The following is a 144,179-nucleotide window of genomic DNA, read 5'->3' on the forward strand; positions in this document are numbered from 1 at the left end:
GTCTGCCAGCTCCCCAATTAAAGTCTCTTCCTAGCCTCAACACCTCCTTTCTCCATTCATCGGCCTGTTGTGCAGTGAGCAGAGTGAGGTTGGACTCGGTAACAGCACGACAAAATGTTCTTTAGACAGTTTCAATCTATTACATTTATTTTTTATTACTTAGCACCCACATGATTCCAATTCCACCTAACTTCAAAGAAGGACCTTGTTGGTGATGAGGTCATATGGCTGAATACTTTGTTTTCCTCTCTCCATTGAAGAGCAGTTCCTCCTATGCTCCTACTTCCTGAAGCCACTCCATGGCTTCTTTGTGCCAGAGAGCTGGGGGCCGCCAGGGGGACGGGCTGTTTTCACAGCTGTGCTGAACTCCCACCCGAGCTGTCCATCCCACTGCTCACACACTTGGGCTACCCCAGCGAAGAGGGGAAGGATGTAAATCACGCTCTCCCACATGTGTTCCTGGCTCATTTGTCTCTGAGCCTCACCCAGGGGCCTCTTAAGTTCTGACTATAAAGTGGTGAGCCAAAACTGCCAGGAAAGGTGACTCTTTAGCATAACAGTGGGGCCCACCCCGCGGGCAAGTCGACCCTGGAGTCTACAGGTGCGCCTCGCTTTACACAATAGGGGCATTGACAGAACCCTAGACTGAGGGGACCACACACGGATCCGGGCCACCGCCTCATCTGAGGGAGGAGGAAACTGCTTTCCTTGTAAGTTTGGGGAACTGGATGGTCTCCACCGGCTCCTCAGGTTTTGACAGTTGTGATTTTATGAAGATGTATAGATATCAGTTTTTTAAAATGCACTGTGGGAGTTCACCAGTAATAACAGAACCAACATTGCTTGTGTTCTTTCTGGGCTCCAGACACAGTGCAAAGTGCTTGTCTGGAGTTCTTTTGTTTAGTCTTCGGAATCGCCTTTAGGGTCCTGCGTATTGTTTTTCCCGGGTCACCAGTTAGCAGTTGATTAGAAGAGCTGATAGTGCTGCACTGCAGAGCAAACTTTGGAGAAGGAAATGGCAACCCACTCCAGCGTTCTTGCCTGGAGAATCCCAGAGACAGAGCAGCCTGGTGGGCTGCCGTCTATGGGGTTGCACAGAGTCGGACACGACTGAAGCGACTTAGCAGCAGCAGCAGCAGAGCAAACTAGATGGCACTTTCTGGAAAGGAGCAAAGCCCAGCGTCTCAAACCTAGGGGGTGGGGGGTGGTGAAGGGCCCCAGCTCATGAGATGGCCTGCTGTTCCTAAGAGTTTCTCTTGTTCTGAGGCTACATACCGCCTCCATTTCTCTTTGAAATCTGCGGCGGCCTTGCAGCATCTGCTGCTTATTTTATGAACAGAGGCAAAAAGGAGGCCCCGCAGCCCTGCACCCCGACTCTGCTTCTCCCAGCACTCTGGTGTTCCCCTTGTGATTGTCTGCTCCCCTGAAAAGTCCTGCGAACATCTCAGCTGCCCACTGGTATTTGGCTGGCTGTCTGGTGTGCATCTCTTCTCTAACCAGGGTCCCATGCAGAGTGGACGTACTCCTGCAGACAGCAAAAGCACCGAGGCTTCACATAGATCTCAGTTACTTGGACTAAGAACCCTCAATTCAAGTACTTTCAGGAACAAGGCAGGCTGCATGATGAATGGGGCCCACTGGGATGGGCATTGGGTGGTATTGCTCCACTCCAGCCTGTTTGTTGCAGGAACCACAGACCCAATATTAATAGATTTGGGGGGCGAGGAGGTGAAATCTCATTTTTATGAGTTGGCAACTATTTTTAAAAAAACCTTAAAATACCATGTGTGTGCATGCTAAGTTACATCAGTTGTGTCTGACTGTGTGCGATCCCATGAACTGTAGCTCACTAGGCTTCTCTGTCCATGGGATTCTCCAGGCAAGAATACTGGAGTGGGTTGCCATGCCCTCCTCCAGGAGGAGATCTTCCTGGTCCAGGAATCAAACTGATGTCTCTTATGTCTCCTGCATTGACAAGCGGGTTCTTTACCACCGGTGCCACCTGGGAAGCCCCAAATACCATGTAGCCTAAGCTAAACATGCCTATGTGTTAGGCCCAGTTCTCAGGAAACCAATTCACAATCTTTGATCTAGGTTTTGACTTGAGTTGGTTTTGTGGTAGGAATTATCCAGAGAATGATCTCATTCTTCTCTTTGCTTTGTGTGCGTATGGATGTAGTCCTTGCTCTTGAAATTATAACTGTCCTGGTGTTTGCTGAGCTGGGTTTGCTCAGATCAGTGAGTGATAGTAAAGAACCAGCAGTGCTGGGATCCAGGCTTATTCTGTAAGAAACCAGCTATGTGGCCTTGCTCACATGAATCTCCTGGGCTGAGCACTCTCATTGATAAAAATGAAATCACTGGTTGAGGGACTGCTAGGGTTCCTTCCAGTTCCTAAATTTCATAATCTATAGCTTTAATTTACATACTTGAATTACTTTCCTTTGTTTGTATCTAAAATATCTAGACTAGGTACTTACAGACTCTGGTACTTACACATCTGATTTACTAGAGTAATGGGGACCTTTGAAGTATAATTTTTCCAATGACTTCCCTGAAAAGAGAGGCTAAAGTGAGTGTGTTCTCTAAAATGAAGTGCCTCTTCACTTCTGCAGTGGCAAAAACCATTTGGAATTTCAGTGAAATCTGGGGAGAGTTAATGGAGAAGGAGGGCACACATTTCAATCAAGAATAGTAAGAACAGGGACTTCCCTGGTGATCCAGTGGTTAAAAATATGCCTTGCAATGGATAGGATGTGGATTCCAGCCTGAGTTGGGGAACTAAGATCCTGTATGTTGTGGGGCAACCAAGACCATGTGCCATAACTAAAGAGCCTGCGTGTCGCAACTACTGAGCCTGCATGCTGCAATGAAGACCCCACGTGCTGCAACTAGGACCAATGCAGTGAAATAAACATTAATGAATATTTATATATATGTATATGAAAGAATAGTAAGAACAGACAAGGATGTGAAGGGATTGCAACCCATATTCATCACTTGTGGGTGTATAAAATAGTGCAGCCACTCTAAGAAATAGTTCCTCAAAATATTAACCATAGAGTTACCATATGACCCGGATGACCCAGCAGTCTAGTCCTAAGCATATATCCAAGATAAAGGAAACCTTATATCTACTCAAAACAACTTATATGTGAATGTTCACAGCAGCATTATTCATGATAGTCCCAAAGTGAAAGCAACTCAAATATTGATTAAAATCAAATTAATTAATTTTTGACTAGTAAAAATTATATATATTTAGATGTACAATGTGATGTTTTGATATACGTATACATTGTGAAATGATTACAATAATCAAACTAATGTGTCTATCACCTCCCATGGTTATATTTTTGATGGTAAAAACACTTGAGATCTACCTTTTCAGCAAATTTCAACTATATAATACATTATTGTTAGCTCTATTCACCATGCTGTACCTTAGGCCTCTAGAACTCATTTATCTTATACCTAAGATAACCCTTTGATCAATATATCCTCTTTTTCCTATCCACCAGCCCCTGGTAATAACTGTTCTACTCTGCTACTAAGAAATTGACTTTAATATTTCATACATTAGTGAGATTATGTGATATTTGTTTTTCCTGTGTCTGGTTTATTTCACATCATATAATGTCCTTTAGACTCATCCATATCTCAAATAATGTCTTTCCTTTTTGTGAAGACTGGATGATATCCCATTTTGTATATATACCACATTTTCTTGATCCATTCATTCGTTGATGGACACTTAGGTTTTTTCCATATCTTGGCAATCGTGCACAATGCGATAATAAACATGGGAGTGCAGATTTCTTTGAGATTGTGATTTTATTTATTTTTGGCAATATACCCACGGGTGAGATCACTGGATCACATGGTAGTTCAGTTTTAATCTTTAGAGGAACCTCCACACTATTTTCCAAATGGCTGTACCAGTTTACATTCCTACCAACTGGGTAGAAGTGCTTCCTTTTCTCTACATCCTTGCCAACATTTGTTATATTTTTAATTTTTTGAAATCATAGCCATCATAAGAGGTGTGAGATGATATTTCATTGTGGTTTAGTTTTGTATTTTCCTGATGATTAGTCATATTGAATACTTTTTCATATACCTATTGGCTATTTGTAAATCTTCTTTGGGAAGATCTCTATTCAGGTACTTTGCCCATTTAAAACTGGATTATTATTATTATTGCTAGTGGTTTGTATGAGTTCTTTATATCTCCCAAATGTCTATTCGGACAGATAAATAAAATGTGGTATACCTATAAAGAAAGAAAGAAAGAAAGAAAGTGTTGTTCAGTCATGTCCAACTCTTTGCAACCCCATGGATTGTAGCCCACCAGGCTCCTCTGTCCATGGAATTTTCCAGGCAAGAGTACTGCAGTGGGTTACCATTTCCTCCTCCAGGGGATCTTCCAGACCCAGGGATTGAACCCAGGTCTCCCATATTGCAGGCAGACGCTTTACTGTCTGAGCCACCAGGGAATACAATGAAATATTATTCTGCAATAAAAGGGAATGAGGCACTAATACATGCTACAACATGGATAAAGCTTGAAAGCATTATGCTAAATGAAAGAAGCCAGACACAAAAGACGCCATATTGTATGATTTCATTTACATGACATGCTCAGAAGAGACAACTCTACTGAGACAGAAAACAGATTAGTGGTTGCCCAAGGCTAAGGAAAAAATGGAAGAAATGAGGAGTGATGATGAAAGGTAAGAATTTTCTTTTTGGGGTGATGAAAATGTTCTGAAATTAGACAGTGTTGGTGGTTGCACAGCTCTGTGAATATACTGGAAACTACTTACTTATCCACTTTAAAGGGTGATTTGTTTGGTATGTGAATTATATCTCAATAAAGCTGTTTTTAAAAAAGAAGAGTACGAGGACTTCTCTGGTGGTCCAGTGGTTAAGAACCCACCTGCCAATGCAGGGGACATGGGTTCAGTCCCTGATCTAGGAAGATCCTTCATGCTGTGGAGCAACTAAGCCTGTGTGCCACAATCATTGATTTTGAGCTCTAGAGCCCGTTCTCTGCAACCAGCCCCAGTGAGAAGCCCATGCACCATGACTGGAGAATAGCCCCTGATCGCTGCAAGACCATGTGCAGCAGTGAAGACCCAGCATAGCCAAAAATAAACTAAAAAAAAAAAGAAGAGTAAGAATAAAAGTATTTAAATGAAGGAATGGATGAGTAAAGAGTTAAACAAAAATTAATGAGACACAGGGGAAAAGAATGTTCCATGACCAGGTTAAATTACTAATATATCTTTTTAGAGATTTTCACTTTATTCTGAGAGAAGACTGTTTTTTTTTTTTTTTGACAGGCAAATTATGATCCGGGAAAAGGATCGTTAGCAATCAGAAATTGTGATTTTCCACTCTTGGCAGTGGTTTTAAGCACAAAATTGTTTTTCTGGTATTTTTATGCAGTGTTTTGAAGCTCAGGCAGCCTGTTACTTTATTTTTTAACTACATTTGTTTGAGTTTGGCTGGTTTGAGTCAGTGATGAGGATGCATTATGGCAAGGGACACTCATGACATCAGTACCAATAGGGCTGCCAAAACTCTGGAGCCCTTGCCAAGCCCCATGCCTTACAAAATCCAAATCACAAAACAGGAAGAGTGGGGGAATTTGCTGAATTGTGCTATGTTTGGGGGAGTTGGTGTTTAAGTGCCAAAGGTGAGAAACATTCTAGCAAGAAGTATGTGTGTTAGTCACTCAGTTGTGTCTGATTCTCTGCGACCTCATGGACTGCAGCCTGCCAGGCTCCTCTGTCCATGGAATTCTCCAGGTAAGAATACTGGCTTGGGTAGCCATTCACTTCTCCATGGGCTCTTCCCAACCCAGGGATCAAACCTGGGTCTCCTGCATTGCAGACGAACTCTTTACCATCTGAGCCACCAGGGAAGCCTAGCAGGAAGTGCTTGATTAATTGCAAGGGTTATTTCAGTGGAGTGTAAATTCAGCTCATGCTTTGTCAAATTCTCTAAGAGAAGGAATTACAAACTAAGATGTATACAGGGGCCTAACAGGTTAAATAGAAAAGATCACGTCATCCTATCCCAAGGGAGTAGCCCCTTCTCTGGCTGGTTGCTGCTACATAGGAGGAAGGACTAGTGTTGCCAAACCAAACTTCTGATCTTCAAAAAGAAGATGAAAAGGTAACTTTTAAATTTTTATTTATTTATTTAATGAACTTACATCCTTTTTCCCACTCTCTTATTTCTCTTTTGGCTATGCCATGTGACCTGTGGAATCTTAGATCCCTGGTCCCAGGCCCCTGGCAGTGAAAGCTTGGAGTCCTAACCACTGAATTGCCAGGGAATTTCCAAGATGTGTGTGTGTGTATGTGTGTATGTGTGTGTGTTTAAATAGAGAATGTCTCCTTTTGAAGTGTTGCAATCTAACTAGAATAAAAGATGCAATGACCCACAGAATGGGAGAAAAAATTGATATTTCTAAGTCATATATCTGATGAGGGAATTACATCTAGAATATATAAAAAATGCTTACAACTCAATAATAAAAGAAAGAAATAATCCAATTTAAAAATGGGCAAAACATCTGAACAGATATTTCTCCAATGAAAAAATACAAATGACCAAAAAGCACTTGAAAATAAGCTCAACATCATTAGCTACCAGAGAAATGCAAATCAAAACAGTGAGGTACAATTTTGCATCCAGTTAGACGGCCAGAATCAATAAGAAAAATAGTAATGCATATTGGTGGGGATATGGAGAAATTGAATTCCTCATACACTGATGTTGGGAATGCAAAATATATGCCACTTTGGAAAATATTTCTGCAGTTCCCCAAATGGTTAAACACAGAGCAATAATATGACTCAATGTTTCCACACATAGGTATATAATCATGAGAAATGAAAACATATGTCCACAAAAAACTTAAACATGACTTCATAGAAGTCATATTTATCATAGAAGTTCATAGAAGTATTATTTACCATATCCCCAAAGTGGAAACAACCCACATGTTCATCAACTGAAATATAGGTAGACATTATAGGGAATATTATTTGGCAATAAAAAGGAATCAAGTACTGATACACACGACACCATAGATAAACCTTGAAAACATTATGCTAAGCTAAAGAGGCCACAAAAGACCCCCACATATATTATGATCCCATTCATACATGTCCAGAAGAGGCAAAACTATAGAGACAGAAAGTGGCTTAGTGGTTGCCTAGAGTGGGGAGGATGAAGGGAATTGGAGAGTGATGCTAAAGGGTGTAGATTTCTTGTCAGTGTGATTAAAATGTTCTAAAATTGATAGTGGTGATGGCTGCACAGCTCTGTGAATATACTAAAATACCTCTGGATTGCATACTGTAATAGCTGAATTGTATGTAGGTGGATTATACACCCATAAAGCTGTTACTAAAAAAGAATACAGTGAGGGCCACATAAAACATATCTGCTAGGCTGCCAACTTCAGGTTCTCTTACTAGGACTCTATCAAATGAACAACAGGTCTGGAAGGGGCTGGTCCCATCTAATTTTTAGGAAACCAGGGAAGAAGTTGCTCTACCTGTTTTAAAGTCACGTGCCTTTTTAGAGTCAGAGCCAGGACCAGAGTTTGTCTTTTGATTTTGAACTTTAGGCCATGCTGAAAGTGAAAGTGAAAGTGCAATTTGCTCAGTCCTGCCCCACTCTTTGAGACCCCTATACAGTCCATGGAATTCTCCGGTCCAGAATACTGGAGTGGGTAGCCTTTCCCTTCTCCAGGGGATCTTCCCAACCCAGGGATCGAACCCAGGTCTCCCACATTACAAGAGGATTCTTTACCAACCGAGCCACCAGGGAAGTCCAAGAATACTGGAGTGGGTAGCCTATCCCTTCTCCAGGGGATCTTCCTGACTCAGGAATCGAACTGGGGTCTATTGCAGGGCAGGTGGATTCTTTACCAGCTGAGCTACCAGGGAAGCCCTTCTATCCAAAGCCCCTCTTGCAAGGCACAGCCAGGAAGGGAATGTGAGAAGTCAATGTCGGGAGCAGTGAAATATACTCTTTCTTTTGTTGCATCTTACGAAGGTCCCCGAAAGACTTCTTGAGAAAGGGATAAAATACGGTTAAAAGGAAGCCTCCTTAAGGGAAGAGACAAACATTGCACTTCTCTGAGCCTCTTTTTTTTGTATAGCATGGGAGGGTGTGTGTATTTTAGAGTCACTTACTCAGTATGTTTCTGATTCATTTACACTTAGCTCATCAATATGTTGTTTGTGCAAGAAACTTTTGATGTCCAAGAAATCTTCTGGGCCTCTTGAGGGTTTTTTTTTTTTTAAACCAGAAAACAGAGGTTTGCCAAGAGTAAATGGAACTCAGATATCAAAAGTCTGAGTTCAGTTTTCATTGAATACAAAGGGTGAGTGGATTCTGATCTGAGCCAAATGCATTCTCCCACCCTTAATTTACAGTACATTGTTTTGGCAGACTCTACGATCCTGAAAGTTGGCTTTTCTTCTCTGATTCCTTTCTAGGGTGTAACCACAGGCCTATCTTTTAGTTAACTTTACAGAAAATAAGACCATATTAAAACAATTTATGAGAGCCTCACTCATCACTGTTCCTATAACTATCAATTTTCTTAGAACAAATTGAAATGTTTGAAAAGGTTAAAATCATCCACTGAAGTTGTAATTTTGTTTAATAGCCTATAGGAATCTCTATCTTTTCAGTCCTCTCATTTGGGGGTTTACCAACAGGGATGTCCCACCTCCCCAATCAATGGTCAGGCCATCAACCAGGTATCAAGTTGAACATTGAAGGGCTACTATAACTTGTGATGCTCATATTTGAGGGATGGAATAGCTTTCCTTCTTTCACCTTCTCTCTTCAAAGGTGAAAGGATCAGAGAATTGATCAGTATTGATACTTCAAATTTCTTTTAGATTAAAAAAATCTCAAAAGAACCAAAGAAGCAAAGAAAAATTAAGATCATCCCAAATTCTGCCACTTTGAGGTAAGCATTATTAATATTCTGTGGATTGCTTTCTTTTTATTCATCATTATTTATTTATTAAAAAAAATTTTGGCCACACTGCGCAGCATGGGATGCTAGGTCCCTGACCAGGGATCGAACCCTTAACCCCTGGCAGTGGAAGCATGAGTACCAACCATTGAACCATCAGGAAAGTCCCTGATTACTTTTTATTGTAAAAAATAAATCTATATCAGTATTAAATAGGCGTGCATGCTAAGTCACTTGAGTCGTGTCTGACTCTTTGTGTGACCCTATGGACTGTAGCCCGGCAGGCTCCTCTGTCCATGGGATTCTCCAGGCAAGAATACTGGAGTGGGTTGCCATGCCCTCCTCTAGGGGATCTTTCCGACCCAGGGATTGAACCTGGGTCTCTTATGTCTCCTGCATTGGCAAGCTTTTTTTTTTTTTTTACTATTAGTGCCACCTGGGAAGCCCAATATCTTAATTCACAGTTGTCAATATTAACACAATTATACCCATTTCATAGATAAAATCCAGTTGTATAGATGGAACATAACTTACTTAAATGATTCAGTGAGGGCTCTTTGATTGCAAGTGACAGGAAATTCATGTCACACTGACCTAAACACAAAAGGAAACTTTTTGGCTGACATCTAAAAAGTCCAGAGGGAGATCTGGTTTCAGGCTTGCAGGATACAGGGCACAAATGATATTAAGAGGTTTCTGTTTCTTTTTCTCTCTCCCTGCTCTGCCTTCTGCTGCTTTAGTGCCATTCACATTTTGCATGGACAGCCAGCAGCTCCAGAGTAGGTGCTTCTGGGTTCTTGCCTGGCAAAGGAGAACAAGGCTCTCTTCCAGCAATTGCCACGGAAATTTCATTGCATTGGTTCTATTTCTGAGCCTATCCCTGTGGCTTTTGCTGGAATCCAAGTGTTTCACCAGATAACTTGGACTGAGAGAAAGAGAGGGAAGGATGGAAGCAAAGATGGATCCTCAGAGGGAAATGCAAGAACGGTTACCAGAAAGGTAACGGATGAGTGCTGTGTGGCCAAAATAACAGCTCACACAGTTCATATACTTGGAACGTTTAGAACTCACTTCGTATTGTTTCCTAGGGCTTTTGTAACAAAATACCAGACTGAGTGGCTCAAACAGAAATTTATTGACTCATAGCTCTGGAGGCTGGAAGTTCCAAGATCAAGGTGCTGTCAGTGTTGGTTCCTTCTGAGAACCATGATGGAAAATCTGTTCCAAGCCTCTCTCCTAGCTTCTGGTGGCTTGCTGGCAGTCTTTGGAGTTGTTTGACTTACAGAGGCATTGCTCTGATTTCTGTTCTCATCTTCACATGGCATTTTCTCTGTGTTCAAATTCTCTCTTATAAGGACATCAGTAATTCTGACTAGGGGTCCACTCTACCTGAGTACAGTCTCATTCTAACTAACTATATCTACACTGCTCTACTTCCAAATAATGTCACCTTTTGAGGTTTGGGGGTTGAGGCTTCAACATCTGAATTTTGGTAGGACACAATTCAAGCCATAACATATATCCATACAATGTTTTTTGTTGTTGTTGTTATTGTTCGGTCACTAAGTCGTGTCAGACTCTTGGCAACCCCGAGGACTGCAGAGTGCTAGGCTTCCCTGTCCTTCACTATCTCCCAGAGTTTGCTCAAATTCACATCCATTATGCGGTGATGCTATCTAACCAACTCATACTCTACTGCCCTCTTCTCCTTTTGCCTTAGATCTTTCCCAGTAACAGGGTCTTTCTTTGGTGGCTTAGATAGTAAAGAATCTGCCTGCAATGCAGGAGACTCAGGCTCAGTCCCTGGGTCAGAAAGATCCCCTGGAGAAGGGAATGGCAACCCACTGCAGTATTCTTGCCTGAAGAATTTCATGGACAGAGGAGCCTGGTGTACTAAATCCATAAGGTCGCAAAGGACTGGACACAACTGAGCGACTAACAATGTTTCTGGTTACATTTAAAACCTATCCAGTCTGAGTTGGAATGATGAATCCAGTTGCTTCCTGCTTTCCACTGTGTGGACTAAGAGATTGTATGAGGTGAACCCTAGTCAGTTAGTTCAGTCATTCACTTGTGTCTGACTCTTTGTGACCCCATGGACGGCAGCACGCCAGGCTTCCCTGTCCGTCGCCAACTCTTGGAGCTTGCTTAAACTCGTGTCCATTGAGTTGGTGATGCCATTCAACCATCTCGTCCTGTGTCGTCCCCTTCTCCTCCTGCCTTCAATCATTTCCCTTCTCCTCCTGCATCCAGGTCTTTTCTAATGAATCAGTTCTTCACAATATGTAGCCAAAGTATTGGAGCTTCAGCTTCAGCATCAGTCCTTCCAATGAATATTCAGGACTGATTTCCTTTAGGATTGACTGGTTTGATCTTGCAGTCCAAGGGACTTTCAGAAGTCTTCTCCAACACCACAGTTCAAAAGCATCAGTTCTTTGGTGTTCAGCTTTCTTTATGGTCCAGCTCTCACATCCACACATGATGTGAGACTAAGAGATTGTATGAGGACTACGAGATTGTATGAGGTGACCTCTAGTGTTCCTTTCATATAACCTAGTGATGATTCAGTGTCTGAGGGCGAGGAATACGACCTGTCGCCTGAATGTACACCTCAGTCCAACCACTTACCAGCTTGCGGACTTTGGGAAAGTGACTTAACCTCTGCAAATCGATCTCCTCAACAGTAAAATGAGGATGACAGTCTTTTACTTCTTGGATTGTTGTGGTCGAGGCACAAAGTAAGTATGAGTCAATGTGACTGTCCCGTCTCTTCAGACATGTGCGGACTTCAGAGATGGGAGGAGAGCCCGACATAACCCCAGTGTTCTCACCCTCTGCTGATGATTTGGCTCAACAATTTCTCCCTGAGCTTCTCCTGAAAGAAATTCAAGATGGGGAGGGATGCTTTGTTATCCTACAAACAGAAATTCAAATCCGGTTCAGAGAACACAAAGTATTTCTCTTTTTCCCGTAAAGCCAGATGTGATAAATCTTGAGCAGACTCTAGGCGATGTGATTATGAAATACCTGCTCCCTTTAGGTTCCACTTAATCTGTCTCTCTGACATCTATTTTTTTTTTTCCTTACAACTTGATCTTTCCCACCATCTTTCAGATGTGGGCTGGAACCAGTCATTTTATTTACAATCTTCTTTTTTGGCTTCATAAATTTGGGGAAATGAAACAGACTTCTGCTACTTTCCAAGGCGCCACATCTTTTAGTTCTTTTATACTTTTTCTACAGGCCCTAATTTAGCTTGTCTAGATGCTGACTGAATAACAACTAGGACTCCAAGCTCTTGCATGCAGCGTAACTGCTTGCTACAGATGCATCAGGGCTTCACCAAGGTCAAAGGAAGAGGTGTAGATTGCTTTCAGTTAGCAAATGTTTCTGAAGTGCTGACTTTGTTCTGAGTGTTGGTTTAATCACCAGGTTCATAACAATGAACAGGAGAGCCACTGTCCCTACCCTTGAGTACTGCACATTCTGGAGACATTCATTCAAGCAGAAAATATGTAATGAGAACTTAGTACACGTCCCATATTGTTCATCGTTAACATAGACACCACTCCTGCACTAATGGCTATGATGTGTGTGTGTATAAGGTGGGGGCAGAATACAATATACATATACATATACATTTTTTATCATGTTAAAAGGTAGTAAGTGCTGTGGGAAAAAAAAACAGCAGGGTAAGGGGATTAGGAATTTGGGAGGTTTTTACAATTTTAAATAGGGTGAGCATGTTAGGTCTGTTGAGAAGGTGATACCTGAGCAAAGACTTGAAGGCAAGAGGAGGGAAAGGTGAGGAAGGGAGCCTGGATATTTGGGGGAAGAGCAAGTCCACGGGCTCTGAGTGTACCCAACTTTTTCAAAGAAAGCAAGGAGGTCAGTTTTGCTGGAGCTGAGTGAGCAATGTGAGAACAGAGGAAAAGGTTAGGGACAAATCAAGCAGAGTTTTTACCCTGAATGAAAGGACGAACCAACAGAGAGTGCTAAGCAGAGCAGGGACAAGATCTCAGACGTGAAAGGGCTGACCTGGCTGTTAAGTTTAGGTTAGGCTGTGCAGGTGCCGGTGGTATTAGGGAAGCCAGAATAATCAATCACAAGGGTGAGAAGGTAGTGACACAGACCTGGAGGGGGGACAGGTCGGGGTAATGAGAAGAAGAGGCTGGATTACGGATTTGTATTGAAGACAGGACCAACACGATTTTCTGACAGACTGGATGTAGGGTGTGAAAGAGGAGGCAAGGATGCCTCCAAGATCTATCTACTGACTGCGGGAGTACGGTTCTGTTTTGGTGCGTTGGGCCAGGAGTGCCGTTCGGACATAAGTCTGAGATACCTATTAGCTATTCAAGTGGAGTGAGCAGCTGGCTTTTGCCTGTATATTGGGAACATGCTTACGCTTCAGGAAGTGAGAGCGTGTTGAGGCACTTTCAGAACTGGGCACGTCCTCCTAAAAGCTAGAACATCCCTGAAGGGCAGCTCATCGCGCCTCTGCAGCCCCTTCGGCCGACAAAGCCCTTCTTTTTCCTCTTTGGGGAATGGCGAGAAAAATGAACCGAAACCACACGCCACGGCACAGCCTCCATTCCCTCACTAGGCGCGAGGAAAGAAGCTTGGGGATTGGGATGGGAACGCAGACGGGTTCAGCGCGGTGGGGCGGTCCGGGGGTGAGTGGGCGGGGCCTGGGGGTAGGCGGGGCCGCGGCGCGGGCGCACGCCTCAGAGGGGGCGTGGCCGGCCCGGCGCGCGCGCCGGCCTCCTGTGCTCCTGCAGGTCCGCCGGCGATCAGCTGGTCTGCGCTCCACTGACGTGAGCCCCGGCACGTCACCGCCGAATGGCAGCCTCCAGAAAGGCACCGCGAGTAAGGTGAGGGCGCTCTGCCGGGGATCCGGCGTCCGGGCAGCGCGCGGCCCCCCGGGCCTGGGCACGCATGTTGCACCCCGGAAGGCAGGGACAAGCGGGTGAGGAGCTGCGGGCGGCCCACCGCAGTCGGGCGCCGGCTGGGGCTGGCTGGAGCCCCCCGAGCGAGGCCACAGGGGAGGGAACCATGCAGCCGGGCAAGTTCCGGTTGGTTTCCAGCGGTCGCGGGCACCCCCAGGCAGCCCGAGCCAGGTCCCCGGACTTGTGTGTGTGCGGAGCTGCGGCGATCGGCCCGAGGGGGCGGTGGCCATCGCCGCCCCTTCCCCGGCCCGGTGAGAAGGCCCGCTCTGGCAGGAAGTTGACCCCTACTGGCTCTTCTCGGGGTTCGGGAAGGCGGGCGAGCACCTGCCCTCGCTCCTCTACCCTGGGAATCTAATCCTCAAATTACAACCCTGACAGTATGACACCTGCAGTTCGCCTTACTGATCTGTCACCGTCACAAGCATAGGCAACCGCGGGCCCTTCCCCACCCAAGTGTTTTCAGACGCTAGGAAATACTTGGGCATAATTTCCAGGAAAGTCCCACCGGTAACCTGCCCTGGGTTCTCCCTGGATTCAGGGAGGTGAGAAGGATAATCCCCTGGCCTCACATTAACAGGTTGCAGCCTGTGCTTCCCCCATACCCAGGGAATACTTATCAGAGCAGCTAACAAAATGGGAGGAGGCTGAGAGATAAGTTGAGGGTCACAAAGGTCAGAAGCCAAGCACCCTGGCTATCCACACGAGGTCAGCCATCCTCTAACCAGCTGAAACTTGAATGAATAGGCTTCGCAGCCTGGGCAGACTCACTTGCTGAACACAGACCAAGGCTTGTGCTGGTGTTTGTGAGTGGAGGGATCCCAAGCCGACCTTGAGTTGAACTTGGCCTTGCCACAGCATGTTAGGGTTGAGTAGAGAACCTGCCCACCCTGTGAAAGGATGTCTGATGTGTGGCTAACCTGCACGGGGAAGGAGCTGCCTGTGTGTTAAGTGCTGGAGGTGGGTTCAGACAAGTGGATCCTGAGTTAGGGCCCTAGGCTGAGAAGTAGCCTTTGAGGACCAAGTTGGTCTTTGCTGGTTTCATAGACTTACAACATTTTAGAGGTAGAAGGGTCTTTAAGGCATCAACTGAAAGAGCCTCTTTACCTCACACAGGAGGCCACTGAGAGCTGAGAGAAGGGGGGCCATTTGCCCCAGGTACTTCCCCCAATGGCAGAATTTGAGTGCTATCACTGTAAACATGATTCGGTTTAGATGATGGAAACTGAACTCAAATTGACTTAGTTAAGGGGTTGAGCCAGCTTCTAGTGCAGCTGAGTCCAGGTGACCACACCAGCTTCAGACTTGGTTTCTCTCTTTTAGCTCTGATTTCTTCAGTGTTGGCTTCATTGTCAGGCAGACTTTCTCCTTTGGCAGATTATGACAATTGTAGTCTGACAGCCCCAGCAGAAATAGGGTCCTTTTACCTAATGGTTGGAGCAGAAATTCCAAATCTGATCCTCACTGGACTGATTTGATCCTATGTTCATCGCTGGTTTGAAAGGATGGATTGATCCTTTGTCCTTCGCTGGTTTGGAAGGATGGATTGAGCAGGCCTGGATCCCAGAACTTGGTGGGTGAACAGGTGAGACTCATTCCAACTCTCTGGGCTGAAAGTGGAGAAGAGACATTTTCAGAAGGAAAACCAAGGTGCTCTGACCAAGAGAGGGAGGGTTGGATTCTGGGTAGGCAAAAATAACATTGCCCACTTCTTCACCCTAGAACCTGTTCCATTCTACCCTTGTCTCACCTTACAGGGCATGACTGAGCATCTTGGTCCTTGTTTTGCCCCATCCTGAGTGATATACATGTGTGATTCTCATCTTGGACTGGTGGCATGGGGAGGGTAATAACACTGCTGGGATTTCTTTAAAAAGAGAGAGGGAGAAAAATGTGCCATAACCATCTTATAAATAGATTGAATATAGATTGAATAGGAAGTTCTCTGCATGCTTCTTTCCTCTTACTCATCTCATGGCGCATCGTGATACTGAGAAGGTGTTGGCTGGAGAAGGGGCTTCCCAGGTGGCTCAGTGGTAAAGACTCTCCTGCAGGAGACATGGGTTCAATCCCTGGGTGGGTAAGATCCCCTGGAGAAGGAAATGGCAACCCGCTCCAGTATTCTTGCCTGGGAAATCCCATGAACAGAGGAGCCTGGCAGGCTGCAGTCCATGGGCTTGCAAGAGTCAGACATGAAGTGACTAAACAACAACCACAGGCTGAAGAAGTCTGGGGCAGGAGAAGAGCACTCAAGTGAAAGTTGGGAGGCCTAGACTCCAGTGCTAGCCTAGCTCTGCCATCAAATAGCAGGCCTTGAGCAATTTGTTGACCTCTGTTTCTCAGTTTCTTTCTAGAGGTGGGAGCTGAGTTGGATCATCCCTCAGGTATATCCTAGCTCTAACATTTAATGATAACCTTGCTCTGAGAGCCGGAGAATGTGTCTGTCCAAGTAAGTGAAGGGTAGATGGATTTCAGACTCTGCAGAGACCAGGATATGACGGGAGCATGATTGTTATAATGTTCAGCTGCTTTGTGGCTCCTTTGATCCTTACAGGAAGATGGAGTTGGTGATGCTGACAGAGAGTGCTTGAACTCAAGTTCTCTGGGAACGTCACCTGTCAGACTGATTTCTGGTCTTGTCTTTGCAGCTCCTAATGTTTATGGCCTGTGGCGAGTTGTTTCTTCTCACGTAAAGTGAATGAATAGAGCTGCTTTTGAATAGTTTCCCTCCAGCTCTCTTGTCCTGTGTGTCAACCAGTCACTTGAGTATGTAGAGAAATTGACTTCCTTGGCTCACCATCTTTTAAATGTGTATATGAAGTCAAGGGAAACCAGGTGAGAATGTGACTTGTTTTCTGTCCAAGGAAAAGAGGTTTTTTACTTTGTAAAATATTATAACAACTTTATTGAGATATAATTCATGTGCCACACAATTTACCTATTAAAAAGTACAATTCAGTGGTTTTGAGGATATTCCCAGAGTTGTGCAACCGTGACCATGATCAGTTTTTTGGACATTTTAATCCTCCCTGGAAGAAGCTCTGTACACAGTGCAGTCACTCCTTATTTCCAGCTCCATCCTACATCTAAGCAACCACTGCCTCCTCTCTCTCTATGGATTTGTTTCTTTTGGACACTGCATATGAAATCATACAATATATGATCATCTTTAGCTTTTTTCACTTAGCATAAAATGTTTTCCAGCTTTACTACGTTGTAGCATATATCAGTAATTATTCCTTTTTATTGCCAAATAATATTGCATTGTATGTTTAGACCACTTTTATTTATCCATTAATTGATGGATGTTTGGGTTGTTTCTACTTTTTGAATATCATGAATAATGCTTCTATGAACATTGTGTGTAAGTTTTTATGTGGACTTGTGTTTTCAGTTTCCTTTGCTATGTACCTAGGAGGGAAATTGCTGGGTCATAAGACTGTATTTAATCTTTTGAGGAATGCTGGACTGTTTTCCAAAGCTACTGTACTATTTTACATTCCCACCAGTGATTTTCTGGTTGTTCCAATTTTTCTACGTCCTTGCCCCTTGTCCTTTTTTTTTTTTTGAAATTATAATCTTCCTAGTGGGTGTGAAGCGGTATCTCATTGTGGTTTTCATTTGCATTTCCCTTATGAATAATGATGCTGAAAATCTTTTCATGTTGATTATCGGCCACTTGTATATCTTCTTAGGAGAAATGTCTATTTGGAATCTTTGACCGTTTAAAAATTGTAATATTTTTCTTTTTATTGTTGAGGTGTAATAGTCCTTTTTAAAAACCGTTTTATTTATTTTTGGCTGTGCTGGGTCTTTGTTGCTGGGTGCAGGCCTTCTCGTTGTGGTGAGCAGAGGCTACTTTCTAGTTCAGTGTATGGGCTTCTCATTTTAGTGGCTTCTCATTTCAGGCTCTAGGCATGTGGGCTTCAGTAGTTTCAGCTCATGGGGTTAGTTGCCCCATGGCTTGTGGGATCTTCCCAGACCAGGGACTGAACCCATGTCCTCTGTATTGGCAGGTGGTTGCTTAACCACTGGACCACCAGGGAAGTCCCTATAGTAGTTCTTTATATACTCTGGATACCAGAATCTTATCATATATTTGAGTTGCAAATGTTTTATTTTAAGGGTTGCCTTTTCACTTTCTTCATCGTATCCTTTGAAGCATTCCAGTCTTTAATGAAGTTCCGTCTGTTTTTCTTTTGCTGCATATGCTTTTGATGTCATATCTAAGAAATCATTGCCTAATTCAAAGTCAGGCAGATTTATGTCTCTGTTTTCTTCTAAGAAAACATTTATGTCTGTGATCCATTCTGAGTTAATTTTTGTATATGGTGTGAAGGTGGAAGTTCAGTTTCCTTCTTTTACATGTGGATATCCATTTGTCCCATCGTCATTTGTTGAAGAGACTATATATTTCTCCATTAGATGTTGTTGTTGTTGTTGTTCAGTCCCTTAGTCGTGTCCTACTCTTTGCAACTCCATGGGGTGCAGCGTGCCAGGCTTCCATGTCCTTCACCATCTCCCAGAGTTTGCTCAAATTCATGTCCATTGAGTTGGTGATACCTTCCAATCATCTCATTCTCTGCTGCCCTCTTCTCCTCTTCCCCTCAATCTTTCCCAGCATCAGGGTCTTTTCCAATGAGTCAGCTGTTTGCATCAGGTGGCCAAAGTATTGGATCTTCAGCTTCAGCATTGGTCCTCTCAATGAATATTCAGGGATGATTTCCTTTATGATTGACTGGTTTGATCTCCTTGCAGTCCAAGGGACTCTGACTCTCAAGAGTCTTCTTCAGCACAAACAGTTCAGAAACATCAATTCTTTGGCACTCACCTTCTTCACCAGCTCTCACATCTATACATGACTACGGGAGAAACCATAGCTTTGACTATATGAACCTTTGTCGGCAAAGTGATGCCTCTGCTTTTTAATACGCTGTCTTCCAAAGAGCAAGCATCTTTTAATTTTGTGGCTACAGTCACCATCAGCAGTGATTTTAGAGCCCAAGAAAATAGTCTGCCACTGTTTCCATTCTGCACACTCCCCTGCCCCCCACCCCCTGCCTCTGCCTGATCTATTTGCTATGAAGCAGTGGGACCAGATGCCATGATCTTTGTTTTTGGAATGTTGAGTTTTAAGCCAGTTTTTTCACTCTCCTCTTTCACCCTCATCAAGAGGCTCTTTAGTTCTTCTCTGCTTTCTGCCATTAGAGTGGTATCATCTACATATCTGAGGTTGTTGATATTTCTCCCGGCACTATTGATTCCAGCCTGATTCATCTAGCCCAGCATTTCCTATGATGTACTCTGCATGTAAGTTAAATAATACAGTATACAGCCTTGACATACTCCTTTCCCAATTTTGAACCAGTCCATTGTTCCATGTCTCGTTCGAATTGTTTCTTCTTAACATGCATACAGATTCTTAGGAGGTAGATCTGGTTGTTGTTGTTAAGTCGCTAAGTTGTGTCCAATTCGTTTGTGACCCCACAGACTGTAACCCGCCAGGTTCCTCTGTCCATGGGATTTCCCAGGCAAGAATACTGTGGTAGGTTGCTATTTCCTTCTCCAGGGGATCTTCCTGACCCAGTGATTGAACCCATGTCTGCTATATTGGCAGGCAGATTCTTTACTACAGAGCCACCAGGGAAGCCCTCACTGATATATGTCTATCTTTATGCCAGTACCACACTGTTTTGATTACTGTAGTTTTATTAATTTTGAAATCAGGAAGGGTTGAATCCTTCAACTTTGTTCTTTTTCATGATTGTTTTGGTTATTTCAGATTCTTTGCATTTCTGTATGAATTTAGGATCTACTTATAGTGGAAGAAAATTCATGAATTAGAGACTGAGATTGAGATTTACCTGCCATGGTGATGTTTTATCTGAAACTTACTTATTTCATCACTGATATTGGGGTGAGAGTTTTTCCATCTCATAAAGGAAAATTGCTAAGTCGAGTTGATGTTCTTCTCTGACTAAACCTTGCCACGTTTACTGAGGTCAAAGTATGCAATAGCCTATTCTTTCTCTTCCTTAGGGCAAATTACCAGGATTTTCAGCTGAGAAATTTAAGAATAATTGAACCTAACGAGCTGACATACTCAGGAGACCCAGGTGTGGAAACAGGTAATAATTTTGCCTCTTACTTTAGATGGAACATCTTGGAAGGATTTTAGATTCCTCTGCTTCAGCACCAAGTTGAGAGAGAAGGGAGGGTAAGGGATTAATAATTGATCATGTCTAGGGATGAGGGGATGTATGTCTGGAAATTAAAACCCATTTTGTCTTTTGGCTTCCTGAGTTGTTGGTTATTGTGTGTATGTACATATTTTATATATATGTGTGTGTGTATATATATATACACATATATATGTTACTTTTTTTCAGTAGAAAGTAGAGGGATATGGTTTTTGAATTCATTGTTCTTGGCATGGTGGTGATGGTGGTGGTAGTGGTAGAGATAGGTTGTTATTGAAAAAGTTCTAGTCTGATTTTTCTAATTTCTAATATAATTTATTGACATCCTTAGAGATTGGCTTTCAGTTTTCATCTTAAGACTATGAAATAAGTTTATAATGTATTATTGTGCTTTATAAATTGAACAGACATTCAGGAAAATCCTTTGGGGAAAATTTTCTGGAACCATATCCTCTTCCCAGAACTGATTAGTTATATTGTTGGGTTGCCAGAAACCCAAATTCCGGAAAAAAAAAAAAAAAAAGTGGTATATTTCTCTATTTCCAGTCCCTTTTCTGCGGACTACTCAGGAGAACTACAGAGTTTCCTTCTAGTTGACTGAAAAAGATCAGTCCCACGAAGCACGTTAGTAACCATAACTGATCTCTCTTTGGAAGATCAATGCTGTAACTATATGCAGTTTTAGGTCCCTTTTCTTGACAAATGTTGCTGTGTCCAACACATTTTGGACCATGTTGGAGGAAGGAGAGGAAGGAACGAGAAGAGGAAGTAGGAAAGGGAAAAGTGATAGAACCATTGGATTTAGAGTTTGGTGAGAATTTCTCTTTCTTTTTATTGCATATGAAGAAATAGAGCTTCAGGGAGCTTCAGTTGTCCGAGGTTGTAAATTCCAGCTGGAAACTGGAGCCCACTTGTTTTGACTCCTTGGGTTTTAGAATTGCTTTAAGAGAGCCGCCTCTGTTATGTTCTCTAGATAAGATGATGTATCAGTGGGTGGGCTTGGTAATTGGATAGGCCTTGGGTCCTCGTCCTGATGATCTGCTTGACTTGGGTCATCAAGTATTTGACTTCTGTTTATTTATCTGTGAAATGGGAAGAGTCGAACCTCCCTGGGTGGGGATTATTATGAGGATTAACCACTAATGTATGTAAAGCTCTTGGCCCTTGCTCAGCAGTGGGACAGAGCAACAAACTCTAAAGCTCTGGGTGCTGGAGGAGCAGCTTGGCATCTGTGAAAATGCTAAGATGCTGAAATTGGAGTAAACCAGCCCCTTCTATTTTCGTAACAAGACATGTAGGAATCCCAGCTGGTGCTTCAGATTCAGATTGAGCTTCTACAGTGTGTCAGTTGCCGTGTATGGTGCTTTTACACAGGCTGTCATGTTAAATTCTTCTAGCCACCCAGTGAGGTAAGTAGGGTGTGCTCTTCATGTAATTCCAAGCGGCGGAAAGTCTTTTGTTTGTGATAAAGGTTGAAGGCTTAGGAACTTATTTCTAAAAGCAGACCCACATATGCAAGAGACTTTCAAATGAGTCATTCTTTTTAGAGCATGATTTAAAAATACCTGGCAACGTATGGGCTAATTTTACATCATGCACTAGGTTTGTTGTTCTTGGCTCCCCACGTCTCTGCACACCCTGATTAGCTCTTGGCTGCTTCTAACGTTTCTGAAAAGTAATGGGATGTGCAATGAGCAGATGCTAAAATACGGCATCTTCTAGGATCCTAGCTTTCTTTCACAGAAGATTCATCACTGTTATGTTGAGTCTGAAAAGATAGGCACAGAGCTGTGATACTCATTCAGCCATCTTCGAGTGAGCTTATGCATGTATGAGATGCTGGGCTAGATACATGGATTCAGGGATGAAGATGACATGGCCTCTGCCTTAAGGAGAAGCAATATAGCCACCAGTTCTCACCATTTCTCACATTGCTTTCATAGTTATTGTAGTTACTTGTGTATCTACCTCTAGTAATTGCAAACACAACATTTACTATGTGCCAGGCGCTGCTTCTAAATGCTTTCCATATGGTAGTCCATTTAATCCTCATAAAAACTAGCCTATGAGGATCGCCAGCCATGGTTTTCATCTCTTCCATCGTGACTGTCATTTCAGCTGCCGCTGCCGCAGTGGTTGGGTCTCGTAATTGTACCTGCTTTGTCTCCTCCTCAACTCTAGCTTCTCACCCATTCCCTCACTTGTAAGGCCGGTTGTCCTGCAGCCACCTTTTCTCATTGTATCCATCTCCATGATAGCTGCCTCCGTGGCCACAGCCCATTTGTTGCCTCAGCCACAGCCATCCTATCTTCTGGCTGTGGTATTGGGAATCTTTTCGTTGAGTCTCATATAGGTGACAAAGACGTGTCTGCATCAGACCGAGGACACTGACCAAATGTGAGGGACATGAAGGGTGACGAAGGCAGGCTCAGGGGAGATGTTAATAGTGGTGAGGGTGGCAGGGGGCATTGTGGAGGAAAGTGTGAAGAGGCCCCTGTAGTGGAGAGAAACTGAGGATGCTGGTGATCCCAAGGGAGGCCAGTCTGGAGGAGGAATGTATTGATGAGGCGAGAGATGGTGATGAAGGTCAGAGTGTGTGCTGAGGAAGCAGGCTGCGGTGACCAGGAAGCAGAGATGTCCTTGACCGGCCCTATCTTGCCTTTGATGGTTTTTAGCGTGTGCTTGCTGTGCTAAGTCATGTCAGTCGTGTTGGACTCTTTGTGACCCTAAGGACTATCCTCTGTCTGTGGGATTCTCCAGGCATAAACACTGGAGTGGGTTGCCATTCCCTCCCCCAGGGGATCTTCTTGACCCGGGGATTGAACCCGTGTCTCTTATGTCTCCTGCATTGGCAGTCAGGTTCTTTACCACTAGTGCCACCTGTAACTGAAGATTTTGTGCTTGCCATTGGGTCTGTTGACTTTACTGATGAAGTCAGTAACTGATAGTATTGATCCATGCTACAGTCAGCACAATAAACACCTAGTCAGTGCTAGCAAAATCCTTAAGTCAGGATATGTCCAAATGGAAGTCAAATTCTTCTATTTGGAAGAACAGAGGAAACTAGTGATGTCAAAAGAAAATACACTGGTTTCTATCATATAGTTGCTTTCTAAAATTCCAGATGCTCAGGCTGTACTCCCCCTAGGTAGCTCTCATGTGCCACCAAGGTTGGAATACTGCTCCAAAGGATGTTTATGTTTTTGCTTGACTTTTAAAAATATTAAATTGCTCAGAAATATGATTCGGAAGCACAAATTTATTTTGAAACCCCGAAAGATGTCATAATAAAGTTTTCAGATGCTGGCAAGCTTGTGAAGTCACAATAGGCTTTATTTTGAACCCAGTGGAGGTATTAATGTATAAATTTAGGTCATTAGATACTTCTGATCCCTCTTTTTCATGTACATAAGAAATTATAGGCTCAGTAGGACAGACAAAAGGAAGGGATGTCCCTCTGAAAAGTATTCAGAAGCGACTGAAATGCAGGGATCATAGATATGTTTGACTCATGAATAGGACTGTTTCTGGTGTCTCTCTCTTTTGGAGACTTCTGTCTTTCGGAAACTTCTGAGTGGGAGCCCTGAGGCCAGTAACTGTAGCTGCCCTTGCAGGTTACAAATAAGATGGGGCACTTTGCCAGTGAGTCCCAAGATTAGTATCATACCCTGTAGGGGAATCTATTGGAGATAACCATAGAGACTGAGGGTTTTATAGCCCAAGGTGGTGATGGTGATGGAGAAGCACCAGATAAAACTGTTAAAGAAAAAGAACCAAAATGAAAAAAAAGATCCATACCTAGCAGACTATAAGCTACGATGAGTCAGAGTATACACTTTTTAAAAAAGATTTATTGATTTATTTAATTTTTGGCTGTGCTGAGTCTTCTTGATGCACTTGGGCTTTCTCTAGCTACAGCAAGAGGGGGCTGCTCTTCATTGCAGTGCACGGGCCTCTCATAGCAGTGGTTTCTCTTGTTGCAGAGCTTCGGCTCCAGGGTGCGCGAGCTTCAGTAGTTGCAACATATGGGCTCAGTTGTTGTGGCTTCCAGGCACTAGAGCAATAGCCCAATAGTTGTGGCACACAGGCAGGCTTAGCTGATCTGCGGCGTGTGGGAGCCTCTGGGACCAGGGCTCGAATTCATGTCTTCTGCACTGGCAAGTGGATTCTTAACCGCTAGATCACCAGGGAAGCCCCAGGGTGTAAATTCTTAAAGATAACCTGTAGTACAATGGCCTCAATATAACTCTCCATTATTTACAGGATGGTACATTAGGATGTTTTTGGTTAAGCCAAGTGTTTTTTATTTGTTTGAAAAATTGGTTGGTAAAATCCGAAAGTCCCAAACACCAAATGCTGGCTAGGATGTAGACCAGCAGGAACTTGAATTTATTAACGGTGGCAATGCAAAATGGTGCAGCCACATTAGCAGACATTTGGTAGTTTCTTAGAAACCAAATATACTCTTACCATATGATCCAGCAGTCATGCTCCTTGGTATTTAGCCAAAGGAACTGAAAACTTACATCCATACAAAAACCTGCAACATGGATGTTTATAGCAGCTTTATTCAAAATTGCCAAAACTTGGGAACAACCAAGATGTCCTCCAGGTTGTGAATGGACAAATATTAATAGGCTGTGGTACATTCAGACAATGGAATAATAATCAGCAATAAAAAGAGATGAACTATTAAGTCATGAAAAGACATGGAGGAACCTCAAATCCACATTGCTAAGTGAAAGAAGTCAATCTGAAAAGGCTTTATACTGTGTGCCTACAACAATGTGACTTCCTGGAAATGGCAAGACTATGAAGGCAGTAAAAAGATTAGTCATACCAAGGGATTGGAGGAGAGAAGGGAAGGATGAATAGACTGAGCAGAGAGGATTTTAGGGCAATGAAAATTATTAAACTCTTAAATCATAATGATAGGTACACGTCACTAGAGATTTGTCAAGACCCATAGAATGGACAGCACCAACAGTGAACTCCAGGGTAAACTATGGACTTTGGAGGATCATGGTGTCTCAGTGTAGACCATCAGTTTTTATACAACGTTCCTATCTGGAACTCAGCTGGTCATTGAGTTACGTGCGGCAGTCTGACTGGTTTTGGAACAAACTCTTCCTGTTGTTGCAGACAGCAGAATGGCTCCAAAGGTAACTTCAGAGCTGCTTCGGCAGCTGAGACAAGCCATGAGGAACTTGGAGTACGTGACAGAACCAATCCAGGCCTACATCATCCCGTCGGGAGACGCTCACCAGGTACTGAGTGGAGTTGGGCTGGTGATGGGATTCATCAACCCCTCCTTTCTTTTCCTCCTTTCCCCCCTCAGTGTGTTTGTACTCTAGGATTCTAGTTGTCAAACCACATCTAAGTGTGTCCTCCAGGGCTTGGCACAGGGAACTGTGTCCATTTGAACAGTTTCTTAACTGTAGGATTTCTCAGAGCCTTTGATATACTAGGGTGCGCTGTGTAACTCTAAGAAGCAGATGAAATATTCAGCATTTTCCAGATTTAAATGTCTGTGGAATTTCCAGTCATCTCAGAGTGGAGTAGGGGACTCAGTGTTCCAGGGAATTCCTTTGTCTGTGGATCTTTAGTAGCAGTTTCTTTACAATAAATGGGTTCGAACTTGCTCCGTGAAGAGGGGAGAGAAAGGGGAGAATAGTATGTAAAGAGGAGAGGCTGCCGAAGAGGAGAATTTGGCAAGTGAAAGTGGTTGAAAGGTTGGAGGAGGAGGTGGGAGAGCAGGTGTTAAGTGTAGAAGCAGAAGATCAAGCAGGACAGGGGGCTGTTGGATGTGGGAAGACGTGGTGACCGGGTACATTAATGCTAAGTTTAGTAGGCAGTGGGGAGACAGACAGAGACGTGGGATTTAGGGTGGGGGTTTGGTAATGGAATTCTGCCACCCGCCTCTGTTGTTTAGATGAACAGGATTCACTAACTTCATAGGAACCAGGGTTTCACCTTTTGTCTTGACTAAGGACTGAACGTGAGTACGTAGCGTAGCTTGCACAAGTTGGGCCTGAGGAGTGTAGGTGGCAGAGGAGGCGGGCATCCCACCCTTTAAGAAGGACAGACCTTGGCCTCATCCTCAGGGAACTCCTTTCTTCTTCCCCTGCCTGGGTACTTCTGATGGGCCCCTACCTGCTTCCTGTCTGCCCCAGAGTTCAGCCTTTGGACTTGGGCTTCAGGTCACATGGATTCTCTGCTGGATTCATCAGTGGGGTTTTTCATTCTCTTGCCTTTTAAGCATCAGGCAGTTGCCCTGGACTGATTTGACTGTAACTGCCCTATTGCAGTATTGGGCGAGATGGCGGAGCACGTCTGTAGCAGTTGGCTTAGGGTCTTCCGTAAGTCCCTGTATCAGTAAGGTTCTCCAGAGAGACAGAACCAAACACATGCATATGGGGAGAGAGGGAGAGGAAAGAAAGAGATATGATATTTTGAGCGGTGGCTCACACAACATCAGCTCCCTTGGTTCTCAGGCTTCGGTTTGAACTGGAATGACACCTCTGGCTTTCCTGGTTCTTCAGCTTGCAGAGGGTACCAGGGGTGCTTTCACATCAAAGGCCTGAGACCCAGGAATGCTGAAGTCTGGAGCAGGGAAAGATGGATGTCTCATCTTGAACAGGAGAGAGCAAATTTGCCCTTTCTGCACCTTTTTGTTCTCTGCAGACTCTCAACAGATTGGATGCTGCCCCTGTATATCAGTGAGGGCGATCTTTATTGGGTCTGCCAACTCAAATGTTAATCTGTTCAAGAAACAACCTCACAGACACACCCAGAAATAATGTTTTACCAGCTTGCTATCTGGGAATCCTTTCACCCAGTCAAGTTGCCACCTAATATTAACCCTCACAGCCCCGCACACTATTGTCTGAAATCGGGTCTCTCCTTTCAAAGAGTCTCACAAGCTGTCATGGAGTCCCAGCCAAACTCCTAATAGTTTTGCTTTATTTATGAACCTTCACCTCCAGGTGAGGCCTTATTATATGGAAAGATGTGACCTGTGAGTATTACTTGCTTCAACCTTTGAAGGTTTTTTTCTACTTAAGAGTGTTTGGAAACTTTGTGATGTTGGTGTTTTAGTTTCTTTTGCCTGAAGTTAGGATAAAGTCTGTCTGTTTACAGACAGAGGAGCCTGGCAGGCTACAGTCCGTAAGGTTGCAAAGAGCTGGACGCCACTTAGTGACTAAATAACCAAATAGGCCCAAAGCAGCTTCTTATTCAACTTTGGGAACGGCAGCGACACTGGCCAAACCCCAGGTGATGTTCCAGGCTTCCGCTTAGTGTCTGGAATTTCAGAACTGGATGGCCCCTCCACGGATAAGAACGCTGAATCTCTAATCGTGGAAAAATGTGTTTTCCAGCAATGTCCTAAAACAGAAAAGTTAAGCTTGCTTGATATTAGCTGTCACTTTCATTGCAGAAGTTACTGTTTAAGCTCATCAACTTATATTCTTGGACTCTTGCTCTCCCCTTCTCTTTCACCACGCTCGCCCCCCATTTTTCTCTTATAATCTTTGACTATCATTTCTATTGCTGTAGACTAGCCATCGGCCTTGCCAGGCAGGAGAAGTTGTGTTTTGTTTGTTTGATGCCTGTCTCCTGACTGCCATAACAGGGATAAGTATTAGGTACTGGCTAAGTAGAGGGCCAGCAGTTAGCATATTGATATGTGTATGGACTCTAGAAACTGTCTGGGTTCTGGTGCCAGATTTATCACTTAACTAGCTGCTTGATCTCAAGTTAGTTACCTCAAATTCCTAAGTGTTCGTTGAACTCTCTGGGTCTCAGTTTCCCTATCAGCAAAAAAGGGATAGTGACATGCCTATCTCTTAGGGTTGTTACTAGGGTTAAATGAATTAACAGATATAAATGCTTAAAGTGTATCTGTCACCTAATAAATCTCTTTATATTTGTTGCTATTATTGTTGCTGTTATTACTATTATAGCGATGAATGAAGGGAAATGTTCCCTTAAAGAGATTACAGAGTAGATAGCCCCTGTCACAAATATAACACAAAGTTCAACTAGTAAATGTCACAGAGAAGAACTCAATCAGCCCGAGAGAAATATGTGAGGCATGTATGTAGTGTAACAATTCTAATATTTATGGTGGAAAAAAAGTAAAAAGAAACAGTGAAATAATTTTTTTACCCCAGTATGTCCAAACATATTGTCATTTCATCACATCATCAGTATAAAAATCATCAATGATATAATTTACATTCTTTTTTTTATACTAGGTCTTAAATTCTGGTATCTACTTGATTACAGAACATCTCAACTTAAGTGTGGACTGTTCGTTGGAAATATTTGATCTATATTTAGATTTCATAAGATCTGCAGTTGAAAAGTGGACTTAGGTGCCAAAGTTGTTCCAAACATAGTAAAAAAATTTATAATAATAGAGTCTTGAGCATCAGTTTTAAAATTTAAGTTAATTGAAATGAAACAAAATTAAACATTTAGTTTCTCAGTCACATTAGCCACATTTCAAGTGCCTGGTAGCTACATGTATCTGGGGGCTACTGTAACGGTCAGCACAGATTTAGGTAAAGTGCAGACTGAGCTCATTGGTCAGAGAGAGTATTTGAAGCTGGCAGGGTAAGGAAGCCTGCATGATGGAATTGCATCATGTTCACATTTCTATTTAAATGTAGTAGGGACCCACTGTGGGTCTTTGGACAAGAGGGTGATGCGATCAGTCAGTGGGAGCAGTGTTCAGTGTAGATTGGAGAAGGGAGACACTGGGAACTGAGAGCCCTATTTGGAGGTCCTTGCAGGATCCTGGAGTGAGGGTGCAGAGGGCTTGGACTTTGGTGTCCTTAGGAGCAGGGAAGAAGGGAAGGATTTAGAGGAGAAGCAGTAGATAGACTCGGAGAAGGCAAGGGCAACTCACTTCAGTGTTCTTGCCTGGAGAATCCCAGGGACAGGGGAGCCTGGCGGGCTGCCATCTGTGGGGTCGCACAGAGTCGGACGTGACTGAAGCAGCAGCAGCAGCAGCAGCAGCAGCAGCAGCAGCAGCAGCAGCAGCAGCAGCAGCAGCAGCAGCAGCAGCAGATAGACTGAGCAAGAACCTTGCAGGCAGATGAATGAGGGAATGGGGAAGTTTGGAGACTGGGAGGGTTTGTGGTGCCATCCACAGAAAGAAATGAGAAGCCCCACATTCTTGCTTCGGGTCTGTGAAGAGGAAGGGCAAAGCTGGGATGACTGTGAAGTGGGGCCTAGGTCCACGCCAGGATTTTGAGGACAGGAAGGAGGGCTGGCTTTGCGTGTGACCTGCCACAGCAGCCTCCTTAGTCATAGAGAGACTGCTGTTCTCTGGGGCTCTTGTCCCTAGCTGTTTCCTTTCAGGCCAGATTCTGGGTTGATGGAATTTCTCCTCTGGGTCGGGGAGGGAGGGTGTTGGAGAAGGGAAGACGAATCTTGAATTCTGTCCTTTGTGTACTTTCCAAACCAGAAATGCAGACACCCACACACTGTTGCTGGAGAGAATATGCATCCCAAATGCGTGATTGTGCAAGGTCTTGGCACTCCGGGGTCTGCTCTTCTCTGTCCTCTGCGACTCTGAGGGTTTTTCCTTTTAAATTCAGAACAAGGGTTATGGTGTTAATGAGTTTGGGCCCTGAGGGACTTTTACTGCAAAGATGTGTCCTTTCTCTCTTATAGTCTTCATATACTGTTGAAGTCAAATGTTGGGATTTGTGGGCACCGCTGGCCCCAAACCAGGAGAATCGTTGGCTGGGGCCAGAACTGCACTGGCACCACCTTTGAGAAATCTGAACTCTTCATCCTCTCCTTCTGTAAGGCCCCTCATTCTGCTTTTGGGCACAGCTTAGTCAAAAGATCACGTTCTGGCGGGGCTGACTCTGCCAACTTGAGTTTTTGGCTGTGTTTATGGTTCCTCCTTCTGGAAGACATGAATCAGATTTTCCTAGACTCTTTGGATTCTACTCCCATTCCTCCCGGAGCTGGCTTCCTGTTTTTTATTTCTTAAATAGGCTGTCTCCTGGGGTGGAGGTAGTGATTTTTATCCCACAGTGATTTCAGCCACTGTCTTAATTGGAGTAATGTTCGCTGTGGGAACACATCTCAAAGTTGCAGTGACTCGGTGCTGTAGAGCCTTATTTCGTTCCTGTGGCAGTCCAGAGTGGGTGCTCGTGGTTGGTGGGTGACTTTCTTCCACTAGGAAGAGGGGTGATTCAGGGATCCAGGCACTTTCCATCCTATGATGCCACCATTCCAGCTGGCGGAAGGGGAGTAGTATGGAGAGGGCACATCCGACTTGCATTGCCCTGACCTAGACAGCACTTCCCACCCACTCTGCATTGGTGAGAACCAGTTACGTGACCCCACCTAGCTGCAAGGGGGTCTGGGAAGTGAAGTCCTAGATGGGAAACCAACCACTTGCAGTGACTATAGAGTAGGGAAAGGGTATCTTTGACTCTTTGGACAGCTATTCAGTGTTTTTCCTGTTACCTCGACTTGGTTTCATTTAAACGAGACGAAAATGCTGAGGGCTGGATGTTACCTCAGTATTTGGGGTTTGGTGGTTCTCGTCTCTGTTCACAGTCTGAACTCGGGGACTTCCTGTGCACACATAGCCATTTAGTCTTTCGGTTTCATTTTTTTTGAAAACCTCATATATCTGAGGCATTGTGCCAGGCTTATGGCTTATGAGGTGAAGGGCCAGTGGGGGGCACAGATGTCACCCCGCACAGGCTCACGTAACTTGAGTTGTGCTTACCATGGCACCCAGCCATCGCCTTGCTTGCCCTGTTCAGTCTGCACATGTCCATGTTGCTCACTCTTCTTAAAACCCAGCTCTGGTCACGTCACTAACCCCTCTTGAACTTTTATTCTCTATCTAGAACTTGCAGGAGGAAGTTCAAGCCTCTAAGTGTGGTGTTTGAGGTCTTGACCGTTGTCTTCAGCCTGCCTTTCCAGAAATCTCTGCTGCCACTCCCTAGAACGTTCTGCCTCAGCAGTCAGGCTAATCATTCGCTGTCCTGCCACAAACCTCTGCTTCTGGGCCTTCTTGAACTTTCTCCCCTCTCCGTGTTACCTTCCTGCTTCTCCTCACCTGTCTGGTGGGCCAGGTCTAACCTCTGAGCTTGGCCTGAAGGATTCAAAGCACATCTGAGCTTGGAACTATAGCAGATACCATACTGCATATGCAGCATAATTTATGTGCTGATCATTAGGGCTGACGTTTCACTGACACCTGTCTTATTTTGTTTGCTGGACTGTCCACTCTGAGAAGATATTTTCCTATGTTTCCCATAGAGTCTAGTTCATCATCTGGTGCGTAATAAGTGCTATAGTTTATCAAAAGCTTAGCATGTGCTAGTTGCTTTATGTCACACCTCAACCCTCCCACATGGGTGTTTTTGTCATCCCTGCCTTACAGATGAAAAATTGAACCTTAGGCTTTACCCAGCCAGTAAGTGCGGGAGCCAGGCTTGAACACAGGTTTGATTCCTGGGTGTGGGAGTCATCTGTCACGTGGTTGATGAAAGTAGAGGTGAATGGGGGGCGTCCTTGTTCCCTTAGAGTTTATAATCCAGTTGTGCAGACCAGATGTGCAGTCTGTATACAGAATAAAAGATGTTGCTTGGCAGTGTGGTAAGGGCATGGACTTTGGAATGTCAGACCTGAGGTCAGATCTCAGCTCTGCTTTTAGAGCAGTGGTGTCTTGGGGAGGTAAGTAGGTAGTTTACTTCTCTGAGCTGCCGTTTCTTTTCTTTTTTTTTCAACCTATAGGTAGGTAGGATGATACCTTCCAGAGCTGCTGTTAAGATTAGAATCAGGGGGAATGAAGATAGTTACTGGCAACTAGGCAGTCTTAGCCAGTATTATTTGTTATCATCACCCAAGGTGGGGGGCATGGATCAATGCCAATGTGGACGGTTCTGTGAAATTCAGAGATGTGGGAGGTCTCTGAAAGCTGGGTGGGTCAGAAAGCTTGTGGAAAGGGGCAAGTGTGAGCTGGATTATGAGCTATGGCTGAGGCTTTCTTTCTGTTGTTTTTTTTTTTTTTCCTATAGCTTACTGATATGCTTTATTTGGCTGTGTGTTATTTCATTGTTTGAATTAGATGCCAACATTTAAAAATGGGATGGTATCTCACGAACATACATCTGTTTAGCCTCTCCTGAAATACTGAAGGTGGGGCCCACACCGCAGCATGACAGGAATCAGAGCTGAGTAGGAGCTGTTCTCTAGAAAAGGCAGCCCCTTGTCCTGCTTTACTCTTTTAGTTTACCTGCCGTACCCTAGGGCTTATGAGTTCAAAACCCCAGTTATAATCCCTTCTGGTCTTCTTCCTGTTGGACAAAGCATTAGCTTCCTGTTGCTGCTGTAGCAAACTTAGTGGCTTACTGTGGCATACATTTATTATCTTCCAGCTGTGGAAGGCTGGAATCAGCAGGGGATGGTGACTTCCGGAGGCTCTGGGGACAATCCATTTCCTTGTCTTCTCCAGTTTCTAGAGGCCACCTCCATTTCTTGCCTTGGAGCTCTTTCTCCATTTTCAAAGGGGTGGCTAAAGTCTTAAGTATGAAGAAAGGTTCATCTTTCTTTCTGCTCGTTTACTTATTCCACAAGTATTGGTTGTGGGCCTGTGCCTGGTTCAGGGACAGTGACAAACAAGACAGACAAACACCCTGACCCCCTGGTGCTTACATTCTGGGCAGGACAATACAGTAACAGCATGAGAGTCATGAAGGAGAGCACGTGCTAAACCGAGAGATAGAAGAGGCTGCGTGGCTCCTGGAGCTGGATAGTAAGCTTCTCTGTGAAGGAGACATCTGACCTGAAATATAAGGAGCTAGCCATGCCATGATGAGAGGGAGGCTTTTACAGGCACAAGGATGAGCACGTGCAGAGGCCCTGAAGGAGGAATGAGATGGGAAAGTGCAAGGAGCAAGAAGCAGGTGGTGTGGCTGGAGTGCCGTGAATGGGTGGGTTGTGGGAGGGCAGTTCTGGGAGGAGAGCAGGGCTTGATCAAGCCATGCCTTGGGGACTGTGCTGGGGTCTGAATTTTACTCTAAGTGTGATGGGAAGTCATTGATGGGTTGTAAGTATGCTGCTAACGTGATGTGATTTCCCAGGTGGTGCCAGTGGTAAAGAATCCGCCTGCCAGTGCAGGAGATGCAAGAGACAGGAGTTTGATCCCTGGGTCAGGAAGATCTGCTGGAGTAGGGCATGGCAACCCACTCCAGGATTCTTGCCTGGAGAATCCCATGGACAGAGGAACCTGGTGGGCTACAATCCATAGGGTCACAAAGAGTCAGACATGACTAAGCATGCACCCCCTTGAAAAACATAACATAACACACACACATGCTATTATGATACACACACATATAGACACATGCTAATACGATATACACACACACATGCTATTATGATACACACACATGTAGACACATGCTAATATGATACACACACACATGCTATTATGATACACACACATATAGACACATGCTAATATATATACACACACATATAGACACATGCTAATATGATATATACACACATGCTGTTATGATACACACACATATAGATACATGCTAATATATACACACACATATAGACACATGCTAATATATATACACACATGCTGTTATGATACACACACATATAGATACATGCTAATATGATATATACACACACATATAGACACATGCTAATATGATATACACACACATGCTATTATGAGACATATAGATACATGCTAATATGATATATACACACATGCTGTTATGATACACACACATATAGATACATGCTAATATGTTATATACACATACACATGCTATTATGATACACACGTATAGACACATGCTAATATGATATACACACACGCTATTATGATACACGCACATGCTAATATATACACACACACATAGACACATGCTAATATGATGTATACACACACACAGTTTGGAAAGCTCTCTATGTGTGTGAAGAGTGGATTGCAGGGGCAGTGGTCCAGGTAGAGATGAGGGAGGCTTGGATAGGGGTATTAAAGATGGACAGACATCACAGTTTTGGAGAAAAAGCCCACGGCTGTATTTATTTGAGACTTTTCCCTAGTATACTAAGGCTTTGGCTTGTTTTAGGCCTTTTGCTGCTCTCTAGGGAGAATGTTCCCAGGCTTTGCCAGCCTCATGGCTGAGGGAAGTGGGGGAGGCCTGGGCCAGTGCCTGTCTGGCGTCTGCTTAGCCTTGTTGGTGTGGAGGTGACAGCTTCGGTCAGCGATGTCTTTCTGGCATGTTGACCACTTAGGTCATGTCTAGACATTCTTACCCCAGCTCTCATCTTGATCCCAGACCAAACACATCCACCTGCTGTTAATTCCACCTCTCTTCAGAGAAACTCTAGGTAAACCCCTGGGGGGCCCCCATGCCTCCTTCCAGGCTTCCCCAAGTTGGGAGTGGGCACTCTTCAAGAGTATCCCTGTGTGCCAGGGCCAAGCCAGATCAAGGCCAGCAGTTCTCTGCCAGCCCCTCACTCCAGTCCTCGCTGTGTGTCAAGCGGGAGAGCCCCAAGCCCAGGGGACCTCCTTGTCGCTCGCGTGTCCGCTCCAGATCTTCTCTCTTCTGTGCTGTGCCTCTCAGATGCTTTTTGCAGCACTCAGGAAGCAGACATTAGTATCATCTCTTCTCTGTATGTGCAGTTCTCTCGGGTTTCTGGTGAGTTGTGTGGAACATGTACTTGCTATTCCTCACAGCGCAACTTGGAGAAGGGTGGGAACCCGCTCCCCCATCTTGGCCTTTTTTTATTTTTTTCAGTCTCGCACTCAGTAATTGCTGGGTTAATAAACAAAGGGCTCTACAGTTCATCGGTGATGCTGGTGGCCATTTCTTTCTGTGTGCTTAGTGCTATCTGGTCAATGTTCCTTTGTGTTTTGGGGATCAAACATTTGCTTGCCGTTGCAGTCAACCATCTGAAACGACCTGTTGTAGAAGCGAGGACTGAGGCTGAGAGAGCGGGAGAGGTGCGTCACCGAGCACGTAACTGGGCCTGCTGGAGGGCAGCTGTGGCTCAGAGATCACAGAGCTCCTTCCTGCCACCATTGTGATTCTCTGTGGCCCTTCCAGTACCTCTGTGGGTTGCGGTCTTGTGACTGGTCTGAGGCTGCAATTCTGACTGCCTTGGTGAAACGGGAGGCTTTCATCCACATGGCAAGAATGAAACCTGGGAGCCAGTTTTTCCCCTATGTTGTGTTGATTGTCCCCAAATGCCCTCAGGTCCAGCCAGTGCCTATGCCCGCCCTTCTTCTCTATCCTGAGCACTTTGGCTGCACCATTGGGGATTTTAGTTCTCCCACTAGGGATCAAACCTGAGCCACCTCCATTGGAAGCACAGAATCTTAGCCCCTGGACCACTCTATCCTAAGCCTTCTGAACTCTGCCAGGTCCTTCAGCTCAGGAACAACCCGCTGACAGGAGGAGGAACAGCAGCTCTGGGCTCAAGCAGGTCAGATCCTGGCCCTGCTGCTGACCTGTTAGTTACTTTAAGATTCTCTCTTTGAACCTCAATTTTCTAATTTGCTATTGGTCTTATCCCGGAGAATCATTTTGAGGATGCAAGATGATGTGTTTAGGGGGACAGTGTGGCATAGGGCTTGAGTTGAGCTCTGGAGCTGACTGCCCAGGTTCAAATCCTGACTCTGCTACTTTTGAGCTGTGTGATTTTGGACAAGTTCCTTGAGTCTCTGGGCCTCACTGGCACAAAAGTACACACTGTGGCCTCGTACCCTGTCCCCAGGAATGGAACCTCTTACTTTCTTCTCCCTGATCCCATTCCACTCAGAGGCTGGGGAGGACCTGGAGTTGAACATGACGTTTTATTTTGCTGAAGCCTTCTGGGTTGGAGGAAGCATTTGTTTCCTAACAGGAAGGGACAGGGTCTGCGTGGGAGAGATTGGTGACACTGCCTTGGATAGGGGATACAGACAGGAAGTTCAGAAATAAGCTGATAGCTAAAGAGAGTTAAGTTAGAGAGTTATTGGCACATAAAACAGAAATTCAGGCTTTTCAGAAAAATAACAGATGCCTAAATGTCAGTGGCAAGGAAGGGAGAAGGCTATCAGATTGTTTTTTGAGTAAGATCTCAGCGAGGAAAGAGCAGTTTTGATCTATTTCTCTTGCTTTGTTTCCCAGGTGAAAAAAAGGGAGCCCTTAATTAGGGTTGCCTGTAGCGTGCACTAATTTTTTTTTTTTTGTTTAATGTTCAGCTTGCCTTTTTGGCTAGATTGTCAGTTCCTTGAAGGCAGGTGCCCGGCTTTTGCCAGCCTCTGTGATCCTGCTGGGCTGTGACTGATCAAGGTCCACTTCCTTGACCTCTCTGTTTTCCAGAGTGAGTACATTGCTCCGTGTGATTGTCGGCGCGCCTTTGTCTCTGGATTTGATGGCTCTGCAGGTGAGTCACTAAATTCTCTCTTTGTTCTTGTGGCACTTGTGTTCGCCTCCCTAAAATAGCTGGACCCAGTTTCAGTCTGTGATACAGAACCAAAAAGAAAATACAGACCAGATGTCCCCATTGACCCTCTGCAGAGGGGGTATGGTCCCGGTGCCTGCAGCTCCTAAGCTTACGTTTTAGTGACTCTCTTCTCTCATGTGTTAATGATGCTTCTTTTTAATGACTCTTTTGCTTTTCAAGTCAAAAAATTTTATTTTAAAAATAGTCTTGGGGGACTTCCCTGGTTATCTAGTAGAAAAGAATTCGCCTTCAAAGCAGGGGATGCGTGTTTGATCCCTGGTGGGGGAGCTAAGATCCCGCATGCCTGGGGCAGCCAAACCCTCCTGCTGCAGCTAGGGAAGCCTGCAGGCTCTTGAGCCTGCCTGCCACAATGAAGACCCAGTATAGCCAAAAAAAATATTGTTGAACTTTTTATGAAATATAACATACACACAGATAAGTGTATCATGAGTACCCCTGTGTAACTGGCACTGCAGATAAGAAATGAGACACGAGTGGCATCCGCAGGACCCCTTCCTTAGCTTTCTGGTCCCCCGTAATTTTCTAAGCACTTAACTCTTGGTTTCCCCCTTTTCCCTTTCAACTCGAATAATAAAGATTAATGTTGAGCTACACTGGCGCCCTGCATTACTTTTCCGAGAGCTGTTGTGCCCTTGAGTTTCAGGGTGGGTTTCCCCTTCAGGCTCCCATCCTCTTAAGTGGCTAGGCTTGACGGGAGCCCCTCTCCTCGCAATTAGCGCACTGCTTCCATTGATGTAGGTGCATGTGTTGGTTGGCACATTCCAGCTGGTTTAGGCTGACACCTCTGCTGAAAGCCCTGAGTTCTTCTGGGCCTGTGGGAGCTGAGGGCAGGTAGAGGTGGAGACATAAACTCCCTGTGTCTCCCTGAATGCTCACAGCGCCCAGGCGGTCTCTCTTGGGAAAGGCTAAACACCTCCCTTGGGGTGTCTGTTGGAGCAGGTGGCTGTGATTGCTGAGCAGGAACCATTTCCAGCTCACTCCTGTTGACTAGAGGCCCTGTGGCCCTCTGTCCACAGACCTCTGTCCTCCTGGCCTTGACTCACGTTGTGCACATGGGGTCCTTTCTATGCAGGGACCAGTACCCAGGCTGCCTCCAGACTGCTGCTTTCAGCGGTTGGCCCACAACCGGTTGTCAGTGGTACCGTCTTCTCTTGCCTGGAGGTTTGCTTGGAGTCAGAGGCCCACCTGCCCCACCAAAGTGGGGGTCGGTGGTGGGGCCACACGGTGTCTGGGGCCTCTCACCATGCTTGCCTGCCTGCTCTCATTTTGGGCAGCTTCTAGGTGTTTGTCAGGAACCTCTCTCATTCCTTTGCTCCCCTCCTCCAGGCACAGCCATCGTTACAGAAGAACACGCGGCCATGTGGACTGACGGGCGCTACTTTCTCCAGGCTGCCAAGCAAATGGACAGCAACTGGACGCTCATGAAGATGGGTGTGTAGATGCAAAGCCATCTTAAGTTTAGCTGGCCGACTCAGGAGGAGACCCTGGAAATCCTCAGGGCTTGTGAATCTTAACCCTTTTATGGGGTCAGGGACCCCTTTTAGAATCCAAGGTGTCTTAGTAACAAACTACCTTAGATGGGGTGGCTCAAACAACAGAAATTTAGAGAAGGATACGTGTATATGTATGGCTGAGTACCTTCGCTCTTCACCTGAAGCTACCAAAACATTGTTAATCGGCCGTTGTTGTTCAGTTGCCCAGTCGTACCCAACTCTTTGTGACCCCATGGACTGCAGCTATACCCCAATACAAAGTAAAAAGTCTAAAGTTTTGGGGGGAGAAATTTTTTTCAATGGAAATTTATCTTTTCATGGCTGGTGGCTGGAAATCTAAAAGTCTAAAGTTTTTTGGGGAAAAATTTTTTTCAACAGAAATTTAATTTTTCATGGCTAGTGGCTGGAAGTCTGAAATGAGGGTGCCAGTGTGGTCAGGCTCTGGTGAGAGCTGTCTTCCTGGCATGCAGACAGCCACCTTCTCACTTATCCTTACATGGTTCTCTCTCTCTCTTCCTCTTAGAAGGCTACCAATCCTACTGGATTAGAATTCTACCCTATGACTTCATTTAACCTTCAGTATCTCCTAAGCCCCTGTCTCCAAACATAGATCGCGTTGTGAGGTAGGGTTTCAGTGTATGAATTTTGAGGGGAAACAGTCCAGTTCATGGCACAAGGAAGAACGAGAGAGTGACAGGCTTCTATATACAAACCATCATGCATTCAATTTTGGAAGGCCCTGGCTCAGAACCCTCGTTTCAGTGGGGAGTAGCTGAGGGCCAGAGAGGACCCTGCGCCTTTAACTCATGCCCTGGGGCCTTCCCACTGCTCTCTGCTTCCTCATGATTTCAAATGAGGTGAAGGTAAGGAGCCCCTGGCAGCCGAGTTAGGAAGCTCTCCCTCAGGATCCTGACACTTCTGGCAGCTTAGCCACAGGGCAAGAGCATGGGTCTGCAGCTTTCTTGGGCAAGTTACTTCGTCTTCAGTTTCCTCATCTATAAAGTGGAATGATAATAGTACCATAAAATGGTGAGGATTAAAGAAATAATATATGGAAAGCATGGAGCTCAGTGTTTATTGGATAATGATGTGTGTGTGTACATGGGTTTTCATTTAATTGCATGCTATATTTTTCCTTGTCATCAGAGTTGTCTTTTGAAATACGGTTTTAGTGATTGTACAAAGGTACAGCCTGCTGCATTTTGAACTTGGACAATAGAAGGAGGGGAAAGCAGCTGCCAGGGCTGAGTGAGGAAGAGGAGAAAAGGCCAAATCCCTGATGTTTCTTGTTTGTTGTTGGAAGTTATGAGGAAATCGGGTTGTTACCAGACTCACAGTTCAGGGAACAGAGGGCTGTTGATACTGAGTTGAGTTGACCCCAGGATCTATTTTACTGAGGTTGTGTGTGTGTGTGTGTGCGCATGCGCGTGTACGCGCACGCCTTCATGCTCCACACACTCTCCATATACATGTATAAATGTTTGGCTTAGGGAGGAATTAAGAATGTTTTTATCCTGGCAATGGATTTATTTTAAACGTGGGTTTCTCAAAATTCTTTTAAACTATAGAAATGGCAACACTGCAGGTTGGTGTTGTCCCAGTTGCGTTCTCTCTCACACACACAAGCACAGGCCTTCAGGATTGTGGGGCTGTTAGGAGTGGATAGGCCTCTCTCTAGGCCTTTGTACTAGTTGATTACATGCCTCTCTGTTGCTGGTTCATGTGCCCTTAGCATATGTGTGTATTTTTTTATATGTTAGATGCATGTGCTATGTCCATGTGTATTTCAGATACAAGCAAAGTTTAATATCTTAATTTTTAAGAAGAAGTACAAATGGAAGTTCTGACACTTTCTGCTTGCACCCCAGGGTCTCATTTAGTGTGCTTCTGGGATGTGAGCATCTCTCTTTGGGGCCTAGACTCCAGCTGTTAGGGATATCAGTGCTTTGGGGGTCAGAGTGTCAGAGGAGTGAATACTATCTGCCTCTTCCCTAGACCAGCCCTGGGGGAGGAGCCGTTCTTCCCTCCAAGCCGTCTCTAGCCTCTGCCCGCAGCCCACCTCCTCGCTGGCTCTCCTGTGTAGGGAGGTTCTGGTGGATGTGGCTGGGGAGTGATTGATCCCTGGGGTTTTGCCCAACATCTGTCTGCTAGGAGATGATATGACTTCACTCTGTGAGTTATACTAGGGGCATTCAAGAAACTTCCTTAATAATTGGCTTGTTTAGCGGTTTGAGGAAAAAAATAGGAAAGAATCAGATAGGAAAATCACTCAGTGACAGTTTCTAGGCAGGCTTTTAGAACTGAGTTCATGAGCTCATTTCTTTATAAACCTTTGAACGTCCATTATGTGGTGAAGGTAGTAAAAGTCAGTACTGTTTTGGAATATGAGAACTTTCACTCTTTGATATTTTACCGAAATGTTTGTTAATTGTTTAGCAAAAAACTGATGAAAATGTATACATCTGAAATGTACAAGATATACTGGGTTGGATTAAAGAAAAACTGGGATATCAAAAATAATTTTAGTTCCTTTTGTGAAGCTTACTTGGTGTCCTATGACTAGTCTCTTAGAAACGGAAAGGGCTGTGTGCTCTTGGTAATTGGGAAGCCCAGGGAGCCAGTTAAGGACATGATGTTGGGTTCCTGTGTGCTCCTCTTACAGTCTTTGGATAGATTTCTGCTGCTGAGACTTGGGCTCAGCCCTCCAGTCAGGCCAATCGTCTGGTAGGGCCTTTCCTCTGCAATGATACCCTCCAGGTGAGGTGAGAGCCCTGCGCGTGTGTTTGCCTTATCTGGGTGGGACGTGAGGGAAACTCTGAGCTTCTGCCTGCACCATCTCACCACTCACGCTCTCATCACCATTAGTGGGGGCATCACAGAAGGCCGATGAGATGATCTTCAGGATGACATCATGCACCTGTGTTGCAATGATTCCCAGGATGCCTTTTACCAGGGGTCTAGGGAAAATCCTGCTTCTTCTTTCTTCTGTCTCACCCTCCCCTTATATACCATCTTTATGCTTTCCTTTTATAGCATCTAAATCTTCTAGCCTTCCAGGATGAAGAGAAGTTCAGATTTTCCAAGTGCTGTCAATCCTTTTTAAAGAAGATGCTTCATAAAGATCCTGTTCTCATGTTATTGGTGAATTGCACCCTTCTGGGTAGGATAGCAAGCTCAGGCTCCCTGGGAATTGTTTCTCATCAGTTCTTCCCTCTGTAGGTCTGAAGGACACACCAACTCAGGAAGACTGGCTGGTGAGTGTACTTCCTGAAGGATCCAGGGTTGGTGTAGACCCACTGATCATTCCTACAGGTGAGTAAGCTGAAGCCCTGCCAGCTTGGGTGAGGCCTGGGGTTCTAGATGCCTCCCCACCCTCCTCGTTTGCTTGTGGGTGGTGGAACCTTTGGGGGCTCAGCATGACATGAGGTCACAGCGGAGGTCAGGGTGAGGAGAAGAGTTAGCAGAAGGCCGCAGGATTGCCTGTCAGAAGGTGCCAGGCTCTCAGAGCCCTGCTGCCTATAGAGAGTGTTCAGTTCACAGCTAGATCACCAGTGTTTCTCCTCAGATTACTGGAAGAAGATGGCTAAGGTTCTGAGAAGTGCTGGCCACCACCTCATTCCTGTCAAGGACAACCTTGTGGACAAGATCTGGACAGACCGCCCCGAGCGTCCTTGCAAACCGCTCATCACACTGGGCCTGGATTACACAGGTCAGAACCACGGCTGCACCCAGCAGGCCCTGGCCATCGTCCCTTCCACTTGAAGTCCTCTGGAGCCAGGTCATTGAGCCGATGGGAGGATTTGGCCCTGCTCTGGCACGTGGCGTGTTGGGTGCAGCAGGAGTTCAGTTTGCTTCCACTGTTGGCACCTGCGTGGGCATAGTTTACTCTCGCAGAGCTCCTCTGGGCAGACCCATGGGTGCTGCTGAGATGGCTTTTTTTTTTACCACTCAGTTGCTCACTGCCTCTCTCACGCATCTGATATTCGACGCAGAGCCTAGAGGTTTCTAGATTCCATGTCCTTTTCTTCTGCCAGCTCTTGTAGGTTAATCTTCCCAGGCCCCCTGCCTTCTCTCTGTCCTCTGCCCTAGAGGCTTTGGAGAGTGGGTGGGTTTCTTTGGCTTGCGTGATAGTGGTGAGTGAGGAGCAAGTTCTGTGAACAGTCTGTGGGAGATGAAAGTGTGGATTTATGGGAGAGTGAGGAGTGCAGAGGGAAAGGCCTGGAGGTGGGGCAGAGGGGAGTGAATCTTGCTGTAGAAACAGCAGAGGAGAGGTGGAGCGGGGCTGTCTGGAATGCAGGCACATTGCCCGGAGGGGTCCTGGGAAGAAAGTATTACAATGCAGACTCTCAGCCAAGTTTTAAGCAGAATTCCCGAGCTGATCTTCACAGCAGCGTTTGGTTGTGGGGACACCCCCACTCTGCTTGCTTCCTTGTGACACTCTCACCAGAGGGTATTGCAAACGGGGGAGGGGAGTGAGGAGTGGGGGGCCCTGGGTCAGCTAAACAGTGTCCATCAGCATGCTTTGGATTCTGCTGAACTGAAGGAAAGGCTCTGACCTGTTCTTTACAGAGCAGGGAGAGCAGGTTTGGCTGGTGAGACTTTGGGTCAGCAGACATGTGAGTGCCTACCATGTGCAGGGCACTGCCAGGGCCTGCGTGCGTGAGACAGATGCCTGCCCTGTTCATAGGTGGCTGTACCATGAGGTCCAAGTGCTGTCTCATGTCAGGTGGTGGTGGTGGTAGTGGGGTGAGCTTCTCTGGGGCCCACAGGAGTAAACAGGGAGTCGCTGGCTGTGTCTGACAGTGCATGTGTGGTTTGGAAGTGGTAGTCACACTGAAACAAGCTGTGGAGAATTCCTAGATCTTAGCACTGAAAGGCAGGCTCTAGAAGTGTAAGATGGAGGGTGATATTTGCCTGACCTCTGAAGATTCGGTGAGCTCTCTCTGCTGGTTAGTGTCTTCTCAAAGCTCCCTGTGCTTCCTCTATGGCAGCAGTCCTTATACAGAAGGGTAACTGATTGCTGGTTTAATTATCTGTCTTTCCTTCCAGGCTGTAAGCCCCATGAGGGCAGGGACTGCGTGTAGCTCAGAACTGTAACTGCCGTGACCAGCAAAGCATCTGCAGATATTGATGCCTGGGCAGGAGAGAGGTTCCATAGACGTTTGTTGGATGAACAAATGGATTAAATTTGTTGTGAGGCAGTCCGGGCTCTGGACAGTCAACTAGCTTAGATGGAGTCACTTTTCTTGTATGGGATTGGTATCCAGGCATTCTGTCCACTCAGATAACATGCTCCCTGGAATGTGGTGCTGGTGAATGTTTGGAATGGGTTCTTTCACTTGGCTCTCAACAGTCCCTGGGACCAGACCAGGGGCTGGAGTGGCAAGTATGTTTTTTCTTGCAGGCATCTCCTGGAAGGACAAGGTTGCAGACCTTCGGTCGAAAATGGCTGAGAGGAGCGTCGTGTGGTTTGTGGTCACTGCCCTGGATGAGATTGCGTGTGAGTGCTCTGGTTTCACTGTTGGGGCGTGTTACCCAGTCTCTCAGTTGGTTCTCTGGGAATCTGTGTGTTCACAGAATTCAGTTTTCTGCGTGGTCAGAGAATAAGCAAAAGACCATCACCAGTGGGTATATGGCATGCCAAGTGGGATGGAGAAGGGATTATTTTGGATGGAGAATTACAGGGCATTGGGGAGGAGATTGTGGTTGGTCTGGAGCAGTATTACAGCCAGGCGCTGATGCTAAATCTGTGGTGGTGTCCCCCTCTGGCCAGGCTGCTCAGTGGTGTGACAGCTCCGAGGAGGGGCGCTTTCTCCACACTTTTTGTGTCTGTCAACATTGGTTTGTCTCTATAGGTATGGAAGGGAGCTCAGAGGAGATATTTTTTTCTTTATACTTCTGTATTTCCCAGATTCTTCACAATGAGGCTGTTCTAGAAATATTTCTACTTCAGAAAACTCAGGAGCGAAAAGTTCACCAAACCCTTTGGTACAATAGTAGTGTTTTAATCTTTAGATCTTAAACTATCCTCATGGAATTGTTCAATACCTTCTAGAACCTGAATAGTTGAACCTTCTTTTTCTATTTTCTGACTGGATTTGACCCAAGGTACCTGAGAAAAGGCACTGCTTTATCTTTTTATTTTCTCACTAGAGAAAGATGGCTTACTGCACAATCTCTAATGCGTAGCCCTCAAACTTTGTCACATGTATCAGTGATTTATATCCCTGATTAACTTAACAACATCAACATCAGAGAAAATAACATATGAAGCTAATCTCTCCTCTTGATTATTTAAATATCCCCTGTTTTCATTGTGGAAAATCTGGGAAGTGCAGAGCAAGTAGAAAAAAAAAAAGTCACCTGTAATCTTCTTGCACAGAATCAGTTAACATTTCTGTGCATATATAATTTTGTAACTTGGTTTTTTCCACTGTATTTACTCTAAGCATATATAAACATAATTTTAAGTGAATATTAAATATCCCATCATATGGTTATAGTGCAATTTACTTAACCATTCCTCTCAGGATGACCTTTGAGTTATTTCTGCGTTTTCTCATGATTGTATTATACGACTGCCATCAAAGCCTTGGTGCATCACAATCTGTGTCTTAGTTTCTGATAATTTTCTTTCAGCTTTTGGTTGACTTTGGAGGTGGTGGTATGGGCTGGAGGGTGTGTGCATGGTAGGGCCTTTGATCTTATGCCATGTACCTGCCAGAGAGGTTGCACAGCATGAATACACCCCTCTTGCTACACTCTCACCGACCCCAGGTACTATCATTTAAAAAGAATGCTAGTTGGGTTTGCTGGGTAAAACATATTGCCTCCATGCTGTTCTTGAAGAAGCCGTGGTTTTAAAATAGCGGCAATGCGTTTGATAGCAGGGTCTTTTTTGCACTCTGATTCTCAGGAGAGCAAGTGTTAGGCTGCGGGAGGCCCCGGGATGAGAGCTGTGCTCAGCACCGGTCCCTCTAGTTCTCCAGCGTGCAGTGACCTCGCCAGGGCCCTGACTCTGGCCATGCAGGTCCTCCACCCAGCCGTGGCTCCGGGTGGGCCGCCGGCTCGGGTTTCATTCATGGGCCCAGAGCCCCACTGACTCACTGCTTTTGTTCCTCTGCTGGGAAGCTCCGCCTCCCCGGGGCTCCTGACCCTTGCACAGAGGGCCTCCTCTGGCCTCCCTGGTGGGTGGGTCTTCGTTTTTCTACCCTCAGTCTCTTGCCTCAGAAGGGAGCGGAGTGCTTGGCTCCCGCCCTTGTACTTGGGAGTGCCAGAGGTTTTTCTGCGGCAAGGCCAGGCCTGGCGGGTCACCGCCGGGTGGACCATTTCAACTCTTTGTCTGGAGGGCAATTCTCGGGTGTTCTGACTAATAACTCTCCATTCCCTTCCCGGGATGGTGATGTGGCAGCGAAAGACACAGTTCTGGTGCCCTCATTTGGTGGATATGCGCAACTGCAGCTCAGAGGCGAGACAGGGAAGGGAGGCTCCAGGCCTCTCTGAGAGGTCTAGCCGGCCCTTCCCGGCCAGTGGAAGCGCTCTCTGCATCCTCCCAGCTGCCCCTTAACTCACAGTCGGGCGGGTGACAGGAAATTTTTTTTTTTTCCAGGGCTATTCAATCTCCGAGGATCAGACGTAGAGCACAATCCTGTATTTTTCTCCTATGCAATCTTAGGACTAGAGACGATCATGTGAGTGTTGGCCCCGCACCTGAAGTCTTCCCCACAGCTCCTTGGAGCCCCAGTCCACCACCCTGGCCCGGGCCCACTGGTCTCAGCCTGATGTGCACCAGGGTCGTGCTTTTCTCCTGCCCTTTCCTGCCTCCCCTTCCCTTCTGCCTTCCTTAACAATAGTTATTAATTTATATCCTGCCTCTCTTATAATCCTGAAAATTATTGGTAGTACTAGAAGATAAAAAAATAAGTGTCAAGGACATCAGAACAAAACCGGAGAGAGTAAGCTTAGTTCACAGAATCCCTGCTGCAAAGACTTGTTGAGGCTGCACATTGGACTCTTCACAGCCAAGGCAGAGAGGGATATGGGCTTTGTTATACACAGTCCTGGGTCCACAATGCAAATAGACCCCATCATTCAGAAAGTCAGAAGTGGCAGGAAAAACCCCTGTTGAATTATCTTTTAAACTGCTGCTTGTGGCCTTCTTGCTATTGCTTTTCTTGTTTGAGTGGCTTTCTGCATTCAGATATGTTTATTGAGTGCCTATTATGTGCTAGAGTCTCCACTAGGTGTTGGGGTGAAATGAGGCAGACAGGGTCCTGGGTTAGAGTTGGGGATTCCGATGCATAGTTGGCACTCACTTGTCAGTGGGGCAGGTATGGATGTTATTGGAGGGGCCTGACCTGATCAGAGGAGACAGTAATATTGAGACAGAGATTTAGGGTGCTTGGGAGTTAGCTCGGTGAGTAGGGAATGAGGAGGAAGAGAAACAGGTGAGCTAAGCTGGGGAGCAGCATTCTCAGAGACTTTGGGCAGGAGAGAGTGCAGTGCAGGTGAAGGACCCAGAGTGGTCCAGTGTGGTTGAAACCTGGAGTGGGAGACCGGCAGGTAGTCAGGGCCACATAAGCAAGGCCTTGTGAGTCAGGTTCAGGAGCTTGGGCCCTTGTCCTGAGGATGCTGTGAGTTTCCACAGGGAACCACATGGTCAGGCTTGTAAATCATAGAGAATTTATGACTGGAGTGAAATTATGGGGTGGATTATGATTATTGAAAAATAGGGTGGATATGGAAGACTTGGAGAAGGTGATGGCATTCCACTCCAGTACTCTTGCCTGGAAGATCCCATGGACAGAAAAGCCTGGTGGGCTACAGTCCATGGGGTCGCGAAGAGTCGGACACGACTGAGCGACTTCATTTTCACTTTTCACTTTCATGCATTGGAGAAGGAAATGGCAACCCACTCCAGTGTTCTTGCCTGGAGAATCCCAGGGACGGGGGAGCCTGGTAGGCTGCCGTCTGTGGGGTCGCACAGAGTCGGACACAACTGAAGCGACTTAGCAGCAGCAGCAGGGAAGACTAGTGGCAGGGAGACCAGTTAGGAGGCCATGGCACTAATCCATGAGAGATGGTAGTGGTTAACCCTAACCCTAACCTGGGCAGCAAGTGGGCAAGGCTACAGTGAAAGCAGGAGAAGTTTGAGGGGTGCTTAGGCCATAAGTTCAAAGATCTCCATGAAGGAGGGAAAGAGGGGCATCAAGGAGGACAGTGCCCAGGTCCTGGCTTGGGGGGCAGGTGGAAGGTAGCATGCACGGGGCAGGGAGCACAGGTTTGGGAAGGGCATGGAGGGAAGAGGAGCTGCTCATTTGGGATGCTGGAAGGTAGAGCCTGTCTCTTGTGTGTGGGTCTGTGTTCTTGTCCTCTGATTCCTGCGCCCGCCTTTCCTCTCACCTCTCCTCTGGGCCCTCTGCAGGCTCTTCATTGACGGTGACCGCATAGATGCCCCCATTGTGAAGGAACACCTGCTGCTTGACTTGGGCCTGGAAGCCGAGTACAGAATCCAGGTGCTTCCGTACAAGTCCATCCTGAGCGAGCTCAAGATCCTGTGTGCCAGCCTTTCCCCAAGGGAGAAGGTGTGGGTCAGTGACAAGGCCAGCTATGCTGTGAGCGAGGCCATCCCCAAGGTTGGTAGCCCCAGAGCCAATCAAAACCCACTGTGGCTACCAGGCCTTTCCCAGTCCTGGCATCAGGCGGCTTCTCTTTGAAGCAGAGAGAGGTTGGTTGTTCAGGCAGGTTCCCAGGACTGGGTGTCATATCAGAGGTGTCATCCCTGCAATGAGCCCTTTGGGCTCTTAGAACCCAGTGAGTCCCGTGTTTTCCAAGATGTGGCATGAGAGATGATTTTAGGTGTTGTACATTCACACTTAGGTTTATTTAAATGTATCTATTTTTAAAGCACTTTAACAGATTTAAAGAATGAACCAGTGGTTACCAATGGGGAGAGGGAAAGGAGGTAGGGCAAGACTGGGGTACCAGATTCAGAGGTACAGACTGCTATGTATAAAAAAAAGCTACAAGGATATATTATATAGTACAGGGAATTTAGCCAATATTTTATAATAACTTTAAATGGAGTTTAACCTTTAAAAATTGTGAATCACTCTGTTATACATCTAAGACATATAATATATTGTATAGGAGAAGGCAATGGCACCCCACTCCAGTACTCTTGCCTGGAAAATCCCATGGATGGAGAAGCCTGGTAGGCTGCAGTCCATGGGGTCACTAAGAGCTGGACACGGCTTAGTGGCTTCACTTTCACTTTTCACTTGGAGAAGGAAATGGCAAGCCACTCCAGTGTTCTTGCTTGGAGAATCCCAGGGACGGGGGAGCCTGTTGGCTGCCATCTATGGGGTCGCACAGAGTTGGACATGACTGATGCGACTTAGCAGCAGCAGCAGCAGCAGCAGCATACTTCAATTAAAAAAAGCATTTTAGTGTGTAGTTGAAAAAAATATAATTAGCATTTGAGACCATGTATTATAAAAATTATTTCTTAAGAGAGAGTTGATTTCAATAGACCGTTGATTCAAAGATCACCTAAAGAAGAGTCTTAAGTAAATAAGGGTCCAGCGAGTAGGCAACCCGGATAAGCCCTGTGCAGATGGTGTGAGAGTGTCTGAAGTTTGGGAAACACTACTCTGTATCTGCCTCCCCCACCATATTTTATGGTTAAGGAGACCTGAGGCCCAGGGAGGGTTAGAGAGTTGGGGATTTATCAAAGGTCAAATGATAGTGATAGTGATGCCCTTGACCGAACCTCTGCTGGGTGGTGCTAAGCAGCTGACATGTACCCCCTCATTTTCACAGAGGCCTGGGGCAGGAGTCCATGCCACCTTAGTTGAGACTTTTTGATTGCCCGACTCTGGGCCTCTGGCTGCCGAGTGGCCTTTGGCAAAGCCAGCAATATCCTGTCTCCTCCACTAAGCAGGGGCATCCTGGGCGGAGTCCAGACCTGGCCTTCTAGCCTGGTTTTCCCATTGCACCCCTGTCACTATCACACTGTGTGATGGAGTTACTCAGAGCTTTGCTTCCGTTGGGGTCATGCCTGCCTTTGTTTCATGAGGGGCAGGTATGTAAAAGCGAGAGAGAGAGAACAAGCAGTGTGGAGAGAGGGAGAGCCCTTTGAGAAGCTCCATGCAAGTGCAAGGTGATACAAAATTACCCCCTGCTCCCGGTAACACAGGGCTGGATTCTGACTTGTTCTCAGTTGGGAAGACTCTTCCCCAGCCCTTTAAGACCTGACTGTTAACGGTAGTTGATCCCTGAGCGTGAGGTGGGAAGGAACAGAAGCTCCCTCCCCCTCATTGGTCACATGCATCCCCAGACAGTGGGAAAAGGCCTCCTTTGTGCAGCCAGAAAGGGGTTATTTCGATCAGGCTTTGATCCGTTAGTGAACCCTGACATGACCATGGAGGTTTGAAAAGCAGCGTCTTGCTGCTGGCTGGCAGCCAGCTGTCTCAGAGAGCTAAGAGGGTGGGCGGGAGACGAGAAATAGCTTGTTTGGTTTACTTTATCTTTTTGGATGAGCTCAAGCCCCTTTCTCCAGCTCAGAGTCACCACCCAAAAAGGGCAGGTCTTTGGGCTGCAGGGGACAGCAGGGAGGGCCTGAGTGTGCGCTCTCTGCGATTTGTCTAAAGTGAGGAGTCCTGGCTGGAGGGATGATCTTGGTCTGGGGTAAGTGATTCCCACACTGCTGCCTCCCGCCCCAGGATCATCGCTGCTGTATGCCTTACACCCCCATCTGCATCGCCAAAGCTGTGAAGAATTCTGCTGAATCAGAAGGCATGAGGCGAGCTCACGTGAGTAAAGCAGCCTGTGCAGAAGAGGGGGTGTGGTGGTCAGAAGGCCCAACTCCCTTACCTGCTGTGTGGCTTTGACCCTGGTGCAGGTAGGAACGTCTCTGAGCCTTCCAGAGTTAATGAGAGAATGAAAATAAAATACTGGATGGGTCATGGGAATCTCCTGCATGGAAAGCCCTGACTGCTGGTGGTGTGTGGTCCTCTACATTGGGGCTGGGCCTTGGATCTGCCCATCTGATTTTCAGTCATAACTTAAAAAAATGTCTCTATTATTTGCACAGATTAAAGATGCCGTTGCCTTATGTGAACTCTTTAACTGGCTGGAAAAAGAGGTTGGTTCTTAGTCTTTGTTTAACACGTGGACATAGATTATTCAGAAATTATCTACATGTGATTCTAACTGTGACTCTGGTCGACCATGAGGTCTAAGATCTTGATCTAATTTTAGTACTCTCTTTTAAGAGTTCTTTGTGGAAATTCATTGTGTGTGTTTTTAAAAACTGTAGAAAATGGTAACAAAGATGAAGAAAGAAATTCCTTAATAGAATGGATCCTTTCTGGGTTAAGGAATTGTCTTGTAATAAAGTGGACTTTCATTATAAGGAAAAATGACTTACAGGCAAGCTGATTGTATTAAGAGAAAAAAGATCTTTGTGTATATTCTGAGCTTTAAGCCATAAAACTTTATATTAAATTGATTCTTGGTCATTAGTTTTTTGCCTTTTCACTCCTTGTAGCTGATAGGGAGGTGATTTCTTTGTGCTCTTATTAAACGGTATCGTATTCCCTTTAAATATTTTGTGAGCAACTCTTTGAAAGTAGCTTACTTTGGGAGAAGAAAATACTTTGATTCCCACAAATTTGTCCCGTCTGGCAATTGTTCATCTGTGCGTGTCATTTTTTGTTTTTTTTTTTTTCAGCGTAGGTCATATTTACATGTCTCCCATTGTACCGCTATCATTTTGTATTCTGTTTTATTTACTTAGTATCATAGTGTGAGCATTTCCCATTTTCTTCAAGATTTTAAATAAATGATCCAAATGGAGACTGTGTTTAGTGGCTAGGCTGCTTTATTTACCCATTCCTCCTATTTTTAAATGTTAAGGGTGTTTTTTTTTTTTTTTTGCAATTACCAAGCACCTTGTAATAGTATCTTTGCATTTATCTTTATTTAGGATCTTTTTCGTGGGATAATGTAGGTGGGAATGCTTTTGAAGTTTTAAATTTAGATGTATTAAATTTGGGGAAGTTTTAGAATGTAATACTGAGGGAAAAGTTGAGTGAAAAATTCAGTGGATAGAAGTCCTTTTACTTTTAGATAGCTTTGGTAAGAGCCTTTGGGAATTCCCGCCTTGTTGAAGATGAGACATAAGCTGTGTCCTGTAGGATGGATAGTTGGAACACGGAGATTGAGGAAAAAGTAAGCTTTTAATGTATTCTCTATAACAGAGGAGCCTAGCAGCCTACAGTCTGTGGGGTCGCAAAGAGTCAGACATGACCGAGCGACTAACACTTTTCATAGTATGTGGGAGACCCGTGAATTTATCACACCCCAGTGGTTTATAAGCGACTTCCTCGTAGGTGCCCAAAGGTGGTGTGACAGAGATCTCAGCTGCCAACAAAGCTGAAGAATTCCGCAGGTAAGGATCGCTGTGGGGGCCCTGTGAGTGTTGTGCTCCTGTCCTTGGCACATTCAGAGAAGCTGGGCGGGGCGCTGATTCCTGGTACAGTAAGAACCTTTAGACCGCTCTGCTCTGTGTGTGTCTCTCTGTTCCAGGCAGCAGGCTGACTTTGTGGACCTGAGCTTCCCAACCATTTCCAGTACGGGACCCAATGGCGCCATCATTCACTACGCGTAAGGCATGCGGAGGAGCACGCTGCCTGGCTTTGCTGCTGCTTCTGCACAGGAGCCTGAGCAGGGGAGAGACATTGTTTTATCAAAGGCCCCTGCGCCCACCTCCATGTGTCTGTTGAGATTGTTCTTATGTGTGAAATAAGATCTTTGAGGTCTTGTCTCTCAATCCGAAGCCTCTGCCTTTTGGGAGCGCCTCTTTGGCACCAAAGTTGCCCATCGACATTGTCCATGATGTAGTCAAACGGGTCATCCCTCTTTCCTTCTGAGACTGCAGTATCTGTTGTCATAATCCCTGAATCTTGATAGTTAGAAGTTTTAGTGTTTTTCTTTTCTGACGGCGACAGCCTTCTTGACGCACTAGTCCAAACATCTTGTGAGCTCCATGACCTCCATACCAAACAAACTTACCACTAGTTTGTGGAGCACCCTGTTATGTTTAAGGAGATAATCTGTACCCTCTTTCCTCCCCAGCCTATGGGGATTTGTACCACATGAGCCCATGGACCCACAGAGCCAAGCTTCCTTCCACTGTGAGACCAGGAGGGCAATGATGAATTTGGGAGAGCTAGACCCACCTGTGGAGGTGGTGGGATGTGGAACTAGGCTTCCTGCATGGGCTCCAGCTTCAGCTTTGCCTGGCTCACGTGGTTTTGCCTCGTGTGGACTATCTTGAGTTCTTTGCTTCCCATCTGTGACATGCATCATGATGGAGCACTCTGGCTGTATCACTATGCTGTACTTGGACACAAGTGCCCCCTCCACCCTTTCCACTGATCACTTTTAGAGTTTTTAGTCTTGGGACAAATTTTGAAGCTGCTGTGTGGGAGACAGTCACGGGTGTGGCTATTACAGTTCTCTCATATTAATGCTTCTGTTCCAACATTAAACTATCAAAAGGACTTGAGTTCTTGTCTTATATTTAGCACAGGCAATGAATTTCCTGGCTGGATATGACCCTAGAACTTAAAAAACACAATTCAGTCCAAGTAGGGAGAATCTCACTTTCCCTTTGTGTTTCTTCACTGTGGCTGTTGGAAGCCTGTTGAGAAGCAGTATCTGGTGGTCTTTTCTAGTCACTGGGATCGAATGCCTACTGGCCTCCTTACTGCCTGCGAATGAAGGAGAACCTCTGTGAGACCCTCTCTGCACTGCAGGGCGGAGACTTGGAATGCTCATGTCCCGTCTAGCTTTTCCCAGTGCAGTGTATTGTCTGGAAGGAGATATGGAGAAATCAAACTACTTTAAAAAATACCTCACATCCATTTGAAAATAGTGCTCTAGTATAAGAGCATCATGATCTACTCCTTTCCCCAGCAAAAGTCCCTTTAGTTTTTCTTCCAAAGTGAGGCACTTGCCTTCTGCCCCTCTGGTGGTCTAGGAAGCAAGTGGGGAGGCTCCCTGTGGGGTTAGGACTGAGGGAGAGAAGTGGAGGCTTGAGGCAGGGGACTGAACCATCCTCTGCTACTCCCCCCCACACACACGCCAAATAAAGACAAATGACTCCAGGCTGCTCTCTTCTCAAGCTTGGTCCTCTTGCTTCTATTGATGATTATTTTTGTAGTTTTTACAGTTATCTCATGAACACTTATTTTGTTCTAGTCACAAATGGAGGTAGATATAAAGAAATATGTTATTCTTCCTTCTCTTGAGCTCCTCATCTAGTTGGGGAGATAGGTTGACTAGTCTTGAGTAGAAGGTTAATATTACTTGCAATAATTAACCTATTGGGTAACTTGGGTTTGATATAATTTCAGGCTTACATAAGTTGTTAGGCTAGTGCAAAGAACTCTTATATTCCCTCCTCCCGGCTTCAGGAAGCATTTACATTTGTGGAATAATTAATTTGTAATTAATTTTCTTAGGCCGGTCCCTGAGACGAATAGGACCTTGTCTCTGGATGAGGTGTACCTCATTGACTCGGGTGCTCAATACAAGTAAGTGAATTGGGGCTACTGGAGAGCCTGCCTCTGCTAAGTCAGGGCAGTTGAGTAGGTGGACAAGGCGGGCTCCAGCTGAGATCTCTCAGCGGGTCATCTCATTCTGCGCCGGCCACTGATGGAATTGTTCCCATGTCTTGTCCTTTTCCTCACCCCTTGTTGAAATAGCCCAGTTGTAATTCTGTTCCCACAAAAGACTGTTAGAAATGTTTAGTCCTTGGCTGGAAGCTGTTAAATACTAAATAAATAACTGAAAGTAGGCTTTCAGAACCATTGGGAAGTCTTCTGCCCCAGCCCATAAACTACCTGCCAGCTCCCCAACTTGTAGTGACCTCAGGGCCTTGGGGAGTGAGGGCTTAATTTTGAAAGGATGAATGAGAAATGAGGGTCATCCCCGAGTTTCTGAATTTCTTCATGCCTTGCTGCCTTCACAGTCATCACCTAGACTAGTTTCTCAGAGAACCCACGATTTGATTGGGTCTTGAGGTGGAACCCATGAGGAGGAGCTGGAATAGGTGTTATCTGTATCGAGAGAGCATGAGCCAGGCCTTTTATTTTATTTTTTTTTCTCTTTAAATTTTTATTTTTACTTTGTTTTACTTTACAATACTGTATTGGTTTTGCCATACATTGACATGAATCCACCACGGGTGTACATGCGTTCCCAAACATGAACCCCCCTCCCACCTCCCTCCCCATAACATCTCTCTGGGTCATCCCCGTGCACCAGCCCCAAGCCAGGCCTTTTAATACTCCATTTTCCACTGCAGCTGGGACTTTGCCTGGTGGAGAACCTTGTTATTAAATGAGCTCAGCCAAGTATGTGGAAGCCACAATCTAGCCTGGGAAGTATGAGTTGGTGTTAATAACAGCCTAGAGCTAAGAGTATTGAGATTACTTGGGTAATGGTGTAACTGGGTCACTTCTACATTTTAGCAGCATTCTAGAAGTTATCCTTTCTCTGTTGGGGGTAGATTGGGGTGTTTTAAAAGATGCATTTGGGTATTTTTAGGTTCTAGTAAACTGCTTGCCATCCTGACAGGAGGAATTAGAGTTTGACCTTCTTTTGCCAGAAGGTCCATTTCCCTTTCATTCATAACCCCAGGAATGGTGTTTGCCATGAAACAGTCCTCACATTGTAGACTACGAGTGTGTGTGTGTCAAGGCCTGACTGAGTTCACTCCCGCTGCGCTGGGCCATCCTTGCTTCACACTGTGTTTCATTTTATTTTTTATAATAACTTTATTGAAATATAATTCAACTTATTAAAGTGTACAGTTGATGATTTTTAGTTTGTTCCTAGAGTTGTGCGGCTGTCACCACCATCAATTTTAGAGTATTTTCATCACCCCCCAAAAAAGAAACACTATTCCCATTGGCAGTCACTTTCCATCTTCCCCCAGCCAGGGAACCACGAACGTACTTCAGTCTGTATGCACTTGCCTGTTCTGGACACTTCCTATAAATGGAATTCTGTGATGTTAATATATGGCGTCAGTGTCTGACCTCTGTCGCTTAGCATAATGCCTTCAGGGCTCATCCATGCTGTAGCGCACCGGTGCTTCCTTCCTTTTCATTCCCGAATGCTGTTTCATTGCATGTGTGTACTGCGTCTTGTTTACCCGTCACTGGTTGAACATTTAGGTTGTTTCCATGTTTGGGATGTGAAGAGCACTGCTGCCGCGAACATGAGTGCACACGTGTTTGTGTGGACATTCTCACTCTCTCGGGGGTTTACTCGGCGGAGTAGACGTGCTGGGTCATAAGGTCACTCCATGTTTAAGAGACCTTTTATGAACCAGCAAACCGTTTTCCAAAGTGGCTGTTCCATTTTACATGGCCCCCAGTCAGTGCATGAGGGTTCAGTTTTCTCCACGTCTTCACCTGTCTCGTATTTGAGGAAGAGCTTCTTTGGAGTGAACACTATAACTTGTCCTTTCTTTTGGGCAGGGATGGAACCACAGACGTCACTCGCACCATGCATTTTGGAACTCCTACGGCTTATGAGAAGGTGAGAGAACACTCGAGAGGCCCTCTGCTTTCTCTGACCACTCCGTCTCATGAAAAGGGATTGTATAAATAAGTAAAACTTACACGTGGGACAGTAAAATAGCTCATTACTGTGGAGTCAGGCTTATCTGCTTTATGACATCCATGTAACTGATTATTGGAGAGATTTTAAGAGCATTCTGTCTGCTAAGGTCAGGCTCAGATTCAAGTTTAAACAACTTTGGCCTTCTTTGGGGAAGGGAGCAGGGTAGTGAATTTTTTCTTTTTTTTTTTTATGAACAGTGTCTAGATTTGATTCTGAAAGCTACCCCCCTTCTTTTTTCAATTTCAGTGTTCCTGTTTATAGGCTCAGCTCTCTAGGAACCCTCTGAAATGACATGCATTGCTTGGTGTCTGGGCTTTCTGGCATACAGCTATAAGGTAGAGAGATGTATGCTAGGAGTCTAGACACTGGGCTTCAGATCTCTGCTGTTCCCAGGCTCCATGACCTTGATCCTAGACACTTAGACCATCATAAAAATGAGGGCAGAGTACTCACCTCCAAGGCTGGCTGGGAAGGTTCTGTGAGCCCAGCTGGTTCCTGGATCATAGCCACTGCTTGGCAAATACTGGCTGAATCTCTGAGTCTCTCCCTTTTCCCTGGGAGCTCCTTCAGGAAGCTTTTCCAGGGAGGAGGGCTTTGTGGGGTGCCGCAGGGCAGACACCCTAGTGCTGGTCCCTCGTGTCCTTCATTAGTTGGCACCAGCACCTTGGACGAGTTTGACCTTGGGTCCAGATACCTTTAGTTTGGGGCTTCCTTGGTGGCTTAGATGGTAAAGAATCTGCCTGCTGTGCAGGAGACCTGGGTTCGATCCCTGGGTCAGGAACGTTCTTTGAAGAAGGGAATGACTACCCAGTCCAGCATTCTTGCTTGGAAAATTCCATGGACAGAGGAGCCATGGCATCGCAAAGAGTCAGACACGACTGAGCGACTAATTACCAGGGGTTCCTGTGCTGTGTTCAGTCTGGACCAGACTGAACAATGTGCGGTTTAGTGCTGATTTTGCACCTTACTGGCAAGCCACTACCCATCCAAACAGCACTTTTCTTGTCTGGGCGGTTGGGACTAAGCGCTGAGTATAGATGGTGGTGAGGTGCACGGAGGAGTAGCAAGACCACCTGGCTCCAAGGCCAGATGCTGCCACTTATGAACTGCGTGACCTGGCATGTTAATTACTTCATTGCTCTGTAAAATGAGGGGGCAGGAGTGCCTCCATCCTGAAGTGTGGGCTTAGACATACAGTGCTTAGTATTGTGCCTGGCACCGAGGAGTAGCTTGATAGTGTTAGGTAGTGTCACCAGTACTTCTTACTTTTTCTCAGTCTTTCTGAGGCTCTAATGGTAGAGAGTTCATTTCAAAGGAAAGACTAGTGGGGTCATCTCTTGGACAGTTCTCTTTTACTACATTGAATTTCAAGATTTTCTAGAAAATTGGTCCCAAGGCCAAGTTTTTTTCCCACCATTTTTTTTTCTGTTCCCCTGATTTTCTCTGTGGTAATGCTATAAACAGTGGAAACAGTGGCTGACTTCCTTTTTTTGGGCTCCAAAATCACTGCAGATGGTGATTGCAGCCATGAAATTAAAAGATGCTTACTCCTTGGAAGGAAAGTTATGACCAACCTAGATAGCATATCAAAAAGCAGAGACATTATTTTGCCAACAAAAGTCCATCTAGTCAAGGCTATGGTCTTTCCAGTGGTCATGTATGGATGTGTGAGTTGGACTATAAAGAAAGCTGAGTGCCGAAGAATTGATGCTTTTGAACTGTGGTGTTGGAGAAGACTCTTGAGAGTCCCTTGGACTGCAAGGAGATCCAACCAGTCCATCCTAAAGGATATCAGTCCTGGGAGTTCATTGGTAGGACTGATTTTGAAGCTGAAACTCCAGTACTTTGGCCACCTGATGTGAGGAGCTGACTCATTTGTAAAGACCCTGGTGCTGGGAAAGATTGAGGGCATGAGGAGAAGCGGACGACAGAGGATGAGGTGGTTGGATGGCATCACTGACTCAATGGACATAGGTTTGAGTGAACTTTGGGAGTTGGTGATGGACAGGGAGGCCTGGCGTGCTGTGGTTCATGGGGTCGCAAAGAGTCAGACATGACTGAGTGACTGAACTGAACTGATTGCTATGAAACCTTAAGAGGCAAGGTTTTCAGAACTACCTGAAAACTGCAGGATGAAAACATCTATGCCCATCTTGAACATGCCCCCTGGGTTTTCTTTGGCAGGAATGCTTCACATATGTCCTCAAGGGCCACATAGCTGTGAGCGCAGCAGTTTTCCCTACTGGAACCAAAGGTAGGTGGTGCCTTGTGTCACATGGCAGGCTTTTTCTTGTTCAGGCATCAAGCATGTCTAAATTTGGGTGAAAACACATGTCCTCCCCTTGCCATAACAGCCCCCAGACTACTCCAGGCCCAGCCTGGGCAAGTGGGGATGCTGCTGGACTGAGCAGAGAGGACCTCCAGGGAACCAGACTTAGGATCAGGCCCAGGGTCAGCTGTACCTCCCTCCTGACCACTTGTGTTGGGTGAGCTCGGGGGGGGTGGCTCTCAGGAGAGGGCAGCAAGGCATGAAGGCCGCGGGGGAAGCTGGTGCAGCCTCCCGTCTGCCCCGGCTTTTGGGCCAGTGCTCCTTTCAGGACCCGTGTAGGGATTTATTTTACTGGGAGCCTGACTTGAGAGCTAGGCCTTGTTGCCTGAGGACTGGTGGGTGGGCCACTGCATGGGAAGTTGATAAGACCCGGTCCTCGAATCTGCTTAGACTGCCCTGGCTCTCATCTCCCCGGGTACCGCTTTCCTCATGCTTGCAGTCTGGTTACGAGCTCATTTTGTAGTTCCAAAACTGTAGGGTTCCAGCACTGGGAAGGGAATGTTTGCCATCTACCGCAGCCTTTGCCTGCCACGGGCGACGTCCCTGACCAGCATCCTCCAGCTGTAGAGTGAGCTCCAACTGGTGGGGGAGCCGTCCTGCTCAGGAACTCTGGTTGTCAGAAAGTTCTTTGTGCTGGACTGAAACCTGAATCCTCCAGTAACTTTTACCCGCTGGTTTCTGTTTCATCTTCTGGAGCCAAAGCTAACAAATCTAATCTCTGAAGTGCTTTGCAAGTTGGAAAGTGCTGTACAGATATCACCAAGTGGTCCTTTATGTGTCTTTCAGGCCACCTCCTTGACTCCTTTGCCCGCTCAGCATTATGGGATTCTGGCCTGGATTACCTGCATGGAACGGGGCATGGTGTTGGGTCTTTTCTGAATGTTCATGAGGGTCCATGTGGCATCAGTTATAAAACATTCTCTGATGAGCCCTTGGAGGCCGGCATGATCGTCACTGATGGTAGGTGTCCCTCACCTAGAGGCTGCGTGTGGATCCTCTGCCTTTTTGAAAGCTCTGTGTTGTTTCTTATATTTTAATTATTATAAAGTAAACTGGAAAAATTTTGCCCCTTCTATCATCTCGTGGTTGAGATGGTAAAGAATCTGCCTGCAGTGCAGGAGACCTGGGTTCTATCCCTGGGTTGGGAAGATGCCCCGGAGAAGGGAATAGCCACCCTCTCTAGGATTCTTGCTTGGAGAATTCCATGAACAGAGGAGCCTGGTGGGCTACAGTCCACGGGGTCAAAAAGAGTCAGACCCAATTGAGCGACTAACTTTGACTTCCTGTCACTTTGAATTAGACAACAGCCACATTTTTTGATTATAAAAGTAATACATATTCATTGTAGAAAATGTGAGACTGTGGAATGATATATAGAAGAAAATGAAAATCATTTGTAATCCAGCCACCCAGGGGAAACATGACTTAACATTTGGATATGTTGACTTCTTGGTTGTTTATATATGTGCATACCTTTTTTAGTATCATTGAAATTGCACTGGACATACGCCTGTATTCTGCTTTCTTACCTAATATGTCCCTATGTCGTTACCAAATCTTGGTGAACGTATTTTAACACCTGCATCATTGTGTCTTACGGCTCTGCCCCATACTTCATTTGGCGGATTTTCTGTTATTTTACTCCCTACCCTGCAGCCAGTTCTCAGGAATTCCAAGCCTTTCTGTCTCTGGACCTCTAGATAAAAGTGCCTCACAGGAAGAGGTGTATCTGGGCTCTTGCACTGGATTGAGTGGCCCTGCCGCTGTTTGTCCTTCGAAGTGTGGTCATCCCAGCAGTGAGAGCTTCTCTGTGCGTGTCTTCATCGCAGGCTGCTCCTCATTCAGGGGTTTGGTTTGTTTTAGAGCCCGGGTATTATGAAGACGGGGCTTTTGGAATTCGCATTGAGAATGTTGTCCTGGTGGTGCCTGTTAAGACCAAGGTGAGTAATGGTGTATTTATTTTGTTTTAAAAATTCCCTTATTCCTTCATGGGGGAAGATGAGGGCTTTTGTCCTTCAAACCAAGAGCATGTCATTCTGGGGCCAAAATGGAGTCTCCTTCCCTTGGTATTGGGGTCTTTTCCTGGAATTCATTCTCTTCTGCAAAGCTAGAAAGAAAATCCTGAGTGAACCGGGACCCTGAGCGGGACCTTAGGGAGCCTCAGGCAGGCCCCTGCTTCATGTAACGTGGGGCTCTGAGTTTACTGGAGGCAGGGTCTCATCATGAAACCTTCACTGTGTGTGTGTGGGCGTGGAAGGGGGTGGTGGGGGGTGCTTGTTTAAAATCTCCCTCCAGATGTTGAAACCGAATCTCCAGGGCTGGGACCTGGGAACTGTTTTCAACAAATGTCCCAGATGATTGTTATCAGGTAAAACTGAGGAAGCCTGAGCTAGCCGCTGGGTCAGGTACCACACATGGGCGAGAAGACGGGTGTGGTGCCCTCTCCCCTTCACATTACCAAGAGGAGGCAGGTTTTAGGTGCTAGGCTTTACCTCCAAGACCTGTTTGCTCCTCCTCCACAGCTGGAGGGAAGTGACTTCCTAGGCCCGCAGGGCGGCTGGCCCCCGGGGTCTGCTCTCTGCTTGCACACTGACGTCACTGGAGCAGCCTTGCCTTCCCCATCCCACAGGCCCTGCCAGAGAGACCCAGCATGGCCTGTGTGCTCTGCCGTTCCATGCCTCGTGCACTGGACAGACCTCTTAACGTCACCTGAGGGGCCTGGCTGGGGCAAGGCAGGCCGCGTACTTGATGTTAAAAAAAAAACCAGAAAGATCTGCTGGGGGCTTACAGCTTAGCAGAGGCTTGAGAAGCAAACCAGAGATGTGCCTAATTCTAGATGCCCCGCCCCCTGCCATGCCTTCTCCCCATCACAGCAGACAGGAGCCTTGTATACCTGCTGACCAGGTCCTCAGCACTCAGTCTGGCCTTTCCTGAAGGTGCAGGCTGTGGTCTGCACAGCGGAGCAACTCTTGGAAAGTGGCCCTGCCCTGTTCATGTCTCCTTCATCTGTTAGAAATGGTGACCGGCTAACCACTCTTGATTTCTTGCTACACCTGGCTGAGGGGCGGTCATGTCTGGGGGGAGTGACCTCAGGGTGGGTCATCGTGGTGAAGAGGAGTAAACGCTCCTATTGTCTTCCCTCTCCCGTAGTATAACTTCAACAACCGTGGAAGCCTGACCTTTGAACCTCTGACTTTGGTTCCAATACAGACCAAAATGATAGATGTGGATTCTCTAACAGACAAAGAGGTAACAAGGGTGTCCTGGGGCAGGGGGCAGAAGTGTGTGTGTGGGGTGGGGGGTGGAGAGCTGCCCTGAGTCCTCCTGTTCATCCTCACTTTTAAGTCCTTTTCTGCCCTGTGTCTTCCCCTCCATCTTCACTTTGAAGTCAAGAGTCTAGGCCAGTTGAGTTGGAACATCCTAGGTTTCCCAAGGACTGTAGGTGCTTTTCCTGTAGTTGTTGGGTTTCGAGGTAGATAACAGCCCTGTGTGCCCCACCCTCGGAGGCTGTAGTGTTCACAGGTGGGAATGAACAGTGTGCTCTTGCCTCTCAGGAGGGCAGGGGCCATAACTGCTGGGAGGCATGTTTAGCAAATATGGACTGTGTGTCTTCCCACCAAAAGCCAGGTGGGCAGGGGGGCTGTTGGCTGTTGCACACACCAGATTGTTTTCTCGTGTTGCTTGAAACACTAAGGAACTGAGAAGCACAATCTATGACGTGGTTTTCACACAGACAAGGTGGGTGGTTGCTCTGGGCTCTGAAACCCTTCACAGAGCAGAAGCATGGCCGTGCTCACCTGTCGAGCTCAGGGGGTGACAGGTCTTGAAACCCCTTGAGACCCTCGGGTGGGTCCCCAGGCTCAGGTCCAGAACTGTGGAGGCAGACTGGAAGGGTCAGGCAGGCGATCAAGGTCAGAGCAGGGACGAGGGTCAAAAATGGTAGAAATAACACCAGTCCAGCTATCTGCTGTGAAGTGGTCAGGCTTGAGCCAGGAAGACAGAAGCCAGAAGGATACCAATTCCAGAGCAAGGCAGGTGGCTGGAAGTCCAGCAAAAGGCAGACTAGCAGGAGCCAAAGGCAGGGCAGTGTGGTGGGAATAAGAGGTGGTTGTTACCAGGGGCAGCCGCTGGCCTCATCCCAGGGGCTGTGAGGTGGAACTGTATGCTCAGTGGAGCCCTTGTGGGTCTTGTTTTTGGCACCAGAGGAAGGTGCCTCTGCGGGCTGAAGAGCCCCTGCTACAGGCCTGTGGGATGGGGCTCTCTCCACCAGAGGCCCCTTCTTCTGCCTCATCAGTTCACAGATGGCTGACAGGAAGGTCATCCACTTCTCACTCTGATGCCCTCCGTGTGTGGGCACTTGTTCTTGACCTCAGTGCCCTTGGTTCAGCCAAGCGTTCCTGCTCACGGGACCGACACAGGCCCCCGAGGCTGCTCTAATCAGGTCAGAGATGGATATGGAACCGGAAGCAGCACCGCGTGTGTCTCTTCAGCAGGAAGACTCTCTCCTGTGGTTCCGGGGCTCTTCCCTGATCCCCGCAGGGGTAGCTTAGGTGGGAGCGGATGAGAACACAGAAGTGAGCATGGGAGCCCCCTGCTTGCAACCCTCAGCCCCAAGGAACCAGTCTCTTCTCATGGCCCCCAAGCACAGCTTCCAGGCTCTTAGCAAAAGAGTCTCTGCTAGTAAGTTGCTTTGCACTCTTGGATGCTGAAGGCTGTGTCGTCTGCCAAGTAATCCCGGGTCAGAGAGGCCTTGCTGTCCATGTGAGCTGTACCGGTCAGGAGACATTTCTCTCATGTGACTTTCCGTTTTATCCAGGGAAACAGCGCATGAGGAAAGTTAAGCGAGGCCAGTTTTTCCTTGAGGGAGAGTTTTGTTAACCTGTGACTCCCCCGTGACATTGGCTGGACCATTGTTCATGATTGTATCTTATGGACTCAAATCACTGAACTATTTTCTTAGTCAGTCAGTTTTTGTAGGACAGGGAATATCTTCTTACCTTGGAATCATTAGCAAGTTTCCACAAATAACAAGTAGAGGACAGTATTTAATATAACCAAGCAGAATATATTTATTATCTCTTGTAGCAGAAGGGTTCATTTCCCATATACCACTCAATAAATCTGGGACTTCATTCTGTCTTAAGGCATAGAGATACCCCACAAAAAGATACTGCCCACTGGGCTTTGAAACTCCCAGTCCTTGCCCTTTACTGTCTCACAGTCAGCATTTTGGGGTTGGGTCTGCATTCCCATCCCTCTGTCACCAGGTGGCAGCAGAGGACTTTGGACACGAGTGTGGGCACTGCAGGCTGCCAGGGCCTTTGTGGTGATGCTTTGGATGCTGACGGGGCCCCGTTTTCCCCCAACCAAAAGAGTCTGGGAGTTTCTCTGTGGCCCCTTGTTGCTCCTGTCTCTTGCACTGTTGAGCTGCCTTACAGCCCTGCTTGGCCTTGCTGCTGACATGTAGCAGCTTGTTTTTGGTACTGCAGCTCTCCACCCCCATGCCCCCACCTCCCAGACAGACTAGTGACTCTTATCAGTGAGAGCTGGAGTCCTAGTTGGGTCAAAGCCATTGGCAGCATCCCCCTGTCTGTCTAATGTGAAGTGGGCAGGCCCCCTTCATGGACAGTAGAGAGTGGGTTCTGCTCTAGGTAGAACTTGCTTTCTTTCATACTTCAGCCTCCCTGCCTCCTCACAAGGAGGAGATCTAGCCTTTTACACATGCACAACCTCTGTTATCAGGTTCAGCACGCCAACACCCCGCCCCCCGCCACACACACCCCAAGTCCTTCCTTTTTGCCTCCTGTTTAATCTCCTGGTGTGGTGGCCTCATTCAGTTGAGTGTCTGAAAGTCAAGCTTACTGCCCACCCCACTCTACAGCACAGCCCTTGACCACCAGAGGCTTTGGGTGCATCTGGACGGCCACACTGGCAAGACTGTCATGGACCTAGCTGATCCTACATTATTCAGCTTTGTAGGAGGTGGATACGGAATAGGAAATCAGTGCCTCGGTAGGACAGCCTCAGGTGTGTCTTCACAGCGGTTGAATCAGTGGGGTGGGTGCAGGAGCCACGAGACCCCCTGCCCCCCTCTCTCTCATCGTGGCTTCCAGGCAGGGGCTGTTGAAGGGAGCTCTGGCTGCAAGTCTCCCTGCACTCAGGGGAGCCCAGAGCCACAGCCTGCCGTCAGGCGTTCCCCGTTCCCCCAGAGTCACTGAAGCCCGTGTGCAGCAGACGGTTCTGGGAACGTTTGCACCATCAGCCCTGTGGCTCGTCCTGTCTGTTTCCAGGGAGGCAGAACACAAGGAAGTCGCTGTCGCTGGGCAGGGAGAGAGGGTCCTGTGCTCCTTTACTCTCACTCTGTGAGCTCCGCATGTGGGGCCCCACTGCTCGATGGGCAGGCTTTGGTGCAGGTGTGATGGTGAAAACGCGTCTGTCTTCCCTCCCTCTGGCAGTGCGACTGGCTCAACAGCTACCACCTGACCTGCAGGGACGTGATCGGGAAGGAGCTGCAAAAGCAGGGCCGCCAGGAAGCCCTCGAGTGGCTCATCAGAGAGACGCAGCCCATCTCCAAACAGCCTTAATACCTCCTTGGTTTTTATAGAAAACAAAAAACAAGACAAAAAACCAAACGAGAATGCTCTGGGGAAAGGAAGAAGCCCGGCACACCCCTGACATTTCCCCCATGTCCCCTCCTTTTTCCTTACTGCCCCTTTTTACTTTTAGACTCTGAGAAGAACTGAGAATGTTCTTATCCTCTTTGATATTTTCTTGCAGACACGCAATCTTTTATGATTTTTTTTTTTTAATTGAATGAGCCAAGAATAGATTGCTGCCCCAGAAGGAGGGTATCTATAAGCCGAGTGCTTGATCGGGTGGGCGCCCCGAGCGGCCACAGGGAGCCCTCTGGCCGGCGCTGGTGAAGCAGGCAGTGCTCTGCGATGGCCATGTTCCCGGTGCTAGTCCCTCATTCATGATCCCCTTCATGCACACGAGACTGTATTTATGACCTGAGATTAAAATGTCAGAATGGGCTTCGTCTCTGCTGTTTCTGTCCTCCCGGCACCATCTACCCTACTGTGTGTGGGGTAGGCTCCTCTTTAGGGCACATGTTCTAGGTGGTGCGGGAGTGCCCTTTGGGGAGACTTCCTTGGCCTCCCTGTATCTCTTCTGACTTAATTTTCAGCCTCTTTTTCTTTTCTCTAAAAGCCCAATGTTTTTTTGAGTAGTTTTATTTTCCTTCCCTGCCTCTGGTTTTAAAATGTCATTGATACACCAAAAAAAAAAAAAATAAATAAACCAACAAAAAATCATGTCGACAATGACAGCCTTCCGTGATCCAGTCTGCAGTGGACAGTGTGGATGTCCCTTTGTCTCATTGCTTGTAGGAAGTGGTCTTTGGCTGCTTCCTGTGACTTCCTGTCCTTGGGCCTTCCCTGCACTTGCACACGTGGAGCAGCCTGAAGGGCTGGCAGAGCTTCTAGTCCTGAGGCCTCAGACTGTGAGCATTGGGTTGGGAAAATGAACCCCTCAGCCCTTAGCCGGGATGTCCGAGGTGTGGCCTACACTGTCTCCTGGGGTTTCCCAGTGGAACTGAGCCCTTGTTGCTGACGTGGGATCTTGTTCAATGACACACCCTTTATTTTCTTCCTTCCCTCCTGGGACTCATTTTCCTTTTTCCTGGAGTCATCTCCCAAGAGGCCATTTCCATGCAAATCCTTGTCTTTGGGTCTGCTTCTTTAGGAACCCAAGACATACCTTGTGACGTATAACCACTATTTGCAACATATTTTTTTGCCAGTTTCTTTCTTTTTAGTATTCAGTAGTATGTAGAATGTGTGTGCACAGATAGAAGAATATTTCTGCACACATGCACATCATATGTACAGACATGGGGCCATTCTATACATATGCAATTTCCTTTTTTAACTTGGCAATATATATACCAAGTTATTTTTCCATGTTGGTACACATAGATCCAATTGTTTTTAATGACTGTAGACTATTCTGTTGCATGGCTATATCTTTTTAAAACCAGTCTCATTGAATTTTAAATTACATCTTTGATTTGGGCAGTAAATCAAATCATCTTTGATTTGTGAAAGGTAAGTAGAAGCATACGTTGGCTTTTCACCAAAGCATGGCTGGCGCGGGCCAGTGCCCATTACTGTCTCCAGCTGGGGAGCAGAAAATGAACTATCTGTGTTTACTAGAGCTTCCCTGGTAGCTCGGATGGTAAAGAATCTGCCTGCAATGCAGGAGACCCAGGTTCCATCCCTGGGTTGGGAAGGTCCCCTGGAGAAGGGAATGGCTACCCACTCCCGTACTCTTGCCTGAAGAATTCCATGGACAGCGGAGCCTGTGGGCTATAGCTCGTGGGGTCACAAAGAGTTGAACACGACTGAGCAACTAACACATTCACTTTCCATCTGTATTGAACCAGGGGGGCAGCAAAGAAAACTTGACTGATAGGGTAACCCTAAATTGCCAGAATACTCACGAATGGACTTGTCAACATTTACACCACTCATCCTGCCTTCTTTCCTCCCAAGGGTCATTGATTCCAACTTGCTGTGTGGGAGGAAGCAAGATAGACAGTCAGTTCTCAGGCTATATTTGTAACAAAGCTAGGAAAACACAGAAGCAGTGCCACACAGTAACAGGATATATTTTGATCAGCCAGAGATCAATTCTTGAATGCCTTTGGTTCCCCCTTGCTCATATTTCGAATATGTTCCATAAGATTAGACTTAAAACAGACGTTTTCCCTCTGATGATAGAACTTACTAATCAGCCTCTCATCCACCTGAAAGTTGGAGCCCCACCCCTACCTCCTTGAGGATCCAGACCATCTTCTCCTCTGTGATATCCTGAAACTTCCCCTTTCTGAGGAAATGGGAGCTGTGAATTGCAGCTGTTTTGGAGTTTAAACAGACTGTAACTCAAGTGTGACGGCAACTCCACTGTTCGTTCACCAGGCTGTTAAGCCTGTCACTTCCCAAGGCAGCCTCAGAGCAGAGTTTGATTTAATTGGCCCAAGCCCAAGAAACAAAAATTTCCTGGTGCCAAGAGCTTCCTGCCCGACCCGCGTGTCTTGGCGTGAAGTTCAAGAGCCATAAACTAGGCGAGATGGCCCCCAAAAGACCGAGGACCAAAATAAAACTGTGATGTGCAAGAGCTCAGAGGAGATGGTGAGGAGTTAAAAATGAGGATCAAATGAATCACTCTTCTTCACTTTAAATGATAAAAGTTTGGGTGCAAAAGTGGGCATTGTGCTAAATTTGTGGAAGAATTTCAGGGAAGCTGCTCTTCTGTGTCTTTGTCTTTCTTCCTTTACCGTCTCTTGAAGTTTTAGGTACAAGATGGGATTCAAAAATGGCTATGATATGGGGCCTCTGCTGTGAATAGCCCAGAGGCTGCCTTCTGGAAGCTTGCTCACCCTCTGGTTAAAAATCCATCTGTGGGGGGCTTCCCTGGTGGCCCAGCGGTTAGGCATGTGCCTGCCAATGCAGGGACATGGGTTTGATCCCTGGTCCTCCACATGCCGTGGAGGAACTAAGCTCCTGCACAACTATTGACCTCGTGCGCCCTAGAGTCTGTGCCCTGCAACAAAAGAAGCCACCACGGTGAGAAGCCTGAGCATCATGATGAAGACCCGGTTCAGCCAAAAAAAAAAAAAAAACCTGTGTTGCTTATGCTGTGAGAGAGGCCCACCCCACCATCCTCGCGTTCAGTACCTATCCAGCCTAAAGGTCAGGACCAGCATTTAGCCACCCCGCAGTAACAACCATTTATTGTCAGGTTGGAGCAGGTATTCACGTACTCACAAGCTGTGAGGGAGGGCTTGCCCTTGTTTTTTCCTGGCAGCTGGGGATTTATACCAACAATGACATAAAGACTCACAGGCTGCCTTTGGTGACACCGTTCAGCTTGAGCCCTGCTGGCTCCTAGGGAGAGACAGAAGCGGGTAGTCAGAAGGCTGGGAGAAGACAGGAGGGGTGCTTGGCAGTTTTAATGCCAGTACTCTGGTGGCTGGTTCCTGAAAGCAGATGGAGTACAAAGAATGAGAAACTCATAGGATCAGAATTTGAAAACAAAAATTCAGATTCTGGCAAGGTGATGGCTGTTGTGTCATAGGTTTTGAATCTCTTCAATCATTCCCTAAAAGCACAGAGAAGCCGGGATATCACACTGAAATTCATGGATGAGATTTATGCCAAGTATGTGGGACATGTATCCCCACAAACTTGAAAAAAAATTTTTTTAAATTGTAGTAAAATTCATAAAATAATTTTAACCACACTTAACTGTACATTAAGTGTATTCACATTGTTGTGCAACTGTCAACAACCATCCACATCCTGAAGTTTTCACCTTAAACTGAGTCAGTGCAGGGTAACCAGTGTGTTGTCAGCAGCTGTGCAGAAGGGCACTATGAAGGGGTGCTCGATGGACTCGAGAACCCCAAAATAACCATCAGAAAGATTATTCTACCTTAAAGGAAAATGAATTCTTTAGTAGTCAAACGAATGATCCAGTCACACAGTAGAAAATATATGAGACTGCCATTAGCTTTTGCAGCAACATTTTGGAGAAGAAGAAATGGGAGTAACACAGGGCTGGGGTTACAAGGTGTTTGTTATTGTTTATTAGGCCTCAAATTTCTTTCACATGTTTTGTATCTGTGCTGGATTTAACAATTACGTTAAAAAACTAACAGTGACCAGGTGGGCAAAATTAGAGCTAATGGGTTGGACCATGATGGTGGGGGTGGGGAGATGCAGTTGCCTCTGTAACTGCACACATTTTAGGGAAGGGAGTTCTCCTTGAATCAGGCTTGATGGAAGATTCCATCACAGACACCGTCATCTCACCAGACAGTTGTTTTTTGAAAACGGGGAACACTGGGATTTTCTTACTTTTTTTAGCTTCATGTTTGTCCGTTTGCCTCTGTGGCTCCTTCAGGGCAGGGAGGAGACTAGTTTTTCTTTTGAGGTTTCTCCATCGGGTGCACGTTGAATGGGTGCTGGTATGCTGCTGCTGCTGCTAAGTCGCTTCAGTCGTGTCCGACTGTGCGACCCCATAGACAGCAGCCCACCAGGCTCCCCCGTCCCTGGGACTCTCCAGGCAGGAATACTGGAGTGGGTTGCCATTTCCTTCTCCAATGCATGAAAGTAAAAAGTGAAAGTGAAGTCACTCAGTTGTGTCCAACTCTTAGCGACCCCATGGACTGCAGCCTACCAGGCTCCTCCATCCGTGGGATTTTCCAGGCAAGAGTACTAGAGTGGGGTGCTGTTGCCTTCTCCCGATGCTGGTATAGACAGGCTCAAACTCCACCACAAATTGTATGTTTATAGCAGCCCGGACCATTTTCTTACCTTCTGCCCCAGAAGTGAGTGCAACGTGTCCTTTTTTTTTTTTTTAACCTGAGTGCCTGTCACAAGGCACTGCCATCTCTTCAAAGTCCTGCTTTGGCTCTGAGGGCCTGGGGACACAGCCCATGGCCCACCCTCCTCTTCCCTGAAACCCTGGGCTGAGGACTATCAGACTTGATGCTTTCTTGCTCTGTTTTCTGGTCCTGTCCTGTGAGTGGGTTACAGACTTTTCTCTTCCCTGAAAAAACCTCATCTAGTCTTTCTTCAGAATCCCTTGGACTGCAAGGAAATCAAACCAGTCAATCCTAAAGGAAATCAATCCTGAATATTCATTGGAAGGACTGATGCTGAAGCTGAAGCTCCAATACTTGGGCCTCCTGAAGCGAAGAGCCAACTCACTGGAAAAGACCCTGATGCTGGGAAAGATTGAAGGCAGGAGAAGAAGGGGATGGCAGAGGATGAGATGTCTAGATAGCATCACTGACTCAGTGGACATGAGTCTGAGCAAACTCCAGGAGATAGCAAAGGACAGGAAAGGCTGCAGTGCTGCAGTTCAAGGGGTCACAAAGAGTTGGACACAACTTAACGACTAAACAGCAATGAAAAGATGCTCTATCTCAAACATTTTGTCTGGGAAATGAAAAGAAGAATAATCTTGATATATCATTTCATAAATACCACATTGACAAAATTTTATATATGATAGTTCCAACATGTTGGTAAGATGTTGAAAACTGGTACCTTTATGTACTGCTTAGAGGAGGTGGACTTGGTATAAAAGCTGAGGAGAGTATGGTTTATATAGTGAATCCTAAAGGAAATCAGTCCTGAATAGTCACTGGAAGGACTGATGCTGAAGCTGAAACTCCAATACTTTGGCCACCTGATGCTAAGAATGGACTCTTTGGAAAAGACCCTGATGCTGGGAGGGATTGAGGGCAGGAGGAGAAGGGGACGACAGGATGAGATGGTTGGATGGCATCACTGACTCAATGGACATGAGTTTGATCAGCTTTGGGAGTTGGTGATGGACAGGGAAGCCTGGTGTGCTGCAGTCTATAGGATCACAAAGAGTCAGACATGACTGAGCAACTGAACTGAACTGACTGAAGCTGTTAAAATATAAAAACAACAGCATGAAGGACTAAGGAAGAAATGGAGGCATACTGTTTCAAAGTTCTTATAAGGACTGACATGAATTTGAGTCAACTCCAGGAGATAGTGAAGGACAGGGAGGCCTGGGGTTGCTGCAGTCCATGGGATTGCAAAGAATTGGACATGACTTATCAACTGAACAGCAGTCTTATTTAAAAAGAGAATTTAAAGCTGTTGTTAATGGGTCACTGTGTGGACCCAGTACATGGAGGCTACAAATTCCTCCTCCAATTCCTCTCTCCTTTCGAGAAAAGTCAAATGTTTTAGTTCTGCAGCTTCCCAAGCACAGCTGAAAATCTGTGGAATTCTCTCCTTTCAGAGTTAGCCATCAGAGGGGGTTCCAATCAGAAAGCTGAGACTTGAAACTCTGCCTAGTAGAGGGCCCAGAACAGGGAGCTCGGACCAGCAGGGCCCACCATCCTGGCCCAGTCAAATTTCAAGCCAACATAATTTAAAGAGAGAATTTGCTAAACAGAGACAAACCCAAATATACCAACCATTAAACAAAACAAAAACCAACCAAACTTCCAGGACACTATTACAAAACAGATCTGCACACATCATCTCAGAATAGAGGACAGTTAACTTAAACATATTTTAACTCATGGTAAAACTTATGATATTGGCTTCACTTTTTTTTTTTTCTCATTTTGGGGGATTGTTTTGTTGCAAACATCCTTATTACACACAGCACCATGGAAGATGCTAAATTCAAGAAACTAGGCACAAAATAGGGCGCCCTCCAGGAGTCACATAGAGAAAGGATGAGCTCCCTCCAGGAGACACAGGTAAGGCTGGTCTATGTGGCCAGAGGTCAGGATCTGGTTACCTGGGCTTGAGGGTAAGTAACTGGAAGGGAGCATGAAAGACTCTAAAGCTGCTGGTGATGCTCTGCTTCTTCATCTGGGTGCTGGTTTCATAGCATGTCCAGTTTGTGAAAATCCAGAGAACTCTGAACTTATAAAACTTGTACTTTTCTGTATGCCTTATACAGGAATTAAGTGTTAAAAACACACGCATCATCATTGCCTACCCTGAGGCTTTAGTTTTTGGGGACCCATTGATCAAGTTCAACCTCTACGTTTGATAGAGGAGGAAACGGAGCCCGTGAGAAGGGAGGCACCCATTCTGGGTGACAAAGCAAGTCACTGGCCAGAGTGAGTCTGCAGCTTGAAGCTTAGCTCCGGGACCCCTCGCTGCTTCCGGCTTCCTTGCTCTTTAGGAACCACGGAGCTGGAGGCTGCGCTACTGCAGGAAGGGTTCTGGCTGCTGGGGTGGTGGGTGGGGCTCTAGAAGGTGAAGAAGCTCACCTGGTGGGGCTCAGCTGATGGTTGAAGTGTGGAGTGGGTGTTGCTGTCACCCTCACCACGGGAGCTGTCCTTACCCCGAGGCTCTTCCATTCCCTCTGCTGAAGAGCTGTCTACTTCAACCGGCAACTCCTTTGCTCACAACAGCTTCATTTTATTATTTCTTTAGAGAAGAAAGTTCTCCTTTTCAAGGCAAATTCTTTGCCCACTTATACACTTGATAATATCAAATTGTTATTGAATTCTTTTGTATTTGCATCTTTTATCCCGCCCCCCCCCCGCCCCCTGCCGCCCCATAGACTTATCCTTCTGACTACAAATATATTCAGTATTTTTCTCTCCAGCAAACAACCCCTTTCCCGGTCCTGATTAATGAATCAGTATGTACGTGGGAAGTGCCTATGCTGAGCCCTGTACAAGGACAGGATGGACAGTGTCCCTGGTCACAGATGGCAGGTCCTGCTGCCTCGCAAGTTATTTTCAATGTTTTCAGACTTTCTGAGGACGCTGCATCCCTCTGCGCTCTTTCCGGCTCCTCATGCCCCTATTTCTTTTCCACTCACTGTTAACTGACTCCACCCTCACTACCATTTTGCTTTGTTGCTTAATTAATTCGTTTTTTGAAAGCCAGCGTCCTTTGAGCCAGATGAACACAGTGTAGGTTGCCTGGGACAGTCCCATCTCGCCCGCGTTCTCTTAGCTTAACTAGGACTAGCACCCCCTCTAGCCCTCTCTGCAGTGCTCTGACATAGGTGCTGAGCTCTCTGGCCACACTGCCTCTTGGTGGTCATGTGCAGTGGCCACTTTTGCTCATTTGTGTTAACTTTGTGTCAGTTTTGGCCAAATGTTGATTAAGAGCTCAGGCTTTGATAAACAGGTGTGACTTTAAATCCCAGAACCTCATCTATACACAAACCCTGAGCTTCAGTGTTTTTATCAGAAATAAGAGGAATAAGAGTGATTGTACCTACTTCATAGGGCAGCTGCTGGCTTCAGAGGGGGAAGTGCTTATAGTACCTGCTGTGGCTCTGGACATGAAGTAAGTGCTTGGTAAGTAGCTTCCCGAAGCTCCTTCCTGCCTCGACGCCTGGACTCCCCAGGGTCTCCTCCAGCTCTCTGATGCTTTCTAGGTTCTTCTCTGGCTTTTCAGCCTCTCCTGCCCTAACTTGCTTGAATTCTTAGCTTCCTAATTTCTGTGATTCAGTCTGGTCTTGTGATGAAGAGTGTCGGCTGTGGCAACAGATGTTCGTTCCAGTTCGAATCCTTGCACCATTTAACCAGCTGAGAGTGCTTAGGCACGTTGTTTGACCTCTTGGTGTCTCAGTGACCACATCTGTGACATGGGGCTGCCGCCCTCTAGAGGGTAGTGAGGATCCTGTGGGCTGAGACTTGCACCAAGTGCCTACCACTACTGAACATCCAATAGAAGTGAAGTGAAGTGAAGTCGCTCAGTTGTGTCCGACTCTTTGCGACCCCATAGACTCCTACCAGGCTCCTCTGACCATGAGATTTTCCAGGCAATAGTACTGGAGTGGATTGCCATTTCCTTCTCCAGGAACATCCAATAAGTGCTGTGCTATTCCCAGCCTCTCAGGGGTCCTGATGGGTTCCCTCCTCTCCCTTACCCCATCTTATCCATTCTGCTCCTGGGGCCCCCCAAACCCTCTCCCTTCCCACTGCCACTGCCCTAATTTTTCCAGAGCCTTGTTTCTTCTTGACCTATTCATACCAGTATCTTGGCTGCAAGTCCCCTCCCTTTCCAGTCCATTTTCCATGTGAATAGCAATTGAATATTTTCTGAAGCACCTTTCCGATTGCTTCACTCTTCCGCTTTAAAACCTCCTATATCTCAAATTTCCAGTTTAGCTGTTCCAGCTTCACCACCTGGACCCCACCTGCCTAACCAACTTCATTCCGCCACTGCGCCCTCCTGTGCCGGATGAGCCAGCTCAATGGACTTGATCTTTCTCTCTCACATCCTCCCTGTGATACCCACCTCAGAGATTTGTCCCCTCTGCCCTCTGAGACACCCATATCCTCCCAGATGCCCAACATCTACCATCCTTCAAAGCCCAGAGGAAACGTCACCCTCTCTTTGTAGCCTGCCAGGATTATTATTATAACCCAAACTGGAAATTTTCTCTAGAACTCTGAATCTCTCCGATGGCTACTGCACTTCTTACTCTGCATTTTGTCTGAATATAATTTATCCACAACAGGTCACTTGCCACTGTTCCTGTGTCTTCTTGTCTCCTGCCTGTTGTCATTAGCCCTGCTGTCTCCCTTGGCATGTCCAGGACAGAAGCTGTTTAATGCCTCGGTGTGCAGGGCCGGTGTGCAGGGCCTGTGTGCAGGCTCCAAGGTCGGTGCTGTGAAGACCATCCAAGTCTCTCTGCCGCAAGGGGACAGAAAGCTGTTGGGGAGAAAACATGGGCACCTGCGTGCATGTGCGTGCACACACACACACACACACACACACACACACACACACATACGACTTAAGAACATTCTCAGAGAAGCCCATCACACACTCTCGGGCAGCTGGGGCAGCACCCAAGAGAACTGATGAGTTCTGAGAGGCTGCAGAACTCATGGGTAACCAGGAGCCTCTGCAGAACAGGGGGTTTGCACAGAGACCAGTAGGCAGGGAGACATGGGGGACTGGCTGGCAGTAGGTGGAATCCTGGCAGGGGGCAGTTGGATCTGTTTCCTCATTGGTCGGAGGGACAATTCCCGTCCCAGCTCTGAGACCTCTCTGAGTCTCTGTTTCCTTATCTGCCTACATCATGGCCTAGTGACCACAGTCACAGGCTTGGTTGTCAGAGTGACTTGGGTTTAAATCCTGGATCTCCTCATTATTGACCGAGTGACTTTGGGAGAGTCATGTGAGCCTCAGTTTTCTCAGCTTGCCAGGATGGCAGGAGGCAGAATGACACAGTGAACTGGAGTGCCAGGTGATCATATAAATGCTCAATTCAGCTGAGGATGCAATTCCAGAGCCGCAAGCTCTTTGCTGTCTCTGGGGGATGTTGCAAGCTAGGCTGGGCATGTAGTGCTTAATTAAATCACAAGTTACATTCCAAAGCAAGATAGGTCTAACATTAAGTGATGCAAGATGCCAGGATGTATGAGCATTATAGACACAGTTATGATGAAGGTCCCTATTCTTACAGGGCTTGTAGACTGATTAGGGAGATAAAGCCACCTCGAACCAGCCTGTTGAGCACCTTGATCTAGCGGTCAGAGAAGGCAGACCAAGAAGGTGAAGCAGCTGGGAAACTTGCCTTAGGGAAGTTTTAGCAAGAGGTCTGGGTAAGCAGTGGGGGGTTGTTCAGAACTCTGGGAAATTCAACGGAGAATTTTTATTAGCAAATACGTACCTAGGCAGAGTCTTTGATGGGGTAGCTCTTACATGTTACGAGCAATGGGAAGAGTCTTAGCTATTCAGATTTTCAATCACAAGGCAGAATGGACTTTGATGACTGTAGGAAAGAGCTAGAGCCTAGGTTTGTTTCTCGGCTAAGATGTATCTAGAGAAGACCATATTTCAGAATGGAAATCAAATTCTGGTAGGGAAGAACTGTCTTTTAAGGGAAGCTTGTTTGCACTGATACAATCACTTGAGTGCATCAATTTGAGTCTTTGTATCCAGAATTTACTGAAGCGTAGAATGAATACACTATACATCATCTGCCTTAGGCATTGCATTGTAAATATTTCACGGCTTTAAATATATGCTGTGATTAGGTGTGTGTTTTGGTAGTTAAATGAATACGGCTTTAAAGCAATGAAATGAAAATATTTCAAGTTCAGCATATTTTCATCTGAGGGCTTTAAGAATATGTCATAGAAAAAATTCTATCTTCAAAGCTGAGATTCTCCTGGCACTTCCCTGGTTGTCCAGCGACTAAGACTCCATCCTCCCAATGCAGGGGGCTCAGGGTTCAGTCCCTGGTCAAGGAACTCAACTAAATTGCAACTCATGCTGCAATTAACTCTGGGCACAGCCAAAAAAGAAAAAAAAGCTGAGTTTCTCCTGGTGATTGCACAATTGATGATGGCTGAGAGATCCTGAGTCTTGGACTTTAGGTTCTTATTTTTCCTTTATAAAAGAAAATTCCCTAAAATGTTCACAGACGTTTTCAGCTATTTTACAAATTTGTTTTCATATTAGCTAATATTACTCTTTGGAGAAGGCAATGGCACCCCACTCCAGTACTCTTGCCTGGAAAATCCCATGGACGGAGGAGCCTGGTAGGCTGTAGTCCATGGGGTCACTAAGAGTTGGACATGACTGAGTGACTTCCCTTTCTTTCACTTTTCACTTTCATGCATTGGAGAAGGAAATGGCAACCCACTCCAGTGTTCTTGCCTGGAGAATCCCAGGGACGGGGGAGCCTGGTGGGCTTCTGTCTGTGGGGTCGCACAGAGTCGGACATGACTGAAGCGACTTAGCAGTAGCAGCAGCAATATTACTCCAAAAGCCAGTTTTAAAATAAATTAACCAATAAAGATGGAAGACAAGGTTTAAATGTTGAAGTGGCCTTGAAATAAAATGAAAAAACCAAATAATGTTCAACATATCTTATTGATCACGTACTATGTATTGAGCTGTTTATTATCCAATTTGAAATGACACTTAGCAGCTCCTGGTACCTCAGAGATCAAGTTTAGATGGATTTGAATCCCTAAACCCATGGCCTGTGAAAGTCCATATTCCTCTAGCCTTAAAGGAATGTACCTCTTAAGAGGGGAAATAAGGCAGGTTCAGGAATAATTATAATATAGGAGAGAAGTCAAGTCTGTAGAAGAGAAAGAGGCAAGTGTGTAGGAGAAAGGGAGAAATTCTTACAGCTGGAAGAATCAGAGAACACTCGGAACAGTGGAGGTGGGTTTAGATGAACAAAAAGGATACAACTTTGGACCGAGGATTTAGTGTGAGCAAGGGCATGGCAGACGGACGCATAGGCAGGTGCATGAAGGGGAGAGTGAAGGTTAGACGAGGGAGGCAAGAGAAGGCCAGACTGGGGGGATTTGGGAAGCTAAGGACTTTGCCCTTTAACCTGTAGTCCGAGAAGAAATTATCCAGATGTCCTCCTCATATCCTCTGATATTAAAGACATTCATAGATGATTTAAGCACCTATTTTCAATTCTTTTGTGCAAATACCCAGAAGTGGGCAAACTCCCTTCATCCTCATCTGATGGATAGTCCCATTCCATTTTCACAGTTTGGTCCGATATCCATCCTTCCTGAATAACTCAAAAGCACCATTTCCCTGTTTGGCTTGAATGTTCCCTTTAAATAAGACTCATCTTCTCTTTGTTGAGAGGCAGTATGGGATGGGATAAGGGACACATGATTAGAAGCCAGGAGACCTGCAGTCCAGGACCAGACCTATCACTGTTTAGCTACCTGTGTGTCCTTCAGCTTAGCTAAACCTCAGTTCACTGGGCTCAACCCTTTATTCCTCTCAAGGCTGTGATTAGTATCAAGGCCAATGTTGTTTTGAAAAGTATTTCCCAAATATGAACGATTGCTCCGTGGAGGTATGTACTGCTACTGCTAGGTCGCTTCAGTCGTGTCCGACTCTGTGCGACCCCATAGACAGCAGCCCACCAGGCTCCGCTGTCCCTGGGATTCTCCAGGCAAGAATACTGGAGTGGGTTGCCATTTCCTTCTCCAATGCATGAAAGTGAAAAGTGAAAGGGAAGTCGCTCAGTCGTGTCTGAGCCAGAAAAGGGGTTTTAGAGATTAACTGCTGCAAACGCTGTCATCTCACAGATCTAACTGAGGCTCAGAGGGGTGGGCTATTTAGGGGCTGAGCTAGGGGTAAACTCCAGGCGTCTGATGCTGAGGTCTGGGCCCTTTCAGCTACCACACAGTCAGACGTCTTTTGGAGGCTCAATCAAATCCTTTGTCCTTTCTCTTCTTACTGGGGAAAAAAACAGCTAAAACCGTCCCTCTGGGTTGTTCATTGAGTCAGTTTAGTTCAGATTTATCCCCGAAGTCTGGCTGTTTTGTGACCTTTCTTGAATTCCATTCTCCAGGCGTGGGAGGGAAGTCAGCTCTTCCTCACCCCTGCTTAGTATCATTGGGAATTCTCTTATTTGTATTCCTCTCAGTGCCACATTTAATGCACCAAAGCACGTGTTTAAAGCAATAGCCAGCCTGAAGTTTATGAAATAAAAGATTGATATCAGCTTCATGAAACTCAGGCAAAAGCAATATCTTTTCTATATCTTGCTATGCTTTCAACTTCAGAAACCTTCATACTTGGTGGCCACTGAAAAATGAAATAGCAATAATAATAATGACTAATAAAAAAAAGTGATGTCTTTTAAGAACTACAGTTTTGAGTAATGTTGTCTTTAATTTCTTTATTGATTTAATGACAAGGGAAGATTAGACTTACTGTTTTCTTCAGTTTCCAAGTACATTTCACTTTAAAAGAAAGATCATAGCATGCAGCTTAAAGGTGAATGTTTTGCTTGTCGCCTGGCCTATTTATGCAAGGTGGGGGCTCAGGCAGCTGAAATGCATGACCATAGCCGCCCTGTTTTCTCACGAGGAAATGGAAAACCAGGAGATGGAGAAATATTTGCTTTTCTTATGAAATAAATTATTCTGGAAAGTACGTCAGCTTTATATCTGTTCTCCCAGAAGGTCATTTCATTTTACAAGGTAGACTATTTATTTGCACACAGAAGGTGCAAGTATAGGTTTTTGGCCTCTATGACGCAACATAATCTGGCTTCACCAAACTTTCCAGGCTTATCTCTTGTTTCTAACCTTTCCAAATCTGATGAGTTGGTTAAACTAGACATTTGTCATTTCCCATGTGATTCTTTTCTTTTTTAGTTTTACGAGATGACATTTTTATTTTGCTTTTTGATTTTCTTTTTTCCCCTCCTGTGTCTTTATTTTAATTGAAGTATAGTTGATTCATATTATATAAATTACAGGAACACAATGTAGTGATTTACAATTTTTAAAAGTTATGTTCCATGTATAGTTATGATAAAATATTGGCTATATTCCCTGTATTGTACAATATATCCTTGTAGCTTATTTTATACATAATAGTTTGTGCTTCTTAATCCCCTACTCCTATGGTGCCATCCCCCCTCCCTGGTGACCATTAAAAAAATACAAAAACATAGTGAATATAACAAAAAGAGAAGTAGACCCACATGATTATTTTCAGTTTTACTTTTATCCAGTCAAACACCCTCTGCCCTTTAATTGGAGTGTTTGATCTACTTACTTTCAGCTGGGTTTGGGTCTAGCATCTTGCTGTTTGTTTTCTATTTGGGCCATCTATTCTTTTATCACGTTTCCTGCATTCTTTAAGATTAATGGAAAATTACTTAGGGCGTTATTCTATCTCCTATAATAATAATAATTTTAAAGCCTTTTCTGCTACTCCCATTATGCCTTTCATTTCTGTATTTGTTTCTATTGATCGATTTCTGTCTTGGTTATGGGTCATGCCAGGCTCTTCTGTCCATGGAATTCTCCAGGCAAGAATACTGGAGTGGGTCGGCATTCCCTTCTCCAGGGGATCTTCCCAATCCAGGGACTGAACCTGAGTCTCCTTTGTCTCCTGCTTTGTGGGCAGATTCGTCACTGTCTGAGGCACCAGGGAAGCCCTGACAAACCTAGATAGTGTATTAAAAAGCAAAGACATCACTTTGCCAACAAAGGTCCGTACAGTCAAAGCTATAGTTTTTCTAGTAGTCATGTATGGGTGTGAGACTTGGACCATAAAGAAAGCTGAGCACCAAAGAATTGATGCTTCTGAATTGTGGTGCTAGAGAAGACTCTTGGGAGTCCCTTGGACTGCAAGGAGATCAAACCAGTCAATCCTAAAGTAAATCAACCCTGAATATTCTTTGGAAGGACTGAAACTGCAGCTGAAACTCCAATACTTTGGCCACCTGATACAAAGAGCTGACTCATTGGAAAAGACCCTGATGCTGGGAAAAATTGAAGCCAAGGAGAAGGAAAAGGGGAATGGCAGAGGATGAGATGGCTAAATAGCATCAGCAACTCAGTGAACATAAATTTGAGCAAACTCCAGGAGATAGTGAAAGACACAGGAGCCTGGCCTGCTACAGTCCATGGGGTCACATAGAATCAGACAGAACTTAGTGAATGGACAACAGAAATTTCCCAGAATTGCTTGTCTGCTATTGGGAATAATCAAAGAGATTAAAAATAAAAGAGGAGAGGCAACTAGAACTTCTGCCCAGACTTCAAACAAAGCTTGTTTTTCAAAGGACTTCCTCAGCTTACAACTCTTTTCCTTCTGACTCAGTCCTCCTAACTCTCTCCTCTCAAGCCTGGGCTAGAAACATAGGCAGAAGTGTGTCAGGAGGAAGAATGATTTCTGAGTGAGCTACATTCTTTTCTTGGGACCCTAACCCAGTGAGCCTCAGGTACAGGTTGGCGGTTGCAGAAACAACCTGTATATGAAGTTTCAAACTGCAGGGGTGGTGAGTAATGGATCTCTGCTGCGTAAGCAAGGATCAAACCAAATTGTAATGAGAATTTAAAAAAGAATGCAAATATGTATAAAGGGGGCTTCCCAGGTGGTGCTAGTGGTAAAGAATCAGCCTGCCAATGCAGGAGACTTAAGAGATGCTGGTTTGATCCCTGGGTTGGGAAAATCCCCAGGCAGAGGGCATGGCAACCTACTCCAGTATTCCTGCCTGGAGGATCCCATGGACAGAGGAGCCTGGAGGGCTACAGTCCATATGGTCACAAAGAGTCAGACATGACTGAAGCAACTTAGCACGGCATGTATAAAGAATGTATAACTGAATCAGTTTTCATGCAGCAGAATTTAACAAAAAAATGTACATCAACTGTATGTCAATAAAATAAGCTAAAAAACAAAAAAACAAACAAAATCTAAATGACAATGACTTCCTTGACTAAAGCTCCTTGGATCACAGTCCTTGTGACCACCACCTTCTCCTGAATACACGTGCAGAAGCATCTTTTACACTCATTGCTTCTCACATCTTCAACCCTGGTGCAGAATTACCAGTGTGACATTTATACTGCAAGTTTTAAAGTCCAGTAACCTTAAAGGTAATTCTTCCATTTGGAAGTTCCTGTCTTCTCTCTCTTGTTTTTCAGTTTAGTAGTTCACAAATAGCGAGCTGAGTCAGGGACAGAGAGCAGGAATAATCTTTCTTTGAAGAGCCCACTGGCCTATCTATCTGTCTGTCTATTTATCTATATTGCATGTTTTCTTTCATTCAGTTTGACAGTGTTGAACTTTACCTGAGCCCTGGGCTCCTGGAAACAGTGACAGTTAAGAAGTTCCCCCAACCTTTGCATCCCTACAGACAGTTTACCACAAATAATTAGCCTTCCCCACGTGGCTTAGATGAAGCCGACAGTGCACACTTTCCCAGGACTCTCACCAGACTTGTGGGTGGCTGCCTTATTTACCTGTGACAAGGCCAAGCACAGACCTTGCCCCCTTTGTCTGAGCCTGCTGACAAGGCTGGACACAGCCCCTCCAACTTCCTGGTCTTTGTCTCATGATTGATCAGCTGAGGTTAGAACCGTTTGTCCCCTGAAACTAGCTAACCGCAGAGAAAAACATTTCCTGGTCTGACAACTGATTGAAACTTGCCCTGCTTGCAAAACAGCCTGACTGTAAATCGTCTTATCTGTAACTTATTTATTCTCCTTTGCTTCCCATTAAAGGGCAAAACAACACCCCCCCCACCCCACACCCCGTGGAGACATTCTGATCGTGGGATCTTTTTATTGCAATAACCTGAATACAATCAGTCTTCATATTCTTTGTTTTCCTCTCCCAGCTTTATTGATATATGATTGACTGTTTCTTGCCTTTGACAAGCTGCCCAGGCTTTATTGAACCTCTAATATACTTGTGGGGATGGGGGCAGCAGAGATAACTATGACTCTCTTCTCTCAGAGCCCACTACGGAATTGAGAAAAGATGCATGGATCAAAGGAATCATTGTACCTGGCAGACTGTAAAAAGTGCTCAGCTAGGTGAAGGTGCCCAGGTAACTGTACAGATGGAAAAAGGACTTTACCTGGGGAATATGAAATTTAAAATGAGTGTGGAAGAGCAATGGGGCCTCCTGCTAGCCATACTGAGGCCTGAACTGGGAGAGTTCTCTTTTATTATTATTAATAAATTGGTTTTTTTCGCCACACCATGCAGCATGTGGAATCTTAGTTCCCTGGCCAGGGATTGAACTCATGTCCTCTGCATTGGAAGTACAGAGTCTTAACCACTGGACCACCAGAGAAGTCCCTGAGCTGTGTGCGTGTGTGCTAAGTCACTTCAGTTGTGTCCAACTCTTTGTGATCCAATGGACTGTAGCCTGCCAGGCTCCTCTGTCCATGGGATTCTCCAGACAAGAATACTGGACTGGGTTGCCATGTCCTCCTACCCTGAGCTGGGAGAGTTCTAATTCTACCTTGCATCAGCTTTTCTCAGGTCATCCCAAGTAAACACATGATTGGAGTAAACCTAGTGTCCTTGACACACAAATATAGCTTCAAAAAACGTCTTCTGGCCCCCATTCCAACCAGACTGCTTCTTTCCATAGAGCAGATTAGTGGCAGATGCTGTCTGCTTTCAAGAGTCTGAAAGCTACCAGAGCAGGTAGCATGAAACCAGCTGACATGGGGAACATAGTGTCCACCCAGCCTCAGAGAAGTGATAAAGGGACTGAGGGAAGGTAGTTTACACAGTCCCAGTCTTGGTCCTGCTGGTGGAAAGTGGATTGAATGGAATTATCAATTAGTGGTTCATCATGGCTTCAGCCTGGGCTTCCCAGGCGGTGTTAGTGGTAAAGAACCCGTCTGCCAATGTAGGAGACAGAAGAGACGCAGTTTCAGTTCCTGGGTTGGGAAGATCTCCTGGAGGAGGGCATGGCAACCCACTCCAGTATTCTTGCCTGGAGAATCCCATGGACAGAGGAGCCTGGCAGGCTACAGTCCATGGAGTCACAGAGCATCAGACACGACAGAAGCAGCTTGGCATGCACGCACGCACATGGCTTCAGCTTCGCCTTAGTATGCCTGGGCTCAGGTAGCAGCAAGTGGTTGGCTTCCCTCTCTTTCAAGCTTGAGGATGGGGGGAAGGGGAGATAAATGGCCAGACAAAACTGGATTGCAGAGTGTAGTCTATCAGAGCTTCCAGGGAATCGTAAAGGGCACCGTCTTTATCATAAGTCACAAATATGCATGAACTTAAATGTACATTACAGTAGCTGAAGCCTGGCCTAACCTGGTGCATTTTGTTTCAATAGCATTTGATTATTCTTGTGATGTTATTATTATGAACATAGCTGTTGCAATTTGCCAGTATATAGAGACGACTTGTCCGGAGAGAGGCAGCTTGAAATCAAGAGTAACAGAGATGATTTGCCGTGAGCACCCATTTGGAGGGCAAATGGGCTGGCAGCATTCCATTTCAGGTAGCTTACTCCGTGTGTTTGGGAGAGCCTGGCACGTCCCACTAGGGATAAAGATGCCATGGAAAGAGAATTATCCTTAAAGTCAAGCCTTGAAGAGCAGCAGGATCTTGGATTCAAGAAACTTAGCCCTGCCCCCAGGATGAAGTTTTTGAACACTGTTCATCAAACCAGTGCTGCCAGATCTCTGCATACCCTGTTCCCTCTGTAGAGAAAGCACTCTTCTTTCTCTCTAAAGCTTCATCCACTTGGTGAACTGTCTTCCTTCAAAAAAGAGCATCCCATTATTAGACTTTACCCTGGTCTCTCCGGGTATGAGTGAGTGAGTGAAGTCGCTCAGTCGTGTCCGACTCTTTGCAATGCCATGGACTGTAGCCTATTAGGCTCCTCCGTCCATGGGATTTTCCAGGCAAGAGTGCTGGAGTGGATTGCCATTTCCTTCTCTAGGGGATCTTCCCGACCCAGGGATCGAACCCAGGTCTCCCACATTGCAGGCAGACGCTTTACCGTCTGAGCCACCAGTGAAGCCTCTCTGGGTATAGCAGATGACTAAGGACAACCATCCACATTTATTAAAACCACACATTAAGGCAGTCTGGTGTTAGCAGGGTTCACTTATCACAGAATTATTTACCTATTTGTGTGTGTGTTAGTTGCTCAGTCATGTCTGACCCTTCGCAACCACATGGACTGTAACTTGTTGCCAGACTCCTCTGTCCATCGAATTATCCAGGCAAGAATACTGGAGTGGGTTGCTGTTCTCTTCTCCAGGGGATCTTCCTGACCCAGGGATCAAACCTGAGTCTCCTGCATTGGAGGCGGATTCTTTACATCTGAGCCACCAGGGATGCTCTATTTGTCTATTTGCTGACCAAACTTCTTTTTTTTATTATTTTTTTCTCACACCTTCAGGAGGAGTGAGTAAAAAAAAAAATTAAAAAAAAAGTTTGGTTCCAAGTATGAGATAGCAGAAACTTGTGGTGATGATGAGGGGTCTTCCCCAGGACCCCAGGAGACAGGAGATGGAAGACCTGGCAACAGTTCTCCATTTAGACCTAGAGCTGGACATGGGGTTTCCAGTGGATCCAGAACAACCGGTCACATCCCCTCTGCTCCGTGACTGAGTGTGCACCATGGCAGCTGTACAACCCACTGGGACATCATTATCCCTTGGGTCAGGCGCAGTGTTTCAGGTTGGATGGAAAATAATCACCTCTTCAAGCTGCCTGGAATCATTTTTGTTGCTACAGTTTCAGGGGAAAGCCATAACAGCATTTCTGAGAGGAGAGTGGTTGCTTCCTTTGTTGTTACCAGATATTTCTGACTATTTTTTTTTTTTCCAGCATGCTTTCCCACTAAACTTTCTGTTCAGTTCAGTTCAGTCACTCAGTCGTGTCCAACTCTGTGACCCCATGGACGTCAGCACACCAGGCTTCCCTGTCCATCACCAAATCAAACTCATGTCCATTGAGTCAGTGATGACATCCAACCATCTCATCCTCTGTCTTCCCCTTCTCCTCTCACCTTCAATCTTTCCCAGCATCAGGGTCTTTTCCAAGGAGTCAGTTCTTCACATCAGGTGGCCAAAGTATTGAAGTTCCAGTTTCAGCATCAGTCCTTCCAATGAATATTCAGGGTTGATTTCCTTTAGGATTGACTGGTTGGATCTCCTTGTAGTCCAAGGGACTCTCAAGAGTCTTTCCCAACACCACATTTCAAAAGCATCAATTCTTTGGCACTTAGCTTTCTTTACACTCCAACTTTCACATCCATACATGACTATTGGGAAAATCAAAGCTTTGACTAGACAGACCTTTGTTGGTAAAGTAATGTCTCTGCTTTTTAATTTGATGTTTAGGTTGGTTATAGCTTTTCTTCCAAGGAGCAAGCGTCTTTTAATTTCATGGCTGCAGTCACCATCTGCAGTGATTTTGGAGCCCCCCAAAATAAAGTCTCTCACTGTTTCCATTGTTTCCCCATCTATTTGCCATAAAGTGATGGGACCTAATGCCATGATCTTAGTTTTCTGAATGTTGGGTTTTAAGCCAACTTTTTAACTCTCCTCTTTCACTTTCATCAAGAAGCTCTTTAGTTTTCTTCTCTTTCTGCCATAAGGGTGTTGTCCTATGTGTATCTGAGGTTATTGATATTTCTCCCAGCAATCTTGATTCCAGCTCCTGCCTCATCCACTCCAGCATTTCTCATGATGTATTTTGCATATAAGTTAAATAAGTTGATAATATACAACCTTGAAGTACTTCTTTCCTGATTTGGAACCAGTCTGTTGTTTCATGTCCAGTTCTAACTGTTGCTTCTTGACCTGCATACAGATTTCTCAGGAGGAAGGAAGCCAAAGGGAAAGTGTTGGTGGCTCCCTGGGAGCCCAGGCACTTCCATCAGAGGACCCTGAGTCCAGTTCAACTGAACTCTCAGATGCCTTTTCTTTGGATACAACACAAAACAGTGAACAGGAAACTGGTGATTTTCTGAAATGGCAGAGTAGAAGCACGTGCGCTCATCTTTCTGTTCAGGGAGAGACACAATCGAAGTCCATTGTTGATTAAATTTGTGTCTGATTAATAAATAACAATTATTCAAATCAAAACAAAACAAAACTGGACTTCCCTGGTGGTCCAATGGTTAAGAATGGATCTTGCAATGCAGGGGACACAAGTGCGATCCCTGGTCAAGAAATTAAGATCCAACATGCTGAGGGGCAACCAAGCCCGGGCCACAACTACTGAGCCCACATGTCACAACTAGAGAGTCTGTGTGCTGCAACTCTTGGAGCAGCCAAATAAATAAATAAATACATTTATTTAAAAAACAAGAGGTTTGTGTGGTTCCACTTCATATCCACCACATAGTGTTGGCCCATAAGGACACTTGGTAAATACGGGTTGAATAAATTTCTTCCTCAGTATAATAAAAATCCTCATAACTTTGTGGCAAGGATCAAGCAAAATTCTAAGTATTAAAGTTCTGGTGATGAAGTATACACAAAGAAAACATTTCTGTAATCTCTGGATAAGAAGAATCTGGATGAGAAATCATGACACTGCTCACAAACCCAGCTGGTGTCTGTCAAACCTAGTCTTTGAGAATCCAGAGCTCCTACTTCACTGGATTAGCAGAAAAAGACAACCCTATCTTGTGAGTCAGAAAGGGGAAAGTGTTGCCATTAAAAAAAAAAAAAAGCAAAGCATGGAGAGATGTAGTGAATGGCAAGATAGAGTGATGCTTTGAGACAAAACCTACCCATCAAAAATTGCTTGTTGGCATTGGTTCTGCCACACTATTAGATGTTACTTGTCAGGAGACCCTCTGAAATCTAGGGTCTCCTCCTTCTTGGAAGGTCCAGGGGATGAGCACAGTTGCTCCCTGGCACTGCTCCTTCAACAGGATAGAGGGAAACACAGGGCATCGGGAAAGACAGAGAGACACCCAGGGGAGCAGGCGAGCTGCACATGACACAAACCTCACCCTCAGAGGACGTGTCACCTGTGCAAAGATGAGAGCAGGACAGACATAGCAAGTCAAGAGGGAAAACAATTAAGTCAACCACTACAGTGCTGAGGACTGGTGAGAAATGAAATGTGTTGATGTTGGGATCTTGTGGAGTGCAGTAGCTAGAGGAGGTTTTCAGCAAAGACAGTGATCAGGGAAGGCCAGGGTGACTTAAAGAGGGGGAGCAGAAGGGAGAGGGAACATTCTCAGCAAAGGTACTATGGGTGAGCTAGGGGCAGAAAGTGCATGATGTGTATGAAGGAGCTGAGAGGCAGGCTGGCCCAAGGTGGGGCTGGACCAGTGTGTCTAGACAGGGACACCAAGTCGCAGCATGTGGAGGCGGGCAGGCAGCGAGAGGAGGGGCCTGGCTTAGCAAGGGACAGAAGAGGCCATCGTGGACTCATGCTTGGATGACTTTGACAACGTTGCTTTAAAAATGTCAGGCAAATCGCTCACTTGACTTAGTACAACTGTGTGTGTGCTATTTAATACAGAATGTGTTTTCAGAAAACTTCAATGCACAGAATTATCTTGGAAGCAGAGACATATCTGCCTTGGACTCCTAGTCCCCACAGGTATTACCACCTCATTCCTCTAGGGTTAGAACCTCAGAACTAGAAGGATCTAGGTCCCTCCAGCTACCAAACTTCACAATTTTTGAAACAGAATTGAAGCAGATGGCTCCTTTGAGACTGCCCTCTCCCCCTAACAAACCCACATTCCCTTTCCTTGTTTCACCGTATTCTGAACTGAATGTCAGTTTTTGATGAGGAAGTTAAGTGAAAGTAGTGAAAGTGTTAGTCACATGGATTGTGACCCACCAGGCTCCTCTGTCCATGGAATTCTCCAGGCAAGAATACTGGAGTGGCTAACTGTTCCCTTCTCCAGGGGATCTTCCTGACCCCAGGATCAAACCTGGGTCTCCTGCATTGCAGGCAGATTCTTTACTGGCTGAGGCACTTTATTTAGTAAATCCTTGAGTTCAGTAAAGTTATCTTTCATTGTCTGGTTTATTTCTTCCTGTCACTATGCTTCTCAATATCCCTGGTACATTTAAGTGGAAAATATTCATGAAAAAGTCCTTTCAGCTATGTATCTTCTTTAAAATCATACCATGACCCTCTCTGGGGATGCCAGCTAAGTTACTTGCTTCTTGATAACAACTGAGTGAAAAAAAGACTGCAAGGAGAATACTTATTCACTACTGCTTTTTTTTTTTTTTTTTTTCCCAGGGACATCTTAGTAATTAGTTTTATAATTGCTAGACCTCTGTTGGCTCCAGTAAAAAACTGCTTGCCATTTTAAAGCATGGCTGAGTTATAGAGATGACTAGATGTTGACAAGTGCGAGAATTATGTGGCAACGGTGATATATAACACCTCTGGTTTCCCTCTACATAATCGGCCAGCTCTTCCTGCTCCATCCTAACAAACTGGGAGAAGGTCCGCTCACTGCTAGGGGCCAGAGAGCAAGTCTCCCTTGCTTACAGCCATTGGGAGAACACATTGGTTATGCTGACAAGGAAGTCACTCAGTCCTTAAAGCAGAACACCATCTTCATCCCCCAGGACAGGAAAGCAGAACTGCCATCCTCTACTGTTCATAGACATAAGACCCATTTAAAGGACATCTCAAAGACATCTCTCAGGCAGTGCTTGTGACAGTTGGATGTCATTAAAAGGAAGCTGTCAGTTCGGCACGCGGGCTCATCAGCACATTCAGCATTCTGTCCTTTGGAAGGACCAATACCATGTGAAAAATCTGAGTAATTGGAGGAGTAATCTGGGGAGTAATCTGAACGAGGAAGAATATTTTTGCCCCTGCAGCTGACTCTTTTTTGTTGTTGTTTTTCTTTTTAAAAACCAGCTTTATTGTGATTTATCTACAATCAAATGCACATGTTTTAAGTGTACGGTTTAACATAACATTTTGGCAAATATATGCATCCATGTAACCATCACCATGATCAAGATACAAAACATTTTTATCACCCTCCCAAATGGTTTCATGTCCCTTTCCACTCAATGCCCCTCACTCCTAGCTCCAGGAAACCACTGGGTTTTGTTACTATGGATTAGGTGTACCTACTCAAAATTTGCAAATGAATGGAACAATATGGCATACACTCTGGTTTCTGGCTTCTTTTATTCAGCCTGTGGTTTCTGAGATTCTTCCATATTGTGCATTTCAGAGGTCTTTTCCTTTTGTTTTTGAGTGGTATTCCATTGTATAAATATGCCACAATGTATCCATTTACCTGTTGAGGGACATTTGCGTTGTTTTCAGTTTTGGACTACTATGGATGAAGTTTCTGTGAACAAATGTCTTTTTTGTAGACATACATTTTCATTTCTCCTAGGTGAGTATCTAGGAGAAGAACTACAAGATCATATGGTAAGTGTAGATTTAAATTTTTAACAAATTGCCAAATGATCTCTAAAGCAATTGTACTAATTTATGTTTCTATTAGCAACACGCAATAGTTCCAGTTGCTCTGTATCCTCACCAACACATGGCATCATTAGCCTTTTAACTTCAGTCATTTTAGTGTATGTGAAGTGGTAATTGTGTTTCTATTTTCCTAGTGACTAATAATGTTGAGCATCTTTTCATATGCTTATTGCCCATTAATGTAACTTCTTCTGTGAAATGTCTGCTTCCACTTGATCATAATTTCTTGGCTTCTTAATATATTGCTAGATTTACCTTCTAAATAAAAAAAAAATGAAAAAAATCCATGTTCAGAAGGGACGTCCCCCCATAGTTGTCTTTCCTTATATCTTTATCATACACTGATTTTATATGTTTATCATTTAAAAATACAATCAAAGTTATAAGTTTTCCTGCAGACACTTCTTTTTATTTTATTACTTATTTAAATTGAAGTATAGTTGAGCTACAACATTACATGTTTCAGGTGTACAACATAGTGATTCACAATTTTTAAAGGCTGTACTCCATTTATAGGCTTCCCTGGTGGCTAAGATGGTAAAAAATCTGCCTGCAATGCAGGAGACGTAGGTTTGATCCCTGGGTTGGGAAGATCCTCTAGAGGAGGGAATAGCTACCTACTCCAGTATTAATTCCTTGGACTGAGGAGCCTGGTGGGCTACAGTCTATGGGGTTGCAAAGAGTTGGACATGACTGAGCAACTAACACATAAACACTCCATTTATAGTTATTACAAAATATTGGTTATATTCCTTGTGCTGACATGGATACATTGCAGACCTTTGTTTAATTACATCATACATATTTTGATATGCTATTTTAATTTTCATGAATGCAACATGTTTCTCATTTCTTCAGTGGTTTCTTTGACACATAGGCTATGTAGATGTATGTTATTTAATTTTTAAATATGTGGCGATTTTTAAAGATATCTTTTTGCTATTAATATCTAATTTAATTGTATTTTGGTCAGAGAACATATTTTCCTGGATTTCAACTTTTCAAATGTGTTGATTCTTATTCTATGGCTTAACATCTGATCTATTATGGTGAGTATCAGATGTGAAATTGAAAACAACGTACATTCTGCAGTTTGGGTTGTTCTGTAGATATCCATCAGGACGAGCTGGCTACAGAACAGAATAAAAGATAGGATGCTCTAGCTGTTCTGTTACAGCCAGGAGCAAAATCTCTTTCCTTTACATTTGAATGTACATCCCATAATTAAACCAGATTGAAACAGGTCCCCAAAGCCCTCTTGAAGCAGATGTAACACTAATCCATATTTAGAGATCATTCCTGATCCAGTGCTTTTAGCTGGTTCCTTTCTAAAAAGAATAGCTTCTTGGTATCAACACAATTTTTTTCCCACTGAAAACAAGTAAAATAGTATGTCCAAATTATCACTTCTGGCTCCAGCACCATGTAGAACTGTGTATTTAAAAAAAAATGATCAAAGAAAAGTTTACAATTTCTAGATAATAGTACATTTTGTGGATAGAGAATTTAATTTTATTAACAGCTATAATTCAGAAATTACTTATTACATGACAAAGGAATTGAAAATTATGATCAAGTAAAGAGTTTCTTACCTCTACCCTATATCCAGAATCCCATTAAAAATAGCTCTATTAAAATAAAATTTAAGAACCTGTCAATTAAATTAGACTGTGATCAAGTTCATTGACTAAAATATATTTTGCAATAAATGATATGGTGGCTGAGAAAAGGGAAGAAAAGACAGGAGAGCGAGGATAATAACCTATTCAGTCTTTTTCAATAAAAAGTTACTTAACTGCTCTAAACGATACATGCTTGTTTAAAGCAAATATAGTAACAATATTTTGTGTGTTTATAGCACACATAAAATTAAAATACATGATAATGATAGCACGAAGGAAATGAGGGAATAATTGCAAATACAGAGTTCAGTTCAGTAGCTCAGTCATGTCTGACTCTTTGTGACCCCATGGACTGCAGCATTCCAAGCTTCCCTGTCCGTCACCACCTCCTAGAGCTTACTCAAATTCATGTCCATCAAGTTGGTGATGCCATCAAACCATCTCATCCTCTGTCGTCCCCTTCTTCTACCTTCAATCTTTTCTAGCATCAGGGTCTTTTCCAGTGAGTCAGTTCTTTGCATCAGGTGGCCAAAGTATTGGAGTTAAATACATAGTTAAGAGGTCCTTAACAAGTATAGTTCAACGAGATTTCTACTCACTACTTTTATTATGAATACTATGCTATGTGTATTTTACCACAGTAAAAAAATGGAAAAAATAGGCTATTTTGAAGACTGAGAAAATTAGATGTGGATAAATATAAGTCCTACAAAATCTTATATCATCTTAGAGTGTTTGGAGAGGGCACAGAATTTTTATTGTTATTTTCTTGGTTGCACAGATGTTCTTATGCCTTTCTTTGATTTTTCCAAAGGGCAGTATTTCTCAATATTGTCTTTTTAAAGTGAGAGCAGAAATCTGAGCACATAGTTGATTATCAAATATCACTATCTAAAAGATTCTTAATGTATTATTGAAGTAGTGTGGAGTAGTCGAAAAAATTCGTTTGACTTCAAGTCAAGAAATTTGGTCTTGATATATAGTTTGTCACCTACTTGAGGGTTCTTTTCCAAAGACTGTAGACTTTATTAATTCATAAAGAAAGTGTGCTGGACTAGAAACTCAACGGGTTCTTTTCAACCCTTAAAAATCTATAATTCTGATTGATCTATGTTGCTGTGGAGATCAACCAGGGAAACCAGACTTCTGAGTTTGCCAATGATATAATATCAGTGAGGATAACTCTTGTTGTGAGCAACAGAAAACTGAAAAACAATGCCCCACACCATCATCTTAATCTTAAGAGATGAGCTCTGTGAACGTGGATGTTTGCTTCACCAAGTCCAGCTGGGAATAGTATCCCACCACCTTTGCAATATTCTATTAGTTAGAAGCAGGTGTCAGGTCCTGCCTGCACTCAGGGATAGTGATGAACCTTGTTAAAATTTTTACTGAGGTTCCCTTCAGCAGGGCTTCCCTGGTAGCTCAGGCAGTAAAGAATCTGCCTGCAATGCAGGAGACCCAGGTTTGATCCCTAGGTTGGGAAAATCCCCTGGAGAAGGGAATGGCAACCCCAGTCCAGCATTCTTGCCTGGAGAATCCCATGGACAGAGGAGCCTGAAAGGCTATAGTCCATGGGGTTGCACAGAGTCGGACATGACTGAGTGACTAACACTCCCTTCAGTAAGGCATTAATTCTACATTCATAAGGTTGCTTCCTTTACTCTTTGCAACACTTAGGGTCAAGTTTTGGCAGTTTTTGATGGTTCCTGGAAATGGCAGAGAACCAGTCAGCTGCAGGAGACAAGAAGTTCCTGCTCAAGGCATTGTGTGGGTTTACATTTCTTGATCTCCCCTTTAAATCTAATCAGCAGTAAGCTATTGTTACTCCAACACACAGTGTTCTCAGTACTAGGGGAACACGTGTAGGTACCCTGGCATTGTAAAGAGGCCAGGAGGAGAGGGTCCTGAAAAAGGAACAGGCAGAATGGATCTTGTTTTCAGGGGCCAGGTGAGTTCCTTCAACCCAGAGACACAAAGTTCAAATTAATTTTCATACTTGATTCCCCATGAATGAAAAATATTTGAAAGTAGATAACCAGATATTTTATCTGGATCAGTGATTAGAACAGTTTTTTTGATACAACCTGTCTATTGGAGGGTGTAGATTTTTGGTTTGACGTATAGAAAGGATGCAATCAGCATCTAAAACTCATCATCTGCGTGTTTCTAGGCTGAGGCTCCCTTTACTCTCCAAGAAGGACAAGATGGTAGAATGGGAGGAACCCAGGGTTTTGGAGACAGATCCAGGATTTTGTTCCAGTCTGCCCTTGCTATCTTTGTATCATTCATTGAGCAAGTTATTTCCCTGTTTTTGAGCTTCAGATCCTTCATTTGTAAGCTGGACTTAATAACATTCAAGTTGAAGATCAGAAGAGTGGATACTAGTGAAAGAGTTTATAAAGTACAAGTGCTTCAGGTATGAGGTACTATCTGATTATCCAATCATGGTAAATTTTTCACTGATGTCTTGGGTCAAGTAAAGGGATATGTTTATCTGTTGATGCTAAGATAGAAAACCATAACATCTTTGCTTGGACCGTAGAGTGCTAGGTGGTAGGACATTGATCTGCCCCAATATAGAAATGCTCATATTTCATACATTTTAAGTCTGCAGGTTTTCTGCAATGCTCTGCAAAGCTGTATAAAAAAAATAAATGGATTTCGGAGAAATTGCCATAAACATGTAATGGGAGAACACATGCTGTTTGGGGGATAAAATTTTACTTGTTGATGGACAAAAATTATATGCAGACACTGCAGGAAGCTATGTATAACATAGAAGTTTTTAACCGTGAAATTTTAGCAGAATTTATCCTCCTGATTCCAGAAAGTTTTTCCTTTGATCGCAGAAGCAAGACAGGCCAAGAATGAGAGCTCTACTGATTTTCTGCCATGGGACCACGGTGTTTCTTGATAGTTGAAAAAGGGAATCTTGGGACTTCCCTGGAGGTCCAATGGTTAAGACTCCATGCTTCCAATGCAAGGGAATTCCATGGATTTGACCCCTAGTTGGGGAATTAGGATATTTGATGCTGTGCGGTGTGGCCAAGGTAATAGAAAATAAAAGAAAAAGGGATTCTTTAATATCCCCCCTCCTTGCTTTTGTTCTAGTTTCTGATGAATTTGGCCACAGAAAAGTAGTGTATCTTGCTGTCTTTGGATAGATCTGATTTCAGCACGAGTTAAAGAATTCACCCTAGAGAAAAAGTAAGATGAAGAGAGAAGAATCCGATTAGGATAATTTTCTTCATTCCAGTGCAGCTGAGACTAGGGCCTTCCTGCCAGCACATCCTCTGTGTCTTTGTCCAGTTGATTTTTAAATAACTTGGGTGATTGGTCTCATTATTTTTCTTGGGAACTCAATCTACCATGTACTGGACCTGATGCTGAGGAAGTTCTTCTTGACATAATGTTGTTGTGTACAGTTTCTTCATACATTTTCCCCTTTTCATTTCCATTCTGTAACGAAATCATTGAGAGTTAAAAAAAAGAGAAAAGAAAGTAGTTAGGAGACAGACTGGGTAGGTGAGCAAGAGTTGCTGGCTGGTAAGAGGAGGAGAGGAAGTGGGTTGTGACAGGAGGTGCCTGGAGAAAGGGCAAGAGGAGGGAGACGGTCCTCGGGGATGAACCAAAAAAGGCAGCAAGGGTTCAGAAGCAGCAGCAAAGTTTCCTTCTTAATTTTGAGCTCTCTCTAAGCTGAGCTGTGCCTCGAGACACTGATTTCACTCATCTTTTTGGATTTGCTCAATTTTTAGGTTACCAACTTTAAACGGATACTGAATTATTGCCCAAACTCCATAGCTGTCCATGTTAGCTGGCATAATTCAAGCTTTGAACACCTTCCCCAAAGGGCTGGGAGTGAGGGTAAGGAAGTTCCAGTTACCCTCCTCCACGTGGGAACTTGACCTGACCCACGCCCCGCTCCCTAGGTCACCTCCCCGGTTACTCCATGATCAAGCTCCAGCTCAAGGGGTAGATTTCTGAAGGAAGCACAGGAAGGCCGACGTACAGCACGCAAGAGAGCCTACTTGCTCCAGAGCCAAAGCAGAGCCGGGTTCACCCCGTCTGGGCAGTCAAGAGCAGAGATCCCATGAAGATGCTGAGAGTATAAAAGCCTCCCCTGAAAAAGTTTCAAGGTTCTCCTGTAGAAAGACACACACACCTGTGAGAGATAATCCAAGAGCTAGTTTGTATTGGTCAGATGCAAGCCTACTTTGAACATTCACGCCTTGCTCCACTCGTCACAGATACTGCACCACAAATCCAATCATTTAACACACCCCAGTGACTCACCATTGTTCCTGAAATTAAGTTCAAGACTGTCCCTGTGAGCCACAAGACCTGCCTGACCTGGTCCTGGTTTGGCTCTTGGGACCCGTATCTCACCAGTCTTGTCTGCGTTCTAGTTACACTGATCAGCATTGTCTAGTTTTCTCAAGTGTGTCACCTTTCCTGTGCTAATGCACGTCCAGATGTTGTTTCCCCATCTCCGCCTCTCACACCATTGCTTAATCACCCATTTTCAAAGAAAACTCTGACCACTTCCATTCCTGGACTAGTTTGTATCCCTGTCCCTCACCTGAGCTCTCCCGGAACTCTACCTCCAGAGCAGGTATAATTTGACACACAGTCACACAGGTACACAAGTGAACGTGTCCACTGCACTACACTGTAAACCCGAAGAAGACAGCGACCTTGTCTGCTTTGCTCACCACTGTATCCCCTGGACCTTTGAATTTCTGTCCTTTCTGGAATCTTACTCCTTTCTGTAGGAAGAATGTGTAGGTTACAGACCATGCTCAGTGACAAGCCCAATTGTAGAAAGGTATGACCCTTCTGGAAATGGCCAGAGATTAACCACCAGGATCCAGAGACCTGTGGGTGGACGGGTCAAAGTGATTAGAACAATTAACATCAACTGTTTAAACTGAGTAAAGGAAACCTTTTCCATTTGGAAACTAGTTTGCTACTGGTTTAAGTCATCAAAGCAACACTCCAAGAGTTTCAAAAGTACCTTCTGGTGGGTTCCCAGGTTTATTAAACACACGCCCAGAAACACATACCCTTCTATGCATCTCAATCATTCTTACAAAGTAATTAACAATCTCTTAGTATTTTACTTCTGTTCCTGTTGTGCTTTCCCTGACTTCCTAGAAATACATATATGTATATACATATATGCATGTGTATTTCTTTCTCTGATTTAAATTGTTAACTCATTGAAACACACCTTTGTTTCTTCCCAGAAGCCAGCGCACTGTTAAATAATACAATAATACTTAAGGATAACAACCTTGGAGTATGTCTTGGGGAAACTAAGAGGCTTTTAGATAACTTTTAATTTTTCTTATATTGTAGGTAGCTCAGTGGGATATTTAAGTCCAAGTTAAATCTGTATCAGAAGAGTGAAGAGATTCACTGATGTTATACAGATAAGCACAAATCATCAATTACCCAGAAGCTGCATCATTCAAAGACGTGAATAAAGGGAACTAGTGAGTAGAAACCCCCAGTGGTTGCAGGTGTCCATGACGCACATCAACAAGCTAATAATTTGGGGGAGGAAGGAGACTGTTTCAGAGGTGTTTTGGGGAAAGAGGTCATGAAGATCTGGAGAAATGGGGATGAAAAATGTTAGGGGCCTTGCGAGGAAGACATGTGGCTTGAAGAGTGTGTTAGCAGGACCATGATACCATCATCACCATATGGTGTTAAGGTTGAGTTGGTGAAGAGCCTCCCAGGCAGTCTTGGCCAGTGTTGGCAACACGAGGAGGTGGCAGAGGAGCAGGAGCTTATGTTCCCAACTTTTCTATCAGTCCTGAGTAGGAACACAAAGAGGGCAGTAATGGAGGACACTACAGTGGCCCTAAATGAACTATCAAGGTGAAGCTCCAGGCCCAGGGGCAGGTGGTCAGGAAGGCGAGAGAGTCAGGACCTCCATCTAATTAAAGTTCTCCTTCAGCCCCACCCCCAGGGGGTCTTTGCTCAGCCGGCCTCCTGCTGCTGTCACTGCTGTTTCACTCGCTGGGCACTGGGGTTTGATGTTCCTGGCAGTTAGGATCATTAGTGTGGGGCTGCCTTGTCTCTCTCCAGTTAGATCAAAGAGACGATGGTCTACCTCCTGCCACTGTTTTGGCCACCTTAGGGCATGGTACAGAGATGGATGCCACACAAGTCTATCAGGGGTAAATAGTCTTGCCCTGCATCCAAGTCACACGTGTAGAAATCACCGGGTCCCTCCCATTGAGCTTTCCTGACATTGTTTGGTTTTAATGCTAAACCTTCCCACAGAAGAGCTCTGTATTCTCAAGCCTGGCTGCTTGTTGCAGATCCACTCCAGTAGAATATCAAAGAAACTGTAGCATGCCTCTCTCTGAGTCAACTACAATAGTGGGATTTTCTTTCTTTTTCTTCTCTCAGGGCTACAGTTGTTCAAACAAACCCTAGTTATTGATGATGCAGGTGTGCCAGCTTCATTCCCTGCTGCGCACTTTAATATGCCTCCTCTCTGGGTCACATTGTTGGCCTCCTTCTGGATGTTTCTGGGTGGTCTGGAAGGGCTCTTGTGTTTCCTTACTAGATTCTGCAAAGATTATCTCTCTTTTTTTAAAAGTGTTTTGAGTTCCATGGAATTGTTTTGCTCTTGCTGCTCTCTGAATAAATCCATAATCATGTCTATTCCATTGTCCTCTGATTTAAAAACTTAGGTGCATGATCTGGAGCCAAGATGAAGTGGAAAGAGAAATCAGATTCTTTTCCCGTTTTCAAGCTAAAACTAAAGTTAAAGTTAAGCAGGAGAAAATCCTGGTGTCTTCAATTTCAGATATTAGGATAACAGAGAGGAAGATGAACTAGAATAAATTGTAATCTGTGCTTTGCTCTCACCTGGTCAAATGACTTCGAATTAGTTATCTCAACTTTTGTGGACACTATTTTTTTCATCTAAAAAGAGCTTTCATTAAGTAGACCAATTTGAAGATCCATTCTGGTTCTAACATTCTAGAGAGATGGTACACAAACCTCGAAGGCTTAAGGAATGTATCTGTTCAGTGGGGGAATTTGATCATTACTAATAAAAGGATTACTGGAAACTGGAAAGTCACAAGGTTATGCCTTTCATTTTCCCCTGTGAAAATGAATCCCACCCTTGGGGTTCCTGTGTGCAGTGATATTACACAAGGCAAGTAAAAGAGATAATAGAAAGTGAAAGTCACTCAGCTGTGTCCAACTCTTTGCGACCCCATGGACTATACAATCTGCAGAATTCTCCAGGCCAGAATACTGGAGTGTGTAGCCTTTCTCTTCTCCAGGGGGTCTTCCCAATCCAGAGATGGAACCCAGGTCTCCCTCATTGCAGGCGGATTCTTTACCAGCTGAGCCACAAGGGAAGCCCAAGAGTACTGGAGTGGGTAGCCTATTCCTTCTCCAGCAGATCTTCCTGACCCAAGAATCAAACTGGGGTCTCCTGCATTGCACGCAGATTCTTTACCAACTGAGCTATCAGTGAAGCCCCAAAAGACATAAAAGAAGAAGAGACAAAAAAGTACTTCTCTATTAGTAAGCATAAATAATTGTATTATAATTTTCACAATAACTCTATAAGGCAGATATTATTATCTCCACTAAACAGATGAGAAAACTAAGACTTAGAAGGGTTAAGTAAAGCTAAGTCAATTGCTTAAGACAACAAGATATACAATAAGTAATTTACCTCAGATTCAAGCTCAAATTTTTCTGATTCTAAAGTTTCTACTTCAAATAGAATACTATACAACAAAATCCATGCCTCCAGCTTAGATTTATTTCAAACATTTATGCAAGGGATTTTGAGTGATGGGCAAGAGGAGAAAAATGTTGCCTCCTTTTTGTAGTAGGGAAGATTCTTGGAGGAGATGGTCTTTTGAGCCCTCTGCAAGCCTCCACAGCACATCCATCTCATTATTTTAGAAGGACAAATCTGTCACCATCATCATCACCATCACCATCATAAACAGCAGCAATAAGAACAGAATCACCATCATCTCATATGAAGTGGGGTGTAGGAGAGCAGTCCCCCTCCTCTACCCCCACAATCATGCTTAGCACCAAGACCAAAGCCAGAGCACCCCAAGACAAAATCGCAGAGCAAACAAATGTCACGGTCTTTGTTAACATTTCTGGAAAGACTAAGATGTTACTGAGTAGGCTCCAAAATCACTGCAGATGGTAACTGCAGCCATGAAATCAAAAGACCCTTGGAAGAAAAGCTATGACCAACCCAGACAGCATATTAAAAAGCAGAGACATTACTTTGCCAACAAAGGTCTGTCTAGTCAAGGCTATGGTTTTTCCACTGGTCATGTATGGATGTGAAAGTTGGACTATAAAGAAAGCTGAGCACCAAAGAATTGATGCTTTTGAATTGTGGTGTTGGGGAAGACTCTTGAGAGTCCCTTGGACTGCAAGGAGATCCAACCAGTCCCTCCTAAAGGAAATCAGTCCTGAATATTCATTGGAAGGACTGATGTTGAAGCTGAAACTCCAATCCTTTGGCTACCTGATGAGAACTGACTCTCTAGAAAAGGTCCTGATGCTGGGAAAGATTGAAGGCAGAAGGAGAAGGGGACTACAGAGGATGAGATGGTTGGATGGCATCACTGACTCGATGGACATGAGTGTGAGCAAGCTCCAAGAGTTGGTGATGGTCAGGGAAGTCTGGGGTGCTGCAGTCCATGGGGTCACAAAGAGTCAGACACAATTGAGTGACTGAACTGACTGATTACTGAGTAGATCCTTTTATAAACAGGCCAAAGTGTTCTTGGAAATATTAAGGCAGTGGTGCCACCTAAGCCCAGGTGCTCCTGGTGTTTCATCCAGATTCCCTTGGTCAGGTTGGTGCCCACCTCCCTCTGCTGCTGCTAGTGACTCATACTTGCACTCTCTTCCACATGATAACCTCTGGCTGACTAGACTTGTCTCAGTCTTCCTTCAGCTTATGGCCTTTGTCTCTTCATTCAGTGGCCTTTCCACAGAGAATTCCCAATGACTGCAGACTTAAAACAAGAAGGCATAGATGTCCATCAGCAGATGAATGGATAAGAAAGCTGTGGTACATATACACAATGGAGTATTACTCAGCCGTTAAAAAGAATTCATTTAAATCAGTTCTGATGAGATGGATGAAACTGGAGCCGATTATACAGAGTGAAGTAAGCCAGAAAGAAAAACACCAATACAGTATACTAACACATATATATGGAATTTAGAAAGATGGCAATGACGACCCTGTATGCAAGACAGGAAAAAAGACACAGCTGTGTATAACGGACTTTTGGACTCAGAGGGAGAGGGAGAGGGTGGGATGATTTGGGAGAATGGCATTCTAACATGTATACTATCATGTAAGAATTGAATCGCCAGTCTATGTCAGACGCAGGATACAGCATGCTTGGGGCTGGTGCATGGGGATGACCCACAGAGATGTTATGGGGAGGGAGGTGGGAGGGGGGTTCATGTTTGGGAACACATGTAAGAATTAAAGATTTTAAAATTAAAAAAGAAAAACAATTTCCTGGGGGGGAAAAAAAAAAAAACAAACCAAGAAGGCAGAGTTTCAAGTAGAAACCCAGAGCAGCTCTAGAAGTAGACTCATCAGCAAGGGTGTAGAAAAGGGAGTCTGCTTTATCTGTTTACTGCGTGGTGACATCCAAGAAAAATAATCCCACCGCATTTAAGCATCTTTCCTCCATGAGATGTAGATAAAAATAACACCCGTGTCATAGGCATCATCCTTTTTTTTTTCCATTTTCCCTGATACTTTTGTGAGGTTTAAAGAAGAATAGGAAAATGCCACATCTATACAGAACACTTCTCACAAAGGCAGCTCACAAAGGCTCAGTGACTGTAACAAAAGGCAACTGATGTGAACAGCAAGAAAGGGAGTCATTACTACCCAAAATACCTCAACAGGGGAGTGCGGCTGACCTTCTGAGGCAGAGTCTAGAAGGCTTTAAAAGTGGAAGCTGCTGCTGCTAAGTCGCTTCAGTCGTGTCCAACTCTGTGAGACCCCATAGACGGCAGCCCACCAGGCTCCCCCGTCCCTGGGATTCTCCAGGCAAGAACACTGGAGCGGGTTGCCATTTCCTTCTCCAAGGCATGAAAGTGAAAAGTGAAAGTGAAGTCGCTCAGCTGTGTCCAACTCTTTGAGACCCCATGGACTGCAGCCCACCAGGCTCCTCTGTCCATGGGACTTTCCAGGCAAGAGCACTGGGGTGGGTGCCATCGCCTTAAAGCACGCTGCTCTGTTCAGTGTAAAGCAGCGGTTCTCTTTAGTTCTGACTGTGTCACAGGTTCTGTGGCTCTGTCACCACTCTTCTTCCAAAAGCAACTGGTGTGAAGAAAGGCATTGCTCCCAGGAACCCACTGAGTAAGGGCTTGTCCAGGGCCTTCTCCATCTGGCCCCTAGCCAAGCTCTCTAGCCTCCTCTCTCATGATGCTTCCCCTTCTAGTGGTCACGTATGGATGTGAGAGTTGGACCATAAAGAAGGCTGAGCCTGAAGAATTGATGATTTTGAACTGTGGTGCTGGAGAAGACTCTTGAGAGTCCCTTGGATAGCAAGGAGATCAAACCAGCCAATCTCAAAGGAAATTAACCTTGAATATTCATTGGAAGGACTGATGCTGAAGCTGAAGCTCCAGTAGTTTGGCCACCTGATTTGAAGAGCCGGCTCACTGGAAAAGACCTGATACTGGGAAAGACTGAAGGCAGGAGGAGAAGGGGATGACAGAGGTGAGATGGTTGGATGGCATTGCCAACTCAATGGACATGAGTTTGAGCAAACTCCAGGAGACAGTGAAGGACAGGGAAGCCTGGAGTGCTGCTGGACACAACTTAGTGACTGAACATCAACAAAATTCATCTTGTCTGTGGCCTAATCATTTTTTAGGTTCAAAGGTACCTAATTCAGAGGTGTGGGGGTGAGAGGATGGGTGAATAGATGAGGGAATTAAGAGGCACAAACTTCCAGTTACAAAATAAGTGAGTAATGGGGATGAAAGGTACAGTGTGAGGAATATAGTCCATAATTATGCAATCTCTTTGGTGACGGAGGCAGCCGGTGGATACAAACTTCCAGTTATAAGTACAAGGGATATAACGTACAACATGGTTAATAAAATTGATGCTGCTATCTGTTTATATGAAAGTTGTTAAGAGAATAAGTCCTAAAGTTCTCACCACAAAAATACTTTTCCTTTTTCTTTTCTTTTTTTTTTCCTTTTCCTTTTCTATCTATAGAGGTAATGAATAGTCACTAGGCTTACTGTGGTAACAATTTCGTGGTGTATGTAAGTCAAATCATTATGTTGTACACCTTAAACTTACACAGCGCTGTATGTCAATTATACATCAATAAAACTGGAAGGATAAAACAGCAAAGATACCTAACTCCGTTCTTTAAGTGGAGCAGAGTGATACTTTCTCCAAGCTCTTTTGGAATGCTGCAGGCAGCCTTGTTAATGACTTTGCATTGCATATAGAATAAAATACAAAATCTCTTCCTGTCTTGCAGTGTCCTGAATAATCTACATTGATTCCTGTTCATGCACCACCTTGTGTCTCAGAAGCCTGTAGCCACACTAGCTTCTAATTCTTCAGAAGTAGGAAAGCCTCAGGGCTTTCGTCTATTCTATTCTTTCAGCCCAGAACAAGTTTCTCCCTATTGATCATTTGTCCAATTTCTACTTATTCCCCTGGTGGTATAATGGCACTTTCCTATCTGATTTCTATTGCTTATAGTATTTGACCTTGGGGAATCTGCTTAACCTCTCTAGGCTCTGGTCTCCTCCTCTATATAATGAGAATAATGATGGTAAGTACTTAAGAGGATTGTTAAAAGGCTTAAACAGGTAACCCAAGGGAGTCTGGGAAAACGGCAGTGGTGGCATAATTTTGCCATTTCTCTGGAAGGAAATGGCAACCCACTCCAGTATTCTTGCCTGGAAAATCCCATGGACAGAGGAGCCTGGTGGGTTACAATCCATGGGGTTGCAAAGAGTTGGACATGACTGAGCGACTGAATACAAGTATACCTATAAAGTTGTAGGAAAAACCCCAACTCCTCCAAATTTATAGTCAGCAGGCAGAAAAGCTAGTTGACAAAGTATCTGCATGAACAGTAAATATGAGCAGGTAGAGTCAAACCATCAAAATTCCAAGACTGGGTTTATAGCCACACGTGTGTTGGGAAAGCAAGAAAAGCAGCGGGCATCTGCTGGGGACCACAAGCAGACAGGTATGCACTGGAGGTTGGAGGGCCAACCTGAGAACAGCTGCTGAAACCAGGAGGTCTTCAGACTCTGCCAGCCTGTGTGCCCCTGCTGAGTTCCCAAGGGTCCTGGCATTCAGGACCCGGTGAACTTTCAATGCTAACCAGACAAAGTTCTTTCTAAGATAACACCCCTCACTGAATTGAATCTGCCGGGAATAAGATTCAAAGTGAGCAGCAGAGGTCAACAGAGGCAAGGAAGGAAGGAGGAGAGACCAGGGTGAAATTTTCAAAGAACATGTTGTGAACATTTCACAAAAACAGCAGAAGAGGGAGCTCGAGAGCCATGAAGCGAGGAAGGAAAACAACCAATTCCATGTAAAAATGAATGACAAAAAGATCAAGATCAAATTTCATATAAAGGTGTTAAAAAAAAAAAAAGGGAATAAGGCAGCATAAGATTCCTACAGTCAAAGCAGGCCAGAGGAATATGTTTACACAGCTGATGGGAACATATTCTTAGGCGTAGAGAGAAAACAGGAAGAGGAGCTCATCAGTGTGGCATCTGCGAGGGAAGGCTGTGGGGAAGGGAGGGTGAAGGAAGCCGTGGGTGTTTTCTCATCCTCTCCCTCATGGAGAACCAGGCGGAGCCTGCGGGGGTGCCTTGTCAGCCAGAGGTGGAGTTCCAAAAAGCAAACTGCAGCAGCAGTTCCGAGAGGATCCAGAGCTGGAGACATGACGTTGCATGGATAAAGGAACTGACACCCTAGACCAGAGCAAAGATGATAAGAGCCCCGCAGAGCTCCGCAGGGTGAGGAATCAGGCAGAGCCACAGCAGCAGGAGTGATGTGGAAGGTGGTCCCTGATGGAGCCTGTTCAGCGTCTACTTCATCGTCAATGTGTAGCCGGCCTAATGGGCATCAAGCTGGCTAAAAGCTACAGAGTGGGTTACAACATCCATGGAGAGGCTGGTGCTGAAAAACGACGGGATGTTTTGGAGCAGGGCAACACCACCAGCACCATAGCAAAGGCTTGGGATCTGGAATGTGGAAGGTCTCTGTCTCTTAAATCCACTTTCTGACAACCATCTTCTGTGCTTCCATCTTGCCTACTCTGGATCCGCTACATGAGCAATTACATAACCTCACTGTTGCTTTTTGATTTCTTTCTTTTTTTGCACTGGGGTCTTTGTTGCTGCATGTAGGGTAGGCTTTTTCTAGTTGCAGAGAGTGGGGGCTACTCTCTAGCTATGGTGCACAAGCTTCTTGTTGAAGTGGCTTTTCTTGTTTCGGAGCATGGCTGCATGGGTTTCAGTAGTTGTGGCACGCAGGCTCAGCAGTTGCTCAAGGGCCCTAGAATGTGGGCTTAATAGTTGTGGTACAGGGGCTTAGTTGCCCTGTGGCATGTGAAATCTTCCTGGCCCAGGGATCGAACCTGTGACCCCTGCATTGGCAGATGGATTCTTCACCACTGGACCAGCAGAGAAGTCCCTCACTGATGCTTTCAATTCTCTTATGCTATTAACGTTTCCCCTGTTCTCACTGCTCTTGTGTCCTTTCTTCCCTTCTCACTCGGTCAGGCTCCAAGGTTTTAACTTGCAAACACTGATGTCAGTCCCTTTCTCCACTGTACTTAAGCAGGAACCTTGGCCCTGGTAAACCAATCTATAAGTCAATAATTGTGCAATATCTTTTTCCCGCTCTGACCTTTCCTAGCAATTCCATCTGCTTTCTTGACATTTCCACTTGGATGTCTAAGAGACTTGAAATTTAACTTCCTGAAACATCATCGATTTCCCTCACTTTCCTACTCCTATCAGTCTTCCTCATGTCAATAAACAATGCTGCATTTACTAGGTATTCAAGTAAAAAACTAGTTGTTCTCTTTCCCTCTAACACCACATTCAATCTGTGAATACATCTTTGGTATCTTCTTCCCAAACATGCACGGAATCCATATGCTCCTCTGCACCTCCACTAAATACCTCTGGTACAATTCACTGGGCTTCCCTGGTGGCTCAGTGGTAAAGAATCTGCCTGAAATTCAGGAGATACAGGAGATGTGGGTTTGATTCCTGGGCCGGGAATATCCCCTAGAGAAGGAAATGGCAACCCACTCCAGTATTCTTGCCTAGAGAATCCCATGGAAGCGAGCCTGGCAGGCTACAGTCCATGGGGTCACAAAGAGTCAGACACAACTGAAGTGACTTAGCACATAGCACAACACTGTTCCAACAACCTTCCTGCTTCTAAGGTTGCCTCCTACCTCCATCCATTTCCACACAGTAGCTGGAGCAATTATTTACAATATAAATCCACTCCACTGCCCCAAAACCCCGGTGTTTTCTGATTGTCCTTAGAATAAAATCCTGAATTAAGCTTTCCTGGGCCTGGCTAATTTGCCTCCCTGATCTACTGAGCCCTCCTGCCCACTATACCCCAGTCACACTGATATTTTAAAGGTACCCAGAAACTGTCAAGCTTGTTGTGATCCGAGGCCTTTAGGACAAAGAAGGAATGGAGGTGTGGTGCACAGTCCTGGGGAGCCTCCACTAGGGAGCAGGACCTTGTCTTGGGAGGCAGGGAGGATTTCCCTGAAGGAGTGACATTTGTCCTGGGATAAATAGCCATGAAAAAGACGGGAATACCAGACCACCTGACCTGCCTCTTGAGAAATCTGTATGCAGGTCAGGAAGCAACAGTTAGAAATGGACATGGACCAACAGACTGGTTCCAAATAGGAAAAGGAGTACGTCAAGGCTATATATTGTCACCCTGCTTATTTAACTTATATGTAGAGTACATCATGAGAAATGCTGGACTGGAAGAAACACAAGCTGGAATCAAGATTGCTGGGAGAAATATCAATCACCTCAGATATGCAGATGACACCACCCTTATGGCAGAAAGTGAAGAGGAACTCAAAAGCCTCTTGATGAAAGTGAAAGAGGAGAGTGAAAAAGTTGGCTTAAAGCTCAACATTCATAAAATGAAGATCATGGCATCTGGTCCCATCACTTCATGGGAAATAGATGGGGAAACAGTGGAAACAGTGTCAGACTTTCTTTTGGGGGGCTCCAAGATCACTGCAGATGGTGACTGTAGCCATGAAATTAACAGACGCTTACTCCTTGGAAGAAAAGTTATGACCAACCTAGATAGCATATTCAAAAGCAGAGACATTACTTTGCTGACTAAAGTCCGTCTAGTCAAGGCTATGGTTTTCCAGTGGTCATGGATGGATGTGAGAGTCGGACTGTGAAGAAGGCTAAGTGCCGAAGAATTGATGCTTTTGAACTATGGTGTTGGAGAATACTCTTGAGAGTCCCTTGGACTGCAAGGAGATCCAACCAGTCCATTCTGAAGGAGATCAGCCCTGGGATTTCTTTGGAAGGAATGATGCTGAAGCTCAAACTCCAGGACTTTGGCCACCTCATGCAAAGAGTTGACTCATTGGAAAAGACTCTGATGCTGGGAGGGATTGGGGGCAGGAGGAGAAGGGGACGACAGAGGATGAGATGGCTGGATGGCATCACGGACTCGATGGACGTGAGTCTGAGTGAACTCCGGGAGTTGATGATGGACAAGGAGGCCTGGCGTGCTGCGGTTCATGGGGTGGCAAAGAGTCAGACACGACTGAGCGACTGAACTGAACTGAAATAGTTGTGGACTATTAACTATGTGAAGGGCTGAGGAAGAGAGCTACAGACAGATACAAGAGCAAGTGCAAAGGCCCTAGGGCTGATGACAGGGTGGTGTGTTTGAGAAGGGAGACAAATATCACAGGTGGGCATAAGTCAACCTGGGCAGAGGCTGGATCCTTGTGTCTAACAGGCCATATCAAGAGTGATTTGCCTGGGACCAGCCTACTCATGGGGGCTTCTCAGGTGATGCAGTGGTAAAGAATCCACCTGCCAATGCAAGAGACTCAGGAGGTTATGTTCAGTCCCTGGGATGGGAAGATCCCCTGGAAGAGGAACTGGCAACCCACTTCAGTATTTTTGCCTGGGAAATCCCATGGACAGAGGAACCTGGCAGGCTGTAGTCCATGAGGTTGCAAAGAGTTGGACATGACTGAGCAAGAGCATGCACGCATGCACAGCCTACTCATAAGGCTGGCTATTACTAAAATCCAATTCTTAGCAATTCATTCTTTTAGATTTACAACTTGGTCTCCGTTAAAATGTGAAAACACAGAGAAGAGGAAATTCCACTGATATCTTGGTATAAATGATGTCTCTGTGAGCAGGCTGTGTTAGGGCAAGAGTGGGAGTCCTGAATGGAAGAACAAAGAACATGGGGCGGGGGGCCGTTGCTTCTTACTTCTGCCCATAGAGGCCCTTACAGCACTGCCTCAATGGAACCAGGAGGAAAATATCTCCTGGCTGCTCCTATTGGTTAAAGCCTCCTCCTCTCCAGAGGGCCTGATGGGGCCCATGGGGCAGGAAGCTGTGTGTGGTCTGAAGAAACAACAGGAGCTCAGGCCAGTAGGTTGTGAAAGTCTGCTGAATTGCTCTGGTGTCTGGGTTTTTCCATTTCAGTAAGTTTTAGGGACCCAAAACAGGTACCTCTTAAAGTTCCTGAGCTTTTGAAAATGAGAATAATATTAGATTTGGGCCAAGTTTGCCACACTGTTGAGTAATTCTAGACATATGGTTCTAGGTTCCAACTTCTTGCTCCTTTTGGTTCTTTAATGAGTAAAGAGTTCATTTTCATTTTTCTTCTGTGGTTATTTCTGTCTTTCACTTGTTCCCTTGCTTTCCCTTCAGTGTCCCTCTTGGCCCTTCCTCTTATTTTGCAAGTGGATCAGATAAGCCAATGCTCATTGTGTGTCTCTGTATCCTCAGCTTGACCACCAGCCTTCAATCTATAAATCTCATTTCTGGCCACGTATAGAAGATTTGATTCCTGCATGCTTCCCCATCACCTGCAGGAATAGCTGAACCTCGTGGCTCAGATGGTAAAGCGTCTGCCTACAATGCGGGAGACCCAGGTTTGATCGCTGGGTGGGGAAGATCCCCTGGAGAAGGAAATGGCAACCTACTCCAGTACTCTTGCCTGGAAAATTCCATGGATGGGGGAGCCTGGAAGGCTACAGTCTGCTGCTGCTAAGTCGTTTCAGTCGTGTTCCACTCTACGCGACCTCATAGATGGCAGGCCACGAGGCTTCCCAGACCCTGGGATTCTCCAGGCAAGAATACTGGAGTGGGTAGCTATTCCCTTCCCCAGGGGATCTTCCCAACCTAGGGATAGAGTCCCGGATCTCCCACATTTCAGGTAGATTCTTTACTGTCTGAGCCACCAGGGGAAGCCCCTGAAGCCTCCGAGACAATGACAAAATTCCTGTCTGTGCCCTAAGCACCAGTGGCAGAGAAAAGCAGTACCAGGTCCTTGGCCCAGACCCTTCAGTTCAGCGTGATGGGCTGACAGGATTCCTGAGGCCAGCAGCTCACTTTAATGGGCAGGATGTATTTTCTAGTGATTGATCACTTCCTCCATAAATTATGGATATGCATCTCTGCCGAGGCTGGTGACTTATGGAGGGGCTCTTTAAGCAGTAAATCCTATCTCCCTCCATCCTCTGGGCAGTAATGACATTGCTCAAGTCACAGAGAAATACAGGGCTGCCCTTTGCAGGGCACTTTTTTAAAAAGAAATTTTCACTTGTTAAAGCCTCAGTTGGGAAACTTTTAGGGGTAGATGCACAACCTGAGTCTGGAGAGCCTTGTTTGCCTCCATTCTCACTTAGCAAGGAGGCCTGGTTGGAAGCAGGGCACAGATCGATAGGAATCAAAACGCATGGCTTGGGTTCGATCCCTGGTCCGGGAAGATCCCACATGCTGTGGAGCAACTAAGTTGCTGTGCCGCAGCTATTGAAGCCTGTGTGCCCTGCAGCCTGTGCTCCACAGAAGAGAAGCCGCCACAATGGAGAGCCCACACGCTACAACGAGAGAGAAGCCGCCGCAATGGAGAGCCCACATGCTACAATGAGAGAGCAGTGCCCCCTCGCCACGACCAGAGAAAAGCCCCTGCATCGCAACGAAGACTCAGTGCAGCCAAAAAAAAAAAAAAAAAAAAAAAAAAAAAAAATTCTTAAAAAAAATGCGTGGCTTTGGGTTTGTTGTTGTTATCTGGAGGCAAAAGAATATCTATTTGTGGGCTGATACAGGAAGAGAAAGAGAATGTATCAGAGGGAACGGAATGCCTCCCGCCCCACCCAGAGAAGGGACCCTGGAAGAGAACGGCCAGGAAGATCTCTGTTTCATCCACCAGAGCAATCTGCCTGTCCCCCTGCAAAGCTCCATAGGACCAACCTCATACATTTCTCTTACCAAGTCAACATCTCTGCTCGGCCAGTTCAGATTTCATACCAAAGACATGCATGCAGACACTCAATCATTTGACTTAAAATCTCCTGTGAATGGTTGAGCAGATCTCACACTGGTGCACACTCTCGCCAGGTCACACTCCTTGAAGCCCATCATCTCCTCTCTCAGTATTCCATCCTCATCCTCCTCAGAGGTCACCTTCCCTTTTCTCAACCACTGACTTTCTCTGCATTCTATGCCTGACTCATGCCTCATTGACTTTATCCAACTGCATGAATTTGTCAAGTGAATATATTCTCTGTGATCCTATTTTTCCTCTCTTTTCATATCTTCCTATTCTCTATTAGTCTCCTTATACAACTCACTGAGGTTTTACTACAGAGGAGATATGCAGATACCACTCAATGAAATCAGAAGCTTCACAAGGAAATAGTCCTAGGGTCAAAGAATTAATTTATCACCAAAGGCTCAAGGAGTATGACTCTGTCCTAGGAAAAGAGACCAACCAGAACTTTGAAGGAAATGTTTCTGGAATTTATTGCACAGAGCAAGTAAATCCCATCAGGTCATAAACGTATCTGTGACATTAAAATTCCATTTGTTGTTGTTCAGTCACTTAGTCTTGTCCAACTCTTTGCAACCCATGGACTTCAGCATGCCAGGCTTTCCTGTCCTCCACTATCTCCTGGAGTTTGCTCAAACTCATGTCCACTGAGTTGATGGCACTATCTAGACATCTCATCCTCTGCCGCCCTCTTCTCCTTTTGCCCTCAGTCTTTCCCAGTATCATGGTCTTTTCCAATGAATCAGCTCTTCGCATCAGGTGGCCAGAGTATTGGAGCTTCAGCTTCAGCATCAGTCCTTCCAGTGAATTTCATTAGAGGAGGGTAATTAGTAAAAATTGTCTGAAAGGGCTCTTTGGGGGATAATAATGGAAAAAATGTTTGAAAACACTGTTGTAAAGGAAGTAGGTTTGAGCTTAGGATTAGAGCAAAGATATAGATTTCACACTTGCCTTTCAGTTTGACTTATTCATACAGATGCCACATTGAGTTGTGAGAAAGGAAAACAGAGCTAACTGATAGTCTAGAGATCAAGAAAAAGAGCTTTAAGAAATCTAAATATATCTGTGGGTGAAGGCTTAAACTAGACTCTTCATATTTGAGAATTGTTTGGTTTTTCTTTGTCTTGTTTGTTTTTTAAGCCTGATCATTTTTCTGCTCTTTTTGTCACGTGATTGCCATCAGTGTGATCAAGAAAGCAGGAGTGGACATAGGAAGCAACGAGACCTCAAAACTGGAGAAAATAGTACTTCCTCCAGGACCACGTGTTAGAGTTTACAGAAGTGAGCTGCAGAGAGGTTGAGCACAGATGATGCAGGAAATGCTCATTAATCAAGACCTGATTGCCTATTTTTCAAACAGTTCAGTGACAATATAGTCGGAATTTTCTTTTTCCACCAGAGTCTCTCACACTAAGCATCTTGAATGAGACTTTATGGGCATCTCTCCTGTAGATTTACTGCTTTTCCTACGAGAACATCTTCCTCCTTAAACGCTGGGCAGAGGGAGCTTATTCTGTGAACAGCTGTGCCTGCTTGTCAAGGACTGTGGCAAAGGCAGAACCAAATGCCAGATGTGTTGTTCTCTGGAAACCACTTTGGTCAGACTATGCTTCATGTCAGTATATGAACTCTGAATTTTCACAGTGCACATATTTATTTTAGAATGTTTCCATTCCTCTCATCCCACTTTAAAATTAATACATGCACAAATACACACACCACCTTTAATGAAATAAAAAGTAAGTAATAAATGGAAAAATATTTGCAACTTCTATGAAGAGGAATTAGTTACTGTTATTAATGTTCATAAAAATTATAAATGTTCAAAAATATGGAGTCATAAATCACAACCAAAGAAATGCCAAGAACTATAAAATTTTTCTAAATGTCACTCCTCACTAAAGATATATAAATTGAAAAATTAAAATGTATTCAACTATTCATCCACTCAAAAAGTTAAAAACAGAATTACTATGCAATATAGCAATTCTACTTGTTGGAGTATTCCCAAAAGAGTTGATCAGTTCAGCTCAGTTCAGTTCAGTCGCTCAGTAGTGTCTGACTCTGCGACCCCATGAATCGCAGCACTCCAGGCCTCCCTGTCCATCATTAACCCCAGACTCACATCCATCGAGTCCGTGATGCCATCCAGCCATCTCATCCTCGGTCATCCCCTTCTCCTCCTGCCCCCAATCCCTCCCAGCATCAGAGTCTTTTCCAATGAGTCAACTCTTCGCATGAGGTGGCCAAAGTACTGGAGTTTCAGCTTTAGTATCATTCCTTCCAAAGAATACCCAGGGCTGAACTCCTTCAGAATGGACTGGTTGGATCTCCTTGCAGTCCAAAGGACTCTCAAGAGTCTTCTCCAACACCATAGTTCAAAAGTATCAATTCTTTGGCGCTCAGTTTTCTTCACAGTTCAACTCTCACATCCATACATGACCACTGGAAAACCATAGCCTTGACTAGATGGACCTTTGTTGGCAAAGTAATGTCTCTGCTTTTGAATATGCTATCTAGGTTGGTCATAACTTTTCTTCCAAGGAGTAAGCGTCTTTTAATTTCATGGCTGCAGTCACCATCTTCAGTGATTTTGGAGGCCCCCCAAAGAAAGTCTGACACTGTTTCCACTGTTTCCCCATCTATTTCTCATGAAGTGATGGGACCAGATGCCATGATCTTCATTTTATGAATGTTGAGCTTTAAGCCAACTTTTTCACTCTCCTCTTTCACTTTCATCAAGAGGCTTTTTAGTTCCTCTTCACTTTCTGCCATAAGGGTGGTGTCATCTGCATATCTGAGGTTGTTGATATTTCTCCCGGCAATCTTGATTCCAGCTTGTGTTTCTTCCAGTCCAGCATTTCTCATGATGTACTCTGCAAATAAGCTAAATAAGCAGGGTGACAGTATACAGCCTTGACATACTCCTTTTCCTATTTGGAACCAGTCTGTTGTTCCATGTCCAGTTCTAACTGCTGCTTCCTGACCTGCATATAGGTTTCTCAAGAGGCAGGTCAGGTGGTCTGGTATTCCCATCTCTTTCAGAATTTTCCACAGTTTATTGTGATCCACACAGTCAAAGGCTTTGGCATAGTCAACAAAGCAGAAATAGATGTTTTTCCGGAATTCTCTTGCTTTTTGAGGTCAGTTTTCATTCCAATCCCAAAGAAAGGCAATGCCAAAGAATGCTCAAACTACCACACAATTGCACTCATCTCACATGCTAGTAAAGTAATGCTCAAAATTCTCCAAGCCAGGCTTCAGAAATACATGAACTGTGAACTTCCTGATGTTCAAGCTGGTTTTAGAAAAGGCAGAGGAACCAGAGATCAAATTGCCAACATTCGCTGGATCATCGAAAGAGTTGATAGCAGGGGCTTAAACAGGTATATGTGTGCTCATGTTCACAGCAACGTTATTTACCATAGCCAGGAAGTAAAAGCTACCAAGTGTTCACTGTTGAATGAACGGATAAACAAAATGTGTTAAATGCTTACAATGGACTGTACACATTAAACATGTGCACTTCTTTGTACATCAATGATGCTAAATAAATACATAAGGGACTCACAGAAATCCAAGGCAAAAAACTAAAAAAATTCTTCAAAAAATTCAAAAACTAACTACGAAAATAATCCAATTAGAAGTAAACAAAATAACTGAATAGATATTTTCCAAAAGAAGATGTAAAACTGACAGATAGTTTTACAAAAAAGTGCTTAACATCACTAGTAATTAGGAGAATCCAGATCCATTGAGATACTGCCCCACATCTGTCAGAATGGTTGTCATCAACAGGGAACTCTGAGCAATGTTACCTGGCAGCCTGGATGTTGAGGGGAGTTTCGGGGAGAATGGATGCATGTATATGTATGGTTGAGTCCCTTTGCTATTCACCTGAAACTTTTACAATATTGTTAATTGGTTATACCCCAATACACAATTGGAGAAGGCAATGGCACCCCACTCCAGTACTCTTACCTGGAAAATCCCATGGACGGCGGAGCCTGGTGGGCTGCAGTCCCTGAGGTCTCTAAGAGTCTGACATGACTGAGCGACTTCATTTTCACTTTTCACTTTCACGCATTGGAGAAGGAAATGGCAACCCACTTCAGTGTTCATGCCTGGAGAATCCCGGGGACAGGGGAGCCTGGTGGGCTGCCGTCCATGGGGTCGCACAGAGTCGGACACGACTGAAGCAATTTAGCAGCAGCAGCAATATACAATAAAAAATGCAAAAGTCAAAAAGGAGTACAGGGTTGTTATGAATCATAAATAAAATAAAACACAGATTTATGAAAAAGATAAGAGATAACAAATACTGGTGAGGATGTTGAGAAAAAGGAACCCTTATACAGTGATGGTGGGAATGTAAATTGGGGCAGTCAGCTGGAAATTGGTATGGTGGTTCTTCAAAAAATTAAGAAAATAACTACCATATGATCCAGCAATTGCTTCTGAATATATATCCAGAGGAATTGCAGTCATCTTCTTGAAGAGATATGTGCACCCCCATGTTCACTGTGGCATCATTCAGATTAGCCAAGACATGGAGGCAAGCTAAATGTCCATCAATGAATGGCTGGATGAATAAAGAAAATATGGTATATATGTACAACGGAATGCTATTCAGCCTGAAAAGCTGAAAATCTTGCCATCTGGGGCAAGATGGTTGAATCTGGACTGGAGTACATTATACTAAATGAAATAAGCCGTCCATAGAAGGGAAAATGCTATGTGATATCACCATGAAGAATCTGAAGTATTTAAACTCACAGAAGCTGAGAACAGAGTGGTGGTTGCCAGAGGCTGGAGGAAAGGGTAAGTGGGGAAGTATTAGTCAAAGGATTCAAAGTTTCAGGTATATAAGATGAATAAGTCCTAGAGAGTGACGGTACAGTATAGAGCCTATAGTCAACAATACTGTACTGTATACTTAACAATTTGCTAGGAGTATGGATCTCATGTTAAATATTCTTTTCACATACACAAAAATAAAGAGAACAGGAGGGAAAAAAAGAAATAAGCTTCCAATTTCAGCTATTAAATCATGAAAAGTTAAAAAAAGCACACTAACTTTATGAATTTTCTTTTAAATATGGAAAAGATTTAAATCTTTTCCAGCTTGTTTGTTATGTTTTCTTTCCAGCAGAGTCCAGTGTATGGCTAACCTAAAAATAAAGGTAATAAAAGGAAAACTATAAGAGGCAAGCAATAACATTTACTTTGAAAGACATTTCAGGATAGAATTTTTCAGTAAACCATATAGTCATCTGCTCTAAGAGAAGATTCAACACTATATATATACCTAAACTGGATATATGCAGTTTAATAGTGGAGAAGGACATGGCAATCCACTGCAGTATTCTTGCCTAGAGAATCCTGTGGACAGAGGAGCCTGGTGGGCTGCTGTCCATGGGGTCGCACAGAGTTGGACACGACTGAAGTGACTTAGCAGTAGCTGCAGTTTAATAGATACCTCCTGGCAGTATCTGATGTGAGAAGACTTACCTCGTTGTTGAAAGAATGATGGGATGAGATAAAGAGTAAATATCTGATTCTTTCATAACACCATTCCATAGCCATATTATATTAGTAACGAGTATTTGTGAAAACCTGAAGCTACCTTGACAGTAAATGGAAATAGAACCAGGTAATTCACACATGCCCTGAAATGCTACACTCTGTGCCAGGAGGGTTAATTTCAGCAGATCTGGAATCAGGCTGAGCTGTTTTGCATGGCACTAACCCCTGATCAAGGCATGAAGTGTACTGATTAATAGTGTTGCTTTGTAATCTTGGGTCTGAGGAGTTTCGGGGCTGAGCGCCAGTGCTCTTTAACAGTGAGACTGATGAGTTGCAACTGGTCTCAGTGAGCCCCCTGGAGGGCTCTGCTGTGGAGGCTGGTTACTTAGCAGAAAGATGCCTATGTGACCAGGAAAATATGAACGTTCTCAGCTGAGACTGCATTTTAGATTTCTTGGCTCTGGGGTGTTCTTGGCACACATCAATGGTTACTGATCTTTCTGAGAAAGTATATTCTGCCGGGGCCTTACGGTGGGGGCATGAGCATGTTTCACCTGGGTGCTCCAGACTCTGGCCTATGATGCATGTCTTTATTCAATGCCCTTGCTATCCTGAGTGTGCATTTTCTGTAGCGAACTGGGGATCTGCAAGCATCATCATTTTGGGTTCTGTGAGTCTTCTTCAGCAATCTAACTTTGTTTAACTACCACCATAATGCACAATCATACACAGTAATGTGCACCAAAGTTCCTTAATACAAATGTAAAATCCTGATGACTCCTTTATAGTTTCTTCAAATATATAATTCAGAAGTTTAGAAAAATTTATTTGTTATACTTTGGTTCAGAATTCTACATTACTTACTAGCGATTCAGATAAACAATATGAGGAACTAAATTAAAATAATGTTATCAAAAAAGGGACTTCCCTGGTGGTCTACTGGTAAGACTCCATGCTCCCAATACACGGGGCATGGGTTTGGTCCCTGATCAGGGAATTAAGATCTCTCATGCCACACTGCATGGTCAAAAAAAAAAAAAAAAAAAAAAGAGGAAAGAAATTCTGACATGCCATAACATGAACGAAACTTGAAGATGTTATGCTAAGTGACACATGTATACCTGTGGTGGATTCATGTGGATGAATGGCAGAACCAATACAGTATTGTGAAGTAATTAACCTCCAATTAAAATAAATAAATCTATATTAAAAAAAGACAATGTTTCACTCTATATAAGGTAAGTGATGGTCTTCCCTGGTGGCTTAGAGGGTAAAGCATCTGCTTGCAATGCAGGAGACCTGGGTTCGATCTCTGGGTCAGGGAGATCCCCTGGAGAAGGAAATGGCACCCCACTCCAGTACTCTTGCCTGGAGAATCCCATGGACGGAGGAGCCTGGTAGGCTACAGTCCATGGGGTCACAAAGAGTTGGACACGACTGAGTGATGACACCTTAAGGTAAGTCATATAGTCAAATTCACGGAGATAGAAAATAGAATGGTGGTTGACAGAGACTGATGCAGAAGGGAATGGGTAGTGAGTCTTTCATAGGTATGAAGTTTCATTTGGGAAGATGAACGTTCTGGAGATGGATGGTGGTAAGGCGATGGCAGTCCACTCCAGTACTCTTGCCTGGAAAATCCCATGGACGGAGGAGCCTGGTGGACTGCAGTCCATGGGGTCGCGAAGAGTCAGACATGACTGAGTGACTTCACTTTCACGTTTCACTTTCATGCATTGGAGAAGGAAATGGCAACCCACTCCAGTGTTCTTGCCTGGAGAATCCCAGGGATGGCGGAGCCTGGTGGGCTGCCGTCTATGGGGTCGCACAGATTTGGACACGACTGAAGTGACTTAGCAGCAATGCTTGTACAAAGTGAATGTCTTTAAGACCTCTGAACACTGCAATTAAAAATAATTGAAATAAGTTTTATGTTATGTATATTTTACCACAGTTAAAAAAAATGTTTTCACTTATATTAGCAAAGTTGCTTTTTCCCTCCCTAATGATAACACACTGTGAGTTTGCTAATGTACTTCTGACAGGACAATGAAAGCGAAAGGTGAAAGTGAAGTCCCTCAGTCGTCTCTGACTCTTTGAGACCCCGTAGACTGTAGCCTACCAGGCTCCTGCATCCATGGGATTCTCCAGGCAAGATACTGGACTGGGTTGCCATTGCCTTCTCCAGGGGATCTTCCTGATCCAGGGATCGAACCTGGGTCTCCCGCATTGCAGGCAGATGCTTTAACCTCTGAGCCACCAGGGACAGGACAATAAGTTGGTATAATCTTTCGAGAAAGCAATGGTCCTTAAAATGTGTGTGTGTGTGTTTGTCCATTCGCTCAGTTATGTCTAACTCTTTGTGACCCCATGGACTGTAGCCTTCCAGACTCCTCTGTCCATGGAATTTTTCAGGCAAGAATACTGGAATGGGTTGTCATTTATTCCTCTAGGATTTCTATATATACAGTGACCTAATTTCCTCTCCTAGGAGATTATCATAGTTATCAGTCAGTTCAGTTGCTCAGTTGTGTCTGACTCTTTGCAACCCCATAGACAGCAGCATGCCAGGCTTCCCTAATCATCACCAACACCCGGAGCTTACACAAACTCATGTCCATCAAGTCGATGATGCCATCAAACCATCTCATCCTCTGTTGTCCCCTTCTCCTCCCACCTTCAACCTTTCCCAGCATCAGGATCTTTTCTAGTGAGTCAGTTCTTTGCATCAGGTGGCTAAAGTATTGGAGTTTCAGCTCAGCATCAGTCCTTCCAATGAATATTCAGGGCTGATTTCCTTTAGGATTGACTGGTTGGATCTCCTTGCAGTCCAAGGTACTCTCAAGAGTCTTCTCCAACACCACAGTTCAAAAGTATCAATTCTTCGGCGCTCAGCTTTCTTTACAGTCCAACTCTCATATCCATATATGACTACTGAAAAAACTATAGCTTTGACTAGACAGACCTTTGTTGGCAAAGTAATGTCTCTGCTCTTTAATATGTTGTGTATAGGTTGGTCATAGCTTTCCTTCCAAGGAGTAAGTGTCTTTTAATTTCATGGCTGCAATCACCATCTGCAGTGGTTTTGGAGCCTCCAAAATAAACTCTTTCACTGTTTCTATTGTTTCCCCATCTATTTCCCATGAAGTGATGGGACCAGATGCCATGATATTAGTTTTCTGAATGTTGAGCTTTAAGTCAACTTTTTCACCCTCCTCTTTCACTTTCATCAAGAGGCTCTTTAGTTCTTCTTCACATTCTGCCATTAGGGTGGTGTCATCTGCATATCTGAGGTTATTGATATTTCTCCCAGCAATCTTGATTACAGCTTGTGCTTCATCCAGCCCAGCATTTCACATGATGTACTCTGCATAGAAGTAAAAAAGCAGGGTGACAATATACAGCCTTGACATACTCCTTTCCCTATTTGGAACCAGTCTTTTGTTCCATGTCCAGTTCTAACTGTTGCTTCCTGACCTGCATACAGATTTCTCAAGAGGCAGGTCAGGTGGTCTGGTATTCCCATCTCTTTCAGAGTTTCCCACAGTTTATTGTGATCCACACAGTCAAAGGCTTTGGTGTAGTCAATAAAGCAGAGGTAGGTGTTTTTCTGGAACTCTCTTGGTTTTTCAATGATTCAACGGATGTTGGCAATTTCATCTCTGGTTCCTCTGCCTTTCTAAAACCAGCTTGAACATCTGGAAGTTCATGGTTCATGTACTGTTGAAGCCTGGCTCAGAGAATTTTGAGCATTACTTGTCTAGCAGGTAAGATGAGTGCAATTGTGCTGTAGTTCGAACATTCTTTGGCATTGCCTTATCATATCTATACTTATAGACTATTCTATTAAGAAATGTACTGAAGCAATTTTTTTGGTTACAATAAATGCTCTAAAGTTTCCAAAATTGGTTAAGTAAATAATGATGCATTAAGGGACACACTAATGCTTGCTAAGGAAGCATTAATATTATTTATGTGAATATTAATGATATAGAAAAAAGTTGCCAGGATATAAATTAGTAAAAAAGTCTACAAACAATTATGAAACTCCAGTAAGCTCCATTTTTTTTGTTCAAAGAGCAGCAGGTTAGCAGCTAGAAAAAAATATTATTATCTATTGTTACATATGTATATACAGAGACCTAGAATTAGAAGAGCAAATACTTATGCTTTTGTGACAGGATTACAGCTCATTTTTATTTTCATTTGAGAGCTTTTTTGCTCATGTGGTTTCTAAATATTCTTCCCTAAATGTCTATGCCCTTGCTAAAATCATGATAAAGTAATGAGAGTTGTTAACATACAAACTACTTTTCCAGGCCAGGTTTTCCTAGCCTGTTTCCCAATCTCTTCTTTTGTCAAGGTGAAGGGCAGAGCACAGTTGAGGTTTAGTTTGGGATAAACAGAGGCACAGGACAAAACTTCCAAGGATACTCTGGGTCAACCAATGACTGTTCTTGGCAGAAGAGAAACGTGGCTCTGGTAAGGCACCCTGCTGGGTGGTAGGATGGTGTGGGAAACTCTACTGTCCTGGGCACTGATAAAGCTCTCTCCTTCTAATTTTATCACTGACTCAAGAGGGACCCTTGGAAAGTTACTTCACAATTTGGGACCTCCTGGTTCTCACTATAAAACAAATTTGGGTCTTTTAGGCCTTCCAGCTTGATTGCTTTGCAATTTAATGTGCATTGTTTGAGGCTGGCTGGTGTCCAGGCTGGGAAAGTGTTAAGCCCTGCTTCTTGTAAACAGTTTGGAACGTTGTTACTCATTTTTTTTTTGAACATCAGTTCAGTTCAGTTGCTCAGTCATGTCTGACTCTTTGAGACCCCACGGACTGCAGCATGTCAGGCTTCCCTGTCCATCATCAACTCCAGAAGCTTACTCAAACTCATGTCCAAGTTGGTGATGCCATCCAACCATCTCATCCTGCTGTCCCCTTCTCCTCCTGCCTTCAATCTTCCCCAGCATCAGGGTCTTTTCAAATGAGTCATTTCTTTGTATCAGGTGGCCAAAGTATTGGAGTTTCAGCTTTAGCATCAGTTCTTTCAATGAATATTTGGGACTGGTTTCTTTAGGATGGACTGGTTGGATGTCCTTGTAGTCCAAGGGACTCTCAAGAGTCTTCTCCAACACCACAGTTCAAAAGCATCAATTCTTCAGCACTCAGCTTTCTTTATAGTCCAACTCTCACATCCATACATGACTACTGGAAAAACCATAGCCTTGACTAGACGGACCTTTGTTGGCAAAGTAGTATCTCTGCTTTTTAATATGCTGTCTCAGTTGGTCATAGCTTTTCTTCCAGGGAGGAAGTGTCTTTTAATTTCATGGCTGCAGTCACCATCTGCAGTGATTTTGGAGCCCCAAAAGTAAAGTCTGTCACTGTTTCCATTGTTTCCCCATCTATTTCCCATAAAGTGATGGGACTGGATGCCATGATTTTAGTTTTCTGAATGTTGAGTTTTTAAATTATTTATTTTTATTGAAGGATAATTGCTTTACAGAATTTTGTTGTTTTCTGTCAAATTTATTTACAAGGCAGTCTCCAGTACTCTTGCCTGGAAAATCCCATGGACGGAGGATCCTCGTAGGCTGCAGTCCATGGGGTCGCGAAGAGTCAGACACGACTGAACGATTTCACTTTCACTCCTCACTTTCATGCATTGGAGAAGGAACTGGCAACCCACTCCAGTGTTCTTGCCTGGAGAATCCCAAGGATGGGAGAGCCTGGTGGCCTGCCGTCCATGGGGTCGCATAGAGTCGGACTCAACTGAAGCAACTTAGCAGCAGTAGCAGCAATGAAGACACAGACATAGAGAATAGACTTATGGACTTGGGGAGAGGGGAAGATGTATGGAAGAGTAACATGAATGTTGAGTTTTAAGCCAGCTTTTTCAGTCTCCTCTTTCACTTCATCATGAGGCTCTTTAGTTCTTCTTCACTTTCTGCCATGAGGGTGGTATCATCTGCATATCAGAGGTTAATGATATTTCTCCCAGCAATCTTGATTCCAGCTTGTGCTTCATCTGGTATTTCGCATGATGTACTCTGTCTGCATAGAAGTAAAAAAGCAGGGTGACAATATACAGCCTTGACGTGCTCTTTTCCCTATTTGGAACCAGTCTGTTGTTCCATGTCCAGTTCTAACTGTTGCTTCTTGACCTGCATACAGATTTCTCAGGAGGCAGGTCAGGTGGTCTGGTATTCCCATCTCTTTCAGAATTTTCCACAGTTTGTTGTGATCCACACAGTCAAAGGCTTTGGTGTAATCAGTAAAGGAGATGCAGATGTTTTTCTGGAACTCTCTTGCTTTTTCAATGATCCAACGGATGTTGGCAATTTCATCTCTGGTTCCTCTGCCTTTTCTAAAACCAGCTTTAACATCTGGAAGTTCACAGTTCACATACAGTTGAAGCCTGGCTTGGAGAATTTTGAGCCTTACTTGGCTAGTGTGTGAGATGAGTGCAATTGTGCTGTAGCTTGAACATTCTTTGGCATTGCCTTTCTTTGGGATTGGATTGAAAACTGACCTCTTCCAGTCCTGTGGCCACTGCTGAGTTTTCCAAATTTGCTGGCATATTGAGTATAGCACTTTCACAGCATCATCTTTTAGGATTTGAAATAGCTCAGCTGGAATTCCATTACCTCCACTAGCTTTGTTCGTAGTGATGCTTCCTAAGGCCCCCTTAACTTTGCATTTCAGGATGTCTGGTTCTAGGTGAGTGATCACACCATTGTGGTTATCTGGGTCATGAAGATATTATTTGTATAGTTCTTCCGTGTATTTTTGCCATCTCTTCTTAATATCTTCTGCTTCTGTTAGGTCCATACCATTTCTGTCCTTTATTGTACCCATCTTTGCACGAAATATTCCCTTGGTATCTTATTTCCTTGAAGAAATCTCTAGTATTTCCTGTTTTATGGTTTTCCTCTATTTCTTTGCATTGATCACTAAGGATGGCTTACTTATCTCTCCTTGCTACTAAAATATTATTATTGTTATATATCATTACAAAAATAGAGAACCAAACATTTATAGAAGTAGTCAGAGGAGCAAGTCTGGCCACCTGTTCAGGAAGAGTAGCACTATAGACTGACATCACAGAAAACACAGAAGTGAGTGTCACTTAAGGAAGGGTCAAAATGCCAAATGCTACCAAAATGTCAAATAAGATGAAGATAAAGATCTATCCATTTATTTTAATGACAAGGTAATGAGGTAAGTCAGACTCTTCTATTAATCTATTTAAATTATTTAAATATTCTTCACTCTTTGTTTAAAACCATGACAGTCAGCTATCTCCTGAGAATTAGGCAACACTTTTTTTCCTCCAGATAGGAAGACATTTCATGATTTCAGGGCTGAAGATTCCTGAGACATGACTTCAAGTAAGTACAACATATTTACCAATTAACTCTACAAAGCAGAAACCTGGCTGGCAGCAGAACAAGGGATGAAAGTTCGCAGCTCTCATTACAAGGCTCATGGATATGATGCCGCTGCTATGTGCCTCTTGATATGATGCACTGAGACCAGCAAAGCTTAATTTCTATGGGATTCCTGTTTAAAATGAAAAAATCATGAGAGAACAGTAGAAAAACTTAGACGACTTTCTAAATGGTGAGGTCAGGAGAGGCAAGGAAAAATTGAGGAACTGTTACACACAGAGACCAAAGAGTATGTTGTTATTTAGTTGCTAAGTCACATCTGACCCCATGGGCTGTAGCCCCACCAGACTCCTCTGTCCATGGGATTTCCCAGACAAAAATACTGGAATGGGTTGCCATTTCCTTCTCCAGGGAATCTTCCCGACAGGGGTCAAACCTGCATCTCCTACATTGGCAGGCAGATTCTTTACCACTGTGCCACAAGGAAAGCCAAACAAACATGATGTGACATTAAAATGCAACACATGATTCTGATTTGTACATCATGTACAACTGAATGATATTATTGTAATGACAGGTATTTATAAATCCTGAATGCTTCTGCTAAGTCGCTTCAGTCATGTCCGACTCTGTGCGACCCAGAGACGGCAGCCCACCAGGCTGGAGTGGGTTGCCATTTCCTTCTCCAATGCATGAAGGTGAAAAGTGAAAGGGAAGTCGCTCAGTCATGTCCGACTCTTTGCGACCCCATGGACTGCAGCCCACCAGGCTCCTCCATCCATGGGATTTTCCAAGCAAGAGTATGGAGTGGGGTGCCATTGAGTAGGTACACATAATTTCTTTCTGATATAAAGAGAAAATAAGCTCTTAGCAGCAAATACTCATATTGCTTTCCATTTTGAAATTTTGCCTATCCTTCCTTGAAAGACAGATTCTACAGATTCCACCAGTGCTATGCTGGTTTATACTAGTCTACCTTCCATATGCAGAGTACATCATGAGAAACGCTGGACTGAAAGAAACACAAGCTGGAATCAAGATTGCCGGGAGAAATATCAATAACCTCAGATATGCAGATGACACCACCCTCATGGCAGAAAGTGAAGAGGAGCTCAAAAGCCTCTTGATGAAAGTGAAAGAGGAGAGGGAAAAAGTTGGCTTAAATTTCAGCATTCAGAAAACGAAGATCATGGCATCCGGTCCCATCACTTCATGGGAAATAGATGGGGAAACAGTGGAAACAGTGTCAGACTTTCTTTTTTTGGGCTCCTAAATCACTGCAGATGGTGACTGTAGCCATGAAATTAAAAGACGCTTACTCCTTGGAAGGAAAGTTATGACCAACCTAGACAGTATATTGAAAAGCAGAGACATTACTTTGCCGACTAAGGTCCATCTAGTCAAGGCTATGGTTTTTCCAGTGGTCATGGATGGATGTGAGAGTTGGACTGTGAAGAAGGCTGAGTGCCGAAGAATTGATTCTTTTGAACTGTGGTGTTGGAGAAGACTCTTGAGAGTCCCTTGGACTCTAAGGAGATCCAACCAATCCATTCTGAAGGAGATCAGCCCTGGGATTTCTTTGGAAGGAATGATGCTAAAGCTGAAACTCCAGTACTTTGGCCACCTCATGCGAAGAGTTGACTCATTGGAAAAGACTCTGATTCTGGGAAGGATTGAGGGCAGGAGGAGAAGGGGACGACAGAGGATGAGATGGCTGGATGGCATCACGGACTCAATGGACGTGAGTCTGAGTGAACTCCGGGAGATGGTGATGGATAGGGAGGCCTGTCGTGCTGCGATTCATGGGGTCACAAAGAGTCAGACACGACTGAGCGAGTGAACTGAACTGAACCTTCCATAAACATGTACTTTGGAAAGAGTGGGCTGTTTTAAAAGGCTTTGACTATTATATAATCATGTGAATTGAGATTTGGGGAATATTTTTTTCCCTTTATTTTCACACTGGGGTGATAAACTGACTTTTAAAATGACTGTAAAAAGTTCATTAGGAAGAAATATAATAGTAGCATTATTATTATTTAACAGTGATGACTATTCTTTACTTGCTTGATATAAACCAGGTACTGTACTAAGTGCTTTGCATACATTCTGTTACGTAGTTTTCAAAATTATGCTTGTTATTATGGCCCTCGATTTACATATGAAGATTATAAACTTGGCGTGGTTGAATAATTCTTAACATCACAAAACTATTAAGGTGACGAAGCTGAGACTGAACTTCAGCCCTTTCATCACAGAGGAATCAGGGGAATGCCGTGGAACTGACACCAGACTCTGTTCCCTGAGAATCAATGTCACTGAATACCCCTCTGTAGCTCCTAGTATGTAGCACATACCATCAAAATCAAGTTCTGACGGTAGCCCAGAGAATGGGCAAGCAAACCATCATTTTTTTTTTCTTTTAAACTTGTTTGGCTGCACTCAGCCTTGCCCTTTCTATTGTCTCTCTCCTTATGTAGCTTATGGAAATGTTTCAGACTATATTTCATTCCTAAGAAAGATTCGAATGACTCAGCTGGTGCTTGATAGTTAAGTACAGTGAGAACAAAAGGTAAGATTCTGAGCACATTTCTGTCCTGATGTTTCTGGATGGTAAAACCACAGCATGACATTTATGAATCTCATACTAAATTTCATCTCACACTGAATTTTACTCTCATATAGAAGAGAGAGGAAGAGGTGACCTAAAAGTCAAGAACAGGTCTCTAAATAAGATGGCAGTGTCAGCAATATGGGCAGAGAGGTTATTGGCACTTTTGCCTCCTAACTCATACCTAAGGAAGCTGTTGGCAGCCAGACACTGATAACCCTCAAGGAGGCCACCAAGCTGAGAAAGGAAGCTCGGGCTGATGAATGGTACAACAGAATAATGGCAAATAAACTTCTTGGCTTTTTGCTGAGTGAGCCAATGGAGATGGATTTTGTCATCACAGTAATTTTGCAGCTGCAACATGGATATCTTCACAATAGTGTTCTAGACTCCTGGAAATGTCCTTGTACTTTTGGGATACCTTTGGAATGGAGCACTTCAAGGGAGAAGAGGGGCTTGGATGTCATTCCCTAGGATGATTTATGCTTACAAGTTTAATTTCCAATGCTAGGTTTCTCTGACATAAATCATACTGTTCCAGGAAGAGAACAAGTTATATATTCTTTTCATATATGTTTTCCCAACTAATGATCTAATGTGGCTTAAATTATACTGACAGAAAAACAACTGCAGTGGTTTTTAAACTAATGATACAATCCATGGATAATTTCCTCTAAAATAGCTGAGAGATGTGAATGAATGAATTGTATATCATCGCAGGGAGCAATTTCCCTCAATGGATTCTACCTAATGGAATCTTAATACATATCAGATTGGGTAAAAGTTTTCAACTGATATAAGTCTCTGAAACTGGCTCTGGAGCAAAACTCAAACCCTGAGGGGAGACAGCTGTGAATATATTTAGAACTTCTCACTTTCCAGGAAGTCTTGTGTTACAAATATCTCTTTTCCGTGCACAGCAACGTGTTTTGTGAAGGAATCTAATGACATGGGTGGCTTCAACAATTCCTTCCAAATTTCATTCCCCTTAGTGTGGCTTTCTTAATGGGTCACCATCCTACAATGTCTTCACTCTATTTACCCAGAGCTTTATTTCTTTCTGATGTGAAGATGTTCACCAGGAAGCTAAGGCACTTTGACAAACCCAATGGCAGCTCCTAGGACGTTGTCATCAGAAGTAAAGTGATGCCTCCCAGGCCTAGACAGGTTTAAAAATAATGGAATACCTTTTGCTTCCAGTTCTATGATGCCAATACTCTTGGTGTGTGTGTGTGTGAGAGAGAGAGAGAGAGAGAGAGAGAGAGAGAGAGAGAGAGGGAGAGAGAGAGAGAGAGAGGGGAACTTTTTCTCCAACCTAGGGCAGATTTTCAGTCAGCAATTCTATTCATCTCTGTTTGCCTAAGAGTTCCTTTTGCTCATCTTGTTTCTAGGTCTCTTCTAGGAGAGAAATAGCCAAAATCCTTTTGTGAGTAACTTGCTATCAGAGAATATAAATGAATTATATAAAACCAAGCACCTGATCTACATGGATTAGGTCCTAATACAAGTCTTCTAACGCTTCTTAACATAGTGGCTACAAAATTACATCTAGCCTAGGCTGCTGTCATCGCAGTCATTCTGTCCCCTCCAAAGAGACGACAGACATAGTGTGAAAAGAGGTGATTCAGGGTCACCCTGTCCCCTACATAGAGTTAATGTTTGATGCCCTGCAGAATGGCTTTGTTCAATACAGACTTACGACAGATGAAAGGGGTTACAGGTGACATAGTTACTTTTAACTCTCTGATTCGGGTTTTGGGGAGATGTGGAACATATAATAGACTCAGCCTGTAATATGGAACCACAGTTTGTTGTGAGAAATCTTAAAATCTGGGCTCTGGTTTCTTTTCTGATGCTTAACTGGTTAGATGCTGTTTGATGACCTCGTCGACTGAAAGGGGACAACACCTGTTCAGATGCACCACTGTTGTAAGGATGCAAAAGATGTGGATGAAAACACTGTTCAGTGCCATGCAAATGCCGAAGCATCACTATTGACGTGATGCTGTGCTTTCTGGGGGTCTTCAAAACCACAGGGATAATTACATGGCGCAGGAAAGCAAAGACAAGTAAAGGTACGAGTCAGTGAAAGGACTGATGGACACCTGCTTTTCCATATCTGTAAGGAGATTAAAAAAAATGCCTTGAAATAACCCAACATCCTTCTACAAATACCTGTTTGTCAACTACTATATTCCAGGCATTTTCACATGTTCCACTAATCAGAGTAATAAAGATAAGAGCCACCATTTATTAAAAGTTCTTTAAGTACTAGCCACTCCCCCCAGCAGGAAACATTAAGTGTAATCCCCACTGAATTGAGCTGGAATTATTCCCATTTTACAAATGATGAAATTAAGGCTGAGGAAGTAACTGCCCTACACCATCCTGCTAATAAGGGACAAAAAGAGCCAAAGTCACAAGGGATCAACACCTGCCTCTGTGACATCTTGGCTGCCTTTCTGTTCTGGTGTCTTTGTGGTTTATGTGACAAGAGGTCATTTCCATGTTGAACCATTTGGTTCTTTACAGCATGAAGTGCTATGGGTACCAGTTCAGAGGCCCTTTTGGTGCAGCTCATGGTGCGTCAGATCAGGGCAGGGTTTGACCCTGCTGCTAGTTCTCTGAAAGATGTATGGCTTGAGAGGCACCTAACCCTGGGAAAAACAGTAAGTTCAAGACTGGTACCATCTTTCAGCCAGTTCCCAGAGACTGTAAACCGCGGATGATAAGGTGATTAGATCCAGGGTAAGAAGACAAACACAGGAGAATCGGAAGTCTGGAGGTCAGTGTACTGGGAAATAAGTACTGCATGGTCAACAGAGGGCTCTTGCACCAAATCCAGAGCCATCTTGAGAGGCTGCCAAATGAGCCCTGTGATTCCTGCTTGCTGGGTAAAGTGAGGCAGGCAGGGGCATCTAGGTGACCCCCTATCTCTGACTAGGAAAAAGCGGGACCCCCAAAAAGCCCTCACATGGAGAACTCAGGTTAGATATGCAAGTGGCAGGCATTTCTATGACTGCATGGACCTCTCTTGGACTCCAGAGAGTTTTATATCCCAGAGCAATTCCGACATGAGCGCTCAGACCTCAAGGAACTAATGGAAAGTATTAACAAAATGAATGACTTGCTTCCAAGGTGAGTGGTAAGATGCCAGGGCTTCTGTGGTGACACCAAAGTTTGCCTGCAGACACATGGTCTAGGCCCAGGGAAAATCTTACATCTCCTTTCCTCCAAGAGCTGAAAGTAAACATGAACAAACCAACCAAGCTGCACCCAGTGACTTGCTCCACCTTATATGTCAAGGAAAGTTAAAGCCCTTGCTTTTCATTTTGGGCTTGATACACTTAATGCTTCTTGCACTCAATACTCTGATTTCTTTGCAGCATAGATGCCACCCTTGACAGAGGAGAGATGTCATCTTTATTAAGTATTTCTAAACAAGGGAGCCTCACGGCTAATGAATCCTGCATACAGCAGGCAGCTACTCCCCCCACCTCCCCCTATTCAGAAGGGAAAACAGTCTTCATTGTTTACAGCCCCTGGCTGCCCAGGAAAAAAAGGCCAAGTTATTTCAGAATTATCCGTTTCTTGTTCCAGCTCTCACAAATCATTAGATTTTGCTGTTTAACCCATCTGCTCAAGTGTGTATGTGAGAGAGTTAATCCTCCTGCAAAAGGCTGTAAAACTATAAAGTACAAATTAACACACAGGCATATTTTAAAAGCATTTAGAACTGCGGATGTTGAAAATGTTAGTAATATTTAGCCACCATTTTTTCATTCCAGATGTCTAATAGGCTCTGAATGCAACAGTAGTATTATTTCTACCACAAACTACTTCTGGACTTTCTGTATGTCATTTAATGATAATGGATATCCTTGGAATTATGACTCAAATAGTATGTATGTATATCATTTCCTATTTAGTTTATTGCTGTCATCAGCATCATACAGGTTGTAAAAAAAAGATTGGAAGTTATTTTTATCTTGGATGTGATAGAACACTGCCCCATCCTCCTGACTTGCTCAGTTTCTGATAACATGTAATGACCAGTAACATCCCCACCAGCTCTCCACAAATAGTTGTAACAAAGACGACAGAGCCTTCCTTCAGTGCATTCCTTGGTTCGTTTGTGAGGGACAGCAGAAAAGAGGGCTGTAGTCTGAACCAATATATTCTGATATAAAGTACTCTTGGGGGGAAAAATAGCTTCAAAGTGCTCCTCCAACACAAGGCATTAGAATGACGGATGAATGTACCGCTATCATTGTTACACCTCTCTGCCAAGGATCGTGACACTTATACTGAAAAAGAAGCACAACACAGCATGAAATCACCCTCTGTGCAGGATTTTAGCTGTCGTGCAAATTGTCTGAAATAGCCTAGGCCTGAATTGGTGCACCTGCCAGGATGATGGGAAGCAATGCATCCTGGGAGGGAAAGAGGAGGATCCCATGGGAGCTCTGTGTCCCGTGACCCTGGAGCTGGGGTGGCTTCCCTCCTTCATCTTTAGCCACACTCCTGGAAGCCCGGTTCTGTGCCTATTTTGCCCCAAGCTGTGTCTTTTTCGACAGATTCCTTCACTGTGAATGGTTACACTGTTGCCTAAGTTCCTTGTGTCTCTTTATCCTGAAGAAAACTTCCAGGTCAGTGACTTATCCTTTTTATTTTCCTCATTTTCCTCTTTGGTTCTAGGGAGGTGCCTGGCACAGAGTAGATGTTCATAAATACATACTGAATAAGTGAAAATACAGATGGATGAATGAACAAGCAAATCTTACTCTTACTTTTTAGATTAAATTAAAAAAACTGCATTAAAGTCTGGATATGCAAAAAGATATAAAGACTAATAGGATGAATTATATTATAGTGATTCATATAAAAAATGTCTCATGTGGTTCCCTGTACAAATCTGCCCCCATCCTTCTCAGGGAAGCTATTGAACTTAGGGTTCATCATTTATATCTTTACTACATATGCATGGATCTCTAACAAAAATTATGGTATTATTTTACCAGTTTTAAAAATTTGCAAGATATTACCATACTGTATCAGAGAAGGCAATGGCAACCCACTCCAGTACTCTTGCCTGGAAAATCCCATGCACGGAGGAGCCTGGTAGGTTGCAGTCCATGGGGTCACAAAGAGTCGGACACAAATGAGCGGCTTCACTTTCATTTTTCACTTTCATGCATTGGAGAAGAAAATGGCAACCCACTCCAGCGTTCTTGCCTGGAGAATCCCAGGGACAGAGGAGCCTGGTGGGCTGCCATCTATGGGGTCGCACAGAGTCAGACACGACTGAAGCGACTTAGCAGCAGCAGCAACAGCAGCAACCATATTGCATTCTTCTGAAACTTGCATTTATAAAAAAAGTAGATCTGTGAGACAAATGCATATTGATACACATCGTTTTTTGTCCAGCATCTTCTCCTTTGTGTGAATGTATTACAATTTATGCATCCATTCCTGTGTTGATGGAATGACAATGCTGCTAGCACAGTCTTGCCCGTGTCTCCATGGGCACCTGTGGGCTGGATTCTATCGGGCCCATTCTGAGGAGAAGCACTGCTGGGTCACAAGAGGTGCATGTCCTCAACTTTACCCAGATTGTTGGATAATGATTCAAAGTGGTTGTACTAATTCACATGCCCATGAATCCATATTTCTAAGATTTCAGTTTCCTAACACTAATCCATGTCTTTTTAGGTGCTGACTTCTGCTGGAGGATGTGCTTTGTTGCCAAGCCTGCCTGAGGGTTAGCTCTGGGATATGCTGATTTAAGGGCTGGGGCTGTGACCCACAGTTGTTCAAGAGATTTCCCCTCTCCCCCACTCTGGAGCTGTTTCTAAGCTAAGGCTGTTGTGCTGTCTCAGTGTCTGTAGTACCAAGTTTCTTCCTCCTAACCCTCAACTGTGTTCTGACAAAATGTGGTCCATTGGAGAAGGGAATGGCAAACCACTTCAGTATTCTTGCCTTGAGAACCCATGAACAGTATGAAAAGGCAAAAAGATAGGACACTGATTGATAAACTCCCCAGGTTGGTAGGTGGCCAATATGCTACTGGAGATCAGTGGAGAAATAACTCCAAAAAGAATGAAGATATGGAACCAAAGCAAAAACAACACCCAGTTGTGGATGTGACTGGTGATAGAAGCAAAGTCTGATGTTGCAAAGAGCAATGTTGCATAGGAAGCTGGAATGTTAGGTCCATGAATCAAGGCAAATTGGAAGTGGTCAAACAGAAGATGTTAAGAGTGAACGTCAACATTTTAGGAATCAGTGAACTAAAATGGACTGGAATGGGTGAATTTAACTCAGATGGCCATAATATCTACTACTGTGGGCAAGAATCCCTTAAAAGAAATGGAGTAGCCATCATAGTCAACAAGAGTTTGAAATGCAGTTCAGTTCAGTTCAGTCGCTTAGTCGTGTCTGGCCCTTTGTGACCCCATGAATCGCAGCACGCCAGGCCTCCCTGTCCATCACCAACTCCCGGAGTTCACTTGAAATGCAGTACTTGGATGCAATCTCAAAAATGACAGAATGATCTCTGTTCATTTCCAAGGCAAACCATTCAATATCACAGTAATCCCAGTCTATGCCCCAACCAGTAATGCTGAAGAAGCTGAAGTTGAATGGTTCTATGAAGCCCTACAAGACATTCTAGAACTAAAACCCCCAAAAGATATCCTTTTCATTATAGGGGACTGGAATGCAAAAGTAGGAAGTCAAGAAACACCTGGAGTAACAGGCAAATTTGGCCTTGAAGTACAGAATGAAGCAGGACAAAGGCTAACAGAGTTCTGCCAAGAGAACACACCAGTCATAGCAAACACCCTTTTCCAACAACACAAGAGAAGACTCTACACATGGACATTACCAGATGGATGACACCAAAATCAGATTGATTATATTCTTTGCAGCCAAAGATGGAGAAGCTCAATACAGTCAGCCAAGACAAGACCGGGAGCTGACTGTGGCTCGGATCATGACCTCCTTATTGCCAAATTCAGACTGAAGTTGAAGAAAGTAGAGAAAACCACTAGACCATTAAGGTATGACCTAAATCAAATCCTTTATGACTATACAGTGGAAGTGAAAAATAGATTTAAGGGATTAAATCTGATAGACAGAGTGCCTGGTGAACTATGGACGGTTTGTGACATTGTACAGGAGACAGGGATCAAGACCATCCCCAAGAAAAAGAAATGCAAAAAAGCAAAATGGCTGTCTGAGGAGGCCCTACAAATAGCTGTGAAAAGAAGGGGAACAAAAAGCAAAGGAGAAAAGGAAAGATATACCCATTTGAATGCAGAGTTCCAAAGAATAGAAAGGAGAGATAAGAAAGCCTTCCTCAGTGGTCAATGCAAAGAAATAGAGGAAAACAATAGAAGGGAAAGACTAGAGATCTCTTCAAGAAAATTAGAGATACCAAGGGAAAATTTCATGCAAAGATAGGCTCCATAAACGACAGAAGTGGTATGGACCTAACAGAAGCAGAAGATATTAAGAAGAGGTGGCAAGAATATACAGAACCATACAAAAAGATCTTCATGACCCAGATATTCACGATGGTGTGATCACTCACCTAGAGCCAGACGTCCTGGAATACAAAGTTAAATGGGCCTTAGGAAGCATCAGTTCAGTTCAGTCACTCAGTCGTGCTTCCTAAGGCCCGCTTGACTTCACATTCCAGGATGTCTGGCTCTACGTGAGTGTGAGTGATCACACCATCGTGATTATCTGGGTCATGAAGATCTTTTTTAGGAAGCATCACTATGGACAAAGCTAGTGGAGGTGATGAAATTCTAGCTGAGCTATTTCAAGTCCTAAAAGATGATGCTGTTAAAGTGCTTTATTCAATATGCCAGCAAATTTGGAAAACTCAGCAGTGGCCGCAGGATGGGAAAAGGTCAGTTTTCATTCCAATCCCAAAGAAAGGCAATGCCAAAGAATGTTCAAACTACAGCACAATTGCACTCATCTCACACACTAGTAAAATAATGCTCAAAATTTTCCAAGCCAGGCTTCAACAGTAAATAAACCATGAACCTCCAGATGTTCAAGCTGGATTTAGAAAAGGCAGAGGAACCAGAGATCAAATTGCCAACATCTGTTGGATCACTGAAAAAACAAGAGAGTTCCAGAAAAACATCTACTTCTGCTTTATTGACTATGCCAAAGCCTTTGACTGTGTGGATCACAAGAAACTGTGGACAATTTTTAGAGTTGGGAATACCAGACCACCTGACCTGCCTCTTGAGAAATCTGTATCCAGGTCAGGAAGCAACAGTTAGAACTGGACATGGTACAAAAAACTGGTTCCAAATCAGGAAATGAGTATGTCAAGGCTGTATATTGTCACCCTGCTTATTTAACTTATATGCAGAGTACATCATGAGATAGGCTGGGCTGGATGAAGCACAAGCTGGAATCAAGATTTCAGGGAGAAATATCATTATCCTCAGATATGCAGATGAGACTACCCTTATGGTAGAAAGTGAAGAAGAACTAAAGAGCCTCTTGAAAGTGAAAGAGGAGAGTGAAAAAGTTGGCTTAAAACTCAACATTCAGAAACTAAGAACACAGCATCTGGTCCCATCACTTCATGGCAAATAGATGGAGAAACAGTGGAAACAGTGACAGACTTTATTTTTTTGGCCTCCAAAATCACTGCAAGTGGTGACTGCAGCCATGAAATTAAAAGACACTTACTCCTTGGGAGAAAAGTTATGACCAACTTAGACAGCATATAAAAAGCAGAGCCATTACTTTGCCAACAAAGGTCTGTCTAGTCAAGGCTATGGTTTTTCCAGTAGTCATGTATGGATGTGAAAGTTGGACTATAAAGAAGGCTGAGTGCTGAAGAATTGGTGCTTTTGAACTGTGGTGTTGGAGAAAACTCTTGAGAGTCCCTCGGACTGCAAGGAGATCCAACCAGTCCACCCTGAAGGAAATTAGTCCTGAATATTCATTGGAAGGACTGATGCTGAAGCTGAAACTCCAATACTTTGGCCACCTGATGCGAAGAGCTGATTCATTGGAAAAGATCCTGATGCTGGGAAAGACTGAAGGTGGGAGGAGAAGGGGACGACAGAGGATGAGATGGTTGGATGGCATCACTGACTCGATGGACATGAGTTTGAGTAAACTCCAGAAGTTGGTGATGGATAGGGAGGCCTGGCATGCTGTGTCCATGGGGGTCATAAAGAGTTGGACACGAGTGAGCAACTGAACTGAACTGAACCCTCAAAGGTCTACACTCCATTCATTGCAAACTTAGGCTGCACCAAAACAGAAGCTGAGCCCTGTGGGAACTTGAGATGGAAACAGAACACCTGCCTTCTAGCAGTCAACTGCTGCAGTCACCCCTCAACAGTGCACGCTGAGGAGACTCAGGATGAGTAAACACCAGACACTGGCCCCATGTCAGAGGCATGATTTCAATGAGCCCAGGCTTTGCATCTTTCCATACATAGAAAAGCCCTAATTTTATTAACCTGAGATGTCTGGTTTTCTTTAATTAACAGTAATCATTTGCTGTTTCAACTACCTGGTCTTTGTTGCAAAAACTCTTATATATCCTGGCCCCTCTGCCTGCTCCTACCCCTACACGTCTTTGGAGCAATTCCTCAGAGCAATCTGAGATTTCTGTCTCCCAGTCTTGAAGTCCTCAGAATGTCCACTAAAAAAACATAACTCTCAACTTTTAGGTCACACATTTGTTTTTTCAGTCGATGAGAGTTATTATTAGTGCCCAGGGCTCTGTATTTGTTTCATCAGATGACCTGAAGAGTACAGGCCAGAGCTGCCCACGCTGGCCAGGCAAGATAGTAACACTTGCATGAGTTAACTTAAGAGAAGAGGTCCTGGTAAGGAATGTCGAACTAACAAGATACCACCAACCAAAAGAATTTGGGAAAAGTCAAAAGGAAAGGGGAAACACCAGTTCATATGTCCTACCAACCTCCTAGAATCCTTCTTGCTGGATTCCGTCTTGGCTGAGCAAAGTGGGTGTTACCAGGAAGGACTTGGAGTCAGAATGATTGGCCAGAGACACTATGGGAACTAACTCCATCACCATAAAACCCCAGACTGTGAGCCATGTGGCAGAGCAGTTCTCCTGGGTTCCCTTATTCTGCGGCTGTCTGCCCGGGCCCCTCTTCCCAACAAAGTCTCTTGGTTTGTCAGCATGTGTGTCTCCTCTGACAAGTTACTTCCAAGTGTTAGACAGGAGCCCACTCTCAGACCCTGGAAGGGACCCCCCTTCCTGCAGTACAGAGTATTTGATAATTATACTTCCACGGACTCATTAAGTAGCTAACTGAAATATCCTCTACCACCTTTCTAGGGAGTTAGCTACAAAACACACGTTTCAAGTGCTGGCCTAGAGAAAGAAAGAGGAATCTTTCAGGGGAGTGGGTGGACATTAGCCACATAGGCACCTACTTCAACTCTAGCCACTGGGGCTGAAAATGAGCCTCTTGTTTAAAGACACCTATTCCTTAATGACCATTCATGGGTACACACATATGCATGTGCACAGGCAATGCACTAATGTGAAAACACACACACACACACACACACACACACACACACACTCCACAGAAAACCAGGGCCTCAATCACGGAGGCTCATCAATTGTCATTGCATGGTAACAAATTCTCTCAATTTCTTTCAGGTAGATCAGGTCTAAAGTTACACACTTGAGCTTTTCAGACCAATTTTTTTTTCTTTCCAACCCTTAGATAATTATTTAAGAGAAAAATATAATACATATGAAGTAAATAATTTATTTCCTAGGCACATCTCAGGCTTGAAGCATTTTTAAGTAGGGAATTTTAAGAAAGTAACTGTGGAATCAGGGAAACTTTCTCACTAGTCAGTAATTATTTTTACTTAGAACATATAAAATTGATTTAAAAAGAGGGACATAAAAGAGGTTATTAAGAATTTTACTGGATCAAATGAATTTTTCAAGTTTTGTTGGAGAAAAATAAAGACTCTAATAGGACTTGGTTTTATGTACCTGTGTCTAGTCAAGGCTATGATTTTTCTTGTGATCATGTATGGATGTGAGAGTTGGACTGTGAAGAAGGCTGAGCGCCCAAGAATTGATGCTTTTGAACTGTGGTGTTGGAGAAGAGTCCCTTGGACTGCAAGGAGATCCAACCAGTCCATTCTGAAGGAGATCAGCCCTGGGATTTCTTTGGAAGGAATGATGCTAAAGCTGTAACTCCAGTACTTTGGCCACCTCATGCGAAGACTTGACTCATTGGAAAAGACTGTGATGCTGGGAGGGATTGGAGGCAGGAGGAGAAGGGGACGACAGAGGATGAGATGGCTGGATGGCATCACTGACTCGATGGACGTGAGTCTGAGTGAACTCTGGGAGTTGGTGATGGACAGGGAGGCCTGGTGTGCTGCGATTCATGGGGTCACAAAGAGTCGGACATGACTGAGCGACTGAACTGAACTGAACTGAACTGATGTTCATTTTAAACAGAGGCAGAGAATGAATTTGGGGAAAAGCCTTATCTAGTTGGAATCTCACTAACTTGTGCTTGAACTGCCTTTCAACAATAAACAGGTGACTTGTACTCACATTAGAGTTTGAGAAGCAGCTTTTTATACCAGGATGACTTGGCTCATGCCATTCCCACTAGCTGCAGGTGACCTCTGCCCATATCTACCTGTGGAGCTCTACATGCTTCATACAAAAGGGCAACAGAGAAGACCAGTACAGCCTCTGCCTCCATGAAGGCTTCTTTAATCAACCATGTCCCTTTTCTGAAGCACATAATTACAAAGCACTTGGGTAACACTCAGCAGAGGGTGTCATCATGCCTGTCTGTCCTGTCCCCTCTGCCACAGGAGAGGTGGTGGAGCGCAGTCATTGGTCTTATGAGCACTGAATCCAGATTCAGTTCAGTCGCTCAGTCGTGTCCGACTCTTTGCCACCCCATGGACTACAGCATGCCAGGCCTCCCTGTCCATCACCAACTCCCAGAGTTTACTCAAACTCATGTCCATTGAGTCGATGATGCCATCCAACCATCTCATCCTCTGTCATCCCCTTTTCCTCCCGCCTTCAATCTTTCCCAGCATCAAGGTCTTTTCCAATGAATGAGTTCTTTGCATCAGGTGGCCAAAGGATTGGAGTTTCAACAACATCAGTCCTTCCAATGAACACTCAGGACTGACCTCCTTTAGGATGGACTTGTTGGATCTCATTGCAGTCCAAGGGACTCTCAAGAGTCTTCTCCAACACCACAGTTCAAAAGCATCAATTCTTCCACACTCAGCTTTTTTTATAGTCCAACTCTCGCATCCATACATGACTACTGGAAAAACCATAGCCTTGACCAGATGAACCTTTGTTGGTAAAGTAATGTCTCAGCTTTTTAATACGGTGTCTAGGAATCCAGATTGCTGGGACTCAAAGCCCAGTGACTCCAATCACTAGCCAGTGATCTTGAGTAAGTTACTTAACCTCTCTGTCTCAGTTTCCTCATATGTACAGTAGTGATAATAACAGCATCTACCTCATTTTAAAAATTAAAGTGCAGTTGATTTAAGAAAGCTGTGGTACATATACACAATGGAGTATTACTCAGCCATTAAAAAGAATACATTTGAATCAGTTCTAATGAGGTGGATGAAACTGGAGCCGATTATACAGGTTCAGGATTGGGAACATGTGTATACCCGTGGCGGATTCATGTTGATGTGTGGCAAAACCAATACTATATTGTAAAGTAAAAAAAAAAAATAATGAGTTAGTTTCAGGTGTACAACAAAGTGGTTCAGTTATGTATATTTTTTTCAGATTTTTTTCCATTACAGGTTACTACAAAATGTTGAATATACAGTATTCAACATATACAGTTTCCTGTGCTGTACAGCAAACTCTTGTCACATATCTATTTTAGGTATAGTAAATTGTATCTGTTAATCCCATACTCCTAATTTATCTCTCACCATCTCCCTTTACACTTTGGTAACCAGAAGTTTGCTTTCTATGACTGTGAATCTGTTTCTGTTTTTAAATAAATCATTTGTATTATTTTTCAGATCCCACACACAAGTGATGTATCTTCATCTGACTTATTTCACTTAGTGTGATAATCTCTAGGTCCAAGCATGTTGGTGCAAATGAAAATATTTCACTCCTTTTTCAGGCTAGGTAATATTTCACTATATATACACATAACCACAGTTCCTTCAGCTCCTCACGCCAGGCGCCCTGCTGCTTCTCCCAGGACTTCATCTGCGAGGCAGTCTCCTTTTTCTTTTAGCTCTGAAGTTGTTCCCACCAATGATCAACAAGACTGCACATTCTATTGACCCCAGCCATGCTCCATCCCTTGTAGAAGTTGTTAAATGGATGTTTGTCTTGGAGGAACTTCCAATTATTACACAGCAAATATTACCTTCTGGAAAAAGAAAACAATGACAACAGTGATAGCAACAACAAAGAGGGTTTATCTAGCTCCTGCGGCTGGAAGTCAGCAGTTTACATCTTTTCCTTGTGGACACATCAGTTCAGTAGTCACAGAGAAGCCTGGGCAACAGTGCACGGGGTCTCAAAAGAGTGGATCACGATTAAGCGACTGAACAATAGTTCAGCAGTAGTTGAACAAAGTCATTCAGTCCTCTGGGTCTTTAAATAACTACCGTGTTATTACACTCCTGTCTCCTGAGAACTCTGAAGTCCTTTGAAATACCCACAAATGGGATGAAATGTGCATTTTAAGTTATCTTTTTATCCATGAGGTTTACAACTGAGGCTCACACCATAATCCTGGCATGGGCACTGTATCAGAAGGGGAGCAAACAGTTTCACTCTCTTTCCGTTTCCCTGTCGGAAAGGCTATTTTTCCATCCACTAAACTGAGGACTTCAGGTCAGGCGCCAGTCACTCAAGGCTCTGTAGGGGTGGAATGGTCTGCACAGATTTTCCTACAGATTGCAGAAGGCTCTTTGACTCTTCTACTTCCTGTCCTATAACTGAGACACAGCTGTGCATGTAGATAGAGCTGAAAAGTGCTGATACGCTGCTTTATCCATATGAATATCCATACGGATAAATTTCTATTAAATGTACTGTTAATTGCTATTACTAGTCAATAGTGTTTATTTTATGTAAAGTGCTTAGAATGGTGTCTGGCACAAAATACTTTTACATATTGGCTAGTTTCTCTCTATATTATACAATTCCCTGGGATGTACTTTACTCTTTTTAAACATTCCTTGTTGATTATAACTGTTATTTTGTTTTTTATTTTCTTCTCAAAACCCTTTATAAGGAGGAAAAAAAAAATTGGCTCCATGTATTTAACGAGAAAACAAATCCAGAAAGGTATTTGGGGAATTTGGAACATAAAGCAGAAACTGACTTTCTGATTTTGAAGCTGGCAATTTCCATAAGTAAATCCTCTCCCAAGAGCTGGAAGGATAGGGGGCTGGATGGGTTCAATGATTAATTTTCCTATTTTTCTGAGAATAGCATTTTCCTCAACTAAGGAAATAGCATGTCCATACAGACGAGGAAATCAACCATTTGGAGGCACAAACCTCTCTCTCAAAAATGCAAATGCTAATCCTATGCTAATAATGATTCTAACAAAATAATAATAATAAATCCAATGCATTAGAGAAGCCTGGTGTGCTGCAGCCCACGGGGTTGCAAAGAGTCGGATACAACTTGGAGAATGAACAACAAAAGCATCTGAACATAAAAAGTCAGTTTGCTCCAAAGTCAGGGTCCCAGGTGGGAGCTCTAATGACACACTTACGACACACTCATAAAGGAGCCCTTGGTGGGTCACATTAGTGATGGCAGTGGTGGCTGATGCCTTCCGGGGGTGAGCTGCTTATCTGACAACATCCACTTGTGTTTTGTACACAAATCTTTATATCAATTGCTTCTAGAATTACTCACAAATCTTCTAAGGTACAATCTAGTTTTATAAAACATTTTTTTTTTTACGGACACCACAGAGGCGATTTGGCTGCCACACATTTAATGGACAAAGATCCTGACGGACTTGGGTGAAGTGTATCTTTCATGATTTACTATGGCTATTATTTCTACAATGATTCCAGTGGTTTGCAAGGATGTAGCACTGTTGAGTTGAAAAGCTCCTTTGTCTGACCAGTGACCTGCATCTTGTTTGCACGACAGCATTATACATTAGACATCTGGCCTCTTGCAGGTGCGGGCGCTGAGGCCACAGGGGTTAAGTGATTTGGCTGCACAGCAGACTGGGGAGAGAGCACGGACTCCCCACTGGACCATGAGGACCAAGTGACCTGGATGGTGGAACACTGTGGCAGCGTGCTGGTGTCAGAAGGTGCGTGCCACTGCAAGGCTAGTGGTGTACGTCTTGGCCCTAGACTGACTCCTTTTTGCTGTGGGGTCTTAATAAGTTACTTTGCTCCCTGTATTTCAGGTTATTTCCCTGAAAAGTGAAGAGGTTGGATAAAGAATCCCTAAGATGCACCCTCCTCCTCATCACTCTCACTTTCAGAAAAAACACGCTGAGAGTGCCAGGCATGTGCCTTCCTGTCTCTAACCAGCATATAGCAGAGATTTAGAAAGTGAAGGGAGAATGGAAAAATAAAAGCCAGGATGCTTAGTGAAACCACCCCCAATGACACAGTCTTATCCACTTCCAAACTCCCCAGAGGCGTTTCCTAGAAATCCATATATATATGTTGCTGAGAAGCATGGCTGCCAATCAGCAGGTCATGTTTGGAGGTCACAAGAAACAATGGTTTAGATCCTGGAGACCACCTGGTCTAAAGCCTAGATAAAGAAACTGAGTCTCAGAGGGCAAGAGAATTTCCCAAGGTCATGTGGTAAAACAGACAGAGTTGGTGACTTTATCCACTGTCCTTCTAGGATGGATGACATTTTCCAATGAAGTTCAGTCTTGGCCTGCTACCAGGTCTTATCTTCATGAGCCCAGGAGCTGGACTGTCTTTCTTGCTCCTATATCTCTAGTCTAGCACAGGGTCCAGAATAGGTGGCTATTGAGGAAATAACTGCTGAATAGTTGAATAAATGAATGAACTGATGAAAAAAATGGTTGCACAGAAGGATGCACAATTTAGATCATTCTTCTTATTATGTGGGCACAGATGGCCTACACTTCAGTCCCTATTCCAGCCTGTTTATATGGACTTTGATGTTAAGGTGTTCCAAAAAATAGAGTGTGGCTAGGTTTATATACACTCATTCTTCTTATTCAAAAACTAACTCACAAGGCTGGGTGAATGTTCCACATTATTAGAAACCTCATTCTCATAACATAAACAAAATCAACTTCTGCAGCAGCGGGTTGGGCCAAGACAAGCCTCGGAGAAGCTTATACAAGTGGGCAGAAATAAAGCCCAAGTTTAATATATGGTTTGCTTAGAAGTGAGGGCTGGCCTCTGCCAACTTATAAAACTGAAAATCTGGTCTTTGGTTGCTGTTCTCGAGAAATAGAATAACAGTGTCTAGTATCCAAGATACTTTTATCATGGTGTCTAAAAGTGCCAGGTCCCAATTTATGAATTCAGCATATCCTCCATCAAAACTCCCAGGGCCTCAATGCTTTATTCTTAGCTATTGGAGAAGATACGTAAGCTTCCACTGAGTCATTAATAGCTGATCAAAGTTTCCTATTTCACCTCTCTGAGGGGTATATGCCTTTAACATTTAGAAGTTTCAGGCTTTAAAAAAATAATAATTTACTTTATTTTTGGCTGTACTGGGTCTTCGTTGCTGCATGGGCAGAGGAGAGCAGAGGCTACCCTTTGTTGCAAGTGCTCAGACTTCTCATTGCCGTGGCTCCTCTTGTTGTCAAGCACAGGTCCTAGAGCATTTGGGCTTCAGAAGTCGCTGCATGAAGGCTCAGTAGTTGTGGCTCCCAGGCTCAAGCACACAGGATCAGTGGTTGTGGTGCACATGCTTAGTTGCTCTGCAGCACGTGGGATTTTCCTGGACCAGGGATTGAATCTGTGTCCCCTGCATTTGCAGGTGGATTCTTTACCACTGAGCCATAGAGGGAAGCTGTCAGGCCCTTTTTTGACATAGAAATCTCAGAGGAATGTTTGAGTGATGGAGGTAGGAGAGGACTCATATGACATAGACATTTCTTTTCTTTCATGGGAAATTGCCCTGTATATCCGCACATAGAGGGTTTGCTGGTGGTCAGATGGTAAAGGATTTGCCTATAATGCAGGAGACCTGGGTTAGGTCCCTGGGTTGGGAAGATCCTTTGGAGAAGGGAAAAGCTACCCATTCATACCCTGTTGCCTGGAAAATCCCATGGAGAGAGGAGCCTGGCAGGCTACAGTCCAGAGCATTGGAAAGAGTTGGACATGACTGAGCTACTAACACACACACATGTATGAACAATTGCTCATGTATGAATATAGGCAGGCAGAGTGATACTTCAAAGAAAGCAGGAACCCCAGCCATAGACCCTAATAAATCCTGCCTCATTTTATCCTGGTCATTTCTGACTCATTTATACCAGGAAGATCAGGTCTCTCATATCAATTCCTATAAATAAAATAATATATTTCCCTGACAGATCTCAGGCTTTAAACGTGTTTAGGCTGAAAATTTGTAAGAAAATAGTTATTTAATTAGGAATGTATTTGTCACTACTAAATAACTGTTGTATTTAGACCTTGTAAAAATAGTGTTTTAAAGAAGGAAATAAAAAGATGTTAAGAATTTTATTGAATCAAATGAAAGTTTTAAGTTTATTGGTGAAGAATAAAGAGCCCTAACAGGAACTGGTTTTATGGGCCTCTCAGTCCAACTGAAATAGGGGCAGGAGATGGATTTGAGGCAAAGGTAATCTCGTAGGATTCTCACTATCTGCCCTCGTGCAGCACTGGGTTGGGTCAGCGCCTGTCCTGCCTCCCCCCACTCTTCCCACAGGGCCCTCTGGCTCAGCTTGTCCTCTATGGTTTGCAAATCCCCATCTCCATGTCCTGAGTGCGTGCTAAGTCTCTTCAGTTGTGTCCGACTCTGTGTGACCCTATGGATTGTAGCCAGCCAGGCTCCTCTGTCCATGGGATTCTCCAGGCAAGAACACTGGAGTGGATTGCCATGCCCTCCTCCAGGGGATCTTCCCGACCCAGGGATCAAATCTGCATCTCTTATGTCTCCTGCATTAGCAGGTGGATTCTTTGCCACTAGCACCACCTGGGAATCTCCATGTCAACTCTAGTCAAAGCCACTCCTGTCTCCTGCTTGGGCTAGTCCTCTAGCCTCTGTGTCATTTGCCATACCTGCTCTTGTACCACCCGACTTATTCTCCACACTGCGGTTCCAGTTTCAGAGAAAGAGCGCTTCTAAGGCCTTTCAATGACTGCTGTATTTCTTAGGATCAAATCTCATGCCATTATGGATCCATAGATCATATGGATCCATTGTGTCTATGGATGTGTGTGTATGTGTGTGTGTGTTAGTTACTTAGTTGTGTCCGACTCTTTGCAACCCCGTGGACTGTAGCTCTCCAAGCTCCTCTGTTCATGGAATTATCCAGGCAAGAATACTGGAATGGGTGGCCATTCCGTTCTTCAGGGATTGAATCCAGATCTTCTACATTGCAGGCAGATTCTTTACCTTCTGAGCCACCAGGAAGCCCCCAAGCTGGACATGGCCAATAATTAATCTCACACTTTCCTGAAAACAATTTGTCTTCCTTGGCTAATGTCCATGCCCAGAGTACATGGCAGGGGAAAACTACTGAGAGCCACTAATTTCCTTCTCAAAAATGCCAGTGAGGCGGAGGGGAGGCTGGGACGAATTGAGAGAGTAGCACTGATATATATTCACGATCCTATGGAAAACTAGAGAAGGAAATGGCAACCCACTCCAATATTTTTGCCTGG

General features: G+C 44.5%; 1 protein-coding gene across 3 annotated transcripts; it reads left to right on the forward strand.

Annotated features, from left to right (window-relative positions):
• On the forward strand, positions 8,989 to 65,245 carry XPNPEP1 (X-prolyl aminopeptidase 1). Of its 3 annotated transcripts, none has more exons than XM_018041520.1 (21): positions 8,989 to 9,007; positions 20,002 to 20,090; positions 25,305 to 25,429; positions 36,545 to 36,608; positions 38,016 to 38,120; positions 41,402 to 41,494; positions 41,748 to 41,891; positions 43,587 to 43,682; positions 45,792 to 45,873; positions 47,607 to 47,817; positions 49,906 to 49,995; positions 50,277 to 50,327; positions 51,577 to 51,635; positions 51,773 to 51,850; positions 53,713 to 53,784; positions 55,738 to 55,798; positions 58,067 to 58,136; positions 58,998 to 59,171; positions 60,075 to 60,151; positions 61,362 to 61,460; positions 64,667 to 65,245. In XM_018041520.1, exons 3-21 carry the CDS (start codon positions 25,313 to 25,315, stop codon positions 64,793 to 64,795), a joined length of 1,872 nt encoding a protein of 623 aa, XP_017897009.1. In that variant the 5' UTR covers positions 8,989 to 9,007; positions 20,002 to 20,090; positions 25,305 to 25,312; the 3' UTR covers positions 64,796 to 65,245. The 3 variants fall into 3 exon arrangements, with proteins under 3 accessions (XP_017897009.1, XP_017897007.1, XP_017897008.1); XM_018041518.1 differs by lacking the exon at positions 8,989 to 9,007 and adding an exon at positions 13,752 to 13,890; XM_018041519.1 differs by lacking the exons at positions 8,989 to 9,007; positions 20,002 to 20,090 and adding an exon at positions 13,752 to 13,890.

The sequence above is a fragment of the Capra hircus genome, chromosome 26, assembly GCF_001704415.2.
Source record: "Capra hircus breed San Clemente chromosome 26, ASM170441v1, whole genome shotgun sequence".
In the NCBI taxonomy this organism is placed as follows: Eukaryota; Metazoa; Chordata; class Mammalia; order Artiodactyla; family Bovidae; genus Capra; species Capra hircus.

Excerpts from the sequence above, each read along its gene's own strand:
- XPNPEP1 (XM_018041518.1), top strand. The coding sequence starts at position 13,859 with ATGGCAGCCTCCAGAAAGGCACCGCGAGTAAG. Across the intron at positions 49,996-50,276 it reads AAGGCATGAGGCGAGCTCAC|ATTAAAGATGCCGTTGCCTT; the intron begins GTGAGTAAAGCA and ends TTATTTGCACAG. Across the intron at positions 50,328-51,576 it reads TTAACTGGCTGGAAAAAGAG|GTGCCCAAAGGTGGTGTGAC; the intron begins GTTGGTTCTTAG and ends ACTTCCTCGTAG.